The sequence below is a fragment of the Scyliorhinus canicula genome, chromosome 24, assembly GCF_902713615.1.
Source record: "Scyliorhinus canicula chromosome 24, sScyCan1.1, whole genome shotgun sequence".
Classification (NCBI taxonomy): domain Eukaryota; kingdom Metazoa; phylum Chordata; class Chondrichthyes; order Carcharhiniformes; family Scyliorhinidae; genus Scyliorhinus; species Scyliorhinus canicula.
The window spans coordinates 17,866,305-17,988,200 of record NC_052169.1 but is presented as its reverse complement, the minus strand read 5'-3'; the positions used below and the strand labels follow the sequence as shown (position 1 = coordinate 17,988,200).

At 47.8% G+C, this 121,896-nt stretch overlaps 2 protein-coding genes across 6 annotated transcripts; one reads left to right on the top strand and one right to left on the bottom strand.

Annotated features, from left to right (window-relative positions):
* Positions 1-343: 343 nt before the first annotated feature.
* ireb2 (iron-responsive element binding protein 2) lies at positions 344-102,683 on the bottom strand. 2 transcript variants are annotated; one of them, XM_038784533.1, is made up of 22 exons: positions 102,669-102,683; positions 47,648-47,740; positions 46,457-46,622; positions 42,045-42,182; positions 39,871-40,092; positions 39,210-39,279; positions 35,833-36,016; positions 30,834-30,973; positions 30,528-30,699; positions 30,329-30,429; positions 27,697-27,813; positions 23,398-23,557; positions 21,623-21,758; positions 18,823-18,907; positions 17,527-17,683; positions 17,309-17,433; positions 13,758-13,862; positions 10,124-10,266; positions 8,203-8,350; positions 3,040-3,162; positions 2,763-2,948; positions 344-1,269 (listed from the first exon to the last, which is right to left on the bottom strand). In XM_038784533.1, the coding sequence occupies exons 4-22, from the start codon at positions 42,149-42,151 to the stop codon at positions 1,159-1,161; spliced, it is 2,592 nt and encodes an 863-aa protein (XP_038640461.1). In that variant the 5' UTR covers positions 42,152-42,182; positions 46,457-46,622; positions 47,648-47,740; positions 102,669-102,683; the 3' UTR covers positions 344-1,158. The 2 variants fall into 2 exon arrangements, with proteins under 2 accessions (XP_038640461.1, XP_038640460.1); XM_038784532.1 differs by lacking the exon at positions 102,669-102,683 and adding an exon at positions 69,506-69,622.
* On the top strand, positions 69,638-86,287 carry LOC119956943 (solute carrier family 25 member 44-like). 4 transcript variants are annotated; one of them, XM_038784536.1, is made up of 5 exons: positions 69,638-69,775; positions 71,915-72,574; positions 74,962-75,089; positions 80,540-80,700; positions 86,073-86,287. In XM_038784536.1, exons 2-5 carry the CDS (start codon positions 71,953-71,955, stop codon positions 86,086-86,088), a joined length of 927 nt encoding a protein of 308 aa, XP_038640464.1. In that variant the 5' UTR covers positions 69,638-69,775; positions 71,915-71,952; the 3' UTR covers positions 86,089-86,287. The 4 variants fall into 4 exon arrangements, with proteins under 4 accessions (XP_038640464.1, XP_038640463.1, XP_038640462.1 ...); XM_038784535.1 differs by having other exon boundaries at positions 80,540-80,737; XM_038784534.1 differs by lacking the exon at positions 86,073-86,287 and having other exon boundaries at positions 80,540-81,301.
* Positions 102,684-121,896: the final 19,213 nt, after the last annotated feature.

The window sequence follows — 121,896 nt, the reverse complement described above, 5'->3', positions numbered from 1 at the left end:
CTTTGGACTTGTGGGGGTGAGACCCACGCAGACACGGGTAGAATGTGCAAATTCCGCAAGGGCAGTGACCCGGGGCCGGGATCGAAGCCGGGCCCTTGGTGCTGAGAGGCAGCAGTGCTAGCCACTGCGCCACCGTGCTTTTAGTGTTTATTACAACAAACGTTTCACGATTCTGCACTGCACCAGACACATCTGCACTGAAAGAAAACTGCTTCTCAATAAAAGCATGCAAAGCAATGACTGACTCAGTGCAACTATAGTGTCCTCTTGATCTTAACAAGAACATTCTGAGAGCTTTGTGCAAGTCAGACATTTTACAGAGCATCAAACAGCATGACCCAGGTTGATGGTTTGACTTGTTTATTCGTACAACCTATTAAAAATGTACAGTTCATCAGTAGCATTTGTACGGTGGACATCCCACCGAAATACATTTGCTTGGACAATTATCATACACTACCATTCATTGTGGCTTTAAATGCGAGATGGTTCTTGCCTGCCTTCACAGACAGCAAATAAAATCTCAAAGCCTTTCTGTTTCTGTACCAAGACCGTTCCCTGTTTCTTTCTCTTCCCCCCCCCCTCCCCCTCGGGTGGCCCTATTTCACAGTGCTCGGAATGCCACTTTCCAATTTCGGGGAAACGATTTCCAACAGAAGGCTAAAAACAAACGTGGAAAGGCAGGATTTAAAATTTAAAAAAAATCGAGGTGTCGGCTGTTAAACAAGACTACTTTTAAAAAAATGTACATATTCCACAGTGACAAAATCTTGCGGAGGGGAAGGCAGTAGTGAACTGAAGGAGCAATGCTGTTTTAGTTGTTTGTCTTTAGGTCTGAATGGGTCAGTTTTGCGACACACATTTTATACACGAGTTTAAGTTATATTTTAAAAAATGAAAAACTTAATACAATGATTATGAACTCAAGAGGAACAATTCAATGTGTACTTGCAAGGCCAGGACTCCATTCACAGCTGGTTTCTTGAGCTGCAAGCAGACAGTTCTGAAACATACAGCACACCTAGTAGGAGAGACTTCAACAATTACACCCATCATCCCCGAGGACACCAGATGGAAATATTGTCACCGGGCGTGGGAACGGACGCCAAGCCACGTTTCGATCACAGTCGCAGATCAAGTCAAAAGATTCAGTAGCCGTTATAACATCTTTCGAGCGACATAGTTCAAAATGCCACCTTGCTTGTAAAAGGTGATTTCCATTTCATTGTCAAACTTAGCTACAACTTTGAAAGTCTTTCCTGTGTTCGTCTGCAAGACAAAACATTGGGTCTCCGGTTATATCGTGGAACAAGCAATAGTTCAGTTTTCACCCTCCTGCTGGTTAAGATTTCAAACTTATTGCGTTTGAAACACAAAATATTGGAGGATACTCGGGACAGCACTGTGGAGACAGAACGGGAGTTAATGCTGCAGATGGATAAACTGTTTCTCTCTCCACAGTTGCTGCCCGACTTGCTGAATGTTTGCAACATTTTCTGGGTTTCCCTCAGGCGTCCAGCATCCAGAGCGGGGCGGTGCACAGTGGTTAGCACTGCTGCCTCCCTGCGTGAGGATGATCCCAGAGTTTGCACATTCTCCCCGCGACTGCGTGGGTCTTACCCACACAAAACCAAAAAAATGATGTGCGGGGTAGGTGGATTGGCCATGCTAAATTGCCCCTGAATTGGAAATAAAAGTAAATTGGATACTCTAAATTTATATATATTTTTTTAAATGTCCAGAGCTGACGATTGAACCAGAGGGTCACCGCACCTCAGGCGAGAGGCAAGGTTGAGAAGGCGGAACCTCCATGAATAACCTCAGCCTGTACGGGGATTGAACCCCCGCTGCTGGCCTCGCTCTTCATCATAAACCAGCTGTCCGGCCAACTGAGCTAAATTGAAAGTTCCCTTGTGCAGAAGGGGACAGAACATCTCATGTTTCAGCTGTTGCATTGGCAAAGCGGAAGAATTACAAGTGGTCACTGATTAAAAATGCCTTTCAAAATAACTTAGAGCCTCACGCTATACTGTGCCACTCTTCCCCTGACAATTGTTGCTTTAAAAAGCATCCATTCAACTGGCAACCTCTAAAGGGGTGGGACTAAAAAGGGAAAACTTTGACGTGGTTTGCGACTGTTGCTTGTTCACAAATCAGGAGAACAAATCCCCTAATGACAGGGCATCAACTGGTGGTGACCCGTTCTGGATTCTCAGCTGCTTAAGACAACCACTGTGTGACGTAAATCCCGAAACGCACGGGATGCGACACCGTGACATTGCCACCCGCCCATCAGTGCAAACTCAGCCGATATGAACGGTTAACAGTGCGACGGCAGAAGGAAGGAAACTAAATGGGGAGGGATTCCCTCTCTGCTGGCCTGGGGATGGGGAGAATAACACCAGAGCTTTTGAGGGCAGCATTGGGATTATGTTCCAAAACTATCTGCCTAGGCTCACATGCAAAGGATGGAACTGCTTCCCCCTTGGAAAGGAGGAAGAGAGGATTACAGCGGGAAAGAGAAAAGTTAGTTTCCATCTCCTCACGAGCTTTTTAGAACTTGACCAAATGTTGTGTCTTAACCAGCTAATGTGTGGTTACAGAAAGCCGTGCGTGATTCTTTGGGCAGAATACACGAGGAAGGAAACGTCTCCTTTGAAAACCCTCCTTCAATACTATCCGAGGTGCGTGCACAGGCAAAACAAAACTATAATAAGCTATACGAGCACAATTCACAAGTTATCACGGTTTGATATCCGTACCGTTACATTGACTGTTGTTCCAGGGCACAGTTCCTTCGGGATTGTTATTGTGTAACGCTCCTTTCCGGTTAGTCCTAACTTGTCTACGTTTTCCTCTGGAAGGAACTGAAGGGGAATGATGCCCATACCAACCAAGTGGTTCTTGTGCATCTTCTCGTAACTCTCCGCTAGAACGGCTTTGACACCCTGCAATGCAAGAGCACATCAGTAGTGGTTACACCGGCAATTTGGTTCAACCCAGGACAGTTCTCACAAGGCAGACACAATTGAGCTTTACCAGTAAATAAGGTCCTTTGGCTGCCCAGTCCCTCGAGCTACCCAAGCCGTATCTTTTCCCGGCTAAAATAATCAGTGGAAAGCCTTCCCTCTGGTACCGTTCAGCTGCGTCAAACACATCGAGCTGGAAAGATAAAACAAAAAGAGGAGTTTTTTCTTAAATTTAGGAAGTAAAGGAAAATATTAACACTTTTAGTCATTTGGTTATACCGAACTGGAGTATTGCTGAAATAAAAACATTTTGTCAAAGCTTTTAGTTTTGTACTCATCAGAGCAATTCACAAGAATACCAGTATCAGAGAAAACAACAAATTTATACTGTATGAGAAGTTAGTGCTGATTGGTTGGCAAGTGGACTCTGGTTGATAGAGGCATTGCCATGGAGAATGCATCAGTTGTTGTTGACTGACAGTTGTAGCCACCTGGGGTGGCCACGTCCGGATTCCAAAATGGTGACCCGCGAAGAGTGCAGGGAAAAATGGACAGCACTAGAGAAAACAAGCAGGTGCAAGATTTCCTGTGTACTAGGACTTGCAGAACCCAGACAGAACTGAAACTACAAGCCATTAGCATAGTAATGAGCTATCTCCGGGGACAAAAAGAAATATTGAAACGATCGGTGCCAGGACAGACTTCCCGGCGCCAGTGGAAGCTAAAACAAAGGCAGGCCAACGGTTACATAGGGCCCGCCCAACAATCAGGGAACAACCCCATTATTGGAGAAAATCAATACAAACGATTGGGACATGGTCCAATTAATTGGGACCAAGTCCGGGGTCCGCCCAGAAGGGCGCGAAACCCCTGGGCGCTGTAAAACAGAGTCCCCAAGGTCAGTTTGCTCTCTTGGAAGCTCTCTTACCCCTCTTCAACTTCACCTTGGCATTTGGCTCTCAGCGACGAGAGGCCGCCAAGCACCAACCAACTAAGTCTAAGGTCAACGCACGCAACGAGATAGACGCTCCTAGCTACTATTACGTACCAGTTCGAAGCCAGCAGTATCAGAACTGGACAACGGCCATTGTTCCTCTGACTGAGTGGGCCACTCGAAGCTAAGTATAGGCTTTTAGTAGTAGTTGTAGTTTAGCGAATAGAGTTTATGCATGAGTAATAATTGAGTGTGTGTGTAATAAACGTATATTGATTTCAAACTTACTAACTGGTGTATCGAGTCACTGATCAGTATTCGGCTTTGAACCCTGTGGTGGTATCAGAAAGATACCTGTCGACTCTTGAGCAAAGGTAATTAAAAAAGAGCAAATTAAGGGAAAGCATAACGAGCAACATTTACTGGCGACTCCGGTGGGATTCGACTTAGAAGTGGCCCCACCACTCCGAGAGAACCCAAAATTTGAATTAGAAATCCAATTGGAAACAGAAGAACCACAAGAGTTTAAACAGTACTGATCAATCCTCCAGAATACGGAAGTGTGTTAATGCATGCGTACTAACAGGGATACAAGGTAAACCTGAGAGATTCTGTTGCGTAAAACTGTCGGGAGTTTTGTCGGCCGGAAATTAGGGTAAGCCGTACCAGTGTTTACATCACCGCTTTATCACCCCATGTTCCAAATTTAATAGAGAACACAAATAGGAAAATGGCAATGAAGGCAATGGAACGCCTTATGAACCCACAGGAATTCGAGGTTGCAGCGACCAGCAGAGTAGGACAGTGTCCCGTTTTGGAAGATAAAATTAGGAAGTACCTCAAAGGGAAAGGATGGCCCCTTTGGAGCGAATTTTGCGCGAATGAAGAAACAGGTCTGGGGGGTATAGGACATACTTGGTGGGAGAACCTGACAGAGATTCACAAGAAGAGCTTGGGAAAAGCTCGCAAGCCGATGGCAATCGTGTCCTGTCTGGCACAATTGCGAGGCGCAGAGGTGGTCGTTCGGACACTCCGTAGAGAGATAGAGGAGAGAGTAAGGTAGATGTGAGCGAGATAGAGAGAGAGAACAGAGAGCTAAGAGAGAAGCTAGCAGCAAAAGACAGAGAGGTGGATGATGCCAAGAGGGCACACCAGTCTTGTCTGGCGCACTTAAGCAGCTTCCAGACCCAATATGACAAGGCCTACCAGGACACACGACGTCTTGGTAAGACAAGAAACAGAACAGCAGGTAGAGGCATTGCAGAAACAGTGCAATGACTTAAAAGCAGCCCTACGAGCACTCCATGCTTCCACAACGGAACAAAGGCCGAGCTCGGTACACCATGCAAAGTGCCGGAAGCAAATTGCAGAATTGCAATCCCTGCTTTCAGTTCAGAATGACTTTCAGATCACATTCGGATCCCAACTAGACCAGGAAAACGGCCCCGATTGGCAGGAATTAAACGAAACAGCCCAAAGATACGTACATGGAGCATGTGCACAGGAAAGCCCCAGAAAAGAAGAGCACCCCAACCCCCCCACTGAACAGGCAGAACACACCCCCATGAATCCGGTAACCACACACCGCAGAGCCGCAGCAGAAGGAGACACGGATTTCCTGTATACAACCCCCTTAACCGTGACCCAATTACGGGACGCGTGCGAGAAAATCACACCATTCCTCCCCACTTCAGACCCCCACCAATTCTTTGCGAAAGTTAAACAGCAGGCCACCATGTACGGCCTGGGCGAGAGAGAGCAGGTAAAGCTCAGTTTTGAGCCTCGATCCTTCAGCCGTAGAAGCCCTTCCTGACCCACAGAATGTAGGAGGAGGCGACCTAGCAGAGATGCACACAGCGATCCTTGATGCGATCGGCTATAACAGGGGAGACCCGGTAGAAGGCCTGAATAGCAGGCAAAAGAAGACAGAGCACCCCACAGCGTTTGCTGGACGCTTGTGGATTTATTTCACTGCAGTTTTTGGAGAATTAGCCCGCGCCCACTTGTCCTCAGTTAACATGGCAAAATGGACTCGAATCTCGACTTCTCATGCAACAGAGGCAGAACAGAGAGCTTGAGCAAATTATGACCCCTCAGATGAGGCTCACAATGAGAAAGGGGTTTTGAAAAGGTTTTCCCGCGCTTGGGAGCAATCCGTTCAGACAAGACCAATTTTAGGAAACCCGAGGAAGAGCAGGCAGATGCAGATATGATACAGTTAAAGCGCACCAGATTCCATCCAATTCTTACCCGCTGCGGCCCAAACGCACCTCATTTGGCTCTTTCATTTCAAAAGTTTTTGTTTTGTTTTATAGTGACCCTTCGGTTGCTTTACTCATGCTATTTACATCCTCAAACATTGGGATGGTAAATCGCACAGGCTGCAAGACGGCTCGCACTGTGTCCGTATTTTTCAAGTATGCCTTGTCCAGAAATTCGGTTAAAAAAAGAGGGAGTCACAGATGGTGACCAATTATAAAGGGTAATTGGCAATAACGGACAGACAGACAAACACACGAGATCTTAAGCAAGATAATGACAGATATTATGCTTGTGTTCACAGAATTCCAGAAGAGAAGAGAAGATGAAGACGACCTCCATCTTTGTTATATGGACACTAGCAGGATCCCTTTGGTTGCGCGTGAACGCTAACCCCCTCACCCCCACCCCACAGGCCGTCAATGATTCACTCCCCCACAGTACACAGAGCCCAGTAACAGTCAACAGTACCCCGACCTGGTGTGATAGGTTTATCACCTGGTATTCCCTATCGTATGTCGTTGAAACATTTTTAGCACTGGCGATACTTTGCAGTATCGTGCAGACCATCCGAATGAAGAAATGGTGAAGGAGAGCCTACCGCTCTCGCACTCCAGTGTACAGAATTAGATCCCCTATTTTCACTTTCCACCAGGCCCCCGAACCCCTTGACATGGATTAAAGTACATTTGTTTTTGTTCATGTGTGTTCGTTTGTTGAATAAAGAAATGTGAACTCTGTGTTTGACTACCAAACCAGATAAATTTGAATGTTGCTATTTTTATGTTGAATTGTTTGAGTGAGGATAGTTTATTGAGAATAGTTAGAGGTTCCAGTTTTAAAAAAAATTTTGTAATGCATGTCCTTAATGACATAGCGCCCCCATAGAATTTTGATGATGTGTGTATGTAAAATTGTTTAGTTAAAGATATGTTGCATAGTTAGGGTCAGAGTAGAGCTTCGTCATGAGTGCCCACTTGGTCAGAGAACGAAGACATCGCAGTAGTGTGATCCTTCACGCTTCGCGTTGAGGATCACAAGGAGGGAGTGTATCCACGACCCGATTCCAAAATGGATACCCGCAAAGAGTGCAGGGAAAAATGGACAGCACAAGAGAAAACAAGCAGGTGCAAGTTCCCTGTGTATTAGGACTTGCAGAACCCAGACAGAACTGAAGCTATTAGCCATTAGTATAGTAATGAGCTATCTCTGGGGACAAAAAGAAACATTGAAACGATCGGTGCCAGGACAGACTTCCCGGCGCCAGTGGAAGCTAAAACAAAGGCAGGCCAACGGTTACATAGGGCCCGCCCAACGATCAGGGAACAACCCCATTATTGGAGAAAATCAATACAAATGATTGGGACATGGTCCAATTAATTGGGACAAGTCCGGGGTCCGCCCAGAAGCCCGCTGGGGGCTATAAAACAGAGTCCCCACGGTCAGTTCGCTCTCTTGGAAGATCTCTTACTCCTCTTCACCTTCACCTTGGCATTTGGCTCTCAGCGACGAGAGGCCGGCAAGCACCAACCAACTAAGTCTAAGGTCAACGCACGCTATGAGATAGGCGCTCCTAGCTACTATTCCATACCAGTTCGAAGCCAGCAGTATCAGAACCGGACAATGGCCATTGTTCCTCTGACTGAGTAAGCCACTCGAAGCTAAGTATAGGCTTTTAGTAGTAGTTGTAGTTTAGCGAGTAGAGTTTATGCATGAGTAATAATTGACTGTGTATGTAAATAAACGTGTATTGGTTTCAAACTTACTAACTGCTATATCGAGTCATTGATCAGTATTCGGCTTTGAACCCTGTTGTGGTATCAGAAAGATAACTGTCGACTCTTGAGCAAAGGTCATTAAAACAGAGCAAATTAAGGGAAAGCATAACGAGCAATACAGTTAACTGCTAAGCAGTTGTTTTCCCATCACATTGGTATTTTTTGCACATTGTCCTGATGACCGCAGTGGAAAAGTTTAAATAAAATGTATCGGTTTTCCAGCAATACTTCTACTTCTGTTTCAATTACACCGAATACTTACTGTTTGCCCAGACGGGATGTGTATTGTTTTAGGTGCAGTTTTGCCAATAAACTTATTCAGGAGCCTGATGCTGGCGAAGGTCCCTCGGGTCATCACAGCATCATTGCCTCTTCGTGCTCCGTAAGAGTTAAACTCACGGGGCGTGAGACTAAGTAAAAGAAAACAATTCACACAGTTAATATATCGTTGTTTCAATGAGGGTTATTGGTGTGAATGAACTGACACTGTGAGCCACTTGACGAGAAGAAGTAGTCATTAACCCTAAAGTGCTCCCTGATATGAAGTACATCGGAAGAATACAGTGATTCACGCACCCCATTTAGAGTGCTGCTCGCAGAGACCCAGGGAAACTTCATACGCAGGACCAGTGATTTTCTGCTTAAAGAACAAGTACAGCACAAGAACAGACCCTTCGTCCCTCCAAACCTGCGCTGACCTCGCTGCCCGCCTAACCCAAAACCTTCAACACTTCTGGGGGGGGTCTGTATCCATCTATTCCCATCTTATTCTTGTATCTAGACGCCCCTTAAACGTCACTATCCCACTTGCATCCACCACCTCTTCCCAGCCTCTGTGTAAAAAACCTTCCCTCGCACATCTCATAGATTACATAGAATTTACAGGGCAGAAGGAGGCCATTCGGCCCATCGAGTCTGCACCGGCTCTTGGAAAGAGCACCCTACCCCCTATCCAAGGTCAACACCTCCACCCTATCCCCATTACCCAGTAACCCCACCCAACACTAAGGGCAATTTTGGACACTAAGGGCAATTTATCATGGCCAATCCACCTAACCCGCACATCTTTGGACTGTGGGAGGAAACCGGAGCACCCGGAGGAAACCCACGCACACACGGGGAGGATGTGCAGACTCCGCACAGACAGTGACCCAAGCCGGAATCGAACCTGGGACCCTGGAGCTGTGAAGCGATTGTGCTATCCACAAGGCTACCGTGCTGCCCTCGCATCTTAAACCTACGTCAACTCATAATTGACACTTCCACCCTGGAAAAAAGCTTCTAATTATCCACTCTATCCAGAATTTTGTAGACTATCAGGTCACCCCTCAGCCTCTGTCGTTCCAGTGAAAACAAAGCGCATTTATCCAACCTCTCCTCATAGCTAATGCGCTCGATACCACGCAACATCTGGTAAACCTCTTCTGTACCCTCCCCATCTCACGGGATTCCATGTAGAGATCTTCTCTGCACACTATCCCATTGTACATAGTAATCGAGCTTCTACATGCTGTCTAGTTGAGTCACTCTCCCAGTGTTCAGATGAAAATAAGACAGAAAAACATAAATGGTAATCAAAAGTCTGATTTCAAGACTGCTCTGAGAACTCACCACTCTGCTCTTGATGAAGTGAACAGGATAGCTTTGAGCTGGGTAGGTGAATGCTGCTGCTTTTCATTGCTGTCAGTTTCTGTGCCAGCATTCCCAGTGACTGTGCCTATCTGGAAAGGGTTCTGTTCACAAGAAATCTGGCATCCAAATGCAGTGGATGCTGGGTCAATGAAACTTCCCATATGGAGACTGGTCTGCGACGTGCATCGGGGATATGGAGCTCGGGCAGGTAGATAGAGTTAGTCAGATTGGCCGTGATGTAATTAAACGGTGAAAGGGGTTCGAGGAGGAGCTGAATGGCCTCCTCCTATTCCTATGTTCCTCAAAACGTGTAACCAGCCAAAAACTAAACACTGATGGAATGAATTGGGCTGTCTTGACATTCTGACGAATATTTAGTCACCTTTTATAAAAGCAAGGATTTAATTATCTCAGAGAAGTTCAAGTGCTTTTGGTCAGGAAGCTTGAGAGAAACTATGGGATTCCAACAAGTTATATTTTAAGTGTCATGCTTGCAAATTAATAAATTGAGAGTTAAGTGAAAATACTTTCTATGACTAAAAAACACTTACCCTTTACAGGTGAGGTATCTGGCGGCAGCACTGTTTCTGGCTATACTGCCCGCAGGAGAGATGTGGTCAGTGGTAACAGAATCTCCCAGGTGTAGCAGGACATGGGCATTTTCAATGGACTGAAGACAGCTGAGCTCTTTGGTCTTGGGATAGGAAAAGAAGTTAAATTCACAGGTGACAAGTACAAAAACTGACGGCTTAGACCTTAATGTATAGGAGCAGAAAGAGGCCTTTTGGCCGATCGAATCTACACCGAACATCTGAAAGAGCACCCTAACCCCAGCCCACACCCCCATCCCATTCCTGTAACCCCACCTAACCTGCACATCTTGGTGCGAGAAAACCGGAGCATCTGGAGGAAACCCATGCAGACACAGGGAGAATATACAAACTCTACACAGTCGCCCAAGGTCGGAATTGAACCCGGATCCCTGGCGCTGTGAGGCAGCACTGCTAACCACTGTGAGTAGGTTGGGCCGGAGTTTAGAAGAATGAGAGGCAACCTTATTAAGACATATAGGATCCTGCGTCGCCCATTCAATGACTTCTCTGACATGACAATCCTCAACTCCACTTTTCCACCATATTCCCATAACCTTTGATTCCCTTAATGATTAAAAATCTGTCCATCTCAGCCTTGAACGCACTTAATGACCCGGCCTCTACACCCCTCTGTGGTAAAGAATCCCACAGATGCATTACCCTCAGAGAAGAAATTCCTCCTCATCTCTGTCTTAAATGGGTGACCCCTTACTGAGATTCTGCCCTCTGGTTCTAGACTCTCCCACAAGGGGAAATAACCTCTCAGCAGTGATCCTGTCAAGTCCCCTGAGAATCCTATATGTCTCAATAAGGTCGCCTCTCATTCTTCTAAACTCCGGCCCAACCTACTCAACCTCTCCTCATAAGAAAATCCCTCCATACCCGGGATGAACCTAGTGAACCTTCTCTGGACTGTCTCCAATGCCAGGATATCTTTCCTTAGATAGGGGGACCAAAACTGTTCACAATATTCCAGGTGTGGTCTAACTGGTGCTGTTTATGGGCTGGTTTAGCTCAGTGGGCTAGACAGTTGGTTTGTAATGCAGAACAAGGCCAGCAGCGCAGGTTCAATTCCCGTACCAGCTTACCTGAACAGGCGCCGAAATGTGGCGACTAGGGGCTTTTCACAGTAACTTCATACTTGTGACAATAAAAGATTATTATGTATATAATTTAAGCAAGACTTCCCTAATTTATACACCATTTCTACTGAAATAAAGGCTTGATCAAACTTTGCAGGAGTGAAACTTAATTGATTCGTGATACAACAGCATTATATTCCTCATGGATATTATAAGATGGAGAAATGGACCTGCCCAATATCCTGTCCATTCCAATGTTCCTAAACAGATCACTTCATCACCTGCTTTTCCAACAGTTAATTACAAGCAAGGACCTGGTAGCTGTTCTACTTTCAGCAGGAAATGGTAACAAGATAGACCAAAACATAGAAAACAAATGCATAAGGAACAAAGGAACATAAACGGGTGACTTCTGCAACATGCGAGTGTCACTCTTGTTGTGGTATTGCTGGCATGTGGCATTTAAGAGCAGCACAGTAGCATTGTGGAGACACAATTGCTTCACAGCTCCAGGGTCCCAGGTTCGATTCCGGCTTGGGTAACTGTCTGTGCGGAGTCTGCACATCCTCCCCGTGTGCGCGTGGGTTTCCTCCGGGTGCTCCGGTTTCCTCCCACAGTCCAAAGATGTGCAGGTTAGGTGGATTGGCCATGATAAATTGCCCTTAGTGTCCAAAATTGCCTTTAGTGTTGGGTGGGGTTACTGGGTTATGGGGATGGGGTGGAAGTGTTGACCTTGGGTAAGGTGCTCTTTCCAGGAGCCGGTGCAGACTCGATGGGCCGAATGGCCTCCTTCTGCACTGTAGATTCTATGATTCTATGTGGATCTCAATTTTAATAATAATATGACACAAGTCAAAAAACACAATACTTAGCCTACTGACAATGAACTTCAAATTGCTAACGCATTTTAAGTAACATTTGCTCAAATCATATGCACAAAAATGCAGGACATACTCAGGCAAAAAACAACTTTAATAACTTCTAATGGAATCTGTGAACATTAAAAGAAGCTCAGTTTGAAATACAATACAGTTTTTAAAAAACCAGTACAAGTTCAGTTAAAGTTCTCCAGAATCCTGAGTACAGCAAATTGATGGAATTTTGCGATAAAGCAGACAGAGGGGGTTGATGAGGGTGGTGCTGTTGATGTGGTGCATATGGACATCCAAAAGCCGTTTGATACATGGCAGACCTGTGAGGAAAATTATAGCTCACGGAATAAGAGAGACTACAGCCACATGCAGACAAACTCGGTTGAGTGACAGGAAATGGAGAGAAATGGTTAATGGATGTCTGCTGGGCTAGACAAAGGTTTGTGATGGAATTCCCCTGGGGTCAGTATTAGGCCCTTGCGTTTCTGCAGCTATATTTATAACCTTGAATTTTTGTACAGGAAACGATTTCAATTTTTGCAAACAATGCAAAATTTGGAAGCATTGTAAACTGGAATGAGGAAGGGTGGCAGAGAGTCTGTGTGTGAGACAGAGAGAGAGGGGGGGGGGGTGGAAGATAGAGAGAGAGAGAGAGACAGAGGGAGGGAGGGAGAGGGGGTAGAGAGAAGGGATGGGGGGAGACAAAGGATGGGGAGAAAGGGTGGAGAGAGACAGAGAGAGAGGATGGAGAGAGAGAGAGAGGATGGAGATGGAGAGAGAGAGAGAGAGAAAGAGAGGATGGAGAGAGAGAGAAAGGGGGAAGGAAGGGGGAGCGATAGGGAGAAAGCGGGCGCAAGGGAGGAGATAGAGGAGGGCGAAACGAAGGGCGGGAGAGAGGCACAGTGAGAGATATGGAGGGAGAGAGAGGGAGAGGGAGGGAGTGAGAGCTAGGGTGAAAGGGAGAAGACCGAGTGCAAAAGGGAGGCGAGGGAAAATGAAAGAGAGGAGAGGGAGAGGAAAAGGGAGAAGAGGGAGGGCGAAAGGGAGAAGAGGGAGGGCGAAAGGGAGAAGAGGGAGGGCGAAAGGGAGAAGAGGGAGGGCGAAAGGGAGAAGAGGGAGGGCGAAAGGGAGAAGAGGGAGGGCGAAAGGGAGGAGAGGAAGGGCGAAAGGGAGAAGAGGGAGGGCGAAAGGGAGAAGAGGGAGGGCGAAAGGGAGAAGAGGGAGGGCGAAAGGGAGGAGAGGGAGGGCGAAAGGGAGGAGAGGGAGGGCGAAAGGGAGGAGAGGAAGGGCGAAAGGGAGAAGAGGGAGGGCGAAAGGGAGAAGAGGAAGGGCGAAAGGGAGAAGAGGGTCTGTGAAAGGGAGGAGAGGGTCTGCGAAAGGGAGGAGAGGGAGGGTGAAAGAGAGAACAGGGAGGGTGAAAGTGAGAAAAGGGTGAAGAGGGAGGGCGAAAGGAAGAGGGAGGGCGAAAGGGAAAAGAGGGAGAGTGAAAGGGAGGAGAGGGTGAAAGGGAGGAGAGGGAGAGTGAAAGGGAGGAGAGGGAGAGTGAAAGGGAGGTAAAAATGGGTGCAGGGTGCCAATTTAAAAATAAGGACATAATAGCAAAGGAATAGCATTGATTATAGAGTTGATATTACTTACAAATTTATCAAAAAAGGAAGGACATCTGATATACGTTGATTTTGAATCCCAGGGATACAGAAGTGACTCTGGGGCTTCCAAGTCATTCCAGCGATTATTTCCTTTCTAGGAAGCAAGTAAAGTGAATTTCTGCTGTAAACAGTTGCAGTTTGTTGTAAAATACACTTGGGCTACTCGTGTTTTTTTTTTCTTAAGTCCAAGAATAATGCATTGCCACATTATGGCAGAGCAAAGGTTCCTCATTCAGCCATTCACTCGACAAACACAAAAACAAAATACAAAACTCAAAGCATTTTTCTCTACGATTAGTAAAGTTTCTACAGCCAGCGTACAGTTGGAGAACTGTCTAATTTACAAGTGAGGTGTTGAGGGAAAGAGACCGTTCAGAAACTCGATCCTAAAAAAACCCTAAGTGACTGGAGCCTGAAATGATATAAAGAACAAAGAAAATTACAGCACAGAACAGGCCCTTCGGCCCTCCCAGCCTGCGCTGATCCAGATCCTTTATCTAAACCTGTTGCCTATTTTCCAAGGTCTACTTCTCTCTGTTCCCCACCCGTTCATATATCTGTCCAGATGCATCTTAAATGATGCTATCGTGCCCGCCTCTACCATCTCCGCTGGCAAAGCGTTCCAGGCACACACCACCCTCTGAGTAAAAAACTTAATGGGAAACATGTAGCACGGTAGCATGGTGGTTAGCATAAATGCTTCACAGCTCCAGGGTCCCAGGTTCGGTTCTCGGCTGGGTCACTGTCTGTGCGGAGTCTGCACGTCCTCCCCGTGTGTGCGTGGGTTTCCTCCAGGTGCTCCGGTTTCCTCCCACAGTCCAAAGATGTGCGGGTTAGGTGGATTGGCCATGCTAAATTGCCCGTAGTGTCCTAAAAAGTAAGGTTAAGGGGGGGTTGTTGGGTTACGGGTATAGGGTGGATACGTGGGTTTGAGTAGGGTGATCATTGCTCGGCACAACATCGAGGGCCGAAGGGCCTGTTCTGTGCTGTACTGTTCTATGTTCTATTGACAGAACTATATAATGGAAATAGTTGACCAGAAAAATGTGACAAGCAAATTGTGATAAAAGGAAGATAGGTCCGTGCACAGGATGCACCGCCCTTGTGCGACATATGAGCTAGACGGAGATGAATCCTTTCCTGTTGTTTCTACAGGCAGGCTACAGTGATGGATTACTTTCCCTGTCCTACAATGGGGACCCTTCTAACAGGTTGCTCTAAATGCTTGGGAATTGAACAATGGATCAAGTTGATTCTATTCAATACCAAGCAATCAATAGGGCTGTTACTTACAGCCATCGCTTAATCCTCGGCTGTATGTTAATGGGATGAAAAATTGGCTTTTTTAATCCAGTGTCATTAAGGGAAATACAGTTTGTGAGTTTATTTTTCTCCTGGGTTTTCTTCAAATGGTTCCTGGAGTATGACTATAGCCAGCATGAAGTCTGAAGGGCTATGTGGCACATCAGATGACCGTGGGCAATCGGGGTGTAGACAACCAAAGTTGTAAAGTTTTAAGGACGGCACGGTGGTACAGTGGTTGGCTGTCTCACAGCGCCAGGGATCCGATTCAATTCCAATCTTGGGTCACATCTGTGTGGTGTTTGTACTTTCTCCCCGTGTCTGCGTGGGTTTCCTCCCATAGTCCAAAGATGTGCAGGTTAGGTGGATTGGCCAGGTTAAATTGCCCTTAGTGTCCAAAGATGTGCAGGTTGGGTGGAGGCCATAGGGATAGGGGGCGGGGGAGTGGGCCTAGGAAGGGTGCTCTTTCAGAGGGTCAGTGCATACTTGATGGGCTGAATGGCCTCCTTCTGTACTGTAGAGACTCTATGATTCTATGGAGGAATTAACATCAAAGGTTATGCAGGGCAAGCACATTGTTATTCAGACATTAAGATGATTTGGGAATCTAATATTTACTCAAGTATAGCATCCCAGGAAGCAGAGATAGCTTTACACGATCTAGGTTTGTATTGTTGGATGTTATACGGTATAGATTTAAGTGAGTTTAATTTAGTGTTTCTGAGTAGGAAAACTAGCATGTATGGGGTCTTTTGGTGTCATTTTAAACTGTGTCTCCATTGTGCTTAGAGAGTTAACACACCGTTAACCGTAAAGTAAACAAGAGGTTGGATAAAGATGGAGCTGTTGCTTAGTGGCGTTTTTGCTTTAGTTTTAAACCGAGCCTACAGCAGTTGCAGCTGGGGAGCTAGAGAGGGAACAGCTCTCGGCTCTGCCAGAAACAGAACAATAAAAGGCAAGGAAACAAGGCCCAGAGAAACTAAAGGACAGTTAGTTCCAGAAACTAGAGAATGACGTTTCCAGGAAGATTGAATTAAAAGGAAAACAGGAACTGCAACTTGAACAGGATACTGCTCACTGAAGTTAAAGGCAGACTTGCACAGGGCAGACAATGTGAAAATGGCTAGGAAAAAGCCAGAGATCTGAAGCAATTGTAAGGTTGGCTTCCGTATTCCAGTTTTTGGAGTAATAGTATTTGGCGGGGGCCAGAGTATCTGAGAGATTGTGTGAAAGGGGTTACCCCTATCACACAATCTCTCAAATACTCTTGGGTCATATCTGTGTGGTGTTTTCACTTTCTCCCCGTGTCTGTGTGGGTTTCCTCCCACAGTCCAAAGATGTGCAGGGGAATAGAGCGGGGGAGTGGGCCTTGGAAGGGCTCTCTTTCAGAGGGTCAATGCAGACCTGATGGCCGAATGGCCTCTTCCTGCACTGTAGGGATTCTATGGCCGTCTTGAACCACTGCACACCATCTGGTGTGAGTACACACAGTGCAGGGGGAACTTTAACCTCGCGACAATGAAGGACCGCTTGATGGTAGAGATTGCAGATTTGAAAGGTGCTGTTGAAGTCACCCTGGCGAGTTGCTGCGGTGCATCTTGTATGTAGTACACACTACTGCTACTGTATGTCGGTGATGCAGGGAGTGAATGCTTACAGTGGTGGATGGGGTACCAATCAAGTGAGCTACTTTGTCTTAGTTAATAAGAACATAAGAACTAGGAGCAGGAGTAGGCCATCTGGCCCCTCGAGCCTGCTCCGCCATTCAATGAGATCATGGCTGATCTTTTGTGGACTCAGCTCCACTTTCCGGCCCGAACAGGCTAAGCCAGCATCTATTGCCCATCCCTACTTACCATTTAGAAAGTGGCAGTGAGCTGTCTTCTTGAACAACTGTTGGTGGATTCAGTCATGGTAATTGCCATAGAATGCCAAGGGGAAGTGGTTAGATTTTTTTGGGGAGGTTTTCATTACCTGGCACTTGCGTGGCACCAACGTTCTTTGATTCAGATTGCTACAATATCCGAGAAACTGCGAATGGATGACAAAGGTTCGCTGTTTAACCCTTGAAACTTATTACATTTACCTGGGGATTGGATAGACATAGACACAGTCTGCCTAACTCCTAATTCACACTGAGCCCAAGGAGAATACCTGGCATTCAACTCCTAATTGAAGCATCGGGGCCTCTTGGATTTTGCGGTCTGACTCGTGTAGTTTAGCTGTGTTGTTACCAACCTCTACTTTTTCTCTCAGTTCTTTAAACATGGACGGGATCACTTGTTGTTCCTCCACCTGCTGAATCTCTTCCCTGCTCGGCCAAATATCACGCAGGTAGATTTCTCTCCCTTTGGAATTTACACCTGGAAGAGTGCAGAAAAATATTAAACTCATTTTACAAATTAAGATGAAAAGCAGCCAAAGGGCAAAGATCTGTTGACAAATTAAAAACTCACCTAAAGGTTCCTTTTCAAAGTCTATGTTAACTGTCCCAGCAATGGCATATGCTACCACTAATGGAGGAGATGCGAGGTAGTTGGCACGAACACAGTCACAGAGGCGGCCCTCAAAGTTCTTATTTCCAGAGAGAACTCCACAAGCAACAAGGTCACCCTGTATCACAGAGAGACAGCGAAGGAGGTGGAGGGACGCGAGAGATAGTGAGGGAGAGTGGGAGGGGGCGGGCAGCGCGAAGAGAAGCAGGATGGAGGCGGCAGGGTGGGAGGGGCCGGAGAAGCAGGGGAGGTGGCGTGGGGCAGGGTGGGAGAGACAGGTCGGGAGGGGCCAGAGGCAGGGCGAGGGGCAGGGGGCGCGGAGGGGCAGGGGGCGCGGAGAGGCAGGGCGGAGAGGCGGGGCGGGAGAGGCGAAACAGCAGAGGGGCGGAGAGGCAGGGCGGGGCAGGATTGGAGAGGCAGGCCGGAGAGGCGGGCGGGCGGAGATGCAGGGTGGGAGGGATCGGAGAGGCGGGGCAGGGGAGGCGGGGCGGGGAGGCGGGGGGCGGAGAAGGGGAGGCAGGGCGGGGCAGGATTGGAGAGGCGGGGGCGGGGATGCAGGGTGGGAGGGATCGGAGAGGCGGGGCAGGGGGGCGGAGAGGCGGGGCAGGGGGGGGCAGGATTGGAGAGGCGGGGGGGGCGGAGATGCAGGGTGGGAGGGGTCGGAGAGGCGGGGCGGGGCAGGGGAGGCGGCGAGGCAGGGCGGGGCAGGGGAGGCGGCGAGGCAGTGGGGGGGGAGAGGAGGAGCCAGTGAGGAGGAGGAGCCAGTGAGGGGGAGGAGCCAGCGAGGGGGAGAGAGACAGCCAGAGGAAGAGATGGAATATGATGGTCGGTAAAAGAGGGAGACAGACAGACAGACAAAAGGGAAAGAGAAAGTCAGTAATCGATTAAACAAATAATCTTCTTTCATAAAAGGAGTTTAGAGCTGGGAAAAAGACAATGGTCCCAAATTAAAACTTGCAAGTGAACATCTTTTCAGAGTATCAGATTCTAAGCAATGCTGATGTAACTGCACTTTAAATCAGAGACACAATAATCACTGCAAAGTTATTAAGTCTGAAAATGCTGGGTTATTTGCACATGTTCCCATATCCCCAAACATCTCCAAATCATTTCTATGGTAACATTCATTTTTTCCAAGCATTAAGTAGGTTATTAAGTGACATTTTGATGCATGTTTCTCAGCACACGTGTCTCCACTCTCATAAAGGAGACTCCTTTTGGTGCAATGATATTTACGAAGCAAACACCTGATTTTACCTTTTGGATTCCAGCAACAACAGACTCTGGCAAAGGAGCAGTGTTCCCAACACAGGTGGCACAGCCATAGCCAATAACTTCATACCTGTTGCAAAAAGATACAAGTGCTGCTTACTATTTTTAACGTACACTTCACATTTACTATTGTAGAAGCATCAGTGATCGATCCATTTGCAGTGTATGCGCCAGACCAGTGGGGTGGCTTATACATATAGGTGGCCAGTATTGTGACCCAATACAAGTCATTCAGTTAGTTACATGAATCCCATTTTCATAGATATAACATATCAATTTGCACAAATGGAAAAGAGGAACATGCTTTCCTGGACTCAGTCCACTCAAAGTCTTCACAAAAGAACAAAGAAAAGTACAGAACAGGAACAGGCCCTTCGGCCCTCCAAGCCCGTGCCGACGATGTATCCCTCTATTCCCATCGTATTCATGTTTGTCAAGATGCCCCTTAAATGTCACTTTCGTCCCTGCTTCCACCACCTCCTCCAGCAGCGAGTTCCAGGCACCCATTACCCTGTGTAAAATAACTTGCCTCATACATCTCCTCTAAACCTTGCCCCTCACATCATAAACCTATGCCCCCTAGAGGGGCTGGTTTAGCACACGGCTAAATCACTGGCTTTGAAAGCAGACCAAGGCAGGCCAGCAGCACGGCCCGTACCAGCCTCCCCGAACAAGCGCCAGAATGTGGCGACTAGGGGCTTTTCACAGTAACTTCATTTGAAGCCTACTTGTGACAATAAGCAGTTTTCATTTTCATTTCATAGTAATTGACCCCTCTACCCTGAGGAAAAGCCTCTGACTATCCACTATGCCCCTCATAATTTTGTAGACCTCTATCAGGTCGCCCCTCAACCTCTGTCGTTCCAGTGAGAACAAACCGAGCTTATTCAATCGCTCCTCATAGCTAATGCCCTCCATACCAGGCAACATCCTGGTAAATCTCTTCTGCAACACTCTCCAAAGCCTCCATATCTTCTGGTAGTGTGGCGACCAGAATTGAACACTATACTCCAAGTGTGGCCTAACTAAGGTTCTACACAGCTGCAACATGACTTGCCAATTCTTATACTCAATGCCCCGGCCAATGAAGGCAAGCATGCCGTATGCCTTCTTGACTACCTTCTCCACCTGTGTTGCCCCTTTCAGTGACCTGTGGACCTGTACACCTTGATCTCTCTGACTTTCAATACTCTTCAGGGTTCTACCATTCACTGTATATTCCCTACCTGCATTAGACCTTCCAAAATGCATTACCTCACATTTGTCCGGATTAAACTCCATCTGCCATCTCTCCGCCCAAGTCTCCAAACAATCTAAATCCTGCTGTATCGTCTGACAGTCCTCATCGCTATCTGCAATTCAACCTACCTTTGTGTCGTCTGCAAACTTACTAATCAGACCAGTTACATTTTCCTGCAAATCATTTATTTATACCACGAACAGCAAAGGTCCCAGCACTGATCCCTGCGGAACACCACTCGTCACAGCCCTCCAATTAGAAAAGCACCCTTCCATTGCTACTCTCTGCCTTCTATGACCCAGCCAGTTCTGTATCCACCTTGCCAGCTCACCCCTGATCCCGTGTGACTTCACCTTTTGTACCAGTCTACCGTGAGGGACCTTGTCAAGGGCCTTACTGAAGTCCATATAGACAACATCCAGTGCCCTACCTGCATCAATCATTTTTGTGAGCTCTTCGAAAAACTCTATCAAGTTAGTGAGACACGACCGCCTCTTCACAAAACCATGCTGCCTCTCACTAATACGTCCATTTTCCACTAAAACTCACAACCTTACTCAGAGCGCAGGACCTGAACCGATCGTGTCTTATTCTTGTAGTTAGCAGCTATCCTACCACCAAACTCTCCCTGCACAAACTACAAATAGCTTTCAGCACTTGTGCGGTTAATGAACTCTCTAGTGTGTCTCACTCTGGGAGAGGTGGTGACGTAGCGGACTCCTAATTAAAGTCTAAAGATGAACCATGAAACAATTGTCGATTGTCATAAAATCACACCGGGCTCACTAATGCCCTTTAGGGAAGGAAATCTGCCATCCTTGCCCTGTCTGGCCTACATGTGACCCCAGACCCACAGCAATGTGGGTGATTCTTACATATCCTCAGGGATGGGTAATAAATGCTGGCGCAGCCTACATCCCTTGAACGGGTAAAAAAAACTCATTGCACTTGAGCGCATATTTGAAAATGGAAAGGGTGAGGATGAATTAGGAGGAGTAGGCCACTCGGCCCATCGAGCCTGGGCCACTGTTCAATAAGATCATGGATGGTCGGACTGGAACCTCAACTCCATTTGTTACCCCTAAATGAGCAAAGTAAATCTACCCAAGAATGTGAACCGAAAGCATTAGTAGTTGGTCTCCTCTCACTTTAACAGAGGCAATTTATTTGGAGTCACCTTAACTCCATTACTAAATACTACCATAGAATAGAACCATATTCAGTGCAGGAGATCATTCGGCCCATCAAGTCCGCACCAACCCAGGCCCACTCCCCCGCCCTATCCCGGTAACCCCACCTAACCTGCACATCTATGGACACTAAGGGGTAATTTAGCATGGGCAATTCACCTAAACAGCACGTCTTTCGACCGTGGGAGGAAACCAGAGCACCCGGAGGAAACCCACGCAGACACGGGGAGAATGTGCAAACTCCAGTCACAGAAGACCGGAATGGAGCCCGGGTCCCTGGCACTGTGAGGCAGCCGTGTGAACCACTGTGCCACCCCAAAAGGACCTGCCGATTTGAGCATTTGAAAGCACCTACCCGAGTCTGTGCAGATAAGGCAGGACGCCGCTGGCATTCAAGTAATAGGTCACCATCCCACTTCCGGGGGACAAGCTGGTTTTAATGTAAGGCTTGACAGATAGACCAGCTTCAGTGGCCTTTTTAGCCAGCAAACCTGGGGGAAATAATCACATTCTGAATCAATACGCTTTACAGAAAGGCAGGAATTAATCTCTAGGAGTATCTAATGTGGTCAGAGCAAGGACTGTCAATTGTTAAATTCAAAAGGGTTGCATTTATTTAACACCTTTCATAATCTCAGGCTGTCTGTCTCGAAGAGATGTACAATTGATTAAATTCTTTCGGAAGTATAGTTGCAGCTGGAACGTAGGCAGGGTGCCAGTCAAATTATGCACAGCAAACTCCCACAAACAGCAACACAGATTTATCACATAATCCGCAGTGATGTCAGTTGAGGAATAAATATTGGCCAAGACAGGGTAGAGAACTGCCTCGCTCTTCCCCGAATAGCGTTATGGGATCTTGTACATCCACCCGAGGGGAAGGTTGGGAAATAAGACCAGAAAATGGTGGAACTCGTACGCCACAACCTGAAAGGGTTTCTCGGTTTCCGTCTCCACAGACGCGGACAGGCCTGTCGAGTATATCCAGCATTTTCCGACTTTATTCCAGATTTCTAGTGTCTGCAGCATATTGCTTTAGGGCAGGGATCTCGGCTAAAGACGCCACCTCCAATACCACGACCATCCCTTACTGGAGTGTCAGTCTGGATTCTGTGCTCAAGTCCCTGGAGTGAGACCTGACCTTTAACCCCTAGCTCAGCGTGCAGAGAGTGCTATCTACGGAATCAGTACAACTGCTCTGCCGTACCCAAAGTAGTTGAACAACCTGCTGGTTCTTACAGTCAACCTCACAGAGGTGAATAACAGACAGGTTTCCACAGGGTGACCAGTGACCTTGGAACTAGCACCCTGGTCACGTCTATGAGATGGGATATGGGGAGAAACAGGGAAATTGGTCACAATCCTGGTTTAATCAAACCTTACTCGAAACGGCAGAGAAACTCTCTCGCCATTGATATCAATCATTACTTCCATTCCCTGAACTTGCCAGTGACTTCCCACAAACATCCTGATTACCAGTTCAAAATGCCATTTCTGCTGAATTAGCAGGCTGATATGCTTCTTTTTTTCTCGATTTGTTACAAATTTAGAGTACTGAATTCATTTATTTTCCAATTAAGGGGCAAAATTCATGTATTTTCTTGAATTTTGTTTAATTCCATTTTCTTCCATGTACTGAATGATCTGTTGAGCTGCTTGCATAAAAATACTTTTCACTGTACCTCGGTACCCATGACAATAAACAAATCCAATCCAATCCAATTTAGCGTCGCCAATCCACCTACCCGGCACATCTTTGGGTTGTGGGGGCGAAACCCACGCAGACAAGGGGAGAATGTGCAAACTCCACACGCACAGTGACCCAGGGCCGAGATCGAACCTGGGACCTCGGCAGCGCGAGGCAGCAGTGCTAACCACTGCGCCACCGTGCTGCCCTCGCAAGCTCTGAGTGTTGCCTTTCATCACCAAGGAAACGAGTTCGGCAAGCCAAACTCCTTCCATTCTCATCCGTCTTCGGCTGGATTCAAACCAAAGGTCCCAAGGATGAACTCGGAACACTTTAAACCTTTGGCAACATCTTGTCCCCCCCTGGGTCAGAGAAGTTCCAGACAGGAAATAAAGGTCATTTCACAGTAAACCATTTTGATCACAAATATATAAATATTTTACCTGCCGCCAGCATGACGGACGGATTGCAATTATTTGTACAACTTATTACAGCAGCAATGACAACAGAACCATGGGCCAGCTTATAATCTTTTCCTTCAAACTCAATAGCAACAATCTCCTTCTGCCTCGCTGGGAGAATCTGAAACCCTTTAAAACCAACCTGCACAAAATGGAAATTAAAATGTAGTCAGACACAACTCAAGACAAATGGTACAGAATTATACACTTTTGAACAGGATATGAAAAAGATATTTTAATAAACTTAAGGTCTAATATGGTTTACCAAATATAGTTACTATGAGCTACTAATCCTTCAGTCATTGCTGTTCCAATTATTCCCAGGTCCGTGGAGCTCATGTTGGGTCGAGTGTCAAGAGTTCTTCAGTGGCCCAGCCGAGGTATGATGGAGAGTGTCATTTATGGTAGAGGAAGCCGTTTGACCCATTTAATCTATGCTGGCGCTTTGTGGAGAAATCCCCCGCTCCATCCCCTGAGAGCTTATTTCCTTCAATGTTTATTTCCCGTAACGTGTGAAACTCAGCAACAAATGCCAGCTATTAAACCACAGGTTGGGCAGGGGGAGGAGGAAGGGGAAAGGGAAAGAGCCCACGGCCACGACGCTTACTGATATCAACGGGCTACACGTAGGGTCGCTGGATACAATTTTAAATCAGAGATGCACCAATCAAGTTTAGAACTACACTTGCTATCCAGTAGAGTAACTCAGCGCAGATGGTGCTTGAAGCTTGTCCAGTGTGAGTGACTCAGTCGGTCATTGTAAGTAATTGGGAGAGCAATGACTGCATCCAGGATGAAGAGAAGGGCCAGACAAGTATTTGATCCTGCAAAGCTCTCCATCACGTCCTGGTGAAGGCTGGAGGCATATAGGGATTAAATCGCCTACTATTTCAATTCTCTATCCCACTCCGACCTCAATGAAGTGCAACGTAAGCTCGGGGAGCAACACCTCATTGAAAGACAAGACACTTTACACCCTCCTAACCTCAACAAAAACTTCAGGCCATAACCACTGTTCCCAGTTGCTTGGGCAGCAAGTGCTGGTTCTGATGGAAGTTCAGAGCTTTGAAATACTAACTCCATGGATGCTGAATGTTTTGTATCATTCTCCGCTTATATTTCCAATTTGCAGCTTTAGTTGAAGAAACAGCGCAGGCTTGAACCTGAATTTTCCCACGGTTCTGAAACACTGCAACATTAACGTCCAGAGTTTAGTATGTGGTACCCAATCTCTTTCCATTTACTTTATAAAGAGCTGTGAACTTGCTTAAATGAGTCATTAGGCTCAGTACAGAACTTAAGTATTGCTGAAAATATATTTTGTCGAAGTTTTTTGTCTTGCACTCATCAGGGTAATCGCTAAAGTCCCATTATCATGGGAAACAATTTTATACTGTATGAGAAGAGAGTTCGACTGGTTGGAAAGTGGTCTCTGGTAGAGGCGTTTCCATGAAGAATGCATCAGTTGTAGTGACTGACAGTTAACTGGCAAGCATTGTTTTAAATTTAAAACAGTAATTTCAGACAATATTTGGCAGTTAACGGTCAGTCACCATCAACTGGTGCATTCTCCATGGCAAGGCGTCGTCCAGAGACCACTTGCCAACCAATCAGCACCCTCTCCTCATACAGTGTAAAGTTGTTTCCTCTAACATTGATATTTTTTGCAACTGTCCCAACGGGTTAATAATTCTTAAAGCAGCAAAGAAATTTTACAAACAGCTACCTCACCAGTGCAATTTTCACCCTGGAGCAAAATCCTCTTGTTAGTCAGCTTCTTTTCTGGCAGTTAATAAGGAGTTCAAGTACTCAAAGAGTTAAGTAAACATTTTTAATTCTCTTGTTAAATTAGCAGGTTCCATGAACCAAGTCCCGGAGCTGGATGGGCTGAAGGGCCTTTTCTACACTGTATTATTCTGTGAAATATACTCGCCACTGGCAAAACTAATCAGTATTTCCCTATCTGTGAAATAATCCTTAACAAATCAGTGATAGAACAAAGAACAAAGAAAATTATAGCACAGGAACAGGCCCTTCGGCCCTCCCAGCCTGCACCGATCCAGATCCTTTATCTACACCTGTTGCCTATTTTCCAAGGTCTACTTCCCTCTGTTCCCGCCCGTTCATATATCTGTCTAGATGCCTCTTAAATGATGCTATTGTGCCCGCCTCTACCACCTCCGCTGGTAAAGTGTTCCAGGCACCCACCACCCTCTGTGTAAAAAATTTTCCACGCACATCTCCCTTAAACTTTCCCCCTCTCACTTTGAAATCGTGACCCCTTGTAACTGACACCCCCACTCTTGGAAAAAGCTTGTCGCTATCCACCCTGTCCATACCTCTCATAATTTTGTAGACCTCAATCAGGCCCCCCCTCAACCTCCGTCTTTCCAATGAAAACAATCCTAATCAACTCAACCTTTCTTCATAGCTAGCCCTCTCCATACCAGGCAACATCCTGGTGAACCTCCTCTGCACCCTCTCCAAAGCATCCACATCCTTCTGGTGATGTGGCGACCAGAACTGCACGCAGTATTCCAAATGTGGCCTAACCAAAGTCCTATACAACTGTAACATGACCTGCCGATTCTTGTACCCAATACCCCGTCCGATGAAGGCAAGCCTTCTTGACCACTCTTATCAACCTGCGTTGCCACCTTCAGGGTACAATGGACCTGAACTCCCAGATCTCTCTGTACATCAATTTTCCCCAGGACCCTTCCATTGACCATATAGTCCGCTCTTGAATTTGATCTTCCAAAATGGATCACCTCACATTTGCCTGGATTGAACTCCGTCTCCCATTTCTCTGCCCAACTCTCCAATCTATCTATATTTTGTTGTATTCTCTGACAGTTCTCCTCGCTATCTGCAACTCCACCAATCTTTGTATCATCTGCAAACTTGCTAATCAGACCACCTATACCTTCCTCCAGGTCATTTATGTAGATCACAAACAACAGTGGTCCGAGCACGGATCCCTGTGGAACACCACTAGTCACCCTTCTCCATTTTGAGACACTCCCTTCCACCACTACTCTCTGTCTCCTGTTACCCAGCCAGTTCTTTATCCATCTAGCTAGTACACCCTGAACCCCATACGACTTCACTTTTTCCATCAACCTGCCATGGGAAACCTTATCAAACGCCTTACCAAAGTCCATGTATATGACATCTACAGCCCTTCCCTCATCAATTAACTTTGTCACTTCCTCAAAGAATTCTATTAGGTTTGTAAGGCATGACCTTCCCTGCACAAAACCATGCTGCCTATCACTGATAAGTCTATTTTCTTCCATATGTGAATGGATCCTATCCCTCAGTATCTTCTCCAACAGTTTGCCTACCACTGACGTCAAGCTCACAGGTCTATAATTCCCTGGATTTTCCCTGCTACCTTTCTTAAACAAAGGGACAACATTAGCAATTCTCCAGTCCTCCGGGACCTCACCCATGCTCAAGGATGCTGTAAATATATCTGTTAAGGCCCCAGCTATTTTGACCCTCGCTTCCCTCAGTAACCTGGGATAGATCCCATCCGGTCCTGGGCACTTGTCCACCTTAATGTCTTTTAGAACATCCAAAATTTCCCCCTTCCGTATGACAACTTGACCTAGAGTATTTAAACATCCATCCCTAGCCTCAACATCCGTCTTGTCCCTCTCCTTTGTGAATACCGATGCAAAGTACTCATTAAGAATCTCACCCATTTCCTCTGAGTCCACGCACAAATTCCCTCTTTTGTCTTTGAGTGGGCCAATCCTTTCTCTAGTTACCCTCTTGCTCCTTACATACGAATAAAAGGCTTTGGGATTTTCCTTAACCCTGTTAGCCAAAGATATTTCATGACCCCTTTTAGCCCTCTTTATTGCGCGTTTGAGATTCGTCCTACTTTCCCGATATTCCTCCAAAGCTTCATCAGTTTTGAGTTGCCTCGATCTTATGAATGCTTCCTTTTTCATCTGGGATATTCTGGGTCCAAGATCTAATGACTCAATGAATAAATAAACAGCCATGTGAACTGGACAAATTTACATCGAGAATAATTTATAATGTGCAGCTTCACTGTAATGTGGAGCGCAAATCTCCTTTTTCCCTACATGATAATTTTAAAAACTGGTTCTGTGAAGATTTTCTGCACGAAAAAGATTTGCATCTCCCCTCAGCTTCCACCAAGAAAGTAAAATTAATTATTTTCCCGTGACCCCCCACAAGATCCCACATCGAGAATTAAAATACGATGCAGTTTGTCCGATCTCCAATAGGTCCAGGCGCACACACCTTTTCATTCAGGCTGTTCTGAAAATCTTTCTTCATGTCATTTACCACGACTCTGTCCTGCGGCCGTTTCGGACCACTCACATATGGGACAATAGCTGACAGATTTAGTTCTATTACCTGAGGAACAGACACAGAAGACATCAGTATAGACTGTTCAGACTTTAAATAGACAAATCTCAACAGAGCAACTGTGTAGAATTTTATTCTGCGTTCCCAGAATCTCACATGAAGAGATCGGCATGCAGACAGTTATTTGACAGTTGCCTCTTGTTGGTGTTTTATACTTCAGAATCTGGTCAAGGTTGTGGGGTATACCGTTTCCAGAAGAAACTTTGCTTTCACAATGTTCAATATCAGTAATATAAGTGGATAGCCGTACTCGGAGCCCCCATTTTAATCAGAGGGGGCCCTACACTAAACATCTGCTTCCAAGCTGCCTCAAACCAGCAACGCAAAATCACAAACGGTAGGACTGAGTAAGCAGAGATTTGATAGATTTAATACAAAAACTTTTTCTCTCCAAAAATGGTCATACCCAAACATGGGATTCTTTGTCTCTCTGTTTGTACCTTGGGTTTTTACACTCTTAACCACTTTGCATTAGGTAGACACGATCCAACAATTGTTTTTATTGGATTATAATACTCTAAAATGCTACAACACAGCAAACTTGCATTTATATGATATATGATAATCTTTATTGTCACAAGTAGGCTTAATTTACACTACAATGAAGTTATTGTGAAAAGCCCCTAGTCGCCACATTCTGGCACCTGTTTGGGTACACAGAGGGAGAATTTAGAATGTCCAAATTACCTAACAGCACGTCATTCGGGACTTGTGGGAGGAAATAAAATGAAATGAAATGAAAATTGCTTATTGTCACAAGTAGGCTCAAATGAAGTTACTGTGAAAAGTCCCGAGTCGCCACATTCCGGCGCCTGTTCGGGGAGGCTGGTTCGGGAAACCGGAGCACCCGGAGGAAACCCACGCAGACACATGGGAATGTGCAGACTCCACATAGACAGTGACCCAAGCCAAGAAACAAACCTGGGATTCTAGAGCTGTGAAGCAACAGTGCAAACCACTGTGCTACCATGCTGCCCACCTTTCATGCCCCAAAGCGTTTTACAGCCAAATTAAACACTTTTGATTTGTACCACTGTTGTATTGTAGGTGATGCAACAAGCTAATGTGCAAACAGTAATCTGTTTTAACGGTGTTAATTGAGGGATAAATATTGTCCAGGACAAGGGGAGATCTCCCCTGTCTTTTTTCAGGATAGTGCCACTGAATTGGTCACACCAACTCGTGGGCTACAACCTAGATTCGTAGAATGATACAGCACAGAGGCAAGCCTTTCACCTACTGTGCCCTGTTAGCTCTTTGAAAGAACTATTCAATTAGTCCCACTCCTTTGCCGTTTCACCACAATCCTGTAAAATTTTCCCCTTCAGGTATTTATCACTTCCCTTCTGAAGCTTACTATGGACTCTGCTTCCACCGTCTCTTCAGCTAAAGCATTCCAGATGGTAGCAATTCACTGCATCAATTTCTTCCCTTGTGTTGCTTCTGGCTCTTCCGCCAATGACCTTAAATCTGGTCACCAACCATCCGCCAGCGGGAACAGTCTCTCCTTATTCACTCTTGGTGATTTTGAACACCTCTATCAAGCCTCCCCCTTCATGCGTTCTAACAAAACAACCTGCATTTATATTGTGATTTTTGTGGAGCAAAATATTCAGAGGTACTCTAGGAGTGTTATCAAAGACTAACCAACAGAGAGCCCACATAAAGAGACATTTTGGGGGGAAAGGGGAGCGGTTTGGTCAAAACTGTAGGTTTTAAGCAGCACCATAAAGGGAGAGAAAGATACAATTTCAGAGTATCAGGCCTCGGCAGCATAAGGCACGGCCACTGATTGGGGAGCAATTAAAATGCGGTTCCCTAAAGAGGCCAGAACTGGACGAGCCCAAATATCTGGGCTGAAGGAGATTAGAGTTCGAGAGGGCTGAGCACACAGAAGGATTTGTAAATCTTCAGCGCAATTCTGATAAAGCTCCTCTGCACTCACCATGAGGCTCTCCGCAAGGCTGGATAAACTGGATAATAATAATAATCTTTATTATTGTCACAAGTAGGCTTCCATTAACACTGCAATGAAGTTAATGTGAAAATCCCCTAGTCGCCACACTCCGGCGCCTGTTCGAGTACACTGGGGGATTATTCAGAATGTCCAATTCGTCGAACAGCACGTTGTTCGGGAATTGTGGGAGGTTCGATTCCGGCTTGGGTCACTGTCTGTGTGGAGTCTGCACATCCTCCCAGTGTGCGCGTGGGTTTCCTCCGGGTGCTCCGGTTTCCTCCCACAGTCCAAAGATGTGCAGGTTAGGTGGATTGGTCATGCTAAAATTGCCCTTAAGTGTCCAAAATTGCCCTTCGTGTTGGTTGGGGTTACTGGGTTATGGGGATAGGGTGGAGGTGTTGACCTTGGTTCCAAAAGCCGGTGCAGACTCGATGGGCCGAATGGCCTCCTCCTGCACTGTAAATTCTATGAATCTATGCACCACCTCCAACACTATCATTTAGTTTAAAGCTGCCTCTCCTCATTCTTCCTCCCGAAATGAATTACCTGCGAATACTCCGGGTCCTCCGATGGATTCTGATAGTTTCTGAACAGTTTCACAGCTTTTAAGTACGTCTCCACAGCTTCAATCTTTGCTTCACCGTAACCTGTTTGTTTCAACAACAAATAATAGTTTTTAAAAATGCCGAAGGAAAAGCGAACTTCACGCAGGTTGAGTTTCGACAAATCCTTCGGTTCCTCTCACCTGTCTGTCTTAAGTGCTGCAAAGTCACATCGTCAACTGGGAAAAAGCTCACAGTAGCACCGTATTCGGGACACATGTTTGCTATCGTTGTTCTGTCCGCTACAGACAGCTGGGACACACCTGGGCCAAAGAATTCGACAAATTTGCCCGAAACGCCTACTTGTCTAAGATGCTGGGGGCGATGGGGGGGGGGGGGGGGTTAAAAGAGAAAAAGAAAGTGATTGAATCCTCTGTTCGCTTTGCTTGTAATTTGGTTAATACTTCAGCCTGAAGGGTGAGAATAAAAATGCCAAAACCTTCTCATACCTTTGTTATGCTTAAAACAACATCGATTGAGGTGGCCAAAGTACTCGTGGACCCCACCAGTTTGCATCCGACCACCTCAGGTAAAGTCAGCGTGACTGGCTGGCCCAGCATAACTGCTTCACTTTCTATCCCGCCAACCCCTGGAACACAAACAAACACTTTATTCATGTACATGTGATAAAGAAAGGAGCGCATTTACAGCGATCCAGCAAGCACGTTGCAAAAGGCTTTTGGATATAACTGCACAGTGTGTGCAACTTTAACGTACATTAATAGTTTAGTCCGGATAATGCGTAGGCAGGAATTAATTTTCCACCCAGCAATTAGCTCTCACTTTGTCACAAATACCAGACAGCGTCTTATTGATCAAACAACTTTAGAGCCAGCATATAGCAATATCAGGTGTGGCTTATTTCAGGTGTTTAGATTGCTTTTGTCACTCCAAGGATTGTACCTGAAGTGTCTTTAAATGAATAGCGTGGTGCAATGTTTTTTTTTTTAAATTCCTCTATTGGTGAAGAACACTGGATCTGGTCAAAAACTAGTCTAAAACAACTGGCAATTCTTTTGTATATCGCATGAGTTAAAACACAAGGCACATTTACGCTTGTTAAAATACAGTTGTCGGTGCAATACTAATGGTTCCATAACCAGATGTCTCCATCATATTTAATAAGAATGTCAAAGTCAACGAAAGGCAGATTATCCTTGTCCCTGCGAAATAATTTTGTATCTAACACCATGATGTTAACAACGTTACCATGGGCTACACAGGTTTGATCAGAAGGTTTATTGTCATCTTAGGGAAGTTAGGGATGGGCGGTAAATACACCCTTTCTGGCACATGCATAAGCAGGAGAACAGGAATAAAAAAGGACTTCCAATATAGTTCAAGATTTCTGAACTTTGAGTGAGCAACTAAACTACGCAATCATTTTCCCTTAGTGGCAAGTTTAAGGTTAATTTTGTTTTGGGTAATTTGGAACAAGATTTCACAGGTAAAACTTTTAAAGTAGCATCTCTTTCTCTCACACAAGACACGAATTTCCCTTATACCGAGTAGAAACGACATTGGGAAAATGCTGATTGCCTGAACCAACGCTTGCGTGAAAATTTCACTGGGATAATATGCTCAAATCTACAAGCTCCAACACATGTAAAATATTGGAATTGGCTACTACAGTGGTCCTCATTTTCAATTGAAGCATTCATTTTCAAACAACTTCATAACCACGGATTCGCCACCTTGCCGCTATTTTTAATTACGTTTTTATTTCAGGAATATTACCCCTACCAGCATGGAAAAGAAAAAGCATAAATCTGGGTCACTAAAAGGCAAAGAACAAAAAGAAGCAGAAAGGAAGGAATCAGCCAAGCGATGCAGGCCTATTACAGAGTTTATAATACCACAAGCACAATCCACATCAATATCCAGTTCTGCAACAAATAATCAAGAAGCAAGAAACAATGCCCATGGTGATGATGCAATGACATGCGAATTACAAGAACAGAGAAGAGCTACTTTGAATGTAGAGACAAGTGCATCCATTACTAATCAACCCAGGCCCAATATTTCTTCTGGCTTCCTTGTTCCGTTATCTGTACTGCCTGTAGTTGCAACATCTGAACAAATAGCTTCAACTAGTGACAGGGAATCAGATATTCCTTCAAGCATAAATGACTTGATTTCTGAAGCACATCCTGTAAATGAACCTACGCAAGAAAATGAAAGATCAATTACTGGAATCTTCCAATATCCATCACGAGCAAAGCTAAAACAGTTTTTTGCTGAATATCCACTTCAGCCACTTGATGATCTGCCATTTGATGCTCGTTTGTATGAGAGGAAAATTATGAATGACTCAGTCCCAAGAAAATGGCTAACATATAACAAAGAAAATAGATGCTTATATTGTTCATACTGCTTAGCCTTTGAGTTTCCCAACACTTGTAATCCATCACCCTTTGTACGTGGCTTTAGTGACTACAGGCGTATTAGCCAGAGCTTGACTTTACATGAATCGACAACAACACATGTCAAAAATGCTCAGCAATATATCAGTGTGGTTAATGATGGTACCTTAGATAAATTTTTTGCAGCATCACTAATTAAAAGGAAAGAAGTATTGAAGAAGAGAAGTATTGTCATGAGGATTATAGACATCATAAAGATCTGAATTACACTTTTGTATATGTATATTTCTGAATATTAAGTTAATCAGTGTCCTCTTAGAGGGCCTTGCATGAAATTCTACCTGGGTTACGTGAACATTGATGTGATTGCCGGGGTGAAAACTTTTGTCTTCCCTTCATCTAGAAGGTAAGTTGGCAGGTTCAGCAACATGTTCAATACTTCACCGAGTGACACCATCCTCGGTGCTTCCTGGAGTGGGATTGGACTTGGTGCTTCCTCCGAGTGACACCACCCGCCTTCTCACGGAAGAGCTGCTATGTTGGAGGTTTTTGCTCTTCCCCTCTGTGGTTTGCCAGGCTGCAACTGCGACTCTGCCAGTAACTGGAATGGCCGACAGCGCACACCCAGCTAAGGCCGTCACAGCAGCCTGTCTCATCCATGACATATCACGGACCACTGTTTAAAAATCACTGACCTGCGGCTCCCAGAAATCAGGTAGTGAAGAATAAAGCTGAAGCCTAATCTTACACCCGTTTAATTAGAGATATTCATTCTAAACATGCTCATCCAAATCTAATCACTCCTGCTCCATCTCCTCCTACATATAGAAGCACAAGGGGGCTGGTTTAGCTCACTGCGCTAAATTGCTGGCTTTTAAAGCAGACCAAGCAGGCCAGCAGCACGGTTCGATTCCCGTACCAGCCTCCCCGGACAGGCGCCGGAATGTGGCGACTAGGGGCTTTTCACAGTAACTTCATTGAAGCCTACTCGTGACAATAAGCGATTTTCATTTCATTTCACAAGTGAACACCGCCAACCCCCCCCCCCCCCATCTGCATACAATTAAACTCAATTTGTATACAATTAAGTGAGTGCCTTTCCCCTTTATTCTGGTTTTGTCTTTCAAACGCAATAATCTTTATTAGTGTCACAAGTAGGCTTACATTACACTGCAATGAAGTTACTGTGAAAAGCCCCGAGTCGCCACATTCCGGCGCCTGTCCGGGTACACGGAGGGAGAATTCAGAATATCCAATTCACCTAACAGCACATCTTTTGGGGGAGGAAACCGGAGCACCTGGGAAAACCCACGCAGACACGGGGAGAAAGTGCAGACTCCACACAGGCAGTGACCCAACCCGGATTCCTGGCACTGTGAAGCAACAGTGCTAGTCACTGTGCTGCTGTGCACCCCCATTAACACAAACTTTATTATGAAGTGCTTTGAGAGATTGGTCATGGGACACATCAACTCCAACCTTCCAGATTGCTTTAATCCACTGCAATTCGCATACTGCCACAACTGGTCCACATCAGACACAATGGCCCTGGCCCTACACTCATCCCTACAGCATTCCGACAACAAGGACTCCTCCTCGAGACACCTGTTCATTGACTGTAGCTCCGCCTTCAGCACCATAATCATAGTCAAACTCATATCCAAGCTCCAAAACCTAGGACTCATCCCCTCTCTCTGCAACTGGATCCTCAACTTCCTGACCCACAGACTACAATCTGTAAGGATAAATAATGACACCCCCTTCACGATAGTCCTAAATTGGTTATTGACTTCAGCAAGCAAAGTATCGTGCACACCCCTGTCTGCATCAATGGTGCCCAGCTTCAAATTCCTAGGTGTGCACATCACCAACAATCTGTCCTGGCCCACCCACGTCAACACTACAACCAAGAAAACACAACAATGCCTTATACTTCCTCAGGATGTCCACAATGACTCTTACAAATTTCTATCTACAGATGCACCATAGAAAGCACCCTATCTGGATGCATCACAGCTTGTTACGGCAACCGCTCAGCCCAAGACCATAAGAAACTACAGAAAGTCATGAACACAGCCCAGTCTGTCACACAAACCCACCTCACATCCACTGACACGGTCTATACCTCCCGCTTGGGAAAGCGGGCAGCATAATCAAAGACCCCTTCCCACCCAGGTTATTCTCTCTTCTAACCTCTTCCGTCGGGCAGAACATACAAAAGTTTGAGAAAATGCACCAACAGACTCAAAAACAAAGGGCGGGATTCTTCCTCTGCCGCCGGGTGGGAGAGTCGCCGGGGCGCTGCGCGAATTGCGCCATGCCGCCCCGACCCCCGCGCGCGATTATCCCATGCCCCCGAAACCAGCGCGCACAAATCGCACCGGGCCGCTTGGAGAATCGCCGCAAACGGCGAGTCCGAGCGGCCACGCGAAATGGCCTCGTCCCGCCGGCGCCGTCTTCACCTGGTCGCTGCCGGCAGGTACTCGTCGCAAAGGCCTCCCCCTCCCGGGCCTACTTCCTTGCGTGACTGGCCCCAGAACCCCGGCGCCATGTTGGAGAGGGGCCGGAGCACTCCATGAGGTTACCGCGCATGCATCAGTTGGCACCGGCGTCACTGCGCATGCGCGGGACCCAAGGCGCTGCGTCTTTCACGCTGCGCCGGGTCTCTGATGCCACGCCTGAACTGTAAGTAGAGCAATACTTTTCACTGTACCTCAGTGCACGTGACAATAAATCTAAAGGAGTCAGAAGAGGTGAGGCTCACAGTACAGGAAATGCATCAATGTATGACGACGGCATTCTAGATGAACACGGTTGGTTTAACTCCTTCACATTCCGCCTCAAAACCACCGCGGTCAAGAGTGTTCCGACAACACCATGCAGCAAATACAATTTACAAAACCAACGGCTAATTCATTCCCACAACGTGGAACTGCTGATAAGTCTCTCCTTAAAACAAATTGCGAACAAATTAATTGAAAGACTGCAAATAACTAGACACACTTGAGTGTTGCCAGAGTTAAGGGGAAGACTGGTCCTACGATTTAAGTGGTCGAGGGATAAACAAAATCAACTGCACACTCACCCCAACCGAGAATTCCAAGCCCATTCACCATTGTCGTATGAGAATCGGTGCCCACCACACTGTCGGGGAACAAAACGTCTCTTAGGTCAAACACGACGCGGGATAGGTATTCTAGGTTTACTTGGTGCACTATTCCAGTTCCTGGGGGCACCACGGTTACATTCTGAAATACTTTGGAAGCCCACTGCATCAAAAGGAATGGGGAGCGGGAGGGAAAAAACAAAACAATGGGGATCAATATACATTTTAAAACTCAAACCATGCAGTCCATCTCAGTTTCGTCACGAAACAGCTCTGTCAGTACTATTTTTAAACAGACATTTCCCACATTCTCTGCTTTGATTCGCCACAAATCAGAACGTGCCTCCGCCTTTGCAGATTTGACCTCGCTGCAAGACTGCCCTCTGGTTACTGACGGGGCAGGTGCGCAGTCAAATCCAGCCCCACTTGACCCGGAGTCGCAACACAACACAGGTGAAATGAACTTTTACTTTTAAATACCGGAGGCTGCCCAATACCTGCAGTCTGCAGATTTATAAATTTAAACACAATTAACTTTTTAGCATTAACAGTAACTATAATTAAACAGGCAACAAATTAACTACCATATAATCTTCAACCCCCCCCCCCCCATCTTTAACTCACCCCCACTCTCTGCGCACACACACACAGACAAGGGGAAAGAGGGGTGTAAAGTAACGCTGCAGATGGACATCTTCCAGTTAAAAATTATTTCTTCGGTCCAGGCTTTCGAGTGAATTGTGATCTTTTCTTTCAGCGTGGAATGGTTTTCCCTGCAGGCTCACAGAAATAGCAGCATTCGGGCGAGAGAGACAGCCTGAGAAGGTTGCTTCCACCTCGAGAGTCCAGTGGCTTCCCCCGGTTCTCTCCGAAACCCCCCCCCCCCGACAGGAACTAATCGCTGTCGGTTGCCGGACAGAATACTGTCCCGGGTCAATCCATTGGCCACATCTCCTGGGTGCCACAAAGTCTGGGTTCTTCTGCCCAAAATACGAAACCTTGTAACACATTGTACTATTTTGACACGTCGGGTTCCTCTGCTCGACTTAAAGGTTTGTCTCCATTAACGATCCATGGACCAAAAACGATAATGCTAAAGAGGTGCAAATGCAGCTCTATACTTTGTAAACATGTTCTAGCAGGGGCGGCACGGTGGCGCAGTGGTTAGCACTGCTGCCTATGACGCTGAGGACCCGAGTTCGATCCTGGCCCTGGGTCACAGTCCATGTGGAGTTTGCACATTCTCCCCGTGTCTGCGTGGGTTTCACCCCCACAACCCAAAGATGTGCTGGTTAGGTCGATTGGCCACGCTAAATTGCCCCTAAATTGGGAAAAAAAATTACTGGGCGCTCTAAATTTATTTTTAAAAAGTAAACATGCTCTAGCTTTTAGAGAACAGGCACGAGGGAATCTTGAAACAGAAACACAGAATTCTAGGAACAGCTAACAGTTAAGGTAGCACCTGTGGATAAAACACAAGAGGTTGACATCTCAAATGGGACCCTTTGCTTCATTCTATATACCAAGCATAGTGGCACGTTAAACAGGTCAAGTGTATGGAACTGTTGTAAAAACACTCCCATTTATACACGGCCTCAGGATATTCCAAAGCTCTTTACAACCAATTGAGTATTTTTGAATTGCAACGTAGGAAAAGCACCACCCAATTATCACACAGCAAGCTCCCACAAATCGCAACGGGATAATGACCAGGTCATTTTGTTTTGGAAAGGGATGGTAGTTGAGGGATAAATATTAGTTAAGACACTGGGAATAATTCCCATCTGCCGCTTTGAAACTGTGCCATGGGCCCTTTTACATCCAGGTGAAAGAGCAGAAGGGGACTGGTTTTATGCTTTATCTGAAGGATGCACCTAAGACAGGGCAGCATTCCCTCAGCTCTGCACTGGAGTGTCAGCCACACCTTTGTGCTAAAGGCTCTGATGTGGGACTTGTATCCCACAACCGTCCGACTCCAAGGAAGGAATGCGGCCAACTCGGAATCATGACTGAAGGAAGTTAGGGCGGATGTCTAACTGTACCATGCTGTAATGTAAAATGTTTGAAGGACTTGCTGTATATTTCAGGACAAAATTAAAGAAAATCTAGATTGAATGAAAGCATCTCCAATAACAGAAGGAATGCGACGTTGTCAGAAGTACTTTCTTTCTGGTGAGCTCTTAAACTGAGTTTGTTCCTGTACCAGCCTTCCCGAACAGGCGCCGGAATGTGGCGACTAGGGGCTTTTCACAGTAACTTCATTGAAGCCTGCTTGTGACAATAAGCGATTTTCATTTCATTTCGAGTGTGTTTAAAAGACCCCAGGGCAGTACTACTCCAGAAAAAGGCCAAGAGTTCTCTTAATGTCCTGGCCAACATTCACCCCCCCGACCAACAACAGCAAAACAAACTACACGTTATTCGCCTTGCTGCTGTGCAGAAATTAGCGGTCATGTTTGCTCGCACAACAGCAACTGCACGTCATAGCACTGTGGGATATCGTCAGCACATAAAATTTATTATAAAAGTGAAAGATCTTTCTTTCAAAGTGAGCTACTAATTAAAAAGGAATTAATGCCTCTTTAAAATGTTGTTGCAACCATTGGATTAGTACTTTATTTGGCTTTTTTTGATAATGGGTACACATGGTCTTGGCCAGTGGGCGGAGGCTACATTATCTTTGTTGGCATTCTGTCTTTGCTACTTTACTCCACCCCAAAATAAGCACTGGTGCCAAAAGCTGACATTCTCCCGGCTGAACTGTGCCCTCCCACTCAGGACCTTAGTCTGCCTGTCCCTAGGCGAGCATGATGTTTAGACAACATCAAGGTCACAATGATGTTACATTTTTCTACTTGCCTCTTCTGAAAATGGAGATTTAGAATGAAAACTTGTGAGAAGGGGTAATGCTACAAGGTTCCCAAAATTTGGGGAAGGAGGTTTGCACTTAAATTTACATAGTTTCATTACAAATATGGACAAATGATTTTATAAGTGAAAAAAAGTGACCAGAAATGAAAAGCTTTCTAGGATGGCACAGTGGTTAGTAGTTAGCAGGGCTACCTCACAGCACCAGGGACCTGGTTTTGATTCTGGCCTTGGGTGACTGTCTGGAGTTTGCACGTACTTCTCGTGCCTGCGTGAGTTTCGTCCGGGATCTCCGGTTTCCTCCCACAGTCCAAAGGTGTGCAGGCTAGGTGGATTGGCCATTATCAATGCGCGGGAGTTACGGGGATAGGGCGGGGGTGTGGGCCTGGGTAGTGCTCTTTCAGTGGGTCGATGCAGACTCAATGGGCTAAATGGCCTCCTTCTGTACTGTAGGGATTCTATAGATTGCGATATATGAAAAGACGTACCTTAAAAAACTGTAGCCGCTCTTTATTTCTGTTGAATTCAATTTCTTGGTTCTTTAATAATGTTTCTGGTCTACAGAATATTGAAATAAAAGTTTACAATGAACATAGCTTTCATATTCTATTGTATTTTAAAACACTTGACCATAGGGCAGCACGGTGGCACAGTGGTTAGCATTGCTGCCTACGGCGCTGAGGACCCGGGTTCGAATCCCGGCCCTGGGTCACTGTCCGTGTGGAGTTTGCACATTCTCCCCGTGTCTGCGTGGGTTTCACCCCCACAACCCAAAGATGTGCAGGATAGGTAGATTGGCCACTCTAAATTGCCCCTTAATTGGAAAAAATAATTGGGTACTCTAAATTTATAAAAAAAAACACTTGACCATAGACAAACAGCACGAATGACATACAATGCGGGTTATTAGCTATTTGCATAGAAGCTAAATACTGCAGATGCTGGAAATCTGAAAATAAAAACAAAAAATGTTCTGAAGGAGCTGAAACGCTAACTCGGTTTCTCTCTCCACTAATGCTGCCAAACCACCGGAGCTTTTCCAGAATTTTCATTTTTTATTACCCCCACCCACCCAACAAAGAAAACTCCTGATGATAGTTTATTTCTGGTATTGCCTTACAACATACAAGAAGAAAAGCCCAGTCTTACCCGGCTACAGGTTGCAGGTGGAAAGGACAAAGCAATGGCGTGTTCTCGATCTCGGTGCTGCGTTTTCCTGAGGGAGTGGAACCCGTTTCGCTGCTGCATTGACTCAAACAGCCGCTGGGGCGTCGACACGGCGAGGCTTTCGGTGGCAGGTTGGCATTGGACATTCTAGGCGATGCTCCAGAGCAGTCACCGCCACCAGGGTTTGGAGCGTTTTGAATGGCACTACCCAAGCAAAAGAGGGGGGGGGAAAGTGGTACAATTATGGACCTCACTGAAAAAAAACAGCACTTTTGCAAAACAAACAGTAATGGCTGAATTTGCTAATTATTCTTCAATTTTGTAAGAACATTAGAAATCGAAGCAGGAGCGATCACTTGGCTCTTTCGAGCCTGCACCGCCATTCAAATAAGGTCATCGCTGATCTGACTGTGGCCTTCCACTTTCCTACCTGCCCCCCACCCTCATAACCCTCGACTCCCTTGTAGATGAAAAATCGGTCTCACAGCCTTGGATAGCACAAAGAGAATTTTATTTTCATATTGGTTTGATTCTACAAATTAATTTACTGAACCCATGAATATGAAACTCATTACTGCAGAAAGTTAACAGTTTCCAAGCTTGTCTATAACAAAGGTTTTCACATTTTGCATGGGAACGCTCTGTACTCGGATCTTACTTTAATTGTAAAGGAGACATCTGCAGAGCTATAATAATAATCATCTTTATTGTCACAAGTAGGTTTACATTAACACTGCAATGAAGTTACTGTGAAAAGCCCCTAGTCGCCACATTCCGGCGCCTGTTCAGGCACACTGAGGGAGAATTCAGAATGTCCAATTCACCTAACAAGCACACCTTTCGGGACTTGTGGGAGGAAACCGGAGCACCCGGAGGAAACCCACGCACACACGGGGAGAACGTGCAGACTCCGCACAGACTGACCCAAGCCGGGATTCGAACCTGGGACCTTGGAGCTGGGAAGCAACAGTGCTAACCACCGTACTACCGTGTCGCCCGAGCTATGAGGGAAGAGCAAGGGTCTGGGCTGTTGCATAGCTCTTGCACAGAGCCAGCAGAGGCACAGTGGGCTGATTGGTCTCTATCTGTGCTCTATGACATTCTGGTTCTAATGAGTATCCAGAATTCTACTTACTGAGTATAAGAACTTTTAAGTTTGAAGTTAAAACAGTGCCCATCATTGTAGAAACGGTGTTTCATCAGTCCACGTTATTAGAAATAGTGGGCGAGATTCTCCGTGGCATGTTTCTCGATGACGGGAGTTGGCCCGCTGTTGGCCGGCGGTAGGATCTTCTGCTCCCATCACCGTCAATGGGATTTCCCATTGAATCCATGCTGCAGGGAAACCCGCCACAGGCAGGCGAGCAACGTCGGCGGGACTGGAAAATCCCAACGGCATGAACAGCCAGAAGATCTCGCCCAATAAGTTCCAAAAAAAAGCCCAGAGTTGGATAATTCTTTGATTCCCCAACGTGTCTCAGTCTAGCAACCTCAGTTTGAAAACCCACCCTGCAGCAGAACAGAATTGCAATAGGTTCCCAGCACGGATGGGGGCTATTTGGCTCTTTGCACCAGCTATCCAATTAGTCCCCTTTGACATGAAATGAAATGAAAATCGCTTATAGTCACAAGTCTGCTTCAAATGAAGTTACTGTGAAAAGCCCCTAGTCGCTACACTCCGGCGCCTGTTCGGGGAGGCCGGTGCGGGAATTTAACCCGCGCTGCTGGCCTTGTTCTGCATTACAAGCCAGCTTTTTAGCCCCGTGCTAAACAAGGTAATTTAATCAATTTTCCCAAAGCTCTCGTTGTCCCGTCCAAGAGTTTATCCAATTCTCTTTTGAATGTTACTGCCTCCCGATTAAGCAATGTCTTGACTTCAAAATTCTCACCCTGGTTTATAAACCCCTCCCTGACCTTGCCCTGGCCCCTCCATATCTCGATAATCCCTTCCAGCCCCACGAGCCTCTGACATATCTGCACTCCGCCAGTCGTGTTTTGCCCGATAATGCTTCTGTGAAGCGTCTTGGGAAGTTTTGCAATGTTAAAATCTGTCGCTGAAGGGGAATATACAGGCAAATCGCTGATGCAAAAACTGTTAGAGCAATGTAAAATTCCAGCTACTTTAAGCAAATCTTACTCATGTTTAGTTTCCTTGCCTTTTGCTGTAATCAAACTGCAGTGAATGGTCAACAATCAGGTCAGTTGGGCAGACTGGATTGACTTTGCTAGGGTCTCCTCCAAGTTTCTTCACTGCTTCCCTCATGGCTGCAAAATCCACCACGGCAGGGATCCCACTGAAAGATATTAAGCAGACAATCAGAACCAACAGTTTCACGCTTTTAAGGGCCCTGGCCAATATTTAATCCTCAACCAACAACAGTTTATCTAGACATTATTACACAGCTGTTGGTGGGAACTTGCTGTCCACACATTGTTTGCCAATTTCATACGGTGGTGGCTATACTTCAAAAGTCCTTCGTTGGTTGCAAACTTAAGTTTTTTTAGTGGACTAAAGGATAGGGGGTCAGTTAGCTCAGTTGGCTGAACGGCTGGTTTATGATGCAAAGAGATGCCAACTGTGTGAGTTCAATTCCCGAACCGGCTGAGGTTATCCATGAAGGACTCATCTTCTCAACTTGCCTCTCGCTCGAGGTGTAGTGACCCTCCGGTTAAACCACCAGCTCTCTCTCTCTAAAGGGTGGAGCAGCCTATGCCCCCCGGAGACTATGGCAACTTTCACTACTAAAGGATAAAATGTTGCATTTTAGCAGCACGGCGTTAAGAGGAATAAATTGGCAGATTCTGAATATCCCACGTGGAGAAGTGATGACTAACATAGAACATAGCACAGTACAGGCCCTTCAGCACACAATGTTGTGCCAACCATTTATCCTAATCGAAGATCAACCTAACCTACACCCCTTCAATTTACTGCTGTCCGTGTGCCTGTCCAAGAGTCGCTTAAATGTCCCTAATGACTCTGACTCCACCACCTCTGCTGGCAGTGCATTCCATACACCCACCACTCTCTGTGTAAAGAACCAACCTCTGACATCTCCCCTATACCTTCCTCCAATCACCTTAAAATTATGTCCCCTCCTGACTTACAATTTGCTTTTTCTACATTTGATCTGACACGTCATTTTTTTTTTTTTTTTAAAACAGTCTCAGGATGTGGGTGACAGTGACATGGCCATGTTTACAGTCCATTTTGATTGTCCCAGGCAGTGGTGACAGACCTTTTGAACTTGTTTGAGTCCTTATAGTAATGTTTTTGTTCTCCCACAACAGGTAGGGATTTCCAGGGTTTTGATCCAGCGATGGTGAGGAAATAGCGGCATACATCCCGAGTCAGAAAGGTTTGTGGCTTCAGGAGATCTTGGTCATGAGCTTATTGGTATTTTAGAACATAAGAACATAAGAACTAGGAGTAGGAGTAGGCCACCTGGCCCCTCGAGCCTGCTCCGCCATTCAATGAGATCATGGCTGATCTTTTGGGACTCAGCTCCACTTTCCGGCCCGAACACCATAACCCTTAATCCCTTTATTCTTCAAGGCCATTTGGATTTTGGTTTGCATGTCTCCGCATCTATGAATTGGGAAGTCATTCGCAACAGTGTGAAAAGACAGGAAGCAAGATCATTATGTGCCTGGTCACCTGGCAGCACAAGTGTTTCAGGATATCAGTCACTGGAGGAAGCAGAACAAAAAGTGACCCAGCTGCACCCAGAATGCTGAACACGAGAACAAGCATTATCAGACACTTTTTGTTTGATTAATAGTCAAATGAAAGTCACCAAAGTCCCAGAGGGCCAGAGGCTGCTCTCCCCTTTTTGAGAGGTGAAGAGAGGGGGTGATTTAACCCGAGGATCGTCACACCTCAAACAAGGGGCAAGGCTGAGGAGGTGGAGAACCTCATCCGCTACGGGAATTGAACCCGTGCTGTTGGCACCGCTCCGCATCACAAACCAGCTGTCCAGCCAACAAAAAGACCATAACAGCAAAATTAGGCCATTCAGCCCATCGAGTCAGCTCCGCCATTCCATCATGGCTGATTTCTCATCCCCATTCTCTTGCCTCCTCCCCATAACCCCTGATCCCCTTATTAATCAAGAACCTATCTATCTCTGTCTTAAAGACACTCAGTGATTTGGCCTGCACGGCCTTCTGCGGCAAAGAGTTCCACAGACTCACCACTCTCTGGCTGTAGAAATTCCTCCTTAGCCCAGTTTTAAAAGATCGTCCCTTTCGTCTGAAGCTGTGCCCTTGGGTTCTAGTTTTTCCTACTAGCGGAAGCATCCTCTCCACGTCCACTCTATCCAGGCCTCTCAGTAGCCTGTTAAGTTTCAATAAGATCCCCCCCTCCTCCTTCCAACTCCAGTGAGTACAGACCCAGAGTCCTCAGCCACTCTTCATATGACAAGTTCTTTATTTCAGGGATCATTCTTGCAAATCTCCTCTGGACCATTTCCAAGGCCAGCACATCCTTCCTTAGATACGGGGCCCAAATCTCATTACAATACTCTACATGGGGTGTGACCAGAGCCTTATGCAGCCTCAGAAGTACATCCCTGCTTCTGTAATCTAGCCCTCTTGACAGAAATGCAAATACTGCATTTGCCTTCCAACTGAACCTGCACGTTAACCTGAAGAGAATCTTGAACTAGAACTCCTTTGTCCCTTTGTGCTTCTGATTTCTTAAGCCTTCGCCCATTTAGAAAATAGTCGATGGCTCCATTCTTAGTACCAAAATTCATAACCTCACATTTTTCCATTGTATTCCATCTGCCACTTCTTTGCCACTCTCCTCGCCCGTCCAAGTAATAATAATAATCTTTATTAGCATCACAATTAGGCTTACATTAACACTGCAACAAAATCATTATGAAAATCTCCTAGCAGCCACACACTACAGCACCTGTTCGGGTAACAAGAGGGAGAATTCAGGATGTCCAATTCACCTAACAAGTACATCTTTCAGGGCTTGTGGGAGGAAACCAGAGCACCCGGAGGAAACCCACGCAGACACGGGGAAAATGTGCCGACGCCGCAGAGTGACCGAAGCAGGGAATCGAACCTGCATCCCTGGCGCTGTGAAACAACAGTGCTAACCACTGTGCCACCCATAGTCCTTCTGCAGCCCCTCCACCCAACTGTCATTAATAGTAAAGACAGTATAGCTAGCAACCATCACTAACTGCCAGTGGGTCTGTAAAATTACAACCTGACCCTTTATATTTTAAGCTGACATCAAACTGGGACAATCCATTACAGCAGTTACTAGATATTCGGAGTGCCTTTATTACAACATTAACTGTATAAAGCTTTTTTATAAAGCACTCGAAAACCTTAAAATCTTCTGAATATTCAGGGTCATTTCACTCTTGTATTTTAACGAATTTACCCAAGTTATAGCACTTTCTCTTCTTTTTGAGCCTCTCCTGGAACCCTATTCTTCAGAAGGTCACCTCTCCCCTCAGGTCCCACTGTCCACAAAGAATAACTGGTGCGACTGACCAAAAGCTGGATTAAATTTTTATAATCTTCCCAGCTACACAGTAACCTAATGCCAGATGAGTCCTTCACAAATGGGTGGAACGTAAGGATTAAGGGAGGAAGCAAAGCACGATTCGAACAGGACCAACCAAAATGATGGAAGGGTTTGATATGAGGGTAGGATACAAGATAACAGAGAATAATTTTTCAAAGTTAAATACGTTCCAACAAAAAGCCTTAGTTCAGATAAATACAGCTCTCATTTTCAATTATACAAAGTCGCGTGTTAAAAATTTAACACTGGGGCTCCACCTGGTAAACTCCCCAAGTGCCCATTCTGGATCGATGCAGGGTGACAAAAATCACACCACCTGATCCAGTCGTCACCAGACAGCTACATAGGCACATTTCACCAGAAGCAAACTATCAAAAATAACCGAGGTTAAAGGAACGTGTAGTTTAAATATTAATGCATTTTCTGTTTGTTATTCGTCAGCCTCCCTTCACCTTGCGCACAGGAAGCCAAAAGCAAACATAGCCATCATATCAAGCAGGGTAAGAGGGCAAGGGTCATTGAACTAACGCACACACGAGCAATTCAACTTCCACTTTAAAGTCACAGGTCTTATCCTTGCTAAATATAATTTGATTTGATATCTATAATTAAGTAGCAAGATAGGTAGGTTTTGGAAACTACAGTGAATTAAAGAGCAATGGAATTTCTGTACAGCAGAACTGGGGGATGCAAAACTGAGGCACTTCGGCATCACCTCTGGTAGGAGGGTACAACTGCAGCACGATAGGTTTACATAGGAATTCCCCATTACAAATATGGTCACTGAAATTTAGAGGGAAAAAAAATGATGCAGGAGTGGCATATACATCATATACGGGGAAAATAAATAATAATATTAAAAAGCTTCTTTATCTGAATTCTTAGGCAACAAAATATTCATGGCAAGTTATGACCAGGGGGTCAAATTATTAAACAAAATACATATTTCTCCTTCCCACAAGTAAAGCCAAGTATACTTAAGTGGAAATTTAACACTGAGCTCAATGTTCTACCCACGTGAAATCTTGGAGGAGAACGCGGGCTGGCCAGAAGGGAACATCAGCTTGGTTTTGTTGGTTTTTCCAATCTAGAATGGTAAGAGCATCTTCTTTTTTAATATGGAGCCCATCACAATTTCGAACAGCAGCTTCCAACAGTACACGGATAGAGTACGGCAATCCCACTATTGGAGAAACCAAGAGCAATTTTAAGTCATCGTTCAATTAATTCAAACAAGACTGGTGCTTTTAAAGTTAAACCGCTTTAAAAGATCAATTTCATCCAACAAACATGTATTCCGTTTTGCACTCAACTATAGCTCAACAGCATTAACTAGAAGATGTCAGTTAACTAATTGTCATTTTATATACCTGTCCAACAGAATTACAGAAAGGAGATTAACAATGATGCAAACAAAGCAGACAGGAGGTCACAGAAGGACCAACTCTAAGTAAGATCTCTATTCCCGGGACAATCCTTTCAGTATTCTCATTCTTGCAGCTAAAGGGATCAAGGCTATGGAGAGAAAGCGGGAGTGGGTTATTGAATTTGTATGATCAGCCATGAATGGTAGTGCATACTCGAAGGGCCTACTCCTGCACTTATGTTCTTTGTTCCCCCACTGACTCTTCTCTTGAACAGATTGTGAATCAATCTTGGAATCTCTGCAATTTCAATGACTTGTCATAACACCTAAATGCTCATTTAGCAACTTAGATTTTGAGAGTTAGTCACTCAATCCACAAGTACAACTGGCAATGGAAGATCCAAGCTTTCAGAATATAACAACAAGAGCAGTGTGATGCAGCTACAAGACTCCTACAAACCCCCATGACAGTCACACTTGCAGCAGAGAGGTTGAACCCTATTAAGAAAGAGGGCAATAAAAAAGGCTCCAGATTACTGACAAGTGGTTCAACATTTTATCCTAAAATTTGAAGTCTTTGCAAGTTATTTATAGGACATGGAGTACAATCTTGCCCTACTACCTGTCTAATCAAATGAAAATAAAAAAAGACTTTTGTAATAATACCCAGAACGCATCTGTAATAATAAATAATACCCCAGAACGCATTGCAATAATACCCCAGAATGCATCTGCAATAATACTCCAGAACGCATCTGCAATAATACCCCAGAACGCATCTGCAATAATACTCCCGAACACATCTGCAATAACACTCCCGAACACATTTGCAAATATCTTACCATATCTTGGGCCATTGAGTTTAAGGATGTTGAAGTATTTCTTGTCTGGACAATCTGCAGTTAACGGCTCAATTAAGTAATGGAAGGGGTGTTCTAAAATCAAAGGAAAAAATGTTTTAGCATACATTATGCAACTTGTGGCAGTAGGTTTAATGTTAGGCTTAAAAATCTACCAATCTTTAAAAACACAGAACATTTGCTTACTCTGGTCGTAAACTCAAGTGAAGCTCAAAGGGCTGATGGAATATCGACATTCCTGGACTACACGTAACAAAATGGCCATCATCTGGTACGTGGCAAGTAGCATGAGCATATTTTCAACAAGAGAAAATCTAATCATGTCCCCTTTACACTCAATGGCCTTACAATTGCTGAATCCCTATCAATATCCTGGAGGTTACCATTGAAACTTAACTGGACCAGACATGTAAGAGCAAAACAGAGGCTGGGAATTCTGTGGCAAGTAACTGCCTCCTGAAACCCAAAACCCGTTCACCATCTACAAGGCACAAGTCAGGAGTGCGATGGAATACTCTCCACTTGCCTGGATTAGTTCATCAACAACACTCAAGAAGCTCGACACCATCCAGGACAAAGCAGCCTGATGGACTGACACCCCATCCACCACCTTAAACATTCACTCCCTCACCACCAGCGCTGAGTGGCAGCATGTGTGTCATCTACAAGATGCACTGCAGCAACCCGCCAAGGCTCCTTCAACAGCACCTTCCGAACCCATGTCCTCCTTCACATAAGACAGGTCAGTAGATGCATAGGAACACCACCTGCAAGTGTCCCTCCAATTCACTCACCAACCTGTATTGGAACTATAGAACATAGAACATAACAGCGCAGTACGGGCCCTTCGGCGCCGACCTGTGAAACTATCTGAAGCCTATCTGACCTACACTATTCCATTTTCATCCATATGTCTATCCAGCGACCACTTAAATGCCCTTAAAGTTGGCGAGTCTACTACTGTTGCAGGCAGGGCGTTCCACACCCCTACTACTCTCCGAGTAAAGAAACTGCCTCTGACATCTGTCCTATATCTACCACCCCTCAATTTAAAGCTATGTCCCCTCGTGTTGGTCATCACCATCCGAGGAAAAAGACTCTCACTGTCCACCCTATCTAACCCTTTGACTATCTTATATGTCTCTATTTACTATCTTTTCATTCCTTCCCTGTCACTGGGTTAAAAGCCTGGAACTCCCTCCCCAACAGCATTGTGGCTGTGTCTATGCCAGGTGGGCTGCAGAGGCTAAAGATGACAGCTCACCACCATCTTTGAGCGCAAGCAGATGCTCACAAACCATGACAGAATAAACAAAACTATTCTGAGGATAGAAATCAGAGGCGACTAGCACTGATGGGTTAAACTTAGAACATCAGTGACACAGTTACAAAGCACCCCGCTGTCGAGGATGAAAGCTCGGTGATCCAACCCGGACAATTAGAGATGGGCAATAAATGCTGGCTTAGCCAGCGGTATGCACATCCTGTGGAATGTCATCTCTGGGATTTCAGCAAGTGATCAAAGTTTGGCGTCCAACACTAGGTTTCTCATCTCCATGGTTGGTCGCACACCAAAGCACAAATGCTTTTGTCTCAAACATCTCTAATTCTCAGCCTGACTACACAGCCAAGTTGAGATGATGATGGATGCCCACATGTGCTGAGATGACTGAAAGAAACTGAAGAAGTCTGTCTGTGCCCATTCCAGCTCACTGGCCCACTGCAGCCAACAAGCACGACCACATCAAGTCCTTCCTAGAGATTCTCTTATCTAGACTTTGTGCAAAGCGCAGACACAAGACCCATGCTTCAGATAGTGTCAGCATGCAGCAGAGGGCCTAATCAACATCGAGGAGGGGTGTTATACAGTTATTGCCCTCTTCCAACATCTGTGGTCAGCAGCGGCAGGCTATTGAATTAGATTGAAGAGAGAAACCGGAGGAAAGATTCACCTCAGCTGTCGTCAAAAGAGCTTCATGGAACAAAACAAAATAAATGCTTTTACTGACCGTTTCAGCTTTGACATGCCACTGGCAAGAACAAAGTACTTCGCTCCGTAGAGAGATACATTTCTGGTTAAATCCAACTACATTGATCTACTAACCAAGGAGGTGGGCTAGTACTTGGGATGGAAATTGCCTGTCAATAGAGAGACGGTGGGGTGGTCCACAGCTAGCCACCTTTCTCACGGAGCAGGAAATCTGCCAGTTGTCCACTTACAGAGCACGTGGACCACCAGTTACCTACCCGTTTACAGAGCAAATAAACTACCAGTTACCAGAGTGTGTGAACTACTAGTTACCTATTTACAGAGCATGTGAGCTACCAGTTACCAGTTTACAGAGTGGGCAAGCTACCGGTTACTTGTTTATAGAGCGCACAAGCTACCAGTTACCAGAGCACCCAAGCTGTCGGCTACATATTTAGAACACATATGCTAATTTCCCATTTACGGAGCAGGAAATTTACCAGTTATCCATTTTGAGTGGGTAAGCTACTGTTTACAGAGCAAGCAAGCTACCAGTTACCAAAACGCGCAAGGTGCCAGTTACACATTTAGAGAACGCAAATTTCCCGTCCACAGAGCGAGTAAACTACCAGTTAGTATTTACAGAGCGTGAGAGCTACCCATTAACAGAGCAGGTAAGCTACTAGTTATCCGTTTGCAGAGCAGGTAATCTACAAGTGTCCTGTTTAGGACAATACAGCACAAGCCCTCTAAGCCTGCGCCGATCAAGTGTCCTATCTAGACCAACTGCCTGTATCCTTCTACGCCCTGGCTGTTCATGTGCCTATCCAGATAAGTCTTGAAGGTCGCTAACTTATCTGCCTCAACCACCTAACCTGGCAGTGCATTCCAGGCCACCATCACTCTGTGTAAAAAAACTTCCTCGCACATCTTCACTGAAACTTTCCCCCCTCACCTTGAACTTGTGTCCCCTTGTAATTGTCATTCCCGCCCTGGGAAAAAGCCTCCAACTGTTCACCCTATCTATACCCCTCAATTTTATAAACTTCTATCCGGTCGCCCCTAAGCCCCCTTCTCTCTCGGGACAACAATCCCAGTTTATTCAATCTCTCCTCATTGCTAATACCCTTCATACCTGGCAACATCCTGGTAAACCTTTTCTGTATTCTCTCTAAAGCCTCCATGTCCTTCTGATAGTGCGGTAACCAGAATTGGACACAGTATTCCAAATGTGGCCAAACCAATGTTCTATACAGTTGTAACATAATTTTCGAGCTTTTATGCTCGATACCCCGTCCGGTGAAGGCAAGCATGCCATATGCTTTCTTTACCACCATTTCCACTTATGCTGCCACTTTTAACATCTGTGGACCTGCACACCCAGATCTCTCTGTGTCTCTATGCTCCTGATGGTTCTGCTATTTATGTTATAGCTTCCACCTGAATTGGATCTACCAAAATACATCACCTCGCATTTGTCCGGGTTAAATTCCATCTGCCATTTCTCTGCCCAATTTTGCAGCCTACTATCCGTAAATCCTACAATCTTAGTATCATCCGCAAACTCGCTAATCAGACCCGCTACGTTTTCTTCCAAGTCATTTATATATATTACAAAGAGCAGAGGTCCCAGTACGGAACACCACTAATTACAGACCTCCATCTGGGATAGATGCCATCTGGCACTGGGGATTTGTCTACCGTAATGCTTTTTAAAACACCTTCCTCCCTCGTAATAACAACCTGTTCTAAAATGTTTACACATCCCTCTGAGACACCACCAATCAACGTGTGAGCTACCAGTTGCCCATTTACAGAGTGTGGAATCTATCAGTCACCAATTTAGAAAGTGTGTCAGCTATCAAATTCCTGGTTGCAATAGATTTTGAGTGAGCGGGTGAGTTTGAGTTAAGGTGTGTAACTAACCAGGTTTTCACTATAAATGTTATGCAATCAAATCGCTGCTTGCTGTATATTACAGATTCACAAATGGGTTGACAGTTTTGCTCTCGGTCCTCAAAAGTGCCCAGTCTACCTCAAATTACCCCGGAGGGGCTAGGTATCACCAAAGGAAATTCAAGTTACAGGTGAAGATAGTCGTTTCACAATGCTACGCTGTAGCGACGACACAAGTGATATTTTCCACTAACATGATGCTGCCGCTAAATCTAAAAGGCGTTCTGCCTACCACATAAATGAGTAACGTGGTATATGAATCTCAGTGCTAGCGAATGAGTAGTACGAGTGGCTGATCATATCAAACACCAAATTCCTTTGGCTATTTGCGACATGCAGAGTGCTGACCATACTCAACCAGCCCCTGCTTACAAAACTCAATGTTTCATGTTAGATGTGATTCCGTGATTGCACAGCACTTACTGAACAACCCCGAATGTGTAACGAATTACAATGACAACAAATCTGAAGATTAGTCAGGATCGCACTGTGGTTCACTTTCTTAAAGTTACATATATTCATGGGCAGGAACAAGAACACGAGACATAGGATAAGGTGTAGATTACACAGCCCTTTAAGCCTGTTCCGTCATTCAATATGATCACGACTAACCTTGGCCTTTTAAAAAATTTAAGTAGCAATTATTGTTTTCCAATTAAGGGGCAATATTTGCATGGCCAATCCATCTACCATCCACATCTTTGGGTTGTGGGGGTTAAGCCCACACAGACAAGGGGGGAATGTGCAAATTCCACACAGACAGTGACCCAGGGCCAGGTTCAAACCTGGGTCCTCAGCACCTTAGGCAGCAGTGCTAACTACTGCCCACCGTGCCGCCCCCTCATCTTGGTCTTCAACTCCATATTCCTGCCCGCACCCCAAATTCCCCAAGACACCAAAAATCTGTCTATCCCAGTTTAAGCTGTATTAAACGATGGATGATCTAGAACCCTCCTGGATAGAGAATTCCAAAGATTCACAACCCTTTGAGTGAAGAAACCTCTCCTCATGCCAGGCCTAAATGATCCGTCCATTATCCTGAGACTGTGCCCATGTTTTAGATTCCCCAACCAATGGAAACAATCTCCAAGTGTCTATCCAATCAAGCTCCAAGTTGCTGGTTTCAATGAGATCAACCTCTCATTCTGATAAACTGGATTCAAACTAGAGGCTAAGTTTATTTTTTTTCTCTCTTTTGGCCGGTGCAGACACGAAGGGCTGAATGGCTCTTCCTGCACAACAACATTTCTATAGTTGGTTCTTCTAAACTCAGATAATTTATCCCGTCTCTCACCGTAGGACAATCCCCGCGTCCCAAGAACCAATTTACTGAAACTTCTCTGTATCACCGCCAATTCAAACACGTCCTTTCTTAAACAAGGAGACTAAAACTGCCCACAGTATTCCAGATGTGGTCTCACCAAAAGCCTGTACATCTGTCGGCCAGACTTCTTTATTATTGCATAGGGATTGGAATACAAGAAAGACCATAATGCCATTTGCTTTCCTAATTGCTTGCTGCACCTTCAGGCTAACTTTCCGTGTTCTTTGTATGAGCACGCTCAAGTCCCTTTGCACATCTACACGTACAAATTTCACACTCTTACAAAAAACATTCTGCTTTTCTATTTTTAGGATCACAGTGTAAAACATCACACCTCCCTCCATATTATACTTTGACATCTCGTTATCCGCTCATCTAACTGCTCACTTATTTGTTTTTGCAGTCTCTCTGTATCCTCCCTGCAACTCATCTTTCCACCTAGCTCCGTACAATCAGCAAGCTTAAACTTTGTCTCTTCAAAGTCTTTAATATAGATTGCAAATAGCTGAGGCCTAGCATTGATTTCTGTGCCACTCCACGAGACATTGCCTGCCAACTTTGAGAATGCCCTGTTTATGGCCACTGTACTTTCTATCCATTACACAATCCTCTATCCCTCCTAATATATTACCCCCAACTCCATGAGCCCATATCTTGCTTATTAACCTTTTGTCTGGCACTTTATCAAACACCTGTTCAAAATCCAGGTATAGATAATAAAGCCAATATAATAATAAATCCAGACCTGTCCCCTCTGCAGTCAAAAGAAATATGACCAGGCATTGCGTCTTTTCGAGTTAAACAAAAAACATGGGGCACAACAGTTCCCTGGTGTAGTCTCCAGAGTCGATTTGCCCACCAATCAGCACCCTTTTCTCATGAAGCATAAATTATTGCTGCCATTGAAATTCGGTATTCTTGCATCTGCCCTGATGAGTGCAAGATGAAAAGTTTTGACAGCATGTCTCTTATTTTAATCAATTCTAATATTTTATATTGTGTTTGTTTCGCTAATGAAGAACCCTTCAGTTCTGCTACCCTATCCCACCAAAATACTTTTGCACAATTGCAGTTGCAGCGGTGCAGCAGCTAAGTCAGTCTGTGGAGAAGGACACTGAAATGAATGCATTGTACCTGCAGAGTCCTTGGCCATAGACTGTGCTTCCTGAATCGGAGAGGTCCGAATTACATTCAGATAATGTTTCAAAGGGTTCTCATGCTTGTCCAAGTACGTAGGCCAGCGATGAACAAGTAATATTTGGCAGACGAGGTGCTTGCTACCGATAAGTACATTCAGTCAAATGATTTGATATATTGCCCTTCCAGGGGAAACCAAAGTACAAATGAGAAATTGGCAACTGGACTGCTTGTCGGAGATTCCACTGATGTGCGTCCTCCCAGTTTATTTAGGATGGATATTAATATCAGAAGAAATCCTATAAAAACCACATGACACAAGATGAGAAGAGAATTTCCTCCTTAAGCAAGCTGTGTTTTTACAACTTTAGTCTGACAATGTGCTCTTGGGCAGTCTTCTCCCATGTCAGGGGAGTCCTATATCCAATTGTCACTAGATGGATGGAGCCTATCCAAAAAGGTGGTTCACCACCACCACCTTCATGACAATCAGCGATGGGAAATAAATGCTGGACTATTATTGATGCCCACATCCCATTCTAAAGGACAACCAGGGCTTTCTGAAGATGGGGTACTAGTCTATTCCATTGGGGCAGAATCGTGGCTCACTGATCCTGCTACATCAATGGCCTTGCCATTGGAGCCAAAACTATCATTCAGTTAGCTCCAAATTCCTTGGAAATTCTGGGATTGTTGCTTCATTGCCTCATAGGGCAGCAAGGTGGCACAGTGGTTAGCAATGTGAGGAAATGAACAGAAAGGCATGATGGGTAGTTAGGCCAAGTTACGAGTAAAATCTTACTACAGTAGAATAAAGATTAGGTTAGCGGACTTTCAAACATCTCTTGCTTAGGCTGGAGAAAATGGGTAGCAGTCTAATTGCCTGTAACTGGGATTTCGCAAAGCATGAAGACGGGGATGGGCAACCACTAGGACCATTTCTTTGTTGCAAAGGATACGGGAAAAGGGGCCTCAGGCCAGCACAGTGGTTATCAGTGCTGCCTCAGTACCAGGGACCGGGGTCAATTCCAGCTTGGGTGAACATGTGTGGAGTTTGCACCTTTTCCCCGTGCCTAGCATGGGTTTCCTCTGGGTGGTCCAGTTTCCTCCCGCAGTCCAAAGATGTGCAATTTCGGTTAGGATTGACAATGATCAATGCATGGGGTTGCGGGGATAGGGTGGAGGAGTGGGTCTAGGTGTAAGGTCAGTGTAGCCATGATGGGCTGAATGGCTCCTTCTGCACTGTTGGGATTCGATGATGATTACAAGAAGATGACTGTGACCGTCTCAGCGATAGAGGTTTCCAGCGAAAATTATGCAAATAGAGGTCGTGCTTTGTAAATATGGACGGGTTATCCAGTAAGGCCCAGGAATAAAATTGGTTTAATTTACAGATTGCTTCTTTTCTTATTTGGAAAACCACTGGGAACCTACAAGGCTATTAGGAGATCCTCCTCCTTCAGGTAACAATTCCCTAAGAGAGGGTTTTTATACTATGCAGGCTCCCCTGAAAAAGGGGAAGCACCACCCCATTATCAGGGAAGCTCCTACTCAGCTGAGGTCACAGGGAACCCGGTTGTCCATACCCCATGATCTCCGTGAGGCTTGTAACGCAAACTGTCTTTCAAATTTGGTGAATTCACAGAACCAAGGGGCCTCACTACCATCGCACTGCTAAAAAATGTCAATAGTACCCCTGGTCTCTACACAACCTGGGATGGCCTCAGCACTTGCTTCCTCGGGACTGATCCAGTGCCAATTGCTTTGAAAACCCAACTGGATTTCTCATGCTCTACTGTGACTACGCTGTGTGTTTATCAATCGATGGAAACGGTGCATACATTCCAAATAAGCATGGTTTGCAAATTGTGCTGTCTTGCTTCTTCTACAAGAACATACTGTGCTATTGCCAGAAAAGCTGAATTGACTTGCATGGCATAGCCTTTGATAGATGGCTGAGATGAGAATCTAACTATAGAGGAACTTGGTTTAATGCAAGGGCTTACTGTACATAGCACACGCAATGGACACTATAGAAGTTTGGTACGGCCGCACTTGCATTTACACACATTGCGCACAATTCTGGTCACCACACTACCAGAAGGATGTGGAGGCTTTGGAGAGGGTGCAGAAGAGGTTTACCAGGATGTTGCCTGGTCTGGAGGGTGTTAGCTATGTGGAGAGGCCGAATAGACTCGGACTGTTTTCATTGGAAAGAGGGAGGTTGAGGGGTGACCTGATAGAGGCCTACAAGATTATAAAGGGCATGGATAAGAGTGGGTGGGCAGGCACTCTTTCCCAAGTTGGAGGGGTCAGTCACCAGCCGTGGGGGAAGGTTTCGGGAAGATGTGCAAGGCAGATTTGTTACGCAGAGGATGATGAGTGCCTGGAACGCATTGCTACGCCTGTGGATACATTAATGGCGTTCAAAAGGCATCTTGACAAACACATGGATAGGATGGGTATAGAGGGATACGGCACAAGTGCTGAGGGTTTTAGTAAAGGTTCATATCATGACCGGTACAGGCATGGAGGGCCGAAGGGCCTGTTCCTGTGCTGTATTGTTCTTTGTTCTACAAAATCCAATGTGTGCTTGGGGCCCTCAAGAGACAATTCCCTATTTTTTTGGCTGCTTCACCCGATTCTCTTACAAGTCACTGAGAAAGCACATGATCTAAAGAGCGCTTCATTCTTTTGTAATCCTGCACTGAAAAAGGTACCCGAGACTATTCAGCCATCTGCTGCTGACACTTTAGGTTTTTATGAGGTTGCCTGAGAAACCAAACAGAGGCTCAGAGTAAAGGACAGCGTTTAGCTAACCTAACTTTGTCAGGGAGAAGGTTGGAGCATTTGGCCTGAGCCCTGAAAACAGGTCTGCATTTACGTAACACTTTATCATTTATTTTGGAAACGCAAAGTTCCTCACATGCAATCAGACACGTCGGCAAATACAACTTTGCACGGCAGTAGTTTTGCACAAATGACTGGAAAGGGAATGATCACTTCTCCTGCTTTTTCTGGCTGTACACGAGGCAGAAACAAAGGTTGATCAGGGCAGAACGAAACAGAGCGAGACAAAACAGAGAGAAGCATGATAAAAAATGACATGGGAACCCTCGTCAGACCTGGTAGGAATAGTAATGGGTAGGCTGGGCTGTGTACAGTGGATCGGGCAATAAACACAGATTGTTTAAAAATTGCTGCATATGCTCAGATCAAATATCTATGGATTGATAACATCTGGATTTTACATTTCATACTTCCAAATAAATTTTTTGGAAACGTTTAAAAATTATGAAATTCTGATTAAAATTAACAAAGAGGGATATACTTCCCAGGTAAAACTCCGGCACTGCCGGAGGGATTCTAAGTTATAACAACCTTGAATTTTTGCACACCTAATCTTCCTTTGGCAAGTTTACCAAATATTTGTTTTACTTGAGACGTAAAGGCGCCCGAATGAGACAAGAGAGGGAATCTTTTAGTCTACTCCAGATACTATCTTCTAAGCAGCTGAAAGAAGCAATCTGATGGTAGACACTTAAAAAAAACCATACCAGGGTTAGTTTTACAGCAGAGTAGTTGAACTGAAAGTTGGCATAAATACCTGAAGGACATCAGTACTGAACAGAGCAGAGCACCAAAGGGCAGTGGCTGGTTGAATTAATTGAAAATAATGAAAGAAAAACATCTTTATTTTGACTTGCGCAGGAATTGCAATCGAGTCAGAAGCATTAGTCCTTCAATTGACGTTCATTTAACTTAGCTATAGGAGAATACTTATTATTACGTTCTAACTCAAGTCACTTTAGTGAAATGGTCGGCTCTGGTCAATTCTGTGTTTTTCATATTTCTGTTGACATTGCTCCAAGTGTTTGCCTTTCTTCCACTATGATGCCTGGTAGCACAATGGCTTCACAGCGCAGGGACCAGAGTTTAATTCCAGCCTTGTGTGACAGTCTGTGTGGAACTTGCACTTTTCTCCCTGCGTCTGCGTGGGTTTCATCCGGGTGCTCCGGTTTCCTCCCACAGTCCAAAGATGTGCCGGTTAGGTGGATTGGCCATGCTACAATGCCCCTTAGTGTCCAGGCTTGTGCGGGTTAAGTGGGGTTGCAGGGGTAGGGCGGGAGCCTGGTTAGGGTGCTCTTTCAGAGGGCCAGTGCAGACTCGATGGGCCAAACGGCTTCCTTCTGCACTGTAGTGACTCTATGGTTCCGCTGAGTCCATTCTCCACATCAGTCTGCCGAGTTAACTGCCCACCCTTGTAATCTGCACTTGCAAAACTTCACACAATGTAACTGTTGTGAGACGATAAAGCTCCAGTGACGATAACAAGAATAGTTTAGAATTCCAAATACTGGAATTCCAAACATTGGTTTTACGTTGTTGCATTTCTGTTCAGTTCAAGAAACTCCACATAGTTTGAACTTAGCAATAAAGCTACTGACATATAACGAGGGACCAAATTGTATTTCTGACAACGAAAAAGATTTAAACTCTCAATATTTCAATTTGCTTTCACCTTCCCCTCCCGTCCAATTGCCATGATCCTGTTTTATTTTTGAACTGGAAAAACTTGCATTTGGATAGTGCCTTTCAAGTCCTCAAAATAGTTTCCAAGCCAGGGCAGTCACTGGTGGCTGGAGGGCAAGTGGCAGGCAATTTAAGCATAGCAAGATCCCACAAGGACACACTACATAAATAGTCCGCAAAAGAGGGATCTTTCACATGCAGCTGAACACTATCTTGGAGCGACACTGAAGCACCGATCGACGATTCTGCACACGGGTTGCTGCAGTGGGGGTTGAATCTGCAATCCGCCCAGCTAACTCGGGAACATTCCCACTGAGCACAGCTACCACTCCAAGATAATTCTGTTCTACGTAAATTGCCAAACAGATTCTTCATGCCAAAATAACTTTAACCCTCAATTAGATTCTTCTTTCTGTTGGCTGGAGAGGTTGGCACAAAGGCTGGGCCATAAACGACAGGCAAACGTCCGAACCAATGACATTTCAGAGCACTGCAAGTTAACTGGAGTGGGGGACAGATGAATCAGCAGAGACCTCTAGTGTTTTCAAATTCGGAATCCGTGGCAGATAAGTAAATTCACTGGCGGCTTACAGAGAAACAGTATGCCCCAATGTCGCATTTGTGCAAATCACACTGCCGTCAAACAGGAGCACAGATATTTAACAAGGCAAATCAGCGCACAACTCCCCTAATATCAGTGTCCTTCATTCAAAATCCGATCCTATTTATTTTCCTACCACATATCCAGATCCTTTTTCTCTGGCTAAATTTAATTCCAATCAAAGTAAGAGCTGCAACAAAATCATTAATAATATAATCATTATTAGTGTCACAAGGAAGCTTACATTAACACTGCAATGAAGTTACTGTGAAAAGTCCCTAGTCCCACATTCCGACGCCTGTTACACTGAGGGAGAATTCAGAATGTCCACTTCACCTAACAAGCAGGTCTTTCGGGACTTGTGGGAGGGAACCGGAGCACCCGGAGGAAACCCGCACAGACATAGGAGAACGTGCAGACTCCACACAGACTGCGACCCAATTGGGAACTGAACCCATGCCCCGGCGCTCTGAAGCAACGGTGCTAACCACTGTGCTACCTTGCTGCCTATGCGAGTGACTGCAAAATGGAATTATCAAACAGATGTACGTGTGAACCTGCCACTTGTTTCGTCTGTGCTGTATATCCAAGCAATTCTACTAATAACAAAGAATATGCAAAAAATGTGCACACCCAAAATGCCCAATCTCATGGGCAACTGGGAATGGGCAATAAATGTTGGCTGAGCCAATGAAATCTGCACCCCTTGAATTGAATAAAGAAAAATTCCCTCTTCCTGGTAAGAGTCTTTTCAGTACTATTTGCTTTATACCATTCTTGACTTTTCTGTTAACCCATTATATTTCACTGCCATTTGGGAACCCCCCCCCCCAACTTCTGACCAAACTGTAACAGTGACACAGAGGCCAGTGCTCCCACTTCAAACATATTATCATTCGCCATGGGTATCCCGAATCGGTCAATGGTGACAGTGGGTTCGGGATCAGCTGGGGGAAAACAAATCTTCCCTCATCAAGAAGACGGCAATCGAGAGGGTGAAGAAAAGATTTCCAAGAATGGTTCCAGGGATTGCAGCTTCAGATACATGTATAGATTGAAGAAACCTGGAAGAATGCAGCTCCAACACAAGATGTTTGTCAGCGTCCAGGACAAAGCAGACTGCTCATTGGCATGCCATCCACAAACATTCACTCCCTCTACCACCAAAACAGTGACAGCCGTGTGTACCAAGTACAAGATGCACTGCAGGAATTCCCCAAGCCTTTTGAGATAGCACCTTCCTAACCCACGACCACTACAATCTAGGAGGACAAGGGCAGCAGACACATAGGGGCGCCATCACCTGGAAGATCCCTTCCAAGTCACTCACCATCCTGACTTGGAAATATATCGCCATTCCTTCACTGTCGCTGGGTCAAAATCATGGAACTCCCAACAGCATTATGGATATACCTACAACAACACATGGACTGCAGTGGTTCAAGATATCACCTCTCCACCACCCTCTCAAGGGCAATTAGGGACGGGCTATAAATGCTGGCTTCCCTGAATGCTGGCCTAACTAATAGGGGCTGTTGTCCTTGGAGGAAATTTGATGGAGGTGTTCAGAATGATGAAGGATCTGGACAGAGTAGGTTGGAAGAAACTGTTCCCATTAGTGGAAGGATCAAGAATCAAAGAAAATTGATTTAAGGCGATCGGCATAAAAAGCAATGGCGAGATGAGGAATATCTCTATAGTGATTTGGATCTGGAATTCAGTGCCTGAGAATGCGGTGGAGGCAAATTCCATCATGCCTTTCGAAAGAGAATTGGTAATTACCTGAAGATAAAATATTTGCCGGGGTACAGGAGAAAGGCAGGGAGGTGGAACTAGGTGAGCTGCTGCAGGAAGCTGCCATGGACACAACGGACTGTAACCATTCTATAATTCAGGTGCAGCCATACTTACCCTGTGGTTTTCCCACACTTCCCCATTTTTCTATGAGGTTTAATCTCATTTACCAGTAAGGTAAAAGGAAAATCATCTTAATTCTGCAGTCCATTTCAATGTTTTTGGCCTTGCGCTGCCGTACTTCCAATGCTGACGTTGGTTTTATTTAATGATGGCAATTATTTTGTGGTCACATTATATCACATTCTCCCCGTGTCTGCGAGTGTTTCCTCCGGGTGCTCCGGTTTCCTCCCACAAGACGTGCTAGTTAGTGAATTGGACATTCTGAATTCTCCCTCAGTGTACCCAAACAGCTGCCGGAATGTGGCAACTAGGGACTTTTCACAGTAACTTCACTGCAGTATTAATGTAAGCCTAGTTGTGACACTAATAAAAATTTTTATTATTACAGCTGCAATTCTCAATGATAAATCCCATTCACAATTCAAGAGACCACATGCAAAAAATATAGGTCATATTCCTTAATTCAGGTTATTCCTTTGCTCTGAACCACCTACTTGGGCTCCATTCTGAATTCAACTGCTTCACAAAACTATTTAGAGGTAGGAAAAAAAAACATGACACACCGGGACTGAACTCTGAACCACTTTAGTGCTGAACTGCAATCCAATCAGAATGGTCACCGGGGGGCATTCCCTTTTGTTGTTTTCCTGTTGAGATATTGAATCAGATCATTGAGCCTGTCCTGTGCTGATTCAAGGGCCTTCACCTCAGCCAGAAATCCCTCACAAACAAGTGCTTTCGGAAAGGCAAAGTTAACAGAATCGACAACATGGAAAACAATCGCTTTCTTTTTTTTTGTGAGCCTGTCCTGACTTGAAACCAATAGCAAAATGCTGGAGACGAACCAAATTAAATTGCTAGAAACACTTGGCAGGTTATGCAGTGTCGACGGAGCAGAAACAGAGTTAACTATTTCAGAAATGCTAACCGTTTCTCCCTGACCAGCCACAATGCTTCCAGCATTTTCTGGCTCAGAATCATCGGCATTACTCTTATTAATGACCGGTCGTGCTTTTCTCCATGACTGTATACATACTTCTAATACAGCAAGATGCTTTAGCTTTGAGACATTGGTACTGTTTATATCTGACACAATCCCTGTATGTAAATACCCACTTTTTAACACATCTCTGAACGCCATTTTGTTTTGTTCTTTGCATCAGACTCTTTCCCCATCCCCTGTAATTGTAATGAAAATCGCTTACTGTCACAAGTAGGCTTCAAATGAAATTACTGTGAAAAGCCCCTTTTCGGAGCAGCTCATGCCGAGATAGAAGGTCAAAGCGGCCCTCAGTACATCACTCAAATTACATCGGTAGATGGTGTTAACAAGACCTTTACCTGTTAGGTGACACACAAAACCCAGCCTTATGCTCACACGTATTTAAAAGCAAATCCAGGATCACCATAGAATCCTTACAGTGCAGAAGGAGGCCATTTAGCCCATCAAGTCTGCACCGATCCTCTGGAAGAGCACCCTACCTAGGCCCATTCCCCCGTCGTATCCTCATGACCTCAGCGGACCTGCACACAAGGGGCAATTTTATCATGGTCAATCCACCTAATCTGCATATCTTTGGACTGTTGGAGGAAACAGAGGTTAGCACAGTTGCTTCACAGCTCCAGGGTCCCAGGTTCAATTCCCGGCTTGGGTCACTGCCTGTGCGGAGTCTGCACGTTCTCCCAGTGTGTGCATGGGTTTCCTCCGGTTTCCTCCCAGTCCAAAGATGTGCAGGATAGGTGGATTGGCCATTGTAAATTGCCCTCAGTGTTCAAAAGGGTTGGGTGGGGTTACTGGGATAAAGGGGATGGGGCGGAGGTGTGGGGCTCTTTCCAAGGGCCGGTGCAGACTCGACTGGCCGAATGGCCTCCTTCTGCGCTGTAAAGTCTTGACTCCCCAACACCTTTTCCGCTATTTACAGTGTGATGGGATGAGCTTCATTTGCCTGGATGATTCTCACACTTGCAGCTGCAACATCCCTTGCAAGATGCTCAACACCATCCAGGACAAAGCTGGTCAAAAGATCAGCAGACACAAGATGCTCTGCAGCAACTCAGCAAGGCTGCTTCACCAGCACATCCGAAACCTGCAACCACTACCATCTAGAACCACCTCCAAGTTACCAGGCATCCAACACATCACCCCAACTTGGAAATCGACTGCGAACGCTTCATCATTGCTGGGTTAAAACCCTGCCTAATTGCACTGTGGGTTGACCTACAGTGGACTGCACCAGTTTCTCAAGAGGAACCAGGAAATGGCAATAAATGCAGGATTGCTGGTGACTGCCACATCGCAATAATTAATTCTCAAGAATTCCTAGATTCCCAAACCTAGGCACTAAATCCACAAATTATCCACGCTGGAGAAGAAAAGCTCTTTAGCCCACAGCTACTTAAATGTTCAGTAGAACGTCTGTTCCCGTACCAGCCTCCCCGAACAGGCGCCGGAATGTGGCGACTAGGGGATTTTCACAGTAACTTCATTTGAAGCCTACTTGTGACAATAAGCGATTTTCATTTCATTTCAGCAGCACTGGCTGAGATTTTGGAGCACAGAGACAAATTGCAGCTCCCCGACGGCTGACTTGGTGCCTTGGCGATTTCAAAATAGCCACTACATTTTCTCGCTCCGTAATCATTAATTTGCCGCTCTTCTGAAGTCTCTATGCAAATGTTGGGTTGACTGCCTGCTTCGTTGTAGTACATCCTCTCTCATTTAGTATTTTGGTGAATGGGTGAGATAACATCGATGAAATGGGAAGTTACTCGTACGGGTATAAACTGGTCGGGCTGAATGGCCTGTTTCTGTGCTCTGCATTCTCAGTAATTCTACTAATAGCAAAGAGCGAGAAAATAAAATGCATGCAACCTAAAATTCTCTTTACCATCTTGCTTTCAATGCGGTCTGACAATTTTTGTTTCATTTTGCCCAGTTGCCTTCCGCCATTGAGCTTCTTAAATGTGAACCACACCTTCATTAACCACCCTACTGAACCATTAATTTCCACTGCAACGTGCGAGTTCAATGGACACCGTTTACACTAGATCTACCGAGCATTATATTCCTGGAATACATTCAATTCATTCCTACTTCAATCCTCAGCAAATTCAAAGCAGCTCTCCTGAAACCGTTTGCTTCTATTTCCCCATGTTATTCAATGTAAACGATACCCTAGCGCCATGGATCACTTATTGGCCTGGGATAGCCGACTCCGGTCGGGGAGGAGCGCCACCCGATACTGGACTGGAGCGCGGCCGGATGGGTGCCGTCTCTCTCTCTATAAATGCACGTGTAAATTCTATAATATACTTGTTTAGTTTACATTAGAGGAATTAGTATTAGGGCTTTGCACTCTCGAGAGAACAGTTTCATTTTCTGACCAGCGAGACAAGGGAGAGAGGTTCGAGGTTTGCAGGAGTGCAGAAAGACACATGGAGGTCTGGGTTATGGGGGAAAGGCTGAAGAAGTTTGGGGCTATTCAGGACCTTTCGCTGGAGTAGAAAACATGGCCATAAGTTGAAGCTAGTAAAAAGCTAATTTGAGGGCTGATATCGGGAACTAACCCATCCTCCAATTACCCTTAAAAGTGAAGGTCACAGCATCTGTGTGGTGTGCCAATTATACCCAACCAAAAATGCATGTTTATTCCTAGTGGGACTTTTTAAATCATTTGTTTGGACGATCTGGACTTTTTGTCTTTTGTTCATGAAATAAGCTCCTCACTCCTTCACATAGGTGTCTCAACATCTTGAAAAACCTACCGAAGTGAGGTTAAGCACTCCAGAGAAAGTTTTACGTCTGCGATTTACATCATCCCTTGATGAAAATGTTTTGATGTAAAGTTGCATTCATACAACCGAGATTTGATTGGGTTGTAACATTACACATCCACACAGCTACGTAAAGGCTTTGCGTAAGGCACAGGTGATGATTGGGCCAGCATCCATGAACATTGAGGAAAGAAAGATTATACAAGTTTTAATTTGGCACAGGAGTAAGTCACAGAACTAGGAATTTATCAAACCAGCTTGGATATATTCGAGCTAAAATGGAGGGCATTTTCTCAGGCAGGATTTGGTAGTAACCTTTGATCCAAGGACTGACAAAATGAAATTACTTTCTCACAGTTTGAGAGATTATGTATTAATTCTTGCATTGAACAATTTGATAGCAATTCCTTTAAATGACTTGAACTGGAATTCTTTTATGGCCTCACTTTATAGAAACATGCTGTTAACCTAGCAGTGAGAGCAATATCACAGCAGCAGTAATGAAAGATCCTTGCTTTAGGATGGACCACATGATAAAATGAGACTACAGCCAACTGGGGCTATAGTAACTTTATGTTTACTGTTTAAATGAGAACCATGGGGATGTATATCTTTACACATGCAACCTTACTTGTATCAGTATTGGTTCAGAGCAATTTTAGCACAGATCGTTGCAGCTTATCTACTGACTCCCACACTCAGTCCCAATGCCTTTTTAAATACTGAACAGCCTCCCCTTTCAAGAGATTGTAGGTTCTGCTTTCACCACACTTTATGGTGAGACATCGAGTTTCCTCAAGTGGGATCTCGTCAGTAACCACCATACCCCCCACCCCCCAACTATAACCCATCTTGCTCCCCACCATCACTCTCGCCCTTTCATCACCAACATCCCTCTCTCACCTCCTTCCTTCTCCCCTCCTACCCTCTCCCTCCTTCCCCCCTCCTACCCTCTCCCTCCTTCCCCCCTCCTACCGTCTCCCTCCTTCCCCCTCCCTCCTTCCCCCTCCTACCTTCCCTCTCCCTCCTTCCCCCTCCTACCTTCCCTCTCCCTCCTACCCTCTCCCCCTTCTCCCCTCCTTCCCCCCTCCTACCCTCTCCCCCCTCCTACCCCCCTTTCCCTCTTCCCCCTCCTTCCCCTACCCTTTCCCTCCGTCCTTCCTACCCTCTCCCCCGTCCCCCCTCCTACCCTCTCCCCCCCTCTCCCTCCTTCCCCCCTCCTACCCTCTCCCCCTTCCCCCTCCTACCCTCTCCCCCTTCCTTCCCCCCCTCCTACCCTCTCCCCCTTCCTTCCCCCCTCCTACCCTCTCCTCCCTCCTTCCCCCTCCTACCCTCCCCCCCTCCTCCCCTCCTACCCCCTCCTACCCGCCTTTCCTCCCCTTTCCCTCTCCTTCCCCTACCCTTCCCCCCTTCCTTCCCCTACCCTTTCCCCCCTTCCTCCCCCTACCCTTTCCCTCCTCCTACCCTCCCGTCCCTCCCCTTACCGTCCCTACCCTCCCGTCCCTCCCCTTACCGTCCCTACCCTCCCGTCCCTCCCCTTACCGTCCCTACCCTCCCGTCCCTCCCCCTTACCGTCCCTACCCTCCCGTCCCTCCCCTTACCGTCCCTACCCTCCCGTCCCTCCCCTTACCCTCTCTCCCCCCCCCCCCTTACCCTCTCTCCCCCCCCCCTTACCCTCTCTCCCCCCCTTACCCTCTCCTCCCCCCCCTTACCCTCTCCCCCCCTTACCCTCTCTCCCCCCCCCTTACCCACTCCCCCCCCCTTACCCTCTCCCCCCCCTTACCCTCTCCCCCCCTTACCCTCTCCCCCCCCTTACCCTCTCTCGCCCCCCCTTTACCCTCTCCTCCCCCCCCTTACCCTCTCCTCCCCCCCCTTTACCCTCTCCCCCCCCCTTTAACCCTCTCCCCCCCCTTACCCTCTCTCCCCCCCCCTACCCTCTGCCCCCCTTACCCTCTCCCCCCCCTTACCCTCTCCCTCCCCCCCCTTACCCTCTCCCTCCCCCCCCTTACCCTCTCCCTCCCCCCCTTACCCTCTCCCCCCCCCTTACCCGCCCCTCTCCCCCCCCTTACCTCCCTCTCCCCCCCTTACCCTCTCCCCCCCTTACCCTCTCCCCCCCCTTTACCCTCTCCCCCCCCTTACCCTCTCCCCCCCCTTACCCTCTCTCCCCCCCTTACCCTCTCCCCCCCTTTACCCTCTCCCCCCCTTTACCCTCTCCCCCCTTACCCTCTCCCTCCCCCCCTTACCCTCCCCTCTCCCCCCCCCTTACCCTCCTCCCCCCTTACCCTCTCCCCCCCCTTACCCTCTCTCCCCCCCTTACCCTCTCTCCCCCTTACCCTCTCTCCCCCTTACCCTCTCTCCCCCTTACCCTCTCTCCCCCCCTTACCCTCTCCTCCCCCCCCTTACCCTCTCCCCCCCTTACCCTCTCCCTCCCTCCCCTTACCCTCTCCCTCCCCCCCTACCCTCTCTCCCCCTTACCCTCTCTCCCCCTTACCCTCTCCCCCTTACCCTCTCCTCCCCCCCCTTACCCTCTCCCTCCTTACCCCCCCCCCTTACCCTCTCCCCCTTACCCTCTCCCCCCCTTACCCTCTCCCTCCCTCCCCTTACCCTCTCCCTCCCCCCCTTACCTCCCCCTCCCCCCCCTTACCCTCTCCCCCCCCTTACCCTCTCCCCCCCCTTACCCTCTCCCCCCCCCTTACCCTCTCCCCCCCCCCTTACCCTCTTCCCCCCCCCCTTACCCTCTCCCCCCCCTTACCCTCTCCCCCCCCTTACCCTCTCCCCCTTACCCTCTCCCCCCCCTTACCCTCTCCCTCCCCCCCTTACCCTCCCCTCTCCCCCCCCTTACCCTCCCCTCTCCCCCCCTTACCCTCTCCCCCCCTAACCTCTCCCCCCCTTACCCTCTCTCCCCCCTTACCCTCTCTCCCCCTTACCCTCTCACCCCCCCCCTTACCCTCTCACCCCCCCCCCTTACCCTCTCACCCCCCCCTTACCCTCTCACCCCCCCTTACCCTCTCCCTCCCTCCCCTTACCCTCCCCTCTCCCCCCCCATTACCCTCTCCCCCCCTTACCCTCTCCCCCCCTTACCCTCTTCCCCCCCTTACCCTTCCCCCCCTTACCCTCTCTCCCCCCCCTTAACCCTCTCTCCTCCCCCCCTACCCTCTCCCCCCCTTACCCTCTCTCCCCCTTACCCTCTCTCCCCCTTACCCTCTCTCCCCCTTACCCTCTCTCCCCCCCTTACCCTCTCTCCCCCTTACCCTCTCTCCCCCCCCCTTACCCTCTCTCCCCCTTACCCTCTCTCCCCCCCTTACCCTCTCTTCCCCCCCTTACCCTCTCTTCCCCCCCTACCCTCTCTTCCCCCCTACCCTCTCTCCCCCCCTTACCCTCTCTCTCCCCCCCTTACCCTCTCTTCCCCCCCCTTACCCTCTCTTCCCCCCCTTACCCTCTCTTCCCCCCCTTACCCTCTCTTCCCCCCCTACCCTCTCTCCCCCCCCCCTTACCCTCTCCCCCCCCCCTTACCCTCTCCCCCCCCCCTTACCCTCTCTCCTCCCCCCCTTACCCTCTCTCCCCCCCCCTTACCCTCTCTCCCCCCCCCCTTACCCTCTCTCCCCCCCTTACCCTCTCTCCCCCCCTTACCCTCTCTCCCCCTTACCCTCTCTCCCCCCCTACCCTCTCTCCCCCCCCCCTTACCCTCCTCTCCCCCCCCCCTTACCCTCTCTCCCCCCCTTACCCTCTCTCCCCCCCCCTTACCCCTCTCTCCCCCCCCTTACCCTCTCTCCCCCCCTTACCCTCTCGCCCCCCCTTACCCTCTCTCCCCCCCCTTACCCTCTCTCCCCCCCCCTTACCCTCTCTTCCCCCCCCCCTTACCCTCTCTCCCCCCCCCCTTACCCTCTCTCCCCCCCCCTTACCCTCTCTCCCCCCCCTTACCCTCTCTCCCCCCCTTACCCTCTCTCCCCCCCTTACCCTCTCTCCCCCTTACCCTCTCTCTCCCCCCCTTACCCTCTCTCCCCCTTACCCTCTCTCCCCCCTCCTTACCCTCTCCCCCCCTCCTTACCCTCTCCCCCCCTTACCCACCCTCCCGTTCCTACCCGCCCCTACCCTCCCGTTCCTACCCGCCCCTCCTCCTCCTACCCTCCCGTTCCTACCCTCCCGTTCCTACCCGCCCCTCCTCCTCCTACCCTCCTCCTCCTACCCTCTCGTTCCTACCCTCCCCCTCCTACCGTTCCTACCCTCCCCCTCCTACCCCTCCCCTCCTACCGTTCCTACCCTCTCCCTCCTACCCTCCCCCTCCTACCGTTCCTACCCTCCCCCTCCTACCGTTCCTACCCTCCCCCTCCTACCGTTCCTACCCTCTCCCTCCTACCCTCCCCCTCCTACCGTTCCTACCCTCCCCCTCCTACCGTTCCTACCCTCCCCCTCCTACCGTTCCTACCCTCCCCCTCCTACCGTTCCTACCCTCCCCCTCCTACCGTTCCTACCCTCCCCCTCCTACCGTTCCTACCCTCCCCCTCCTACCGTTCCTACCCTCCCCCTCCTACCGTTCCTACCCTCCCCCTCCTACCGTTCCTACCCTCTCCCTCCTACCGTTCCTACCCTCCCCCTCCTACCCTCTCCCTCCTACCCTCTCCCTCCTACCTGCTATTGTCTCCGCCGCCATCGCTCTCTCCAGGTGAGGCACGACAGCCGCAGCCCGGCAGTAAGCCGCATCCCCATTGGCCGCCCCACCGCAGCCAATCAGCGCGCTCCTTCCGAGCCCGGCTAGCAACGGCCCGAGTTTCCTCCGCCATTCAGGCGCCTACCCGGTCCCTCCGAACCCGTCACTGCCGCCTGCACCCGGCAGGGGAATACTGCAGCCACTCTCGGGATGGAGGAGCTGTCTTCAGACATGAAGGGTGACCATTGACGGTGAGGGAGAGGGATGGAGGGGTGGAAGAGGGATGGAGGGGTGGAAGAGGGATGGAGGGGGAGGGGGAGAGAGAGGGATGGAGGGGTAGGGGTGGGAGATGGAGGGGTAGGGGTGGGAGATGGAGGGGTAGGGGTGGGAGATGGAGGGGTAGGGGTGGGAGAGAGAGGGATGGAGGGGTGGGAGAGGGATGGAGGGGTGGGAGAGGGATGGAGGGGTGGGAGAGGGATGGAGGGGTGGGAGAGGGATGGAGGGGTGGGAGAGGGATGGAGGGGTGGGGGAGGGAGAGGGACGGAGGGGTGGGGGATGATTGGAGGGGGCGGGGTGGAGGGGTATGGGGAGGGATGTGGGGGCAGGGAGAGAGATGTAGGGCAGGGAGAGGGGTGGGGGAGGGAGGGGTAGCGGAGGGAGGGGGGAGAGGGAAGGGTGGCCGGGGAGTGGGAGGGAGGGAGTGGTGGGGAGGGAGGGCTAGAGGGGTGGGGGAGGGAGAGGGGTGGGGGAGGGAGAGGGGTGGGGAGGGAAAGGGATGGGTGGGGTAGGGAGATGTATGGCAGGGTGGGTGAGGGAATTGGTTGGCAAGTGATGGGTTGGGGGGCATGGGTGTTGGTGGGTGGGGCTTTGGGTGGACAGGCGATTGCGGGTGGGAGGGAGGGTGTGTGGTTCGTGGGTGAGCGGTGATGGAGGGGTGGATGGTGGTTTGGGGGTGCAGTTGGAATGGGGAGGGTGGTTGGGGATTGTGGAGGAGGTTGCAGTTGGTTTGTGGGGTGTGGAAGGTTAAGGTGGGGGAGGGATGGTGCGTGGGGTGTGGATGGATGGTGGGGGTGGTCAATGGTTGGGGATGTTGGGCAAGTGGTCGGGGGTTGGTGGGGGTGTGGCAGGATATGGTGGGCAGGATGTTGCATAGGGTGTGGATGGTCATGGGGTGTGGTTGGGGAGGGGGGTTGCGAGAGGTGCAAATTTGTTGAGGGGGTGGGCCATGATTGAAGGTTGTAGTTGGGCGATGGTGGGGGGGGGGGTGTGGTTCAGAGATGTTGACGAGGGGGTGGGCGATGGCTGTGAGGAGCTGGCAAAGGTTGGGAGGGGTTGGCTGATGGTTGAGGGTGCAGTTGGTTGGGGGTGGGCGTTGTTCAGAGGGATTGGCAAGGCAATGGTTGGAGGAGCTGATGGTTGGGTGATGGTGGGTGGGGGGAGCTGGTGGGGGAGTAAGGTTGGGTGGGAATGGGGATGATGGGTTGGGGGGAGCAGGATTGTGGTGGGGGATGATGGGGTTTGGGGATTATGAGGGTGAGTGAATGGGGTGGGGGGGTAAAAGGGGGGGGGGTTGGGGAGGGATGTGGATGGGGGAGGCATTGACGTAATGGTATTGTCACTGGACTAGTAAACCAGAGACCCAGACAGAGTAATGCTTTTGGGATCTAGGTTGGAATCCCGCCACTGAAGATGGTGAAATTTGAATTCAATCAAAATCTAAAGGTGACCGTGAAACCATTGTCATAAAAACCCATCTGGTTCACTAATGTCCCCGCTAATATCCTGGGGGTAGCATGGTGGTTAGCACTGTGGCTTCACAGCACCAGGGTCCCAGGTTCGATTCCCCGCTGGGTCACTGTCTGTGCGGAGTCTGTACGTTCTCCCCATGTCTGCGTGGGTTTCCAACGGGTGCTCCGGTTTTCTCCCGCAGTCTGACCTAAAGGCTATCAACAATCGCTGTGTTGGAAAACCCCTGAATTTTGACAAGACTGGTCTTGGTTATGATGCCTTCCACAGTTGAATAGGCCACGTTCACTTTTTATCTCAATTCGCCACCTTTAGATTGACCACTTGAAAGATAAAACTCCAATGGAATTTGCCCAGATACAAATCACTGGCCTTGAGCTACACTCAGTCAAGGGAGAGAATGTTAGCGCTGGGGAGGTCTGTAGAAACAAGCCATGTCTTTTCTTTCTCATCATGTGAGATAATGTTCTGTTTTATGTTAATTTGGGGGTTATTCAAATTATATGCATTGATAGGAGAGTTCATGTACCTGTACTGGAGAGGGCAGTTATTTTATGTACGTTCTGGGAAGAAAGCGACTTGTAAAGTGGACAAAGCCAACATTAGCAGTTCTGAAACTGAGCACCGTTCCTGAATCTTTGCAGATTACCGTGGACATCAGAAGCAACGGTGACCAAAAAAGATGCAAGAGAAGCGAAACATCCAGATAATAGAATGGAACGATCTGGACAAGAAAAAATTCTACTGCATTGGTGTTGTTATGGCTCTGTCACTGCGGTTTATGGTATATCCAGCCGCATTGATCCGAACTAGACTTCAGATACAGAAAGGGAAGAGTCATTACCATGGCACTTCTGACGCGTTTCTTAAAATCCTACGATCTGAGGGTGTCCGAGGACTTTACAGAGGATTTCCATTGAACGCGTTGACCCTAGTCTCTGGCCAAGGGTATATTACTACTTACGAGCTGGTACGGGTATACTTGTCCAAATACAGCGATAATAATGCCATAAAGTCGCTTGTTGCAGGAGGCACAGCGTCGCTTGTGGCACAGAGCATCATCGTGCCCATTGATATCATATCTCAGCACTTGATGCTGGCGGGCCATGCAGGGAACCTTGGCAGGTTCAAGCTGTCACCATCTGATGTAAAATACAGACGAGTATTTGGACAAACACAGGCGGTTATCAATCAGATTATCAGGGTTGACGGCCCAAGAGGGTTTTACAGAGGATATCTAGCCTCCTTGATGACGTACATTCCTAACAGTGCAGTGTGGTGGCCTTTTTATCACTTCTACGCAGGTACGTAAGAATTCTCTCCCTGTCATGATCTCAGTTGCTAGTCATAACACCTTATAATAAATGTACTCGCCACAAATAATTTGGAACAAGATTTCTTTTTGACCACTTGTGTATAGTGTAACTTGCCGTTATACTTGGTCAGAATGAATTTGGTAAAATAACATTGTGTACCTTGCGTTGTCCTATTTTCTTTTCATGTACTAAATGATCTGATTGAGCTGCACGCAGAAAAATACTTTTCACCCTAATCCAATCCAAATTGAAAATTACTCCTGCTGTTCACCAATTATACCAATTGGGATATTTTAGTCTCACGGTTGCCAAATTTTGAGCTTCATCCAGGCTTGATTTATACAAAAGTACTGTTTAGCCAATACATGTTTACAGCCATTCAGTAACCACACTACAATATATAATATTAATTAAAATAGGACATGTCTCCTGTAAAAAGTGTAACAGCACCAATTAATTATAGCAGTTACATGCTAGTGCCATGGTACCGATTATGTGACAGCGCCATGGTAACCATTGACACAACACGGGCATTGAAATAGTTACATTTCAAATTTGCAATAACGATAAATACCGGCATGTACCAGTGTTGCGGTAGTGGTTATGTGCCAGTCTATGGGGTAGCACGGTTGCTTCACAGCTCCAGGGTCCGAGGTTCGATTCCCGGCTTGGGAATTCCTGTCTGTGTGGAGTTTGCACGTTCTCCCCGTGTCTGCGTGGGTTTCCTCCGGATGCTCCGGTTTCCTCCCACAGTCCGGAGTAGCACAGTGATTAGCACAGTTGCTTCACAGCTCCACGGTCCCTGGTTCGATTCCCGGCTTGGGTCACTGTCTGTGTGGAGTCCGCAAGTTCTCCCGTGTCTGCATGAGTTTCCTTCGGGTGCTCCGGTTTTCTCCCACAGTCCAAAGATGTGCAGGTTAGGTGGTTTGGCCATACTAAATTGGCCATAGTGTTCAAAAAAAAGGTTAGGTAGGGTTACTGGATTGTGGGGCATGGGTGGAGGTGTGGGCTGAGGTGGGTTGGTCTTTCTGATGCAGACTTGATGGGCCAAATGGCCTCCTCCTGCACTGTAAATTCTATGTCTAATTCTATGACTATATGCCACCCTAATTGTACATGCCAACAATTATATGTAAGCCCCACAACTACAGTTACACACCAGTGTCGTAGTAACGGTTAAGCAGCAACGCTGCTGCGATATCAGTTAAATGGCACTGTTGCAGTAATGGTTAATTGCTGGCCGTAAGGTATGTATAGAATTCGTACAGTGTAGATGGAGGCCATTCGGCCCAACAGGTCTGCACCGACCCTCTGAAAGTGTACCCCACTCAGGTCCACTCCCCCACCCTATCCATGTAACCCCATAAGCCCACCTAACCTGCTCATCTTTGGGCACTAATGGGCAATTTCTAGCATGGCCAATCCACCTAACCTGTGGGAGGAAATCGGAGCACGCGGAGGAAACCCACACAGACACAGGGAGAACGTGCACACTCCACACAGACAGTCACCTGAGGCACACAGGGAGGTTATGGTAGAACTGTTTAAAATAATAGCTGGGCCACAGCTAGAGCAGTTAGGAAGGGCCTATTTTCATCAGCGGAGAGGTCAATGACAAGGAGGCATCCAATTGCCACACTCACATTTAGATTGTGCTGAAATATCTTTCTCTAGTAACTTGCTGCTCAGTACTGTAACCTTCCAAATAACAACGGTTTGCCTGAATTCTCTTCTTTCTCCTCATATTCTCATTTATTCCTTGACTCTCAGGTATTTGAAATTTTCCCTAAACTTCTGCTGACTAAATCCCTTGAACGTTGTCCTGTCCTGTTCCTGTTCTCGCTCCGTAATCTGTTCTGGTTTAGTCGGGTTTTAATCAGAGTTCAGTTTGCATGTTTCCACCACCGTTCCTGAAAAACGTCGCACCTTTCTGCCCTAGCTCTTTCCGTCATTTTGTTACTTCATCTTTCCTTGATTCATTTTTCCCTCCCAATTTCTTTGTGGAGAATCCTCATATATGTTTCTGTTCTAATGATTCTCACTTCTAATATTTATACATGATGTGGATTATTAATATAGTAGATTCAGAACAATCACAAGACTGCAAAATAATGAGCACTGTTGCCCCAACTCCAGATGTGACATTTAAAGAAAAAGGTTTTTCTTTGCGGGGGGGAGGGATACTGAAGCAGATAATAAGTCAGAAAGGGTCTCAAATTAACATTTAACTGTGACAGGAGTCCTGTATTAAAACTTTATTGTATTTTGCCTATACCTATCATATGCTTGTGGTATTAGTGCAAGGTGACTGAGCGAAGAATCTTCTGATTGTGTGCCTCTAACCATTGATTCATTCTCTTGGGTCTGAATTACAGAGCAGCTGTCAAAAGTAGCTCCCAATGAGTGCCCTCATCTGCTCCTACAAGGACTTGCAGGACCAATGGCAGCGATCACTGCATCTACACTCACCAACCCGATGGATGTGGTTAGAGCTCGCGTTCAGGTGAGGATAATTTGTTTTCAAAATGTCATTTTCTGCCTATTTGCGTCACTCGTAAGGCCAGCATATATATTGCTAGTTGCCCACCAGATGTGCTGCAGTCAGTTTGGCGAAGGTGGGGGCTGAAGGATTTTGACCCAGCAATGATGAAGGAGCGGTGGTTAAAGTCCATGGGGAGATAGTGTGTGACTGCAGGGCAAACTTGAAGGTAGCGCTGTTCCCACTACTTGCCCTTGTCCTGCTGGAGAGATAGGGGGCGCGATTCTCCGCCCCCCCATGCCGGTTGGGAGAATAGCGGGAGGGCCTCCCAACATTTTTCACGCCCTCCCGCTATTCTCTTCCCCCCCCCCCCCCCCCTCGCCCGACCCACGTTACGAATCGCCGCTCGCTGTCTTTTACGGCGAGCGGCGATTCTCCATGGCCGAGCGGCCGGGCCTTTACCCCTGTTTTTTCACGGCAGCAAACACACCTGCTCGCTACCGTCGTAAAAACGGGCGCTGGGTGCCCGTTTGGGGCATCCAGAGGCCCGTTTGGGGCGGGGGCACCACCGTTGTGCTCGGGAGGGGACAGGCCCGTGATCGGTGCCCACCTATCGTCGGGCCTGCGTCCAAAAGGGACGCACTATTTCCCCTCCGCCGCCCGACAAGAACAAGCCGCCACATCTTGTCGGGCGGCGGTGGAGAAATGCGGAACCGCGCATGCTCGGGTTCCGTCAATGGCGTGATGACATCACACGCGCATGCGCGGGTTGGAGCCGGCCGCGCGTCATCTTGGCGCGCATTCTTAACGACGGTCGTTAAGGCCGCGACGCCGTGATTCCCGGGGTCCAGCTCCTAGCCCCGATGGGAGGGGGAGAATCGGGTCCCGGGAGCGGGCGTGAAGGCTGCCGTGAAACACGGCCGGTTTCACAGCAGCCTTTACGACTCTCCGCATTTGCGGAGAATCTCGCCCAGGATTTATGATTATTTAGAAAAACATAATTTGATTAAAGATAGTCAGCATGGCTTTGTGAGGGGCAGGTCATGCCTCACAAGCCTCATTGAATTCTTTGAGGATGTGACGAGACACATTGATGAAGGTCAGGCAGTGGATGTGGTGTATATGGATTTCAGTAAGGCATTTGATAAGGTTCCCCATGGTAGGCTCATTCAGAAACTTAGGGGGCATGGGACATAGGGAAATTTGGCTGTCTGGATACAGAATTGGCTGGCCAAAAGAAGACAGCGAGTGGTAGTGGATGGAAAGTATTCTGCCTGGGGGTCGGTAACCAGTGGTGTCCTGCAGGGATCTGTTCTGGGACCTCTGCTCTTTCTGGTTTTTATAAATGACTTGGATGAGGAAGTGGAAGGGTGGGTTAGTAAGTTTGCCGATGACACAAAGGTTGGGGGAGTTGTAAATAGTGTTGAGGGTTGTTGCAGGTTACAGCAGGACATTGACAGGATGCAGAGCTAGGCTGAGAAGTGGCAGATGGAGTTCAACCTTGATAAATGTGAATGCTTTGCAGAGGGTACAGAGGAGATTTACCAGGATGCTGCCTGGACTGGAGGGCATGTATTATGAAGAAAGGTTGAGGGAGCTAGGGCTTTTCTCACTGGAGCGAAGAAGGCAGAGAGGTGACATGATAGAGGTGTACAAGGTGATGAGAGGCATGGATAGAGTGGATAGCCAGAGACGTTTCCCCAGGGTGGAAATGGCTGTCACGAGGGGACATAATTTTAAGGTGATTGGAGGAAGGTATAGGGGAGATGTCAGAGGTAGGTTTCTTTACACAGAGTGGTGGGTGTATGGAATGCACTGCCAGCAGAGGTGGTGGAGTCCGAGTCATTAGAGACATTTAAGCGACTCTTAGACAGGCACAAGGACAGCAGTAAATTGAAGGGGTGTAGGTTAGGTTGATCTTAGATGAGGATAAATGGTTGGCACAACATCGTGGGCTGAAAGGCCTGTACTGTGCTGTACTGTTCTATGTTCTATGTAGAGCTCAGGGATTTGTGAGGTGTTGCCGAAGGAACCTTGGCGGGTTGCTGCAGTTCATCTTACATTTGGTAGCCATTACTGCCACACTGCTGGTGGAGAGACTGAAGGCTTAAGTTGGTTGATGGGCTGCTTTGCCCTTCATCATTGACACTGCCAATGTCAGACCAGAACTGCCACTTCCAAGTACTTACTGCTGATTTCCTCCCTTTGAACATGCTGCTCAGAATCATATTTGACTGAAACGGCCTCCACAGTTGTATAACCTGCTGCCGCTGATTGCTCAGGTTGGTGCGTGAAGAATGGTCCTGTGGATCGGGTAGTCTGGAGCCACTGCTATTCATTGCTGTATAATGATGTACTAAGCACCACTATCTGTGGAATTCGCTACCCCGGAGTGCGGTGGATGCTGGGAAAGTGAGTAAATTTAAGGAGGAGTTAGATAGATTTTTAATTGGTAATGGGGTTGAAGGGTTATGGAGAACGGGCTGGACGGTGGAGTTGAGGCCAGGATGGGATCAGCCATGATCACATTGAAGGTGTTGAGGCTCGGAAGCTAAATTGCTTATTCCTGCTCCTAGGTCATGTATTCTAGGGAAGGCGATGCTCTGGCTGATTTCGCAATCCAGCTCTTGGCCTGTAACATTGTAGGTAGCAGATGAGGAACATATCAGCCATGATAGAATGGCGGAGCAAACTCGATGGGCCAAATAGCCTAATTCTGCTGCTATATCTTCTGAACTTCAGAAAGCGTCAGATAACAAAAGGGAGGGCATGGGCCACTGTTTTGTCAATGTTCACAGAGCTTAAAGCTGTTCTCATATTTATCCCACCCTAGGACCCAGTATTCTTGATCTATCCCCTGAAATATTATCTGTTTTCAAAATACCTTCACCCAGAGACTTTGTGATTATAAACACAGCATACTTGTGTAACCTTGCAGTGTGAGGTGTTCATTAAATTGCCACTGGGACCACCAATCGCTCTTTGCTTTCCCTTGGTAATGTTGTTAACAGCTTCAGGAGAATTCCCATTCTTATGAATGAGACAGAATTGTGGAGGACACTACTGGAAGACCTACTGGACGCAAGTATCCTAGAGAAAGGGAACTGTAGTGACATGTATGACCGACTGGTAGATAGGGACGACACCGTACTGGACGCAACAAGGAGGAAATGGGAGGACGACCTGGGGATGGAGATCGGGTGGGGACTCTGGAGCAAAGCACTGCATAGGGTCAACTCCACCTCCACGTGCGCAAGGCTCAGCCTGACGCAACTAAAAGTGGTACATAGAGCCCACTTAACAAGAACCCGTATGAGTAGGTTCTTCCCGGAGGTGGAAGACAGATGTGAACGGTGCCAAAGAGGCCCGGCCAACCACGCCCACATGTTCTGGTCTTGCCCCAGACTCGTGGAGTACTGGACAGCCTTCTTCGAGGTTATGTCCAAAGTGGTGGGAGTGAGGGTGGAGCCATGCCCGATAGTGGCGGTCTTCGGGGTTTCAGAACAGCCAGATCTATTCCTGGGGAGGAGGGCAGACGCCCTTGCCTTTGCCTCCCTGATCGCCCGCCGTAGAATCCTGTTTGGCTGGCGGTCAGCAGCACCGCCCAGAGCTGCGGACTGGCTGTCCGACCTCTCGGAATCTCTCCAAATGGAGAAAATCAAATTTGCCATCCGAGGATCGGACGACGGCTTCCACAGAACGTGGGAGCCATTCATGCAACTGTTCCGGGACCTATTTGTGGCCAATGTACAAGAGGAAGAATAGTCGGGGGAAGGTAGCGGGAGGGGGGGGGGCTACAGGTTCGTTACGGGGGTTCGATGGCTAGCTAAGGCCCAAAACCAAACTAAATAAACATGTTGAGGGGGGGGGGGGGGGGGCGGGGGGGCAGTTACTACTACGAAGATGCTTACCTGTAAATGTGTATGTTAATTTTTGCGTGTTTGTTTTTTTTTCTTTTTTCTTTCTCCTAACAATTTGTAATTTGTTCAATATAAAATATGAAAACTGAATAAAAACATTTATAAAAAAAAAAAAGAATTGTGGAGGAAAGCCAGTGGGGTCATTGGCAATTGTTATTTTGGAAGATTTGGCTTGTAACGCAGAACAAGGCCGGCAGTGCGGGTTCAATTCCCGTACCGGCCTCCCCGAACAGGCACCGGAATGTGGCGACTAGGGGCTTTTCACAGTAACTTCATTGACCTACTTGTGACAAGCAATTATTATTAAGATTCAGTAAACCTTGGTGCTTAGGTGGTGGATTTGTCAAATTAAACGTGAGCACATCGACAGTTTGCAATTGAGAACAAACTGTGAAGACAAGAGGACATGCCGGTTTGGTTGTGCCAAGGCATTTTCCATTGTGCAATTCTTAAAAAACACGGAAGATTGATTGACAGGAATTAATGCAGCCCATTCACCACCTTGACCATCCACTCCCTCTAACTCTGTCACTCTGTGGCTGCAAGTTGTACTGCAGGAACCATTTAAGGATTCTTTGACAGAATTTCCCACAGCTTCCTGGAAGGACAAGGGCAACAGAGAGAGTGGTGTGGTGATTGTAGATCTGAGTAGATGCAATACAACTGAGCAAGCACTAGAGGGAGCACGGGAGAGCTATAAATACACAGGGACAGGAAGTGACGACACACTTCACGGAAGGGAGAACTGGGAGCAGGACACAGACACAGGCAGGCAGCATTTGAGGTAGCCGTAAGTTAAGCTCTGAAGACAGAACGAACAACACAAGTGGAACATCATCTTCAAGGCACGCACCATCCTGACTCAGACATACGTCCCCGTTCCTTCATTGTCACTGAGCCCAAATCCATGAACTCCTTCCCCAGCCGCACTGTCGGTGCACAGACACCACACAAGCTGCAGTGGTTCAAGAAGGTGGCTCAAGGTCAACCAGGGATGGGTAAACGGGCTTGCCAGCGATGCCCCTATCCCGCAAAATCATTTAAAAATAACATGTTGTCCAGATCACACTGAAAATATGACATGTCATTTGTGTCATCAGAATTGAGGAGGGAAATGCAGGCTGTCAAAGAGTAGCCAGGATGATCTCTAAGCTCTAGTCTCAGAACGGAGAAGAGTTTAATTCGGAAAGATGCTATTTAAATATTGGGATGTTTCTCCCATTGTTTTAAATAAGGGCTCCATAACTGGTGGAGTGAGTAACATTGAGAACCAAGTGACAGACAAGTAACTTAAATGGATGCTCAATATCTAACCTTAGTTAACCTATCGACTAGTGCAAGTGTCACCAGGTTACTAGTAAGGGCAAACGTTGGAAAGAATTTGCTTTAAGTTATCCAAAGCTATACGTTAATGAATAAATGAACTTGTGGGCTGGAAGGAGTTGGTCCAATGAGTAGGGAAGAAGGTCAGGACAAAACCACCTCTTAAAAATATACTGGTCTTTCCCGACTGCAGTAACTTGCTTGTTTTCCATCCCCCCTTTTCTGTTTCAGGTGGAAGGGAGGTCCTCGATAATTCAGACTTTTGAGCAGCTTCTGAAAGAAGAGGGTCTGTTGGGCCTGACCAAGGGATTGTCAGCTCGCATCTTATCCTCGGCTCCAACAACTCTCTTATTGGTGGTTGGCTATGAAACACTGAAGAAAATGAGCCTGAGGCAAGAGCTAGTGGAATCTAGACACTGGTAGTTGCATGTGAGCCTGGATCTAATAGAAGGAAATGGTGGCTATTAATGCAAATTGTAAACTTTTGGTCATCTTATACACACCCTCAAGGTCTGAAATTTTAAATTCCAGTGGTGATGTAGGTGCTACACTAAGGCAAAGGACCTGTATTCTAGAAATGAACAATCCCCCCGCCCCCCAACCTCATTTTCCGTTGTCCGGTATTACCGCATTCCAGTTGAATACTCAGATTTCTGGTCCCACCCACCACGGGAATCGTCACGGGCAGGATGGAAAATTTGACACACCGGCAAAAAGGTCCATTGACTTCGGGCGGGACTGGCGAATCCCACCCACAGTCTCTGATGTTCTATAAACCAGGTCATGAACCTAAGGATTAACGCAGGCCAGAGCTGGGAATCGAATTATTATGAACAGTGCGGTTACTGCAGCCCATGGTGAATGTGTGAAATTCGTACACTTGAATCGTGGAAACATCCCAGAAATTCATTGATAGATTTTGGCTCTTAAAACTTCGGATGTGTTGGAGAGGATTTTAAACTTTATTGTTTAATAAAGTTTTGTGGGTTGTGAGTTTAGAAGATTTCTCGGCACCGTACGCGAGCACATTTGCCCCACTGAAATTTCCTCTCCTTGCAAGCCCCAGAGTATATCAGCGTAAATAGCTTAAAGCTGCATTCACACTGTAAGATGGGAACAAATTGAATCGTTCCCAACGTTATTACAGATTGAGAGAGTTGGTTTGTGCAAGCTCCTCAAACCCCATCTCATTTCTTTGTTCAAGACTGCCGAAACTGGTGCTTCAGTGCCCCACAGTATTACTCAGACAGATCTGATCAGTTTTATTTTTAAGAAAGCCACAATAGATTCCGTGCATTCAACGGAAATTAATTTGTATTTATCTGCTGGTTAGTAACGTACTTGTGAGAAAGTAACTCTTCTGACATCTGCAAATCACAAAATGTCAACTTCAGTATTTCTCAGTGGCAGCAGGGTGGAGCAGTGGTTAGCACAGCTGCCTCACGGCGCCGAGGTCCCAGGTTCGATCCCGGCCCTGGGTCACTGTCCATGTGGAGTTTGCACATTTTTCCCATGCTTGCGTGGGTTTCACCCCCACAACTCAAAAGAAGTGCAGGGTAGATGGATTGGCCACACTAAATTGCTCCTTAATTGGAAAAAATGAATTGGGTACTCTAAATTTATTAATAAATAACAAAATTATACTTCAATATTTCTCGTTGTCCCCCTGTGACTTTATACCAGGTATAGTCTGCAGGTGACACAGGATCAAAGGACAGGGGTCACTGGACTGGAACACATAGCTGTATTTCAGTCCCATTTTAAAGTGAGGCACTTTGCTCTTGCTTTTATTCTCATTATAAATTCCATTTATGATAGGAAGTACCTGTCACAGGATAATTATATTCTCATTCCAATAGTGAAAATTACATAGAATTTGCAGCACAGAAACACGTCATTCTGCCCACCTGGTCTATACAAGTGTTTACATTCCACACGAGCCTCTTCCCACTCTACCTACTTCATTTCACCCTATCAACATAACCTGTTCTTTCGCCCACATGTACCTATCAGGCTTCGCCTTTAAATACAGGAAATGCGACATGTTTACCAAGGAATTTGTGATGATAAAGCGCAGCAAATGCATGCGATCTCACACGTTCAGTTAATTTTCCCCTGAACCTTGGTTGAAGCAAGGATAATAATAATAATCTTTATTCGTGTCACAGGTAGGCTTACATTTGCACTGTAATGAAGTTACTGTGAAAAGCCCCTAGTCGCCACACTCTGGCGCCTGTTCGGGTACACAGAGGGAGAATTCAGAATGTCCAATTCACCTAACAAGCACGCCTTTCGGGACTTGTGGGAGGATGCCGGAGCACCCGGAGGAAAGCCACGCAGACACGGGGATACTGGTAGCCCAGGCTGTTCAGATGTAATTCAGTCCCAATTTTAAAGTCATACATCCTTGTCTTTATCTCCGCCATTCATATTGATAATAGGAACTGGCCCTATAATTTCCCAATTTCTCGTCGTCCTCAACGAATCATACAGCACACTCGGAGGCCATTCAGCCCTTGTGTCTATGCCAGCTCTTTGAAAGAGCTATCTAATGATTCTAACTCTCATGACCCTCACTTTCTCCCCTTAGCCCTACAACTGGTTTAGCTCAGTTGGCTGGTTCATGATACAGAATGAGGCCAGCAGCGTGGGTTCAATTCCCGTACCGGCTGAGGTTATTCATGAAGGCCCTGCTTTCTCAACCTTGCCCCTCACCTGAGGTGTGGGTGACCCTCAGGTTAAATCACCAAGAGCCAGCTCTCCCCCCACAATAGGGAAAGCAGTGGTCATCTGGGACAATGGCGACTTTACTTTACAAATACTTCCACTTCAAATACTTATCAGAGGACAAGCAACTGGGGGGCCTCCAACCCCCTGGGAGACCCCCATGAGTGCCTGTTTGTGGGGACCAGCACTGAACTGCGCTTGCCTGAGATCTCCAAAGCAAGAGGGTTAGATCCCATGCCTTGGCTGTCTCACTCTAATCTGCAGATTTGCCAAAAGTTGATCCTGCCCACAATGGGCAGAATTTACATTGTGACATCTCGCGAGATCATGTTAGATCTCTTGAGGTGTGGCGAGCCGATTAGATCCCGGAAGAGGGATTACCCGGCATCTACTGGTTGCGCCGTGGCCGGTAGATCTCGCCCAATATGTCCTTTCTTAAATAAGGGGACCAAAACCATATTCACAGTATTCTAAATGTGGCCTCACTAGTACAATTCCAGCAACACCTCTTTACTTTTATATTCCAGCCCCCTGGAAATAAAAGCTAGAATTCCATTTGCCTTCCCTATTACGTCCTACACCCGTGCGCTAGCTTTCTGGGTTTCATGAACAAGGATCGCCTTTTTTCTGCACACTCTCCATTTAAATAATACGTCTTCTCATTCTTTCTTCCAAAATGAACAATGTCAGATTTTCCCACATTGAATCCATTTGCCAATTTATGCCCACTCACTTAATCTGTCTAGCTGTAAACTATTTATATCTCCTTACAATCTGCCTTCCCTCCCACTTCTGCATCATCTGCAAATTTGGCCGCAGTACACTCTGTTTCTATCTCCAAATCATTCATATATACTGTGAAGAGCTGTGGTTTCAGCACTGATCCCTGTGGCAGTCCACTGGTTACTGCCCTCCAACCAGAGGAAGTCCCCCTAACTAAGGAAGCAGTGAATAGCAATAAGGGGCATTTTGTCCCCTTTCCTTTTTGAATTAGGGTACCACATTGGCAGTTTTCCAAACTTTTGGCACAGTTCCATGCAATGAGGCTCCTCATTCCTGCTATCATTCTGGTTAATCTCTGCATCTTTCCAGGACTTGGATTCCTTCCTTCAAGTGAGGTGCCTGGATCTGGAGACAATGCTCCTGCTGAGGCCTAACCAGTGATCTGTAATGGTTTACTATAACTTCCTGGTGGAGATTAGAAGATAGAAGACTCCAAACTTGACAAGTATGTTTAGATCCCTCCATGACCTCGCCTCCTCCGCATCTCAGGAACCTCCTCCGCATCTCAGGAACCTCCTCCGCATCTCAGGAACCTCCTCCGCATCTCAGGAACCTCCTCCGCATCTCAGGAACCTCCTCCGCATCTCAGTAACCTCCCCTGCATCTCAGTAACCTCCTCCGCATCTCAGTAACCTCCTCCGCATCTCAGTAACCTCCTCCGCATCTCAGTAACCTCCTCCGCATCTCAGTAACCTCCTCCGCATCTCAGTAACCTCCTCCGCATCTCAGTAACCTCCTCCGCATCTCAGTAACCTCCTCCGCATCTCAGTAACCTCCTCCGCATCTCAGTAACCTCCTCCTCATCTCAGTAACCTCCTCCGCATCTCAGTAACCTCCTCCAGTCCCACAACCCTCTGAGATATCTGCATCATTCCTGTTCTGACTTCTTGCTCATTCCCAATTTCTTTGCTCCTCAATTGTTGACTGGGACCTAATCTCTGGAATAACCTCCCTCAACCTCTCCGCCTTTAAGATATTTCTTAAAACCTGCGTCTTTGCCCAAACCTTTGGTCACCAGTCCTAATATCACCTTCTGTGGCTCAATGTTAAATTTCTGATTTACCTTCCCTGTTGTAAAGCCCCTGGGGCTGGCGTTACAACATTGAAGTGCTATATAAATGCAATTTGCTTTTGTAATTGCCGCCACGTCTGCAGTGGGAGGGTATAAGTGGCATGTTTAGCAGGCAGTTCCCATTAGAAATGTAGGCAAGTGAACATATAATCAACAATGTTCAAGCAGTGCGTATGACATAGGATAATGGTGAGCAGGCAAGGAGCAGCTGGCCTGTCGAGCCTGTCCCACGCTCATGGTGCCTGGAGCACTGTAACCAGACACTGCCTAACGCCCACTCTCCCTAAAGCCCAACTCCACTGCCATGTCATCCCGGGTGAGGCAAGCTGTCCAAGGGTCGATAATGAAGGTAATAAAGCTGGTAACACATCTCTGGGAAAAGAAGCCATGGTCTTGCATCTAGCCTATTCCCACTTTGGTGTAGTTTATCTGCATGCTCCCCTGATCCTTCCCAATCTAGCAAACTTAATGTTTCAGTTCTTTCATTATTTTATAGATCGCTACCGGGTTGCCTCTTAAGTCTATACTGCTCTAAAGTTTAAAAAGACCCAACTCTTCAAGCCGATCTGAATAACATAGGCTCTTTGAACCAGAAATCATACTCTGAGCTCTTGTCTGAACGTTTTTCAAGAGTCTTATCGGCCACTATCTATGGGCACCAAAACCGGGCACAGTACTCTCGACGTGGTCAAACACCAACCTGTTCAGCTTTCATGATCCCACCCAATTAGACTGAGACAGTTCCATAGAATCATACCATCACTACAGTGCAGAAGGAGGCCATTGACTCAACGAGGCACCAACCCTCTCAGAAAGAGCTCCCTACCCAGGCCCACTCCCTCGCCCTATCCCTGTAACCCCACCTCACCTTTTTGGACACTAAGGGACAATTTATCATGGCCAATCCACCTAACCTGCACACCTTTGGACTGTGAGAGGAAATGGGAGCACCCGGAGGAAACCCACACAGACACAGGGAGAATGTGCAAACTCCACTCGGACGGTCACCCGAAGCTGGAATCGAACCCAGGTACCTAGCGTTGTGATGCAGCAGTGCCAGCCACTGTGCCATTATCACAAAGTCAGTTAATCTTGAAAAGGGATGATCAGTATGTGTTGGAACCTGTTCGTTCTGATGTAATTACAGTTCAATCATTTACTGAGCACTGTTCTATCATACAGAGTCCACCAACGTTAAACGGAAATGTGCCACAGATGCCGACGTATAAGTCGACCTTTGAAGCCTCGAATTAAAAACCCTCCAAAAACTGAGGCGACTTGTGTGACAATTCTAAAAGTGAACTGCCAGCGAGGGTCGTCACCGTCTTTTACCGTTCGCCACATGGGGCCTACTCCTGTGTGGGCTGTGTTTTAAATAAAGCGAGATTCAAAATCTAGTTTAGTTTCCTGATTACTGATTCACGTACAGTCTGAATTTCCAGCATCACCACCACTACTTTCATTAATAAGAGGCTTTGGATCGGTTTCTGGGGCACAGTGCTAATAACTTGCCTTCAGGCAGATCCACCTGACTAGATTCCAACTTTTTGGATGTTCTAGTTCCATTGATCCATCCATCTTGCAAAGTAACTTTTGAAAATTAATTTACAGGATGTGGGCTTCGCTGGCTGGGCCAGCTTTTCAGCCCGTCTCTGATTGCCCTTGAGAAAGTGGTGGTGAGCTGCCCTTCTCGAGTCCCCTCAGCGCTGTTGGGGGGGGGGAAGGAGTTCCAGAGTGAGGTACCTTGTCGGGCTTTCTGAAAGGTAGATAACCTGATTTACTTCATCCACTAACTAGTAACGTCTGTTTTTTTTTTTTAAAACTCAAGCCAGTTTGTCAGGCGCAACCTTCATTTCCAGAAGCTGTACGACGTATCTCTAAAACGGCCCTTTCTCTTTTCAATCATCTCTTCAGCCCTTCAAACATCTTCCCGATGATGGATCGTCAGCCTGGTGGACATGTGGTCCCCTGGCTCTGATTTGTCCTGTTTTTTGCAAATTGGACTCAAATGAGCTACCAGTGGAGAACAATCCCAGGAAGGGGCAGACAGAGCAACTCTCCCGTCTCTTTAAAACAGTTACAGGATTTTACATTAGATTTATATGGGTTACATTCTGCCATGTAGATTGCAGTAAAAGGGCACCGCCTGTATGTTTAATAAGCGAACCACGAGGATCAAGTCCCATTCTTCAATTGAAGAAGGTAAATTAGGATGTGCTCCAGTGCATGGCATTATCTCAACTTCTCTCAGCATTACACCCTCCTCCTACCGTGGGCAGCAAGGTAGCACAGTGGTTAGCACAATTGCTTCACAGCTCCAGGGTCCCAGGTTCGATTCCTGGCTTAGGTCGCTGTCTGTGTGGAGTCTGCACGTTCTCCCCGTGTGTGCGTGGGTTTCCTCCGGGTGCTTCGGTTTCCTCCCACAGTCCAAAGATGTGCAGGTTCGGTGGACTGGCCATGCTAAATTCCTCTTAGTGTCCAAAATTGCCCTTAGTGTTGATTGGGGTAACTGGGTTATGGGGATAGGGTGGAGGTGTTGACCTTGGGTAGGGTGCTCTTTCCAAGAGCCGGTGCAGACTCGATGGGCTGAATGGCCTCCTTCTGCACTGTAAATTCTATGATTCTATAGCAGGGTAGCACACGTGGCAAGCACTGTGGCTTCACAGCGCCAGGGTCCCAGGTTTGATTCCCTGCTGGTCACTGTGTGGAGTCTGCACGTTATCCCCGTGAATGTGTGGGTTTCCTCCGGGTGCTCCAGTTTCCTCCCACAGTCCAAAGACATGCCGGTTAGGTGGATTGGCCATGATAAATTGCCCTTAGTGTCCAAAAAAGGTTAGATGGGGTTGTGGGTGTATAAGGTGGAAGTGAGGGCTGAAGTGGGTTGGTGCAGAATGGCCTCCTTCTGCACTGTGATCTATGTATCTATGTACCTTCCCACTGCATGTCTTACAGATCTGTCCATTTAATGTTGGTGACACTTTTAGTAAAGTGGCGTTGCAGGTGAGACTCTATGTTAGCAATTGCTGCAGGAATTGCACTGAACATGCTTGACGTACCTGCTACTGAATTAGCACCTCGCGGTTTGCAAAAGTAAAGTGCTCATTGCCCAATCTTTATAATCATGCATTTGATCAAATCCTCCAACATAGTTCTGTACAAGTATTTTTATACCACCGACATATCCTTTCCGAGTGAGATATTGTATACCTGTTGCACAGAGCATCGTAGGTGCAAACGTCTGATGGTTAAGATCACTGCACACACGTTTTCAGGTTGCACCTGAGCAGTGTTTATTCACTGGTTTCAATCCAGTGAGGAAATTGCTCACTGCTGCTGGATTTGTTCCCCTCCCAGGCAGTGCACAGTGTCGCTGTGCAGGTTGTTCTTGTTCAACTGAATGCTGGTTCAATGTTTGATGTATTAAAGATAAACATCTGTGTCTTTTGTGATTGTGTGAGCATTCCTGAATCGTTTTAACGTTCGCCCAGCTGACTCGTGCTTCATTCTGATGAGAAGATGTCTCGGCTGAATTTGTCATTCTGCATCCTGTAAAGGACGGGGGCAGCTTCATTGAAACGATGAGGAAAATCGTAACCTGACTCAAAGGGCGGTAACCTCATAGAAGCCAGCAGAACATTGGTTCTACATTTCCCCCACCATCACCACAAATTACTCTCACTGTCATGGAGTGAGCCACTGCACTTATTCCCCACTGGGGAGCTTGGTCAAGATGAACCTTTCTGTACCTCGTGCATGCACACATTAACGGTGTTGAACGCCTGTAGTGAGGCAGAGTTGCCCCAGCCCGTCCCTGCCCTGCACCCCCCATCCCTGCCCTGCACCCCACTCCAGGCCCAAGTAGCTACCATTAGCTGTTAACTTTTCCCCACGTTGAACAACTTTGATTTCTGCTCCTTCGTTCACATTGTGAGACACTCGTTTCAGATGCTTTGGTGAGATTTAATTAAGTTTCACCCCTCCTCCATGAACCATGAATGCTCTCTGCCCAATATGTAGCAAGAAAAGTAACAGCGGCAAACAGTGGGCCATCTCACAGTTCATCATTAATAATAATCTTTATTAGAGTCACTAGTAGAATTACATTAACATTGCAATGAAGTTACTGTGAAAATCCGGTCGCCACACTGCGGCGTCTGGGTACACGGAGGGAGAATTCAGAATGTCCAATTCACCCAACACGTACGTCTTTCGGGACTTGTGGGAAGAAACCCACTCAGACACGGGGAGAACATAGAGACAGCGTCCCAAGCCGGGAATCGAACCCGGGTCCCTAGTGCTGTGAAACAACAGTGCTAACCACTGTGTTTTGCCCATCTGGGCATGGTGGCTGGAATCTTCTCCCATCTGAGGCGAGGAAAGAAATGGGAGGGCCTGAAAATTGGGTGGGTTGTCTTCAGCATCGATACCGGATGCCTCCTGCTTCCACAGGAAGAAAACTCTGGGCAGGAAAGTCTGACTTTCCCGCTCTGTCTCCACTTTTGTTCATTCACAGGATCTGGGTGTAAGTAGCGAGGCCAGCATTTATTCCTCATCACTAATTATCCTCGAGATGGTGGTGTTGAACTGCTGCAGTCGATGTGGTGTAGCTACACCCACAGTGCTGTTTGGGAGGGAGTTCCAGGGACTTGACCCAGTGACTGAAGGAGCGGCTGATATATTTCCAAGTCAGGATGGTGAATGACTTGAAGAGGATCTTCCATGTGGCGATGTTCCCATATATCTGGCACCCTTGTCCTGGATGGTAGAGATCGTGGGTTTGGAAAGTGCTGCCTCAACAGACATGGTGCATCTTGTATATGGTATACATGGCTCCTACTGTGTCAGTGGTGGAGGGAGTGAATGTTTGTGTGGGGTACCAATCAAGCGGGGCTGCTTTGTCCTGACTTGTGCCTTGTAGATGGTGGACAGGCTCTGGGGAGTCGCAGGATTCCGAGCCTCTGGCCTGCCCTTAATGGTCAATTAAGGGCCTCAACCCGACTATAACCTTTGCAGCTCCAGGCAGGTCTGCTAATATGCAGCTTGCACAACTGTGTGTTTCCTCGATCTGCACTAATGCGAGTGTGATCAAAGGTGTGAACAAGGGACATGAGTGCGGCCACAGACAGCACTCACAGCAAGAACACATTTTTTCTGCATCACTGCACGGTCCTGGGTCTCTGGGGGTTGTTGTGCCAGCAGCAGCCATGGCTTCTGTCTGATGGGACGGGAGATAAAGCTGGTCCTCTTCCTCAGTGTCAGTGTGGTTGTCCTGCTACTTTACCAGGCAGTGCGCGAGAAGCCCATTGAGAATGAAGTTTCCATCTAGTGTCCAGTCCATCAAAGTTGACTTTTTTAATCAAATCAGGAAACGGCAGAGGCAATTCAGCCCCTCAAACCTTCTGTGCCAATCACTGAGGTCAAGGCTGATTGTGATTTAACTCCACATATCTGCATTTGCCCCAGATGGCATAATACCTGTGCCCACAAAAACCTTTTCATCTATGTTTTAAAATTAACAATTGAGGAAAGATTTGTGTTTAAAAGTGCATTAACCCTAACTATTGAAGTGGTTTTCAGGGACGGCACGGTAGCACAGTGGTTAGCACAGCGCCAGGGACCCGGGTTCGATTCGCGGCTTGGGTCACTATCTGTGCGGAGTCTGCACCTTCTCCCCGTGTCTGTGTGGGTTTCCTCCGGGTGCTCCGGTTTCCTCCCACAAGTAACGACAGACTTGCTTGTTGGGTGAATTGGATATTCTGAATTCTCCCTCTGTGTACCTGGACAGGTGCCAGAGTGTGGCGACTAGGGGATTTTCACAGTAACTTCACTGCAGTGTTAATAAAAGCCCATTTGTGACAATAATAAAGATTATTATTATAATCTGCCAGGCATGTCGCAGGAGTTAGTGTTTATTGTGGTGTTCCTGCTAATGAGGGGTTATAGGTATTTTCGGGTGTATCTGAGATTCAAACACAGAGGTGATACTGAGCTGCAAAGTTGTTACATTTGATCTTTACATTGAGAATAATCTGTATGCATGTTGACACAGCCAGAATTTAGGAATGCCGGAGAAACTGGATTTAGGATTCTGAAAGTGTTTTCCCATTGCGGCTGCGTGTTTCAAATGCAACACCAGATGGCAGTCTAACCCTGGCGTGTCTCACAGAAATGGCACTGCTCCCTGCAACCCGAGCAACGTTCTCACGGCTGTGAGGAGCTCGTTGCCACCTTTATCAAGATAGTGTTGCAGGCATGCGTGTTTTACAAGGTGGTAAAATCCTGCCTCTTAAACTGGGGGGGAGGCCGCTTTAGGAAATTAAAGCAAATTACTGCAGATGCTGGATTCTGAAGCAAAAGCAGAAAATACTGGACAATCTCACCAGGACTGCCAAGATCTGTGGAGATAGAGAAGGGAGCTGACATTGGGAATGGTGGCCTCTGGTGTGGGGCGGGGGGAAGGGGGGGGGGGGGGAGTGGTTTGGAATAGCCGTGGAATTTCCTCAGTGTCTCCCATTCTCCTCCCGGCCCGCTTTCTCAACGATTTCCTCACCCTCCCCTAACAGCACTGTGGGTGGACCTACTCCACGGGCACTACAGCGGCCCAAGGAGGCAGCTCACCACCACCTTCTCAAGCCAGTTAGGATGGGTAATAAATGCTGGCCTAATCGTCCATTGAATGAATAAACGGGGGGGAAAACAAATAATATAGCGTATTGGGACGATTCTCAGTTCATACATGGAAGCAGGAATCTCTCCGACCTCCTTGTCAAGCCCTCTAAAGTGGGGGGTGGAAATGAGTTGGAACCCAGGTCTCGCAGGAGGGTGGGCCACTCTGCCCCTGCGAGCGAGATCAGAGAATTTGGCGCTCAGCCAGATCCCACCGGGAATGGACAGAGAATCCCGCCCAGGAGTAGCCCTCCCCAACCCTTGACTCCCTTGTAGATGAAAGGTCTGTCTAGGCCTCGGATATAGTCAATGATCCGGCTTGCGTAACCCCCCTCGTTAAAAAAACTCCAAACGTTAACACCCCTCAGAGAGAAGAAATTCCTGCTCACCTCAGTACTAAGTGGGAGAGTCCTTATTCTGACACTGCGCCCCCTCGTTCATGTGGGGGAACATTCTTGCCGCATCCGCTTTGTCAAGTCCATTCGGAATCCTATGTGTTAAGTTGGGCAGGTTCAGACATAGGGGGGAATCATTTGTTCATGTGATGTGGGTCAGTAATTATTGCCCATCCCTAATTGCCCTTGAACTGAGTGGCTCGTTGGGCCATTCCAGAGGGTATTTTAAGAGTCAAAGACGTTGCTGTGGGTCTGGAGTGACAAGTAGGCCAGACCGGGTAAGATCGGCAGATTTCCTTCCCTAAAGGGCTTTAGTGAACCAGATGGGCTTTTACAAAATTCAGCAATGGTCGTCATTGGACTTTTAATTCCAGATTTTAATTGAATTCGGATCTGCCCTGGCAGGATTCGAACCCAGGTCCTCAGAGCGTTACCCTGCGATTACTAATCCACCGACAGTACCACTGTGCCACGTGCCTGCCGTTATGGAAGGTGGGTACAGGGCAGCCATGTTCCAATTAAACGATGAAGCAAGTTCCAGGCTGTGGAACTGCTTCTCCCTGTCCTCGTGTTGCAGTCCCTGTTGCAAATGGTGGTGAACGCATCTCGGTTCAATCCTGAGCACCGGCCACCGGCTGCCTCGCAGTGTTAAGAAGCTGTGGTTTTTCGCGACTTCCCCCTCAATCCCGAGCACAGAATCGGTCCCCATGCTGGCCAGCTGGGCGAGGTGGCTCCTCCGCTCAGCCAGGCCCACACCACTGGCTGGTGACAATTTGCAGAAATCCGGGTTGCGTCTGTCAAATCTAATTTTCTTTCTCCGATCCACTGAGAAGCAGGCTTGGTGGGGGGTGGGGGGGGGGGGGGGGGGTCGCTGCGACTGCCAACTGAGCTGATGGTGATTGAAACAAAGTGACATTCGACCCGGGTCACATTAGCGGCAGGCACAATCTTCTCGGCAACGACCCCTACCCCCCTCCCCCACTCCTGCTGAGAAGCGAATAGGATCCAGGTCATTAAAAACATGTCAGAGATAGGAAACCTCATTTGGCCCGATCTCTCGGTAAATGGAACTTTGAGAAACTTCCCCCCTCAGTCCGTCTTATTGACAAGGAGAGTTAATGGGCGCATTATCCTCTGGAGGGTTGCGCATTTCAAAAAGGACAGGCAGCATTGTTGGGGGCTTTTATCGTAGCTTATGTTGGGCCCTTACCCAGGGCAGCGAGGAGGAAGAGGATTCAACTGGGGCATCAATAACTGGACGGCTAATGAGCCCGAATCAGACTGACAGATGTTCGACTGAGTCTTGGCCCCTTAGTTAAACTCTCCGCAATGGCCCAGACTCACCTCCATCTTCCTTAATGAGCCAGAGATTGTTGAGGACCATCCCCAGAGCATACATTTGTACAGCTTCTGAAATCATCCTTTCACTGCTGCTGTCCTGGACGCTGTTCAGGAAATCAGTACAAATGATGTTCCTCTTTATTTTTGCCACCATAGAATGGTTACAGCACACAACGTGGCCATTGAGCCCATCATGTCCATGCTTGCCACTCAGCCAGTCCCTCCCTTTCCCTGATGAACACAAATCATTTCTCTTCAGAGAATTATCCAATTACCCTTTTCCAAAGCCACAATTGAATCCGCCCCTACTGCGCTCTCATTAAAAAAAACACTTTCCTCACCTTGTCTGGTTTTTTTTACCAAGCGTCTTAAACTGGTGCGCCCCGGTTCTCAATCCTTACTCCAACAGGAACTGTTTCGGGCCTGTCAGCTCTGGCCCGAACCCCCTTTTTTTTTTTAGAACAGTACAGCACAGAACAGGCCCTTCGGCCCTCGATGTTGTGCCGAGCAATGATCACCCTACTTAAACCCACGTAACCCGTATACCCGTAACCCAACAATCCCCCCATTAACCTTACACTACGGGCAATTTTAGCATGGCCAATCCACCTAACCCGCACATCTTTGGACTGTGGGAGGAAACCGGAGCACCCGGAGGAAACCCACGCACACACGGGGAGGACGTGCAGACTCCACACAGACAGTGACCCAGCCAGGAATCGAACCTGGGACCCTGGAGCTGTGAAGCATTGATGCTAACCACCATGCTACCGTGAGGCCCCCAAAGATGTTCAATCCCTCCAATCTCCCGACCCTCTCCACCAAGGAGTACAGCCCTACTTCTACAGTCCATCCACAGAACTGAATCGCAGGATTGTTACGGTGCAGAAGGAGGCCATTCGGCCCATCGACCCTGCACCGGTTCTGCAAACGAGCATTAGTGCCTTTTCCCCGGACCCCTGCACATTGGTTTCTAGTCAAATAATCATCCAACGCCCTCTTGAATGCCTCGAGTGGACCTGCCTCCACCTCACTTCCAGGCCGTGCGTTCCAGACCCCAGCCACTCGCTGCGTAAAACGTTTTTCCTCACATCGCCACTTTGGTGCTTCCGAGTGGTAGTGCATTCAGCAGCGTTCCTGCTTATTTCAATTTCCAATCCCCCAAAATAGAATCCCTACAGTGCAGAAGGAGGCCATTCGGCCTATCGGGTCTGCACTGGCCCTCTGAAAGAGCACTCCCACTAAGTCCCCTCCTCTGCCTTATGCCTGTAACCCCACCTAACCTAGTATGGCCAATCCACCTAACCTGCACACACCTATGTGGCACCATTTACAACCTCAAGCTGATCCTTTTGAAGTACAGTCACTATTGCAATACAGCAACACAGCAATCACTTTCTACACTGCAAGCTGCCATGAATAACATGGTGATAATGGCCAGATAATGCTTTAAGAACACGTTACATAGGAGCACGGGTAGGCATTCGGCTCCTCGAGGTTGCGCCTCTATTCAATATGACCACGGCTGATTTTGGAGCAGAACTCCACTTTTCTGCCTGACCTCCACCTTCCTTAATTCCCATCGAGCCGAAAGCATTATCAGCCTTGAATACACTCAATGAGCGCATCTCCACATCTCCCTAATGTTTCGCAATGTGGATTGAGGGATAATTCCACCAGGGGCGCAGGTCAGAACTCCCCAGCGTTTGATTTTTTTGAAAATCACTTCTAATCTGAGCCGCCTCGTTCTTGATCCTTTTCCGAGCGGGAACAGCTTCTCCCGTGAGCCAGAGGTTTACACACAAATCCAGCTGAGGTCGAACTAGCATCTTGTCCCTCATCCATGGAACCAATCTCATAAATCCCTTCTACATCCTATTAAACCTTGCGAGGTGTAGCAAGGGAGGTAGATCCCGGAAGAGACTGGTGGGTGCCCCCAGAATCGGCAAATGGACATCCTGGATGTCCTATCAACAACCTGGGGTCAAATTCCTGCAACTCCCTCTCTAACAGCACTGAGGCTGTACCTACACCTCAGGGACTGCAGCGGTTCAAGAAGGCGGCTCACCACCACCTCCTGAAGGGCGATTAGGGAGGAACAATAAATGCTGGCCCAGCCAGCGACACCGCATTCCATGAATGAACAAATGGAAACAATGATCCTGGGGCCGGGAGATGACCTGGCAGATTTGCAATGCCAACATGAAGAACCCGTTCAGTCAGAACCAAACTCCTAGGGCAAGATTCTCCCAGCCGCGGGCCGGGCCGGAGAATCCCCGCCACCGGGCCACGCCGCCCCGACGCCGGCACGCGATTCTGCGCGGAGCAGAGAATTGGCGCCGCCGTGTTTGGCGCAGGTGGCGGTCGTGGGTCGCCGCACGCGGCCGGGCCGCCGATTCTCGCCCCGGGATGGGCCGAGCGGCCGCTCTAAAAAGGCAGAGTCCCGCAGGCACCGTCCACGCCTGGACGCGCGGGGTCGGGGGGGGGGGGGGGTGGCCTGCAGGGGGGAGGGAAGGGGGGCCCTGTCCCCAGGGGGGGGCCTCCGATGGAGCCTGGCCCGCGATCGGGGCCCACCGATCGGCGGGCCTCTCGCTCCCCGGGCCTATTTCCCTCCGTGCCGGCCCCTGAACCCCCGCGCCATGTTGCATTGGGGGCCGGCACGTGGAGGGGCAGCTACCGCGCACGCGCAGGTTGGCGCCGGCGCCAATGCGCATGCGCGGATCCCGCGGCGGGATGGGAGGCTGGAGCGGCGCCAACCACTCCAGCACCGTGCTGGCCCCCTGTAAGGCCAGAATCGGTACTCCCAGCGGCACGTTAACGCCGCCGTGAAACGCGATGGCGTTTCCGACAGCATGGACACTCTGCCGCCGAATGGGAGAATCCCGCACCTAAACTTTGAACTGAGTGGGGTGAAAGAAAGGCAGACAAAGCAACGACCAATCACAGCATCGACTGGCTGGGGATACCTGAAATGGAGGATCTGGGATGAGAGTTTTGGTTTATAAAACAAATTGAAGAGGTTGTGGGGGCCAAATCACTGAGTGATAAGGGATCATGGGTTACGGGCAGAAGGCAGGAGAATGGGGATGAGAAACATATCAGCCATGATCGAATGGCGGAGCAGACTCGATGGACAGAATGGCCTAATTCTGCTCCTATATCTATTGTCTGTTTTGGTGCTTCCGAGTGGTAGTGCATTCAGCAGCGTTCCTGCTTATTTCAATTTCCAATCCCCCAAAATAGAATCCCTACAGTGCAGAAGGAGGCCATTCGGCCTATCGAGTCTGCACTGGCCCTCTGAAAGAGCACTCCCACTAAGTCCCCTCCTCTGCCTTATGCCTGTAACCCCACCTAACCTAGTATGGCCAATCCACCTAACCTGCACACACCTATATGGCACCATTTACAACCTCAAGCTGATCCTTTTGAAGTACAGTCACTATTGCAATACAGAGGGCAGCACAGTGGCACAATGGTTAGCATTGCTGCCTACGGCGCTGAGGACCTGGGTTCGAATCCCGGCTCTGGGTCACTGTCCGTGTGGAGTTTGCACATTCTCCCTGTGTCTGCGTGGGTTTCACCCCCACAACCCAAAAAATATGTGCAGGATAGGTGGATTGGCCACTCTAAATTGCCCCTTAATTGGAAAAAATAATTGAGTACTCTAAATTTATTTTAAAAAACTATTGCAATACAGCAACACAGCAATCACTTTCTACACTGCAAGCTGCCATGAATAACATGGTGATAATGGCCAGATAATGCTTTCAGAACACGTTACATAGGAGCAAGGGTAGGCATTCGGCTCCTCGAGGTTGCGCCTCTATTCAATATGACCACAGCTGATCTTGGAGCAGAACTCCACTTTTCTGCCTGACCTCCACCTTCCTTAATTCCCATCGAGCCAAAAGCATTATCAGCCTTGAATACACTCAATGAGCGCATCTCCACATCTCCCTAATGTTTCGCAATGTGGATTGAGGGATAATTCCGCCAGAGGCGCAGGTCAGAACTCCCCAGCGCTTCTACAAAATAGCATCAGCCAATTTCTTTACACCCACTGAGGGGACAGACATGGGCCGGGATTCTCCGGAATCCCGGCTAAGTGTTGACGCCGGCGTAAACACCGGAGTGTTCCAGCGATTCAGCAGCCCTCAGAGGGCCGGCACGGCGCTGGAGAGCTCCACGCAGCTCCGGCGCCGATAGATGGCCCTGCATTGCCGGCGCTGGTCCGAGCATTCTCCAGGCGGCCGTTTCTGCGCAGCGCCGCGCAACATGGCAGAGCCCGACAGCTGGCCCGCGCAGAAGGAGGTAGGCCCCCTCCAGATCGCGGGCGCCCGCCGATCAGTAGCTCCCGATCACGGGCCTGGACGCCGTGGAGGCCCCTCCCGCAGTCTGATTCCCCGTCCCCCCACCAGGGTGGCCAATGCGGCCAGGGGCCCGAGCACCCACCGGGTGGTCCAGGGTTGGAACCACGCCGGCGGAACTCAGCGGGACTTCGGTCGGTTGACCGAGGAGAATCGCCGCGGGGGCCTCTTTCAGCGGCCCCCACAGGCGCTCGTCGATCGTGCGGGTACGACTGCCGCCGATTCTCCGGTCGCCGGAGAATCACGTCCCACCGTCGGAGCGGTGTGGCGGGAATTTTCCGCGTCACAGGCGATTCTCCGACCTGCCGCGGGCTCGGAGAATCCCGGCCGTGTTCTCAGTTTAACATTCTGCCTGAGAGACAGCGCCTCCAATACTACAGTCCTCCGTCGGTACTGCATCGTAGGGCCAGGCTACATTATTACATAGAAGTTCCTCAATAGGACATTGAAACCACAATCTTCCAACTCAGAAAAAGAATGTTGAATGTAATAGAATGGACAAACTGTTTAAAAATATATAGACGTCCAAAAGTTTTCGAATATTTTTGTCACAGTCTAAATCTATAAATCTGATGTTTGTTCCAATGTTATTGCTGTACCATGCCTGAGTCAACCCGCTGGGAAAATAATTACTGACCATGGTTAAAATACAGCAGTGCTTCTCAAATTGCCATTTACTTCTAACCAAACACAAGGCTCTTTCTGAGCAAAAATCATACCATCGATCAGCAGGAACTGCCTGGAGTGCGCAATGTCCGCTCAAATCTACTCTGTTTCCGTGGTAACTGATTCTGGGGGAAATTCACTTGTGCCTCACTCACACATTCTTGTGACCAGTGTTAGGAAATGGTCAGATATCATTATTGCTGAACTCAAATGTGGAGTGGATAAAATAGCCAGCAATGTGAAAAATAAAATCTCCTTAAGGACAGGGTCCTAAGAGATGGCCAGGTAGATTCAGTGGGTTGCTGAGAGTATAGTCTCCACAAATTTCGTAGCCTCTGAGATGACGGCCCCCCAATTCATCTTCAATTTTGTTTCCATTCTTCTGATCAGTCTTACCTTCAGATTCCGTGTGACCACTGAATTGTTACGCCAGCAGAAAGATTTGGCCCAGCAGGGTAGCATGGTGGTTAGCATAAATGCTTCACAGCTCCAGGGTCCCAGGTTCGATTCCGGCTTGGGTCACTGTCTGTGTGGAGTCTGCACGTCCTCCCCGTGTCTGCGTGGGTTTCCTCCGGGTGCTCCGGTTTCCTCCCACAGTCCAAAGATGTGCAGGTTAGGTGGATTGGCCATGCTAAATTGCCCGTAGTGTCCTAATAAAAGTAAGGTTAAGGGGGAGGTTGTTGGGTTACGGGTATAGGGTGGATATGTGGGTTTGAGTAGGGTGATCATGGCTCGGCACAACATTGAGGGCCGAAGGGCCTGTTCTGTGCTGTACTGTTCTATGTTCTATGTCTGCACTGGCTCTCCAAACGAGCATGGTGGAGTTAGTGCCGTTCCCCTGAACATTGTTTCTATTGCAGTAATCATCTTGAATGCCTCGATTGAGCCTGCCTCCACCACACTTCCAGGCCGTGCGTTCCAGACCCCGACCACTCGTGCAAAAAAGTTTTTCCTCACATGGCATTTGCTTTGTTTGCAAAATCACTTTAAATCTGTGCCCTCTCCGTTTTCAATCCTTTTACCAGGGGGAACAGTCGCTCCCTTTCTACTCTGTCCAGGCCCCTCACGATTTTGAACGTCTCCATCAAATCTCCTCTTGGCCTTCCTGTCTCCAAGGGGAACAATCCCAAACTCTCCAATCTATCCTCATAACTGAGGTTTCTCATTTTTGGACTCTTCTGCACTCTCTCCAATCTCACATCCCCCCTACAGTGTGGCGCCCAGAACTGTGCACAATATTCCAGCTGAGATCTAACTAAAGTTTTGTCTAAGTTCAGCTGGGTTCTCTACGCCCCGGTCAATAAAGCCCAGGGTACTGTATGCGTATTACTACCAGGGGCCATGGAGTTGGGAGCTGTCGTTCGGTGACTGTTGCTCTTACCGCTGAGTCAGAAGGTTGTGGTTTGAGGTTCACCTCCAGAGACCTGAGCACTTAAATGTCCTCCAATGCACTGCCGAGAGGGTGCTGCACTGTTGGCAGTTCCACTTCTGAATGGGATGCTAAATGAAGGCTCTGTCTACTCTCTCGTTTGGATGGGCAGTACGGTAGCATGGTGGATAGCACAATTGCTTCACAGCTCCAGGGTCCCAGGTTCGATTCCGGCTTGGGTCACTGTCTGTGCGGAGTCTGCACATCCTCCCCGTGCGTGCGTGGGTTTCCTCCAGGTGATCCGGTTTCCTCCCACAGTCCAAAGATGTGCAGGTTAGGTGGATTGGCCATGATAAATTTCCCTTAGTGTTGGGTGGGGTTATTGGGTTATGGGGATAGGGTGGAGGTGTTGACCTTGGGTAGGGTGCTCTTTCCAAGAGCCGGTGCAGACTCGATGGGCCTAATGGCCTCCTTCTGCACTGTAAATTCTATGATAAATTCTATGATGTCAAAGATGCCTTGACACTATTTTGAAGACGTGCAGTGGAGTCACCCCCAATACCTATCTCCCAAGCCTATTGTGTGGGAGCTTGCTATGCACAAATTTGCTGTTCATTGCATCATAGAATCCCTACAGTGCAGAATGAGGCCATTTGGCCCATTGAGTCTGCACCAACTCTTCGAAAGAAAACCCGAACCCCACCTTATCCCTGCAACCTGCAACTTCACCTAACCCGTGCAACCTTGGACAATTGGCCAATCCACCTAACCTGCACGTCTTTGGACTGTGGGAGCACCCGGTGGAAACCCACTCAGGGTAGGTGGATTGGCCCCACTTAATTGCCCCTTAATTGGAAAAGAATAATTGATAAATAAGCTAAGAAGGCAGACGGTGGGGGGAGGCGGTGGTGGGGGGGGGGGGGGATTTTTTTAAACTGAGGAGCTTCCTTCGAGACAGCGAAGAATCATTTCCCAGAATGTTCGAGTGAATCATCCATTCTCTTCCCGGTCGAGTCGAGCTCCAAGGAATATATTCACATGCTCGAGATGCTGGGCTGGGGAGCAGTGCTGCCGATGGCGATATCTCAGCTCGTGGGGCCAGCTTTGTGAAAGAGGCCCCGCCTTGCCAAATAAAAGATCTAATATTCTCTGAACAAGCCATTCATAGAAACTTGATTTGAAATCGCCATTTTTTTTTTGTTGTTGTTGCTGTGATGGGGGTCGGCACCTGCCATAACCCCTGGCTGAACCTTTTATGCTCGAGTTGCCATTGGTTTGAATCATTGAGTGAATTGTCACAACGAGTAACAGGCGCACAAATTCCGAAGAGCTAAACTGTGTGAAAAGTAGACACGACATGGTCTCATCATCTAGCCATGCAGAACCCTTTTAATTTCATTGTCTTGTGTTCGAGCCTTTTGAACTCCCTCATTAACTTTACTGGTAAGGAGTCGCAACATATGATTCTGTCAGCACCACTCTCGTCATTCACCCTATTGACATGGCTCGGTGGCAAAATTGGGTCACAGTCCGTCGGAAGGCATGGAAACAATCTCACTTGTCCTTACAGATATATTCATGAAAGAAAAATGAAGCACTTGCATTTTATCTAGAGCCTTTCATGAGCCCAGGATGTCCAGAAGTTGCAGCCCGTGAGGTACTTTGTAAGTGTTGGGGGCTCAATTGGCTGGACGGCTGGTTCATGATGCAGAGCGAGGCCAACAAGCCTGCACATCTTTGGGATGTGGGGGCGAAACCCACGCAGACACGGGGAGAATGTGCAAACTCCACACGGGGCACGGACAGTGACCCGGGGCCGGGATCGAACCCAGGTCCTCAGCGCCGTGGGCAGCAGTGCACGGTAGCACAGTGGTTAGCACTGCTGCTTCACAGCGCCAGGGTCCCAGGTTCGATTCTCAACTTGGGTCACTGTCTGTGCGGAGTCTGCACGTTCTCCCCCCCGTGTGCGTGGGTTTCCTCCGGGTGCTCCGGTTTCCTCCCACAAGTCCCGAAAGACGCGCTGATAGGTAATTTGGATATTCTGATTTCTCCCTCCGTGTACCCGAACAGGCGCCGGAATATGGTGACTAGGGGATTTTCACAGTAACTTCACTGCAGTGTTAATGTAAGCCTACTTGTGACAATAAAGGTTGTTATTATTATTTCCCACTGCACCAGCCTCCTTTTTCGATTCTAACTTGTCCATAAACAGATAAATCTTAATTGTCACAAATAGGTTTACATTAACACTGCAATGAAGTTACTGTGAAAAGCTCCTAGTCGCCACATTCCGGCGCCTGTTCGGGTACACAGAGTACGCAGGGTACACAAATTATTGGACTGCTTTACATTTTCATCCCCCCTTCCCCCAGGCCTTTTCGAAACACTTTGCAAACTTTATTATTGGGGAGCATGAAGGACAGAACAAGCCCACTCTGCTCCTCAACACCATAGATTCATAGAACATACAGTGCTGAAGGAGGCCATTCAGCCCATCGAGTCTGCACCGACCCACTTAAGCCCTCACTTCCACCCTATCCCCGTAACCCAATAACCCCCTCCTCACCTTTTTTCGGTCACTAAGGGCAATTTAGCATGGCCAATCCACCTAACCTGCACGGGTGGGAGGAACCCGGAGCACCCGGAGGAAACCCACGCAGACACGGGGAGAACATGCAGACTCCGCACAGACAGTGACCCAGCGGGGAATCGAACCTGGGACCCTGGCGCTGTGAAGCCACAGTGCTATCCACTTGTGCTACCGTGCTGCCCAAATATCATTCAACCAGATCCCAGTTGATATTTATCACAATGCCATTTATCTACCCTTGCCCCAGATCACTTTTATGCCATTCAATGAAATAAACTGTTGAGCTCAGTGTGTTGAAAGCTCCCTATTGCCCCCTAACAGAATTTTGGTGACGAGGGTTCCACATTTTTACCCCCATCCCTATATTCAATCCAAAAGTGGTACCTTATATTTTCTACCCTCAGCTCAACTCAGCTGTGTTATCTGCGATGAAGCCTCCTCCCGGCAAAGCTTGCTTCAGCGAGCTGAAAGATCAGCATTGTTCGTTCAAAAGTGTTTATTAAATCACTGTAACCATGGATGAGTTCATCATTAAATTAACAGGCCATTGCGCTAATATCAGACAATCTCCTTAGACCGATTGTTCGGAACCACTCAGGAACAGCTTATTCACTTGGCGTGTATTGGGGTCAAAAGTAGAGGAATCTGTAGCTGAGGCCAGCGCTCTGCCGGGTCAAACCATCTCCCTGAGGGCAAATGATGCAAAACGAAATCCACAAAGCGTTTACAAGAGATGGCAGAGTTTGAATAATCGCTTCCCTGTTTTACGCAGGTTCTAACACTGATAAACTCCAATTAGTTTCATTCCTATTTCGCATCAAGAAACTGGGTTCATCTGAAAACACAGACGAGGGTCTGTTGCTGCCCCAAACGCTCAAAAGTTACGGGGTGGAAAGAGGCCATTCGGCCCATCCAGATGCTCACCACCCGCTGGGTGAAAAGTGTTTTCCTAATATCCGCAGCACAGTGATTAGCTCTGTTGCTTCACAGCGGCAGGGTCCCAGGTTCGATTCCCGACTTGGGTCACTGTCTGTGCGGAGTCTGCACGTCCTCCCCGTGTCTGCGTGGGTTGGCTCCAGGTGCTCCGGCTTCCTCCGACAAATCCCAGAAGACGTGCTTGTTCGGTGAATTGGGCATTCTGAATTCTCCCTCCGTGTACCCGCACAGGAGCCGGAGTGTGGCGACTAGGGGCTTCTCACAGTAACTTCATTGCAGTGTTAATGTAAGCCTTCTTGTGACAATAAAGATTATTCTAAATCTGTGCCCTCGGCAATTGACCACTCCATTAGGGGAAACAAGTTTTCTCCATCTACTATTGTCCCCTCAGAGTTTTGTACACATCAATCCAGTCACCCTCAGCTGCCTCTGTTCTTTTTTTTTAATTTAGCGCACCCAATTATTTTTGGTCCAATTAAGGGGCAATTTAACGTAGCCAATCCACCTAGCCTGCACATCTTTGGGTTGTGGGGGTTGCGGACACGGGGTGAATGTGAAAACTCCACACGGACAGTGACCCAGGGCTGGCATTCGAACCCGGGTCCTCAGCGCCGTAGTCCCAGTGCTAACCACTGCGCCACGGGCCGCCCTAGCTTCCTCTGTTCTAAGGAGAACAACCCCAACCTACTCACTCTCTCCTCATGGCTGCAATTTTCCAGCCTTGTCAACATTCTTGCAAACCCCCTCCGCACTGCCTCCAGAGCAAATATGTCCTTCCTGTAATGTGGTGACCAGGATTGTCCACAAAATTCCAGCTGTGGCCGAACCAGTATTTAATATAACTCTATCATTGCATTCCATACCTTGTGCAATGATGGAAGGCATTCTATATGCTTTCATTACTATCCATCTGTCCTGCCACCTTCAGAGACCTGTGGACATGCACTCCAAAAACATGGGTGGGTGGGATTCCGGGATTTCAGGGAAGTGGGCGTTGTTTCAGTGCTCTTTCAGAGGAGCAGTGTGAACCCGAAGGGCAGAATGGCCTCCTTCTGCACTATAGAGATTCTATGATCATCATTATCGACTGCTGTAATCCATATTGTCCTTCCTTTAGAGAAGAAATTCTTACCTGGTCTGGCCTACATGTGACTCCAGATCCTCAGCAATGTGGCTGACTCTCAAATGCCCTCTGAAATAGATAGATAGAACAGTACAGCACAGAACAGGCCCTTCGGCCCTCAATGTTGTGCCGAACAATGATCACCCTACTCAAACCCACGTATCCACCCTATACTCGTAACCCAACAACCCCTCCCCTTTACTTTTTAGGACACTACGGGCAATTTAACATAGCCAATCCACCTAACCCGCACATCTTTGGACTGTGGGAGGAAACCGGAGCACCCGGAGGAAACCCACTACACACGGGGAGGACGTGCAGACTCCGCACAGACAGTGACCCAGCCGGGAATCGAACCTGGGACCCTGGAGCTGTGAAGCATTTATGCTAACCACCATGCTACCGTGTTGCCCCCAAAATGGCGGGCAGTTAAGGATGGGCAACAAACGCTGGCCTAGCCCCAGTCAGCAATGCCCAAATTCTGCAAATGATCTACAACAATCTACAACAATCTGCAAATAATCTACAACAATTAATCTAAAAAAAGCAAAATACAGAGGATGCTGGAAATCTGAAATAAAACCAGAGAATTCTGGAAATACATAGCAGATGTGCAGCACGGTAGCACAGTGGTTAGCACAGTTGCTTCATGGCTCCAGGGTCCTGTGATGATGTGCATCACTGTAAATACACAAGGGGTTAATGTAAATACATGTAGACTAGCTAGACACTAGAGGGAGAACCAGAGACATTACACACAGACATTCAACCAATAGGCTAGTAAGATAGCACATGACCAATGGGCATTCACGATACACACAGAGGTGACACTACCACAGGGGGGAATTACACCAACCCATATATAAGGACACAGCACACATGATCTTCCTCTTTCCAGTGGAGACACTCAGTGAGTGGACAGGGTTGATTTGAAACACATCACACCCACCACCTGGATTGTAGCAGACTGGTTAGTTAGTCTGAGTAGCTATCGCAGGATTAACAGGAGAGTCGAATCCAAGTAGGAGAATCGTTAACAGTTTAATAAACGTGTTAAAGCTATCTCCAAGTCTGAACCTTCCTTTGTCAGAGTGTACATCAAGGAAGGAGCTTATGCTACGTCAAGAGCATAACAAAACAGGTCCTAGGTTCGATTCCCGGCTGGGTCACTGTCTGTGCGGAGTCTGCACGTTCTCCCCATGTCTGCGTGGGTTTCTTCCGGGTGCTCCAGTTTCCTCCCACAGTGCAATGATGTGCAGGTTAGGTGGATTGGCCATGCTAAATTGCCCTTAGTGTCCAAAGAAAAAGGTTAGGTGGAGTTACAGGGATAGAGTGGAAGTGTGGGGTTAAGTACGGTAGCATTGTGGATAGCACAATCGCTTCACAGCTCCAGGGTCCCAGGTTCGATTCCGGCTTGGGTCACTGTCTGTGCGGAGTCTGCACATCCTCCCCGTGTGTGCGTGGGTTTCCTCCGGGTGCTCCGGTTTCCTCCCACAGTCCAAAGATGTGCAGGTTAGGTGGATTGGCCATGATAAATTGCCCTTAGTGTCCAAAATTGCCCTTAGTGTTGGGTGGGGTTACTGGGTTATGGGGATAGGGTGGAGGTGTTGACCTTGGGTAGTGTGCTCTTTCCAGGAGCCGGTGCAGACTCGATGGGCCGAATGGCCTCCTTCTGCACTGTAAATTCTATGTTCTAGGTCTGGCAGCGTCTGTGAAGTATTATCCACAGCTCATCCCAAGGTGTCCAAATCCCAGAAAGGAAACTTGAAGCAGCTGCCAAAACATTTTTTTGAATTTGTATAGTATGAGGAGTGGTTCTGAAATCCGGAAATTATGTCCCCCAACTTTTTTATATGTGATGATTTACACCAAAGTAAATTTTTATTGAGAAGTAAAGAAAAAATAAAATAGAATTAGACTTAAATGCAAAAATGGTTTCACACAGTAACCAATACTTTAACACTGTTCCAATAGATCTTACTAAAATATCCCCTTTTCTTTTCAGCAACCTCTTATAGATTTTTAAAACTGTAAAATCCGACTAATGTTTACATTTGTTTTCACTTGGGGCGTCCTCTGATATTAACAGCAGCTGGTTCTTCAGACCTGCCATTATTCACAATGGTTTCTGGGAGTTGCGGATTGCTATTCCTGCTGTCTGCTGGGAAATCTAAAGCAGCTACAGCTCTCTCACATGGGCTTCAGTATTTCCTTAAATGCGTTCTTTCCCTTTGATCTCTCCATTGTCTCACCCCAGTCTCTTTAGAAATGCTTACCTCCCAGAATTGCTGAAACGTATTTCTTTACTGTATCTCTTAGGAATGAAAAAAGTAAACTTACCCCATCTTTACATTATTTCCTTGCACGTTTGTTTCCAACTTGTATCAATTCCCCTTTGAACCAAAACAACTCATTCAAATCTACGCCTGTTATTGCCCTTTGTAAATGTTGTGGGCCAGGGTTTAGAGAACCCCCAAGTGTATCATGGAGTTCACCTGACCCACAACTTTTAATAGATTGTGGTTATGGGGAGCACACGGGCCTACTTTGCAGGTGAGGTGCAACAGAGAGTTAAAGTACTTATAAATTAAAACAATGTTTATTTATGAATCCAGTTAACACTTTATAAACGCACAGTAAACATCTTAACAACTATCAACACCAATCCTCCCCACAGATACAATATTCTTTAAGTAACCCTTAATCTTTCCTTGCAACATCCATAAGACAAAAGACCCTTTTTAACACCGAGATCAGGTTTAAATTCTCTACTGAGAGCAGTTATCACTTTAAAACCAGCCAAATGATCTGGAGACAGTCTTTAGATTGCGGAGAGATCCTTATACAGCTGCTTGCTTTTCCTGCAGCTGTCCAGCTCTCAAAACAAAACTTAAAACACCCTGTAGCTGTCTGCTCAAATGCGAAAGTGAAAGACAGACAGCTCAGCTCCACCCACACTCTGACATCACTGCAGCTATCTGATAAACACCCATTTCTTAAAGGTACTCTCACATGACAGTAACACTTTGTTTGAAGTCCCTCTTGATTCATCAAAAGCTCTTCTTCTTGTTGGCTTAGATTCTCACAGTCACCCTGTCTCTTACCCCAATTTCCATTCTCACAAACTGCTAACATTTTGCCTCTCAGTACATAAGAAATATGGCAATGATATTACCAACAGAAGAATATCACTAATTCTTTGTTTTCTTGACAGGCAAGAGGAGTAGAGTTAACATTTCAGGTCTGTTACCTCACATTAACTCTGTTTCTCTCTCTACAGATGGTCCTTGATCAGCTGAGTATTTCCATCAGTTTCTGTTTTTTATGCCGCAGCATCGACTGCCTAGAAAGACAAGTGCAACCTCCGTGTGGGGAACACCATCATCTCCCGATTCCTCTTCACCACACATCATCCTGATTTGGACTCTGTGGTGGCTGGAGACAAACACTGGAGGCTTCCAGTAATAAACAAAGGGGTTTATTGATAAAAGACAAAGGCAGTTAGAAGACAGACACGGAACACTACACAGCAGGTCTTTCCACTTCCGATTCCTGGTCCACACTGACCGGCATCTTGGTCCCAGGACCCCGCGCAAACTCCCCATTGGCCGGGGCTTGTGTACTCCTGTACGATTGGCTGTGAACCGGTCACTTAGTCCGTGAAACCCGCCCCCTTAAAGAGGAACGCTGCCACAATGCTCCCCTCATAAGTCCCCGAACACATTACCTCAAAACTATATACAAAAGACATTATGGTTAACAGGACAACCATTGAAAGAGAGTCCGTCGAAAAGTCAATCGGTCCAGACACCTCCAGGTGTACCTGGACCTCCATAACCCAGCCACAGGCTTGGCATTATTTTGGACGATCGAGTAGCCCACAGTCGATGCCACCTCAGGAGGGACCACTTTGATGCAGGTGAACTGGCCTCACCGCCCTCGACAGACACAGCTAGTTAAACAGAAAAGGGAGTCCCAGGCTCCCCTTGGCTGGACCAAGTTCCAGGAGCATCCATGATGCTCACTGGAGTTGGGAGTCACCACCACTCGACTCCCTCAGGTGGCTGACGTGCTTTTTGACGGTCTTCCCGTTAACATCAATGACATAAGGAATCGGCCTTGGCTGGGCCACAACTCGCCCTTCCAACCAAAGCGAACCTGCTGCGAAATCTCGAACCAAAACTGTGTCTCCCGCCCATAACGACCTGTCCCCTCTGTTCTAACCGCTGACGCTGGGAGGCCTGTCGTGCCTCCACCCTTCCCGCCAAATTTGGAAATACAAGATCCAATTGGGTTCTTAATCGTCGGCCCATGAGCAGCTCAATGGCCCCCGTAGTTGAATGAAGGGTTGAGGTAGTGGTCCCCATCTCCTGGACTGACAGCCACTTCGAGTCTACCAGCACTGAAAACACCGTGCCCAGGAATGGGCGTGCATAATCAAGTGTGGTCCATGGAGACCTGGCCATTCCCAGGGTTGAAGAGTGGCAGGACGTGGCAAAGATTTCTGCATTTGGCAAGGGTGGCATTGTTGTACTAGTTCTTTGGTGGTTTTGTCTGTGTCTGGCCTCCGACGTAACCATGCGCCAACATCATCTTTGTCTGCCCTGGGTGGGCCTGTGTAACTCTTGAAGGAGGCCTGAGACAGGATGACCACCCATGATCCCCACAGAATGACACCATCTTCGCATGTCAACTCGTCTTGACAAGTAGGGCCTCAGCTGTTCAGACCTCACAACGCCAGGCGGACTGTACCATTCGTTTGACCTTTAAAAGGATAGGGTCTCTTTGGGTCCAGCTCAGACACTGGCCGGGTCTCGAGGAGGTGTAGGGCTAGAATGACCAGCTGGGGTACAGGTGGTGGTAGAATGCTCTTGGGTAAGGGCAGGAGACAATGCATCAGCATTAGTAACTTACGTCCCAACAGCAGGGGCCAACGCAGGCGATGCTCTGGCTGGTATGGGCTTATAGAACATAGAACAGTACAGCACAGAACAGGCCCTTCGGCCCTCAATGTTGTGCCGAGCCATGATCACCCTACTCAAACCTACGTATCCACCCTATACCCGTAACAACCCCCCCCCCCCCCCCCCCCCCTTAACCTTACTTTTATTAGGACACTACGGGCAATTTAGCATGGCCAATCCACCTAACCCGCACATCTTTGGACTGTGGGAGGAAACCGGAGCACCCGGAGGAAACCCACGCACACAGGCCCTGAACAGGCCCAGTAATGGATTGTGGTCAGTCACAATCATTGACCGTACACATACTGGTGGAATATCTTCACACAAATATAACCACTAAGCCCTCCTTCTCAATCTGGCCACAGTTTTGTTCTGCTTCAGAAAGGGTCCTTGAGGCAAAGGCGATAAGAGCGTTCTGCACCATCTACCATTTTGTGGGATAAAACGGCCCTTCTACCATAAGGGGACAAATCACATATCAGCACAATTGGCTTCCCTGGAGCGAAATGCACCAAGAGATTTGATGGCATTAATATTTGCTCGAGAGGCTCTCTCCATTACCACTGCTGATTCTTCCTCAATAGCTGGTGATATGGTGCCAATGTTGTGACGATATTCAAAATAAACCCTCCACAGTAATTGACCATACCAAGGAAAGACTTAAGTTTGCGGACATTTTTAGGTGCAGGATCGGGCAGCACAGTGGCACAGTGGTTAGCATTGCTGCCTCATGATGCTGAAGTGCCAGGTTCGATTCCGGCCCCGGGTCACTGTCCGTGTGGAGTTTGCACATTCTCCCCCCCCTGTCTGCGTGGGTCTCACCCCCACAACCCGAAAGATGTGCAGGGTAAAAGCAAATTACTGGGGATGCTGGAAAATCTCAGCAGGTCTGGCAGCATCTGTAGGGAGAGAAAGGAGCTAACGTTTCGAGTCCAGATGACTCTTTGCCAAAGACGACCAGCTTTGACAAAGGGTCACCTGGACTCGAAACGTTAGCTCTTTTCTCTCCCTACAGATGCTGCCAGACCTGCTGAGATTTTCCAGCATTTTCTCTTTGGTTTCAGATGTGCAGGGTCGGTGGATTGGCCATGCTAAATTGCCCTTTTAATTGGAAAAAATAATTTAAAATTTTGGGTGCAAAGTATGACCTTGACCGTTTCTATGATTGGGAGCAATCTTGTTGCATCAACCTAGGCATTGAAAAGTACATTTTGTGCATTTTAGGCAGGCCCCTGCATCACAAAGCCTCTTTAATACTTGTAGGTTGGCCATGCGTTCTGGTGTAGTGCCAATGACTAGCACGTCATCAAGGTAAACCATCACCGTGGGAATTCCCTGGGGGAGATTTTCTATTATGCGCTAGAAGATAGCGCAGGCTGAAGCGATGCCGAATGACAGCCTGGTATACTGGAAGAGGCCTTTATGGGTATTGATTGTAGCAAACGTCTGAGACTCCTCATCCAACTCTAGTTGCAGGTAGGCGTGACTGAGGTCCAATTCTGAATAGGCGAGCCCCCTGTCACGAGTCGGGATGTCATATATGCTGGGCTGAAGATTCCCCAATCCGAAGAACTCATCGTCGGGGTCTTCACGGTGCAACACCTCTAGTTGCGGTTCGGATTTGGTACTGGGGTACCCATCTCCCAAGATGAAATCTTCCTCTGAGTCGTAGTCTACAAGGACCATATAATCTTCAAGGGCGGTGCTAACTGTTTGTTCCAGGGTGTTGTGAAAGTTATTTTCAACTGCTGGTGTAAGTTTGGGCATTGTTCTGTCTTTTGAGGCAAGAAAATTGGGTTTTGCAGCTTTAAATTTATTTTTGTTCATTTTCGTGCATTTCCCTTTTAAGTGGGCGTGGTCCTGGTCCTCTGACGTCATGACACTCGTGACGTCATGCGTAGGACTCGATTGCCCATGCGCACTCCGAGTTTCCTGTACTGTGCGCTCTTTTCGCAACTGAGCATGTGCGGCTCGTTTCTCAAGATGGCTGCCGCTCAGAACCTCCGTCTTCCTCCGATTCAACCCTGCCTCCGCCTCGTGGTGAGTGTTGGCGCCATTTTTACCGATTTTGTTTTCTGAATGATGATTCTGTGTTTGTAGAGACTCAAAGTACTGATTTTGTTTTTGTTCATAAGCAAGGCATGTTTGTATAGCGATTTCTAGAGTTAGATACTTATGTTGTGAAAGCTCTTCCCTCAAATTTTTATCAGATAGTCCAGAAATTAATTGATCCATTATCACAGTGTCTCTGAAATAAGACTTTGATGCTGAGCCTTGTGGGGAGAGAAGTGAAGGAGATAGCTAGAGTACAGATTGAAGGAAAGATAGTGTGAGTGAGAGCAGATCATAATTTATAATAGTGTAGAGATTGGTAATAGATGAGTGTAGATTATATGTTAATTATTAACTGTGTAGGGCGGCATGGTAGCACAATGGTTAGCACTGTTGCTTCACAGCGCCAGGGTCCCAGGTTTGATTCCTGGCTTTGGTCACTATCTGTGTGGAGTCTGCACGTTCTCCCCGTGGGCGCGTGGGTTTCCTCCGGGTGCTCCGGTTTCCTCCCACAGTCCAAAGATGTGCAGGTTAGGTGGATTGGCCATGCTAAACTGCCCTTGGTGTCCAAAAAAGTTAGCTGGGGTTGCTGGGTTACAGGGATAGGGTGGAGGTGTGGGCTTCCCGTACCAGCTTCCCCGGACAGGCGCCGGAATGTGGCGACTAGGGGCTTTTCACAGTAACTTCATTGAAGCCTACTCGTGACAATAAGCGATTTTCATTTTTTCATTTCATTTCAAGAGGGGTGCTCTTTGCAAGGGTCGATGGGCTGAATGGCCTCCTTCTGCACTGTAAATTCTATGATTATAGTGGGTTATATATCGATAACATAACCGAGGGCAATGTATTGATAATATTAATGAGGGTTAGGTATCGATAATATAACAGGTTTATGTCTCGACAACTCCTATACGGTAAATGCAACATCTCCAGAAAATTAAAGCATACATCTTTTTAAAAAATCCTCAATAATGAGCTGAAGGTGGGGCAGCACGGTGGCGCAGTGGGTTAGCACTGCTGCCTCACAGCGTCGAGGACCCGGGTTCGATCCCGGCTCTGGGTCACTGTCCGTGTGGAGTTTGCACATTCTCCCCGTGTCTGCGTGGGTCTCAATCCAAAGATGTGCAGGGTAGGTGGATTGGCGACGCTAAATTACCCCTTCATTGGGGAAAAAAAAAGAATTGGGCACTTTAATTTTTTTTTAAATGAGCTAAAGGTGGGGAGCAGTTTTAAGTGGAAATTGTGTTCAGTTCCGAGGAGGGTGGATGCACTTACAGTAGATGCTGTTCCAAATTCTCTTAGCCTCTGGTGCCTTTATTTGGGGGAAATTGCAGTTTAACGGTATCTGTTACAGTGAAACATTTGGAATTGAGTGTCCTCTCCATGGAACTCCTGGTTAGAGATGTTTGTAAATCGGCAAAATCCATGATTTCAATGACTCCCCCACGCAGCCATTTCTTTTAATTAAATAGCCTTATATTTAAACATTGTTCATCATCCTCAAATTCCTGCTTTGGAGGAGTCAGTTACAGTCACATATGTCGTCCTTTAACTCTGATTTGTCCTACCTCTCGGCTGCATATGTTTTATTGACAGCCCTGGAGATCCTGGCACCCGGTGCTCGTGTGTTTTCCCACAAGACACCATATGTCACTGAGGAGCCGGCTGGCAGATAGGGGCAGAAGCTGCCCCACTCCGTCCATCATCCGCCTTCTCCCTGAAGAAAGTCCGTCTCGATGACCTGATTGTTCCGCTGGCCATCGATCAGGGGCTTGCTGTCAGGCACCTGCCAGGGGAACAAAGGGCCGGGCTGCCGGAGTGACACAAGACAGAACAATAAAGCACAGTCGGGCCTCAGCTACATCATCAGGCCCGTAGACAACCATCTCCGCCATCACCTCAGGCAATCCCCGGAAGCCCACAGCACTCAATGTGAGTCCAGCGATCCTCTATTCATGCCCGGGAGCATCGAAACATAGGCTGCTGACCAAGGTGACCCTAATCATTCAACTTACCCCTCACAGAATAAAGAAGATTTATCTCTTTGGGCTGTGAGTGATCAGCTGCCCAGCAAATACGCCCCACCTCCTCCCACCCCCCCCCCCCCCCCCCCCCCCCCCCCCCCCCCCCCCACACCTCACCCTCGGGATCCGTGACTAAGGCTCGCATTGTTGGTTTATTTTTGAGACTCCACGGTGTCACTTCTGTCATGTGCGGTAACCGATGGCAACGGGTACCAAAGGTTAACCTACAAACACGATTTACTCTCCAATACCTGCTTCAGTTATTTGGGTTATTTTTAAAATAAAATTAAATCACATCAGCATCGCAAATATCATTGCTTCTGGTGAACCAAATTTCTTCAAATCGATCAATCACATGAACCAAACTCATTCTAAAAAGCCAAAATCACATGAATTAACTAAAGGCGCTGTCATTAAAACGCGCCAATTAACCTAAAAGATAATTATTAACGAAACTCATTCTAACTAACCAAACCCATTTCACATTGGTTCCCTTGCTGCCAATAAGCATTGCTGTCTTCATAATCCTTCCACCTAACCTGAAAGCCTAGTTCAGCAATACTCAACTAGTTTAACTAATCAAACCCCCAGTTCAACTCGTCAACTGTCCCTCGGCTCCACCTCCATATTGGATGAGATGAGAGAAACCAGAGGAAATCCAGCATGAATTGCCCGTCCCTAATTGCCGTTGGGAAGGTGGTGGTGAGCTGCCTGTTTGAACCGCTGCCGTCCACGTGGTGTGGGTACAGCGGTGGGCGTACCCACCACAGGGAGGGAGTTCCAGGTTGTTGATCCAAAAGGTGCTCGGACCTCGGTGACTGAGTCGACAATGTTACTGCGGCCAAACCCCTCAGTGGAGTTGGAGCATCTTTGAGGATTCCTGGCCTGCCGGCTTGAACACATCGAAGTGATTAATGCCCCCAGGATGAAGGCCTGGGAACACCCCCGAGGCGATGGCCTTGTCTTATGAACAATGGTTGAAGAGGTGGGGCCTATTGGAGTTTGGAAGAATGAGAGGTGATCTTATTGAAACATATCAGATCCTGAGGGGACTTGACAGGGTGGAGACCGTGGTGGAGGGTGTTTCCAATTGTGGGGGAGACTAGAATCAGGGGGCACAGTTTAAGAACAATTAGTCTCCGTTTTAATGATGTGGAGATGCCGGCGTTGGACTGGGGTGAGCACAGTAAGAAGTCTTACAACACCAGGTTAAAGTCCAACAGGTTTGTTTCAAACACGAGCTTTCGGAGCACGGCTCCTTCTTCAGGTCACCTGAAGAAGGAGCAGTGCTCCGAAAGCTCGTGTTTGAAACAAACCTGTTGGACTTTAACCTGGTGTTGTAAGACTTCTCCGTTTTAAGACAGAGATATTTGTATCAGAGGGTTTTTCGTCGTGTAATCCTCCACTGCAGGGAGCAGTGGAGGCTGCAGTCATTAAATTTATTCAAGGCCAAGATTTTTTTGATAGAAAAGGGAATCAAAGGTCATGAGGGGGCAGACAGGAAAGTGGGATTGATACCACAACCAGGTCAGTCGGGATCTTTTTGAATGAGCATAGATGCCCAAACCCACAAGCCAAGGCAAGGACTTTAGCATCGGGCTATCAGCTCCCACCGTTAGGCAGCAGTATTCACGCTGGTGAGTTGGGCGTTACCTGGTGCAGCCAGGCCTTGTTTGAGCCCCGGCCTACCCCCCACCTCTGCATGATGCAGCTCACAGTGGGATCTTGCTGTGTATAAATGGGCTGCCACATTTGCCTGCAGGGCTGATGCCAGAAGGGAGAAGTTATATCTATCGGGAAAGATTGGGTAGGCCAGAAAATAGAGAGGTAACCTTGGACTCGAAGATGATGGAAAGGTTATTTTGACAGAGGGGCACCTAGTTAGGGGCCATGATTATAAAATAGTCACTCAGAAATTCAGCTGGGAATTCAGAAGAAACATCGCTACCCAGAAAGTGGAACTCGCTACCATAGAGTATAATTGAGAGGAAATAGCATAGTTGCATTTAATGAAACGAATTAAAAGCATGAAGAAGTTATTCTGATCGGGTTAGATGAAGATATGGTTCATTTACAGCACAAATCCCAGCATGAATTAAATGGGCCGAGTGGGCTGTTTCTGGTGTTTTTGATACATGGAATGTGATTAAATACAAGTTTTTCAATGCTATAGAACATAGAACAGTACAGCACAGAACAGGCCCTTCGGCCCTCGATGTTGTGCCGAGCAATGATCACCCCACTCAAACCCACGCATCCACCCTATACCCGTAACCCAACAACACCCCCCTTAACCTTACTTTTTAGGACACTACGGGCAATTTAGCATGGCCAATCCACCTAACCCGCACATCTTTGGACTGTGGGAGGAAACCGGAGCACCCGGAGGAAACCCACGCACACACAGGGAGGACGTGCAGACTCCACACAGACAGTGACCCAGCCGGGAATCGAACATGGGACCCTGGAGCTGTGAAGCATTTATGCTAACCACCATGCTACCCTGCTGCTATGAAATGGCATTTGTAATTGTGCCGCTGAAGTTAGACATACAACACTGTGAAGTAGTGTTAGGAGATGTTACTGGAGGTAGGGAACTGTGCTTCCTTATTCGTTATTAGATTCACAGAGCTGAATACAGGCTCGCAAATCCACCAAAACCCAGTACAGCACACCCACAACTTTCAAGAGTTGGATTCCAAGTTCTTCTACTTGCTCTCCCCATTCTGGGCAAGCATAGGGGAACATCTTTGTAGTTTTGCTGAGATCGTAGAATTGGATCCGTTCTGCTTGACCTCGACCATGATAATAGGTTGCAATCATAGAATTTACAGAGCCGAAGGAGGCCATTTGGCCCATCAAAGCCCACCCACAATACAGTGCCGGTATTGTTTAGCAATAACATGATAAACTTGCAGTTTTGCATTTTGACAGCTCCAAAGGATTTCCGTGCATTCATTTGTCCCCCATCTCCAATCCAGGAGGTTTCCCCCCCCTGCAATTCAAATGTATTAAGGGGCTGGTTTAGCTCAGTGGGCTAGACAGCTGGTTTGTGATGCAGAGCAAGGCCAGCAGCGCGGGTTCAATTCCCGTACCAGCTGAGAATTCTGAATTCTCGGTGTACCTGAACAGGCGCTGGAAAGTGGCGACTAAGGGCTTTTCACAGTAACCTCATTGCAGTGTTAATGTGAGCCTACTTGTGACAATAAAATTGTTAAATAAATAAAATAATAATCTTTATTAAATCAAAACAATGAGATATAAAACACAACCCATAACATGCAGTGTAAATGAGACAAGACCTAATTTAAAGATTATAATTCACATCCCAGGGGCCCTAGCAGTAAAGTGGAAGTGTCTCGTCCTTAATTGTTCTTGTTCGCCTCAGTATGACCAGTTTAAGAGTCTCCTAGAACCCCTATTTATGTGTAGTTAGGTCACTCTAGGGTAATACACTACATCCTCACTATTGAGAGTGCATGGGTACCAGTTCCATCCTTGTTCTTATCTCCACCCAGTCCATTGATACCCCATTCATCTACATCACCTCCCTACAGTCACTTGGCTTGTTTACTATATTAACTCATGGATGGTTAACATCCAACGTAATGGGAAACATTAAGGGCCTCACGGTGGCATGGTGGTTAGCATCAATGCTTCACAGCTCCAGGGTCCCAGGTTCGATTCCCGGCTGGGTCACTGTCTGTGTGGAGTCTGCATGTCCTCCCTGTGTGTGCGTGGGTTTCTTCCGGGTGCTCCGGTTTCCTCCCACAGTCCAAAGATGTGCGGGTTAGGTGGATTGGCCATGCTAAATTGCCCGTAGTGTAAGGTTAATGGGGGGATTGTTGGGTTACGGGTATACGGGTTACGTGGGTTTAAGTAGGGTGATCATTGCTCGGCACAACATCGAGGGCCGAAGGGCCTGTTCTGTGCTGTACTGTTCTATGTTCTATGGTTAATTTCTAAAAATATATTTTTTTATTCTCCTTTTTCACATTTTCTCCCAAATTTACACCCACCAACAATAAACAATAATCAGTAACAAATATGTCAATCCCCATATCAATAACAACGATCCCATCCTTCCACCAAACCCCAGACATTAGCCCGCATGTTCACACAAACAAATGACAACAAGGAATCAGGAATCACCCACAGTCACCATTAACACACACAGCCCCCCTCCCCCCCCTCCCCCCAACCCTCCCACCCACCCCCCCAACTAATGTTCGATGTTATCCAGTTCTTGAAAGTCCACAATGAATAATGCCCTTGACTTGTAGAACCCCTCTGTCCTTCCCCTCAGTTCAAACTTAACCTTCTCAAGAGTCAAGAATTCCAACAGGACCCCCCGCCACGCCAGGACACAGGGTGGAGAGGTTGCTCTCCATCCCAGCAGGATCTACCTTCGGGCGATCAACGAGGCGAAGGCTACAACATCTGCCTCCGCACCCGTTTCCAACCCCGGCTGGTCCGACACCCCGAATATGGCCTCCCGGGGGCCTGGGACCAGCAGTTTCATGTGCACCACTTTAGAAGTTACCTTAAAAACCTCCTTCCAGTAATCCTCTAGCTTAAAACCACTGTTCATATCTTAGAGCACGTGTCTCGTGAATTGATGGTTCCATCAGTGAGCTTCATTCACCCAGACATGGCAAGGCGCTGCTCGCTCCCAATCTTCCCTGCACATCAAACCATCTCCCTCGCTTCTGGGTCACACTCGGTGCAGATCCGGGGGTGCACTACCGCAACCCTCACAATACTGGGTGCCGAGTACACTGATTTTAAGTTATATGTACTCCACGACCTCTGCACTCCTCTCCTGTTGGGACTGGACTTCCAGTGTAACCTCGAGAGCCTAACTCTGAAGTTCGGCGGGCCCCTACCCCCACTCACCGTATGTCGCCTTGCGACACTAAAAGTCGACCCTCCCCCGCTCTTCGCAAATCTCACCCCCGACTGTAAGCCAGTCGCCACCAGAAGCAGGCGGTACAGCATCCAGGACAGGACTTTTATCCGGTCCGAGGTCCAGCGACTCTTGTGGGAGGGAGTCATCGAGGCCAGCAATAGCCCCTGGAGAGCTCAGGTGGTGGTCGTCAGGACCGGGGAAAAGAATCGGATGGTTGTAGATTACAGCCAAACCATAAACCGGTACATGCACCTTGATGCGTACCCCCTTCCCCGGATCGAAGACATGGTTAACCAGATCGCACACTACCGGGTGTTCTCCACGGTGGATCTGAAGCCTGCATACCACCAGCTCCCAATCGGCCACTACACGGCCTTTGAGGCAGACAGCCGCCTCTTCCACTTCCTCCGGGTCCCCTTCGGCGTCACAAACGGGGTCTCGGTCTTCCAAAGGACGATGGACCGAATGGTGGACCAGTACGGGCTGCGGGCCACATTTCTGTATTTGGACAACGTCACCATCTGCGGCCATGATCAGCAGGACCACAATGCCAACCTCCAGAGATTTCTCCAAACCGCCCAAACCCTTAACCTCACTGACAACAAGGAGAAATGCGTTTTCCGCACAACCAGACTAGCCATCCTCGGCTACGTCGTGGAAAACGGGGTTCTAGGACCCGACCCCGACCGTATGCAACTCCCCCTTCCCCACTGCCCCAAGGCCCAGTGGGTCCCCAACTATGAGGACAAAGCCCACCCGCTAATCAAGGCCACAATCTTCCCACTGGCGGCCGAGGCCCGCCAGGCCTTCAGCTGCATCAAGGCAGATATTGCCAAAGCCGCAATGCGCGCAGTGGACCAACGATCGGTAGCCTTCATGTTCGATAATACGCAGCGGGGCAAGATCAAGAATGAAAGATCCTGAGGTGAGAACTCTCCACCTATAATTATGATATAGTATATCGTCCTGGGAAGCTCAACGAGCCCCCAGATGCCCTGTCCCATGGCACATGCGCCAGCGCGCAAGATGACCGACTCCAGGCTATCCACAATGACCTCTGCCACCCGGGGGTCACCCGGCTTCTCCACTACATCAAGGCCCGCAACCTGACCTACTCCACTGAGAAGGTCAGAGCCATGAACAGGAACTGCCCAATCTGCGCGGAGTGTAAGCCGCACTTCTATCGACTGGATAAGGCCCACCTGGTAAAAGCATCCCGGCCCTTTGAGCGCCTCAGTATCGATTTCAAAGGGCCCCTCCCCTCCACCATCCGCAACACGTATTTCCTCAACGTCATTGATGAATTCTCCCCCTTCCCCTTTGCAATCCCCTGCCCCGACATGACCGCTGCCACCGTCACTAAAGCCCTACAGAGTGTCCTCACCCCATTCGGTTTCCCCACGTATGTTCACAGTGACCGGGGCTCGTCATTCATGAGCGACAAACTGCGTCAGTACCTGCTCAGTAAGGGCATCGCCTCGAGCAGGACTACCAGTTATAACCCCCCGGGAAACGGGCAGGTGGAGAGGGAGAACGCGACCGTCTGGAAGACCATCCTCCTGGCCCTACGGTCTAGGAATCTCCATGTCTCCCACTGGCAGGAGGTCCTCCCCAACGCACTCCACTCTATTAGGTCCCTCCTTTGCACGGCCACAAACGAGACCCCACATGACCGCCTGTTTGTTTTCCCCAGGAAATCCACCTCCGGGGCCTCGCTTCCGTCTTGGCTGAAGGCACCGGGGCCCGTTCTATTCCGCAAACACGTCAGGAGCCATAAGTCCGACCCCCTGGTCGAGAGGGTCCAGCTCCTACACACCTACCCCCAGTACGCATACATAGAACACTCCAACGGCCGACAGGACACGGTTTCCCTCCGGGACCTGGCACCCGCGGGTTCCACTACCACCGCCACCCCATCTTACCCCGCCCAACCTACGCTGACCAGCGCACCCCCCCCTACATGGCACCTGCACCCCCTCCCGCCCTCCATCCCCCCTTCACCGACCAGAAGTCACGCTCCCGGTGCCCGTGTCTGTACCCACACCGGCAATTTCACTACCCATGCCCGCACGGATGTGTTTGACACCCGGGCCGGCTGCGATACCAGAGCTTCGGCGATCACAGCGCACGATCCGGGCGCCGAACAGGCTGAACTTGTGAACCCTTCACCCCCGCTGGACTTCATTTTTTTAACAGGGGGTGAATGTGGTGAACGTATTGCATTAACCATTCACCATGTCTGTAACTGTATCACGCTGTTGCCCATGAGGGCTCCATCTATGGACCATTGTAAGGTATTACCTATGATGTATCATGTTGGTGCCTTTGTGGGTTCCGCCCCTGGCTCCTCCCCTTGAGGGGAGGTATAAAGAGCAGCTGCCCTGTAGGCGGCTCTCAGTAGCAGAGCGGTCGCAGGCAGGCACTGTTCTAGTCGATTAAAGCCACAGTTTACTTCTACTCCTTGTTTCGCGTGATGGTTGTATCAAGTATGAAAGCCACAATCTCAGCCATTACTCTACCTGTGGAAAGATTTTCCCTTAGTGCTGGTGACCCGACCAGCTGTGCGCCTTCTGCCTTTTTCCAAGGTTTCTGAGGAAGCCTCCATTTTGAGACGGCCCCCACACTCTCCTACCTGCCTCAGCTGCACCACCTCACCTGGGATGGGGATGTGGGGGTGGGTGGCTGCCCCCCATCCAGTGCAGCGGGCCATTTTTCTATTGGAACTCCAAGAAGAGGTGACAGGAACCAGCACCCCCCCCCCCCCCCCCGCCCCCATTCTTAATTGGACAACGAACACAGAGGCGGCCTTTTGGAAGGCTCCAACCAGCGGAACACCTCTGACCCGAAGTGGTCCCAACGCATTAAACTTTTCAAAGGGTCCTTTGTGTGTTTATGTGTGTGTGTGTGTATGTGTGCGTGTGCGTGTGCGTGTGTGTGTGTGCGTGTGTGTGTGTGTGTGTATGTGTGTGTGTGCGTGTGCGTGTGTGTGTGTGCGTGTGTGTATGTGTGTGTGTATGTGTGTGTGTGCGTGTGTATGTGTGTGTGTGCGTGTGTATGTGTTTGTGTGCGTGTATGTGTGTGTGTGTATGTGTGTGTGCGTGTGTGTATGTGTGTGTGTATGTGTATGTGTGTGTTTGTGTGCGTGTATATGTGTGTGTGTATGTGTGTGTGCGCGCGTGTGTGTGTATTTGTGTGTGTGTATGTGTATTTGTGTGTGTGTATGTGTATTTGTGTGTGTGTGTGTGTGCGTGTATGTGTGTGTATGTGTGTGTGTGTGTGCATGTGTGTGTGCGTGTATGTGTGTGTGTGTGTGCGTGTATGTGTGTGTGTGTGCATCTATGTGTGTGCGTGTGTGTGTGTGCGTGTATGTGTGTGCATGTATGTGTGTGTGTGTGCGCGCGTGTATGTGTGTGTGTGTGTGTGTGCGAGTGTGTGTGCGTGTGCATCTATGTGTGTGTGTGTGTCAGATGTGAAGGAATCTGGAATTTTAAAAAAGTGAAGGTAAGATATATTAGGCTCCGAACATCCAATGTCCATTGAGATCACAATGTGCTGAACTTCACAAAGCTCCCAAGGTGATCAATCTCAAATGGCCTTAGCTTGT

Coding starts and splice junctions, on each gene's coding strand:
- LOC119956943 (XM_038784535.1), top strand. CDS start 71,953: ATGCAAGAGAAGCGAAACATCCAGATAATAGAATGGAACGATCTGGAC. Junction 72,575..74,961: donor TTTTTATCACTTCTACGCAG/GTACGTAAGAAT, acceptor TCTGAATTACAG/AGCAGCTGTCAAAAGTAGCT. Junction 75,090..80,539: donor TGGTTAGAGCTCGCGTTCAG/GTGAGGATAATT, acceptor TTTCTGTTTCAG/GTGGAAGGGAGGTCCTCGAT.
- ireb2 (XM_038784532.1), bottom strand. CDS start 69,527: ATGGCGGCGGAGACAATAGCAG. Junction 3,163..8,202: donor ACATCCCGTCTGGGCAAACA/GTAAGTATTCGG, acceptor TTATCTTTCCAG/CTCGATGTGTTTGACGCAGC. Junction 2,949..3,039: donor CCAAAGGACCTTATTTACTG/GTAAAGCTCAAT, acceptor CTTGCATTGCAG/GGTGTCAAAGCCGTTCTAGC.